Source organism: Hyla sarda, chromosome 3 (genome assembly GCF_029499605.1).
Source record: "Hyla sarda isolate aHylSar1 chromosome 3, aHylSar1.hap1, whole genome shotgun sequence".
In the NCBI taxonomy this organism is placed as follows: Eukaryota; Metazoa; Chordata; class Amphibia; order Anura; family Hylidae; genus Hyla; species Hyla sarda.
The window spans coordinates 29,929,335-30,039,148 of NC_079191.1; the positions used below are offsets into that span (position 1 = coordinate 29,929,335).

Sequence of the window (109,814 nt, forward strand, 5' to 3'; positions counted from 1 at the left end):
TGAGGGGTGGACTCACTTATGGAATATACTGTATATATAATGTGAGGGGTGGAGTCACTTATGGGAGATACTGTATATATAATGTGAGGGGTGGACTCACTTATGAGATATAATGTATATATAATGTGAGGGGTGGACTCACTTATGGAATATACTGTATATATAATGTGAGGGGTGGACTCACTTATGGGAGATACTGAATATAATGTGAGGGGTGGACTCTCTTATGTGATATACTGTATATATAATGTGAGGGGTGGACTCTCTTATGGGAGATACTGTATATAATGTGAGGGGTGGAGTCACTTATGGGATATACTGTATATATAATGTGAAGGATGGACTCACTTATGGGATATACTGTATATATAATGTGAGGGGTGGACTCACTTATGGGAGATACTGTATATAATGTGAGGGGTGGACTCACTTATGGGAGAAACTGTATATATAATGTGAGGGGTGGAGTCACTTATGGGAGATACTGTATATAATTTGAGGGGTGGACTCACTTATGGGTGATACTGTATATATAATGTGAGGGGTGGACTCACTTATGGGATATACTTTATATAATGTGAGTGGTGGACTCACTTATGGGATATACTGTATATATAATGTGAGGGGTGGACTCACTTATGGGAGATACTGTATATATAATGTGAGGGGTGGACTCACTTATGGGATATACTGTATATATAATGTGAGGGGTGGACTCACTTATGGGATATACTGTATATAATGTGAGGGGTGGAGTCACTTATGGGATATACTGTATATATAATGTGAGGGGTGGACTCACTTATGGGAGACACTGTATATATAATGTGAGGGGTGGACTCACTTATGGGAGATACTGTATATATAATGTGGGGGGGTGGGAGACACTGTATATATAATGTGAGGGGTGGACTCACTTATGGGAGATACTGTATATATAATGTGAGGGGTGGACTCACTTATGGGAGATACTGTATATAATGTGAGGGGTGGACTCACTTATGGGAGATACTGTATATATAATGTGGGGGGGTGGACTCACTTATGGGAGACACTGTATATATAATGTGAGGGGTGGACTCACTTATGGGAGATACTGTATATATAATGTGAGGGGTGGAGTCACTTATGGGATATACTGTATATATAATGTGAGGGGTGGAGTCACTTATGGGATATACTGTATATATAATGTGAGGGGTGGGCTCACTTATGGGATATACTGTATATATAATATGAGGGGTGGACTCACTTATGGGATATACTGTATATATAATGTAAGGGGTGGAGTCACTTATGGGATATACTGTATATATAATGTGAGGGGTGGACTCACTTATGGGAGATACTGTATATATAATGTGAGGGGTGGACTCACTTATGGGCGGAGATACTGTATATATAATGTGAGGGGTGGACTCACTTAATGGAGATACTGTATATAATGTGAGGGGTGGAGTCACTATGGGATATACTGTATATAATTTGAGGGGTGGACTCACTTATGGGAGATACTGTATATATAATGTGAGGGGTGGAGTCACTTATGGGAGATACTGTATATAATGTGAGGGGTGGGCTCACTTATGGGAGATACTGTATATAATGTGAGGGGTGGACTCACTTATGGTATATACTGTATATATAATGTGAGGGGTGGAGTCACTTATGGGATATACTGTATATATAATGTGAGGGGTGGAGTCACTTATGGGATATACTGTATATATAATGTGAGGGGTGGACTCACTTATGGGAGATACTGTATATATAATGTGAGGGGTGGACTCACTTATGGGAGATACTGTATATATAATGTGAGGGGTGGACTCACTTATGGGAGATACTGTATATATAATGTGAGGGGTGGAGTCACTTATGGGATATACTGTATATATAATGTGAGGGGTGGACTCACTTAATGGAGATACTGTATATAATGTGAGGGGTGGAGTCACTATGGGATATACTGTATATAATTTGAGGGGTGGACTCACTGGGAGATACTGTATATATAATGTGAGGGGTGGACTCACTTATGGGATATACTGTATATATAATGTGAGGGGTGGAGTCACTTATGGGATATACTGTATATATAATGTGAGGGGTGGAGTCACTTATGGGATATACTGTATATATAATGTGAGGGGTGGACTCACTTATGGGAGATACTGTATATAATGTGAGGGGTGGAGTCACTTATGGGAGATACTGTATATAATGAGAGGGGTGGACTCTCTTATGTGATATACTGTATATATAATGTGAGGGGTGGACTCTCTTATGGGAGATACTGTATAAAATGTGAGGGGTGGAGTCACTTATGGGATATACTGTATATATAATGTGAAGGGTGGACTCACTTATGGGATATACTGTATATATAATGTGAGGGGTGGAGTCACTTATGGGATATACTGTATATATAATGTGAGGGGTGGAGTCACTTATGGGATATACTGTATATATAATGTGAGGGGTGGACTCACTTATGGGATATACTGTATATATAATGTGAGGGGTGGACTCACTTATGGGATATACTGTATATATAATGTGAGGGGTGGAGTCACTTATGGGATATACTGTATATATAATGTGAGGGGTGGACTCACTTATGGGAGATACTGTATATAATGTGAGGGGTGGGCTCTCTTATGTGATATACTGTATATATAATGTGAGGGGTGGACTCTCTTATGGGAGATACTGTATATAATGTGAGGGGTGGAGTCACTTATGGGATATACTGTATATATAATGTGAAGGGTGGACTCACTTATGGGATATACTGTATATATAATGTGAGGGGTGGAGTCACTTATGGGATATACTGTATATATAATGTGAGGGGTGGAGTCACTTATGGGATATACTGTATATATAATGTGAGGGGTGGACTCACTTATGGGAGATACTGTATATATAATGTGAGGGGTGGACTCACTTATGGGAGATACTGTATATATAATGTGAGGGGTGGACTCACTTAATGGAGATACTGTATATAATGTGAGGGGTGGAGTCACTATGGGATATACTGTATATAATTTGAGGGGTGGACTCACTTATGGGAGATACTGTATATATAATGTGAGGGGTGGACTCACTTATGGGATATACTGTATATATAATGTGAGGGGTGGACTCACTTATGGGATATACTGTATATATAATGTGAGGGGTGGAGTCACTTATGGGATATACTGTATATATAATGTGAGGGGTGGACTCACTTATGGGAGATACTGTATATAATGTGAGGGGTGGACTCTCTTATGTGATATACTGTATATATAATGTGAGGGGTGGAGTCACTTATGGGAGATACTGTATATAATTTGAGGGGTGGACTCACTTATGGGTGATACTGTATATATAATGTGAGGGGTGGACTCACTTATGGGATATACTTTATATAATGTGAGTGGTGGACTCACTTATGGGATATACTGTATATATAATGTGAGGGGTGGAGTCACTTATGGGATATACTGTATATATAATGTGAGGGGTGGACTCACTTATGGGAGACACTGTATATATAATGTGAGGGGTGGACTCACTTATGGGAGATACTGTATATATAATGTGGGGGGGTGGGAGACACTGTATATATAATGTGAGGGGTGGACTCACTTATGGGAGATACTGTATATATAATGTGAGGGGTGGACTCACTTATGGGATATACTGTATATATAATGTGAGGGGTGGACTCACTTATGGGATATACTGTATATATAATGTGAGGGGTGGAGTCACTTATGGGATATACTGTATATATAATGTGAGGGGTGGACTCACTTATGGGAGATACTGTATATATAATGTGAGGGGTGGACTCACTTATGGGATATACTGTATATATAATGTGAGGGGTGGACTCACTTATGGGATATACTGTATATATAATGTGAGGGGTGGAGTCACTTATGGGATATACTGTATATATAATGTGAGGGGTGGACTCACTTATGGGAGATACTGTATATAATGTGAGGGGTGGACTCTCTTATGTGATATACTGTATATATAATGTGAGGGGTGGAGTCACTTATGGGAGATACTGTATATAATTTGAGGGGTGGACTCACTTATGGGTGATACTGTATATATAATGTGAGGGGTGGACTCACTTATGGGATATACTTTATATAATGTGAGTGGTGGACTCACTTATGGGATATACTGTATATATAATGTGAGGGGTGGAGTCACTTATGGGATATACTGTATATATAATGTGAGGGGTGGACTCACTTATGGGAGACACTGTATATATAATGTGAGGGGTGGACTCACTTATGGGAGATACTGTATATATAATGTGGGGGGGTGGGAGACACTGTATATATAATGTGAGGGGTGGACTCACTTATGGGAGATACTGTATATATAATGTGAGGGGTGGAGTCACTTATGTTATATACTGTATATATAATGTGAGGGGTGGACTCACTTATGGGATATACTGTATATATAATGTGAGGGGTGGACTCACTTATGGGATATACTGTATATATAATGTGAGGGGTGGAGTCACTTATGGGATATACTGTATATATAATGTGAGGGGTGGACTCACTTATGGGAGATACTGTATATATAATGTGAGGGGTGGACTCACTTATGGGATATACTGTATATATAATGTGAGGGGTGGACTCACTTATGGGATATACTGTATATAATGTGAGGGGTGGAGTCACTTATGGGATATACTGTATATATAATGTGAGGGGTGGACTCACTTAATGAAGATACTGTATATAATGTGAGGGGTGGAGTCACTATGGGATATACTGTATATAATTTGAGGGGTGGACTCACTTATGGGAGATACTGTATATATAATGTGAGGGGTGGAGTCACTTATGGGAGATACTGTATATAATGTGAGGGGTGGACTCACTTATGGGAGATACTGTATATAATGTGAGGGGTGGACTCACTTATGGGATATACTGTATATATAATGTGAGGGGTGGAGTCACTTATGGGATATACTGTATATATAATGTGAGGGGTGGAGTCACTTATGGGATATACTGTATATATAATGTGAGGGGTGGACTCACTTATGGGAGATACTGTATATATAATGTGAGGGGTGGACTCACTTATGGGAGATACTGTATATATAATGTGAGGGGTGGACTCACTTATGGGAGATACTGTATATATAATGTGAGGGGTGGACTCACTTAATGGAGATACTGTATATAATGTGAGGGGTGGAGTCACTATGGGATATACTGTATATAATTTGAGGGGTGGACTCACTTATGGGAGATACTGTATATATAATGTGAGGGGTGGACTCACTTATGGGATATACTGTATATATAATGTGAGGGGTGGACTCACTTATGGGATATACTGTATATATAATGTGAGGGGTGGAGTCACTTATGGGATATACTGTATATATAATGTGAGGGGTGGACTCACTTATGGGAGATACTGTATATATAATGTGAGGGATGGACTCACTTATGGGAGATACTGTATATATAATGTGAGGGGTGGACTCACTTAATGGAGATTCTGTATATAATGTGAGGGGTGGAGTCACTATGGGAGATACTGTATATAATGTGAGGGGTGGACTCACTTATGGGAGATACTGTATATATAATGTGAGGGGTGGAGTCAATTATGGGAGATACTGTATATAATGTGAGGGGTGGACTCACTTATGGGAGATACTATATATTTAATGTGAGGGGTGGACTCACTTATGAGATATAATGTATATATAATGTGAGGGGTGGACTCACTTATGGAATATACTGTATATATAATGTGAGGGGTGGACTCACTTATGGGAGATACTGTATATATAATGTGAGGGGTGGAATCACTTATGGGATATACTGTATATAATGTGAGGAGTGGACTCACTTATGGGATATACTGTATATATAATGTGAGGGGTGGACTCACTTATGGGAGATACTGTATATAATGTGAGGGGTGGACTCACTTATGGGAGATACTGTATATATAATGTGAGGGGTGGAGTCACTTATGGGAGATACTGTATATAATTTGAGGGGTGGACTCACTTATGGGTGATACTGTATATATAATGTGAGGGGTGGACTCACTTATGGGATATACTTTATATAATGTGAGTGGTGGACTCACTTATGGGATATACTGTATATATAATGTGAGGGGTGGAGTCACTTATGGGATATACTGTATATATAATGTGAGGGGTGGACTCACTTATGGGAGACACTGTATATATAATGTGAGGGGTGGACTCACTTATGGGAGATACTGTATATATAATGTGGGGGGGTGGGAGACACTGTATATATAATGTGAGGGGTGGACTCACTTATGGGATATACTGTATATATAATGTGAGGGGTGGACTCACTTATGGGAGATACTGTATATAATGTGAGGGGTGGACTCACTTATGGGAGATACTGTATATATAATGTGGGGGGGTGGACTCACTTATGGGAGATACTGTATATATAATGTGAGGGGTGGACTCACTTATGGGAGATACTGTATTTATAATGTGAGGGGTGGAGTCACTTATGGGATATACTGTATATATAATGTGAGGGGTGGACTCACTTATGGGAGATACTGTATATATAATGTGAGGGGTGGAGTCACTTATGGGATATACTGTATATATAATGTGAGGGGTGGACTCACTTATGGGATATACTGTATATATAATGTGAGGGGTGGACTCACTTATGGGATATACTGTATATATAATGTGAGGGGTGGAGTCACTTATGGGATATACTGTATATATAATGTGAGGGGTGGACTCACTTATGGGATATACTGTATATATAATGTGAGGGGTGGACTCACTTATGGGATATACTGTATATATAATGTGAGGGGTGGAGTCACTTATGGGATATACTGTATATATAATGTGAGGGGTGGACTCACTTATGGGAGATACTGTATATATAATGTGAGGGGTGGACTCACTTATGGGAGATACTGTATATATAATGTGAGGGGTGGACTCACTTAATGGAGATACTGTATATAATGTGAGGGGTGGAGTCACTATGGGATATACTGTATATAATTTGAGGGGTGGACTCACTTATGGAAGATACTGTATATATAATGTGAGGGGTGGAGTCACTTATGGGAGATACTGTATATAATGTGAGGGGTGGACTCACTTATGGGAGATACTATATATATAATGTGAGGGGTGGACTCACTTATGGGAGATACTGTATATAATGTGAGGGGTGGACTCACTTATGGGATATACTGTATATATAATGTGAGGGGTGGAGTCACTTATGGGATATACTGTATATATAATGTGAGGGGTGGAGTCACTTATGGGATATACTGTATATATAATGTGAGGGGTGGACTCACTTATGGGAGATACTGTATATATAATGTGAGGGGTGGACTCACTTATGGGAGATACTGTATATATAATGTGAGGGGTGGACTCACTTATGGGAGATACTGTATATATAATGTAAGGGGTGGACTCACTTAATGGAGATACTGTATATAATGTGAGGGGTGGAGTCACTATGGGATATACTGTATATAATTTGAGGGGTGGACTCACTTATGGGAGATACTGTATATATAATGTGAGGGGTGGACTCACTTATGGGAGATACTGTATATATAATGTGAGGGGTGGACTCACTTATGGGATATACTGTATATATAATGTGAGGGGTTGACTCACTTATGGGATATACTGTATATATAATGTGAGGGGTGGAGTCACTTATGGGAGATACTGTATATATAATGTGAGGGGTGGACTCACTTATGGGAGATACTGTATATAATGTGAGGGGTGGACTCTCTTATGTGATATACTGTATATATAATGTGAGGGGTGGACTCTCTTATGGGAGATACTGTATATAATGTGAGGGGTGGAGTCACTTATGGGATATACTGTATATATAATGTGAGGGGTGGACTCACTTATGGGATATACTGTATATATAATGTGAGGGGTGGACTCACTTATGGGAGATACTGTATATATAATGTGAGGGGTGGACTCACTTATGGGAGATACTGTATATATAATGTGAGGGGTGGACTCATTTATGGGAGATACTGTATATATAATGTGAGGGGTGGACTCACTTATGGGAGATACTGTATATATAATGTGAGGGGTGGACTCACTTATAGGAGATACTGTATATATAATGTGAGGGGTGGACTCACTTATGGGAGATACTGTATATATAATGTGAGGGGTGGACTCACTTATGGGAGATACTGTATATATAATGTGAGGGGTGGACTCACTTATGGGAGATACTGTATATATAATGTGAGGGGTGGACTCACTTAATGGAGATACTGTATATAATGTGAGGGGTGGAGTCACTATGGGATATACTGTATATAATTTGAGGGGTGGACTCACTTATGGGAGATACTGTATATATAATGTGAGGGGTGGACTCACTTATGGGATATACTGTATATATAATGTGAGGGGTGGACTCACTTATGGGATATACTGTATATATAATGTGAGGGGTGGAGTCACTTATGGGATATACTGTATATATAATGTGAGGGGTGGACTCACTTATGGGATATACTGTATATATAATATGAGGGGTGGACTCACTTATGGGATATACTGTATATATAATGTAAGGGGTGGAGTCACTTATGGGATATACTGTATATATAATGTGAGGGGTGGACTCACTTATGGGAGATACTGTATATATAATGTGAGGGGTGGACTCACTTATGGGATATACTGTATATATAATGTGAGGGGTGGACTCACTTATGGGAGATACTGTATATATAATGTGAGGGGTGGACTCACTTAATGGAGATACTGTATATAATGTGAGGGGTGGAGTCACTATGGGATATACTGTATATAATTTGAGGGGTGGACTCACTTATGGGAGATACTGTATATATAATGTGAGGGGTGGAGTCACTTATGGGAGATACTGTATATAATGTGAGGGGTGGGCTCACTTATGGGAGATACTGTATATAATGTGAGGGGTGGACTCACTTATGGTATATACTGTATATATAATGTGAGGGGTGGAGTCACTTATGGGATATACTGTATATATAATGTGAGGGGTGGAGTCACTTATGGGATATACTGTATATATAATGTGAGGTGTGGACTCACTTATGGGAGATACTGTATATATAATGTGAGGGGTGGACTCACTTATGGGAGATACTGTATATATAATGTGAGGGGTGGACTCACTTATGGGAGATACTGTATATATAATGTGAGGGGTGGAGTCACTTATGGGATATACTGTATATATAATGTGAGGGGTGGACTCACTTAATGGAGATACTGTATATAATGTGAGGGGTGGAGTCACTATGGGATATACTGTATATAATTTGAGGGGTGGACTCACTTATGGGAGATACTGTATATATAATGTGAGGGGTGGACTCACTTATGGGATATACTGTATATATAATGTGAGGGGTGGACTCACTTATGGGATATACTGTATATATAATGTGAGGGGTGGAGTCACTTATGGGATATACTGTATATATAATGTGAGGGGTGGACTCACTTATGGGAGATACTGTATATAATGTGAGGGGTGGAGTCACTTATGGGAGATACTGTATATAATGAGAGGGGTGGACTCTCTTATGTGATATACTGTATATATAATGTGAGGGGTGGACTCTCTTATGGGAGATACTGTATATAATGTGAGGGGTGGAGTCACTTATGGGATATACTGTATATATAATGTGAAGGGTGGACTCACTTATGGGATATACTGTATATATAATGTGAGGGGTGGAGTCACTTATGGGATATACTGTATATATAATGTGAGGGGTGGAGTCACTTATGGGATATACTGTATATATAATGTGAGGGGTGGACTCACTTATGGGATATACTGTATATATAATGTGAGGGGTGGACTCACTTATGGGATATACTGTATATATAATGTGAGGGGTGGAGTCACTTATGGGATATACTGTATATATAATGTGAGGGGTGGACTCACTTATGGGAGATACTGTATATAATGTGAGGGGTGGACTCTCTTATGTGATATACTGTATATATAATGTGAGGGGTGGACTCTCTTATGGGAGATACTGTATATAATGTGAGGGGTGGAGTCACTTATGGGATATACTGTATATATAATGTGAAGGGTGGACTCACTTATGGGATATACTGTATATATAATGTGAGGGGTGGAGTCACTTATGGGATATACTGTATATATAATGTGAGGGGTGGAGTCACTTATGGGATATACTGTATATATAATGTGAGGGGTGGACTCACTTATGGGAGATACTGTATATATAATGTGAGGGGTGGACTCACTTATGGGAGATACTGTATATATAATGTGAGGGGTGGACTCACTTAATGGAGATACTGTATATAATGTGAGGGGTGGAGTCACTATGGGATATACTGTATATAATTTGAGGGGTGGACTCACTTATGGGAGATACTGTATATATAATGTGAGGGGTGGACTCACTTATGGGATATACTGTATATATAATGTGAGGGGTGGACTCACTTATGGGATATACTGTATATATAATGTGAGGGGTGGAGTCACTTATGGGATATACTGTATATATAATGTGAGGGGTGGACTCACTTATGGGAGATACTGTATATAATGTGAGGGGTGGACTCTCTTATGTGATATACTGTATATATAATGTGAGGGGTGGACTCTCTTATGGGAGATACTGTATATAATGTGAGGGGTGGAGTCACTTATGGGATATACTGTATATATAATGTGAAGGGTGGACTCACTTATGGGATATACTGTATATATAATGTGAGGGGTGGACTCACTTATGGGAGATACTGTATATAATGTGAGGGGTGGACTCACTTATGGGAGATACTGTATATATAATGTGAGGGGTGGACTCACTTATGGGAGATACTGTATATAATGTGAGGGGTGGACTCACTTATGGGTGATACTGTATATATAATGTGAGGGGTGGACTCACTTATGGGATATACTTTATATAATGTGAGTGGTGGACTCACTTATGGGATATACTGTATATATAATGTGAGGGGTGGAGTCACATATGGGATATACTGTATATATAATGTGAGGGGTGGACTCACTTATGGGAGACACTGTATATATAATGTGAGGGGTGGACTCACTTATGGGAGATACTGTATATATATTGTGGGGGGGTGGGAGACACTGTATATATAATGTGAGGGGTGGACTCACTTATGGGAGATACTGTATATATAATGTGAGGGGTGGAGTCACTTATGTTATATACTGTATATATAATGTGAGGGGTGGACTCACTTATGGGATATACTGTATATATAATGTGAGGGGTGGACTCACTTATGGGATATACTGTATATATAATGTGAGGGGTGGAGTCACTTATGGGATATACTGTATATATAATGTGAGGGGTGGACTCACTTATGGGATATACTGTATATAATGTGAGGGGTGGAGTCACTTATGGGATATACTGTATATATAATGTGAGGGGTGGACTCACTTAATGAAGATACTGTATATAATGTGACTGGTGGAGTCACTATGGGATATACTGTATATAATTTGAGGGGTGGACTCACTTATGGGAGATACTGTATATATAATGTGAGGGGTGGAGTCACTTATGGGAGATACTGTATATAATGTGAGGGGTGGACTCACTTATGGGAGATACTATATATATAATGTGAGGGGTGGACTCACTTATGGGAGATACTGTATATAATGTGAGGGGTGGACTCACTTATGGGATATACTGTATATATAATGTGAGGGGTGGAGTCACTTATGGGATATACTGTATATATAATGTGAGGGGTGGAGTCACTTATGGGATATACTGTATATATAATGTGAGGGGTGGACTCACTTATGGGAGATACTGTATATATAATGTGAGGGGTGGACTCACTTATGGGAGATACTGTATATATAATGTGAGGGGTGGACTCACTTATGGGAGATACTGTATATATAATGTGAGGGGTGGACTCACTTAATGGAGATACTGTATATAATGTGAGGGGTGGAGTCACTATGGGATATACTGTATATAATTTGAGGGGTGGACTCACTTATGGGAGATACTGTATATATAATGTGAGGGGTGGACTCACTTATGGGATATACTGTATATATAATGTGAGGGGTGGACTCACTTATGGGATATACTGTATATATAATGTGAGGGGTGGAGTCACTTATGGGATATACTGTATATATAATGTGAGGGGTGGACTCACTTATGGGAGATACTGTATATATAATGTGAGGGGTGGACTCACTTATGGGAGATACTGTATATATAATGTGAGGGGTGGACTCACTTAATGGAGATTCTGTATATAATGTGAGGGGTGGAGTCACTATGGGAGATACTGTATATAATGTGAGGGGTGGACTCACTTATGGGAGATACTGTATATATAATGTGAGGGGTGGAGTCAATTATGGGAGATACTGTATATAATGTGAGGGGTGGACTCACTTATGGGAGATACTATATATTTAATGTGAGGGGTGGACTCACTTATGAGATATAATGTATATATAATGTGAGGGGTGGACTCACTTATGGAATATACTGTATATATAATGTGAGGGGTGGACTCACTTATGGGAGATACTGTATATATAATGTGAGGGGTGTACTCACTTATAGGATATACTGTATATATAATGTGAGGAGTGGACTCACTTATGGGAGATACTGTATATAATGTGAGGGGTGGACTCTCTTATGTGATATACAGTATATATAATGTGAGGGGTGGACTCTCTTATGGGAGATACTGTATACAATGTGAGGGGTGGAGTCACTTATGGGATATACTGTATATATAATGTGAAGGGTGGACTCACTTATGGGATATACTGTATATATAATGCGAGGGGTGGACTCACTTATGGGAGATACTGTATATAATGTGAGGGGTGGACTCACTTATGGGAGATACTGTATATATAATGTGAGGGGTGGAGTCACTTATGGGAGATACTGTATATAATTTGAGGGGTGGACTCACTTATGGGTGATACTGTATATATAATGTGAGGGGTGGACTCACTTATGGGATATACTTTATATAATGTGAGTGGTGGACTCACTTATGGGATATACTGTATATATAATGTGAGGGGTGGAGTCACTTATGGGATATACTGTATATATAATGTGAGGGGTGGACTCACTTATGGGATATACTGTATATAATGTGAGGGGTGGAGTCACTTATGGGAGATACTGTATATATAATGTGAGGGGTGGACTCACTTATGGGAGATACTGTATATATAATGTGGGGGGGTGGGAGACACTGTATATATAATGTGAGGGGTGGACTCACTTATGGGAGATACTGTATATATAATGTGAGGGGTGGAGTCACTTATGTTATATACTGTATATATAATGTGAGGGGTGGACTCACTTATGGGATATACTGTATATATAATGTGAGGGGTGGACTCACTTATGGGATATACTGTATATATAATGTGAGGGGTGGAGTCACTTATGGGATATACTGTATATATAATGTGAGGGGTGGACTCACTTATGGGATATACTGTATATAATGTGAGGGGTGGAGTCACTTATGGGATATACTGTATATATAATGTGAGGGGTGGACTCACTTAATGAAGATACTGTATATAATGTGACTGGTGGAGTCACTATGGGATATACTGTATATAATTTGAGGGGTGGACTCACTTATGGGAGATACTGTATATATAATGTGAGGGGTGGAGTCACTTATGGGAGATACTGTATATAATGTGAGGGGTGGACTCACTTATGGGAGATACTATATATATAATGTGAGGGGTGGACTCACTTATGGGAGATACTGTATATAATGTGAGGGGTGGACTCACTTATGGGATATACTGTATATATAATGTGAGGGGTGGAGTCACTTATGGGATATACTGTATATATAATGTGAGGGGTGGAGTCACTTATGGGATATACTGTATATATAATGTGAGGGGTGGACTCACTTATGGGAGATACTGTATATATAATGTGAGGGGTGGACTCACTTATGGGAGATACTGTATATATAATGTGAGGGGTGGACTCACTTATGGGAGATACTGTATATATAATGTGAGGGGTGGACTCACTTAATGGAGATACTGTATATAATGTGAGGGGTGGAGTCACTATGGGATATACTGTATATAATTTGAGGGGTGGACTCACTTATGGGAGATACTGTATATATAATGTGAGGGGTGGACTCACTTATGGGATATACTGTATATATAATGTGAGGGGTGGACTCACTTATGGGATATACTGTATATATAATGTGAGGGGTGGAGTCACTTATGGGATATACTGTATATATAATGTGAGGGGTGGACTCACTTATGGGAGATACTGTATATATAATGTGAGGGGTGGACTCACTTATGGGAGATACTGTATATATAATGTGAGGGGTGGACTCACTTAATGGAGATTCTGTATATAATGTGAGGGGTGGAGTCACTATGGGAGATACTGTATATAATGTGAGGGGTGGACTCACTTATGGGAGATACTGTATATATAATGTGAGGGGTGGAGTCAATTATGGGAGATACTGTATATAATGTGAGGGGTGGACTCACTTATGGGAGATACTATATATTTAATGTGAGGGGTGGACTCACTTATGAGATATAATGTATATATAATGTGAGGGGTGGACTCACTTATGGAATATACTGTATATATAATGTGAGGGGTGGACTCACTTATGGGAGATACTGTATATATAATGTGAGGGGTGTACTCACTTATAGGATATACTGTATATATAATGTGAGGAGTGGACTCACTTATGGGAGATACTGTATATAATGTGAGGGGTGGACTCTCTTATGTGATATACAGTATATATAATGTGAGGGGTGGACTCTCTTATGGGAGATACTGTATACAATGTGAGGGGTGGAGTCACTTATGGGATATACTGTATATATAATGTGAAGGGTGGACTCACTTATGGGATATACTGTATATATAATGCGAGGGGTGGACTCACTTATGGGAGATACTGTATATAATGTGAGGGGTGGACTCACTTATGGGAGATACTGTATATATAATGTGAGGGGTGGAGTCACTTATGGGAGATACTGTATATAATTTGAGGGGTGGACTCACTTATGGGTGATACTGTATATATAATGTGAGGGGTGGACTCACTTATGGGATATACTTTATATAATGTGAGTGGTGGACTCACTTATGGGATATACTGTATATATAATGTGAGGGGTGGAGTCACTTATGGGATATACTGTATATATAATGTGAGGGGTGGACTCACTTATGGGAGACACTGTATATATAATGTGAGGGGTGGACTCACTTATGGGAGATACTGTATATATAATGTGGGGGGGTGGGAGACACTGGATATATAATGTGAGGGGTGGACTCACTTATGGGATATACTGTATATATAATGTGAGGGGTGGACTCACTTATGGGAGATACTGTATATAATGTGAGGGGTGGACTCACTTATGGGAGATACTGTATATATAATGTGGGGGGGTGGACTCACTTATGGGAGACACTGTATATATAATGTGAGGGGTGGACTCACTTATGGGAGATACTGTATATATAATGTGAGGGGTGGAGTCACTTATGGGATATACTGTATATATAATGTGAGGGGTGGACTCACTTATGGGATATACTGTATATATAATGTGAGGGGTGGACTCACTTATGGGATATACTGTATATATAATGTGAGGGGTGGAGTCACTTATGGGATATACTGTATATATAATGTGAGGGGTGGACTCACTTATGGGATATACTGTATATATAATGTGAGGGGTGGACTCACTTATGGGATATACTGTATATATAATGTGAGGGGTGGAGTCACTTATGGGATATACTGTATATATAATGTGAGGGGTGGACTCACTTATGGGAGATACTGTATATATAATGTGAGGGGTGGACTCACTTATGGGAGATACTGTATATATAATGTGAGGGGTGGACTCACTTAATGGAGATACTGTATATAATGTGAGGGGTGGAGTCACTATGGGATATACTGTATATAATTTGAGGGGTGGACTCACTTATGGAAGATACTGTATATATAATGTGAGGGGTGGAGTCACTTATGGGAGATACTGTATATAATGTGAGGGGTGGACTCACTTATGGGAGATACTATATATATAATGTGAGGGGTGGACTCACTTATGGGAGATACTGTATATAATGTGAGGGGTGGACTCACTTATGGGATATACTGTATATATAATGTGAGGGGTGGAGTCACTTATGGGATATACTGTATATATAATGTGAGGGGTGGAGTCACTTATGGGATATACTGTATATATAATGTGAGGGGTGGACTCACTTATGGGAGATACTGTATATATAATGTGAGGGGTGGACTCACTTATGGGAGATACTGTATATATAATGTAAGGGGTGGACTCACTTAATGGAGATACTGTATATAATGTGAGGGGTGGAGTCACTATGGGATATACTGTATATAATTTGAGGGGTGGACTCACTTATGGGAGATACTGTATATATAATGTGAGGGGTGGACTCACTTATGGGAGATACTGTATATATAATGTGAGGGGTGGACTCACTTATGGGATATACTGTATATATAATGTGAGGGGTTGACTCACTTATGGGATATACTGTATATATAATGTGAGGGGTGGAGTCACTTATGGGAGATACTGTATATATAATGTGAGGGGTGGACTCACTTATGGGAGATACTGTATATAATGTGAGGGGTGGACTCTCTTATGTGATATACTGTATATATAATGTGAGGGGTGGACTCTCTTATGGGAGATACTGTATATAATGTGAGGGGTGGAGTCACTTATGGGATATACTGTATATATAATGTGAGGGGTGGACTCACTTATGGGATATACTGTATATATAATGTGAGGGGTGGACTCACTTATGGGAGATACTGTATATATAATGTGAGGGGTGGACTCACTTATGGGAGATACTGTATATATAATGTGAGGGGTGGACTCACTTATGGGATATACTGTATATATAATGTGAGGGGTGGAGTCACTTATGGGAGATACTGTATATAATTTGAGGGGTGGACTCACTTATGGGTGATACTGTATATATAATGTGAGGGGTGGACTCACTTATGGGAGATACTGTATATATAATGTGAGGGGTGGACTCACTTATGGGAGATACTGTATATAATGTGAGGGGTGGACTCACTTATGGGAGATACTGTATATATAATGTGGAGGGGTGGACTCACTTATGGGAGACACTGTATATATAATGTGAGGGGTGGAGTCACTTATGGGAGATACTGTATATATAATGTGAGGGGTGGACTCACTTATGGGAGATACTGTATATATAATGTGAGGGGTGGACTCACTTAATGGAGATACTGTATATAATGTGAGGGGTGGAGTCACTATGGGATATACTGTATATAATTTGAGGGGTGGACTCACTTATGGGAGATACTGTATATATAATGTGAGGGGTGGAGTCACTTATGGGAGATACTGTATATAATGTGAGGGGTGGACTCACTTATGGGAGATACTATATATATAATGTGAGGGGTGGACTCACTTATGGGAGATACTGTATATAATGTGAGGGGTGGACTCACTTATGGGATATACTGTATATATAATGTGAGGGGTGGAGTCACTTGTGGGATATACTGTATATATAATGTGAGGGGTGGAGTCACTTATGGGATATACTGTATATATAATGTGAGGGGTGGACTCACTTATGGGAGATACTGTATATATAATGTGAGGGGTGGACTCACTTAATGGAGATACTGTATATAATGTGAGGGGTGGAGTCACTATGGGATATACTGTATATAATTTGAGGGGTGGACTCACTTATGGGAGATACTGTATATATAATGTGAGGGGTGGACTCACTTATGGGATATACTGTATATATAATGTGAGGGGTGGACTCACTTATGGGATATACTGTATATATAATGTGAGGGGTGGAGTCAATTATGGGATATACTGTATATATAATGTGAGGGGTGGACTCACTTATGGGAGATACTGTATATATAATGTGAGGGGTGGACTCACTTATGGGAGATACTGTATATATAATGTGAGGGGTGGACTCACTTATGGGATATACTGTATATAATGTGAGGGGTGGAGTCACTATGGGATATACTGTATATAATTTGAGGGGTGGACTCACTTATGGGAGATACTGTATATATAATGTGAGGGGTGGAGTCACTTATGGGAGATACTCTATATAATGTGAGGGGTGGACTCACTTATGGGAGATACTATATATATAATGTGAGGGGTGGAGTCACTTATGAGATATAATGTATATATAATGTGAGGGGTGGACTCACTTATGGAATATACTGTATATATAATGTGAGGGGTGGACTCACTTATGGGAGATACTGTATATATAATGTGAGGGGTGGACTCACTTATAGGATATACTGTATATATAATGTGAGGAGTGGACTCACTTATGGGAGATACTGTATATAATGTGAGGGGTGGAGTCACTTATGGGATATACTGTATATATAATGTGAAGGGTGGACTCACTTATGGGATATACTGTATATATAATGTGAGGGGTGGACTCACTTATGGGATATACTGTATATAATGTGAGGGGTGGACTCACTTATGGGAGATACTGTATATATAATGTGAGGGGTGGAGTCACTTATGGGAGATACTGTATATAATTTGAGGGGTGGACTCACTTATGGGTGATACTGTATATATAATGTGAGGGGTGGACTCACTTATGGGATATACTGTATATAATGTGAGGGGTGGAATCACTTATGGGATATACTGTATATAATGTGAGGGGTGGAGTCACTTATGGGAGATACTGTATATATAATGTGAGGGGTGGACTCATTTATGGGATATACTGTATATATAATGTGAGGGGTGGACTCACTTATGGGAGATACTGTATATATAATGTGAGGGGTGGACTCACTTATGGGAGATACTGTATATATAATGTGAGAGGTGGACTCACTTATGGGAGATACTGTATATAGTGTGAGGGGTGGAGTCACTTATGGGAGATACTGTATATAATGTGAGGGGTGGACTCACTTATGGGATATACTGTATATATAATGTGAGGGGTGGACTCTCTTATGGGATATACTGTATATACAATGTGAGGGGTGGAGTCACTTATGGGAGATACTGTATATATAATGTGAGGGGTGGACTCACTTATGGGAGATACTGTATATATAATGTGAGGGGTGGACTCACTTATGGGAGATACTGTATATATAATGTGAGGGGTGGACTCACTTATGGGAGATACTGTATATATAATGTGAGGGGTGGGCTCAATTATGGGAGATACTGTATATATAATGTGAGGGGTGGAGTCACTTATGGGAGATACTGTATATATAATGTGAGGGGTGGACTCACTTATGGGATATACTGTATATATAATGTGAGGGGTGGACTCACTTATGGGATATACTGTATATATAATGTGAGGGGTGGAGTCACTTATGGGATATACTGTATATATAATGTGAGGGGTGGACTCACTTATGGGAGATACTGTATATAATGTGAGGGGTGGACTCACTTATGGGATATACTGTATATAATGTGAGGGGTGGAGTCACTTATGGGAGATACTGTATATATAATGTGAGGGGTGGAGTCACTTATGGGAGATACTGTATATATAATGTGAGGGGTGGAGTCACTTATGGTATATACTGTATATAATGTGAGGGGTGGAGTCACTTATGTGATATACTGTAGGGAAATATTGACTTATTTGTATATAATGTATCGGTTGTGTTGTTTTTCCCCTATATCAATCCATACACTATACCAGGTTCTCACCTATCATCATGCAGTACAGTGGTTTGTGGACATATAACCACCCCGGGAGGTGTTAGTAACAAGCACAGACACAGTAACAATTCCATCCATTGCTTTCTTTTTATTCACTTAAAAAAAAGAAAAAAAATGTTTAACAGATTTTTTTCTTAATCTTCCTCAGGATTTGAATGTGAAAGTAAAGACTCGGCAGATTTGATGTAATTTCAGTTTTGCAGGTCATGAGGCTGCGCATCCCTCCTTTATATCCTTGTTACAACACTCTGTGACCTCATTGTATTCGCTGTGTTTGGTCTTGTGTGTGAACAAGGCTTATCTGAAAAGAGGAGTGAAAGAAAAAAACAATGTATTTTTGTACACATCTCTTTTACAGATCGTACAGAGCTGAAAGTGAAAGTGAAAGTGAAAAATTCAACAAAAAGTTTGGTTTTGACATGTGCTTCACCAATGGCCCACAAAGGGGATATAACAGTCCCAGAGCCCCAGAATCCCTATATTATTCTAAAAAATAAAAACAAAACAAAAGAAATGTGCGCTCTCGTGTAGTACGCTTCGGTAATAAAGCTAAACGCCCGACAAAAAGCTCCTTACCGGATCGTGTTGCCCTGAGGGTGCAGCACCTGAGGAGGCATGCCATTTAAAGGGGTACTCCACTGGAAAACATTTTTATCATCAACTGGTGGCAGAAATTTAAACAGATTTCTAAATTACTTCTATTTAAAAATCTTAACCCTTCCAGTACTCATCAGCTGCTGTATACAACAGAGGAAGTTCTTTTCTTTTTGAACTTCCTTGTCTGACCACAGTGCTCTCTGTTGACACCTCTGTCCATTTTTGGAACTGTCCAGAGTAGGAGCAAATCCCCATAGCAAACCTATCCTGCTCGGGACAGTTCCTGACATGGACAGAGGTGTCAGCAGAGAGCACTGTGGTTAGACAGAAAGGAAATTCAAAAAGAAAACAACTTCCCGTGGACCATACAGCAGCTGATAAGTACTGGAAGGATTAAGATTTTTAAATAGAAGTCATTTACAAATCTGTTTAACTTTCTGGCGCCAGTTGATTTAAAAAAAAAAAAAATGTTTTCCAGTGGATCACCCCATTAATGCAGGTCACACCTGGATCCACCTCGGAATCCCGTCAAGAACAGTGTAGAAAGGCTCTAGGCATTGCAAAAGAAAAGACTGATATTGGGCGTTTTTTTCGTGATGAAAATTAATATCCTAGATGGGTGTGAAGACTGTTTTGTTAGCAATGATTTTTGAATTCGTACAGAATTCTTCGTCAGGCCATGCAGGCGAGCCTGCTTGGCCTGACGAAGAATTCTGTACAAATTCGAAACGCATTGCTAATAAAACAGTCTTCATACATATTTTGTATATTAATTTAATGCCAGTGGATCGCACCCGCCAATGGAATGCACCCGCTGATCAGTGTTCGTTCCCACTGCTTATGAATAAACTGCACAGAATATGATCTGAGTGAGTTCCGCTTTCTTCTCTGTAAGCTACCAGCGACCAACATTGCTCGCTGACCGACGGTGGTCCACTGAGCCCTGTTGGATCAGCACCTGGATGGAAGCAAAAGACCATTTACACAGCGGTCTCCTGCTCTTGTAGTACATTACATAAATAGTGTAGGTAATGTAAGTACAGGAGCGTAGCCTTACACTGCAGGTCGCGTGATGATGTCCATGCTAGAGAAGTCCTGGACAGCCCCAGAGGAGGCAGATATCCCAGCCTCAGCACAGGAGCGGTGGAAAGGTGAGTGGATTTTTTTGAGGAGCTATTGAGGGCATTACCTACTTAGGGGAATTTTCTCCTACCTACTGGGGGCCCGACTTTTGGGAGCACTACCTACTGGTGGCATGATCTACCTTGGGGCACTACTTTCTAAGGGAATTACCTAACTTAGAGCATTGCCTATGACGTACTGGGGGCATTACCTATTAAGAGGCATTGCCTACTACCTACTGAGGGGCATTATCTACCTGGGGGCACTACCTATCGAGGGGCATTAACTACCTTGCGACAATACCTCCTACTGGGGGCAGTATGGGGAAAATATTCCTCTTTGTATACTGGTACTATTGGCAATATTTGTCTCAGCATACAGGATTTGGACAGTAACAGTATGATGGTGATATGTATGGTGATAATATTCCTCCTTGTATTCTGGTATTATTGGTAATATTGGTCTCAGTATTCAGGATTTGGTCAATAAAGGTATGATGGTAATATGTATGGTAATAATATTCCTCCTTGTATACTGGTATTATTGGTAATATTGGTCTCAGTATACAGGATTTGGCTAGTAACAGTATGATGGTATGTGTATGGTGATAATATTCCTCCTTGTATAGAGGTATTATTAGTAATATTGGTCTCAGTATATAGGATTTGGTGAGTAACAGTATGATGGTAATATGTATGGTAATAATATTCCTCCTTGTATACTGGTATTATTAGTATCATTGGTCTCAGTATACAGGATTTGGTCAGTAACAGTATGATGGTAATATGTATGGTTATAATATTCCTCCTTGTATACTGTATTATTGGTAATATTGGTCTCAGTATACAGGATTTGGTCAGTAACAGTATGATGGTAATATGTATGGTGATAATATTCCTCTTTGTGTATTGGCATTATTGTAACTATTGGTCTCAGTACACAGGATTTGGTTAGTAACAGTATGATGGCAATACGTATGGTGATAATATTCCTCTTTGTATACTGGTACTATTGGTAATATTTGTCTCGGTGTACAGGATTTGGACAGTAACAGTATGATGGTGATATGTATGGTGATAATATTCCTCTTTGTGTATTGGTAATATTGGCCTCAGTACACATGATTAGGTTAGTAACAGTATGATGGCAATATGAATGGTGATAATATTCATCTTTGTATACTGGAACTATTGGTAATATTTGTCTCAGTATACAGGATTTGGACAGTAACAGTATGATGGTGATATGCATGGTGATAATATTCCTCCTTGTATACTGGTATTATTGGTAATATTGGTCTCAGTATACAGGATTTGTCAGTAACAGTATGATGGTAATATGTATGGTGATAATATCCCTCCTTGTATACTGATATTATTGGTAATATTTATCTCAGTATACAGGATTTGGTCAGTAACAGTATGATGGTTATATGCATGGTGATAATATTCCTCTTTGTATACTGGTATTATTGGTAATATTCTACCACAAGACAAAATGATATACCAAAAAGTGTACCCCCACTATTCATGTATAGTTAGAAAACACACTTTATTACAATTTTCACATAGATATTAAAGCAGACAAAAAAACTTAAAAACCATCTAAAAAGGCCCAAAGGCAACTACACAACATGGTGGACCCCCCTGAAAAAGGGGAGACCATTCCCGGGGCACCTGCTTAATCAAAACATAGCTATTGCAATAGTCCCAATAGCCCCAAAATATCCAATCACAAAGTAAGTAAAGTGCAAGTCACATATAAAGCTTTCCTCAGTTTAAAGATAAGGTTAAAGGGTTACTAGGGCGATAAGACATCTCATCCCCTATCCAAAGGATAGGGGATAAGATGCCTGATCGTGGGGGTATCGCCGTTGGGGACCCCCCTGATCTTTCACACAGCCCCCTGTTATCATCAGCCCCCGGAGCATGTTCGCTCACGGGGCCGGAGTATTGTGACATCACGGCTCTGCCCCCGTGTGACATCACACTCTGCCCCCTCAATGCAAGCCTATATTAGGGGGAGTGACAGCTTTATATACTGTATACAACTTAATTAGATTAATGAGTCACAGGAGGAGATATACCTGGTGGTCCGTGGAGACATTCACACTTGCAGTCCAGGACGCCAACAAGCGAACGCTTCCACATCCGGGTGCTCCCCTATTCACATTCATTCTAATTCAATAATCACACACATGCGCACATCACTACACACGCCGGTCTGTCATCATTCATCAGCACATGCACTATACCCACTTGTGCGCTGCGTTTAGACTACTCACACCATTGACTGCGCATTAGCTCTTTAGTGTGCCTACATATCACAAGTTGCGTTCTCATATGCGCTGCGCTTTCGGCTCTCATACCATTATCTAATGCACATGCGTCCTTGCAGCCATGTCTCTATATCCACAATTCTTACAACCCAAATAATAACTTACATATAGTATAAATGTAGTATATTAGATTTACCATACAACCTTATCATATCAAAATGGCAATTCCCTCACTTATATGAAAAATAGACCGTGTATGATTAGAGAAACCTATGAGGATATTGTCCGAACAAAAGAAGGACACCTCACATGTATATACCTCATCATATTTACCTATATATATATAGAAAAAGCAGGAAAGCAGCATTCCAGGAGAAAAAAGAGGTGCACAGGGGCCTTCTGTGTCAGGTCCAGGTTGGGGACCCCTCCAAACACAAAGCAAAAATGAACAGTGGCACACCAAGTGTCAAAAAAGAAAGGTGGTTTATTCAAAAAAACGTGTTGGGCAACGTTTCAGCTGGCTCACCAAGCCATGTTCAAGGCTTGAAAATGACTGGGTGAGCCAGCTGAACCGTTGCCCAACACGTTTTTTTGAATAAATCACCTTTTTTTTTGACACTGTTCATTTTTGCATATATATTATAGAGAGAGAGAGAGAGAGAGAGAGAGAGAGGAGAGAGAGATTAAGGTGATAAGCAGCACTTCCGAGAGGGTAGGTATGGTGCAAGCAGTCTCTGAGACCCTGGTCTTGGGTCCAATTCATGCAGCAAAGGAAAGGATGACCGCAGCACTCGGTAGTAGTGAAAATTCTAAAAAGTGGCTTTATTCCAAAAGCAAACAGAAGCGACGTTTCGGTGTTCTCACAACACCATTCTCAAGCTAAATAACAGTGATCATGTCCATATATATATAGAGGGTGAAGCAAATCAATCTTAATTACAAACATTTACAAATATTATGTAAACATTCATAAAGTGCTAGTGCATACAGTGCATCACAATAGTATTAAGGGATGTACAATAGTCATCCAAGTACAAGTGAGTGATATTAAAAACATTTCTATGCAGATCTTATACATAGGTAAAACAGAGAATGGTATAGAATATAAAATCCATAAAGTATGTAAACACACACATTAAATACCATAAGGATTCAGGGCAGGTGTGTGGCGTCACTCACCGAGGAAGCGTGTCCCGAGTATAGCAGGTGTCATGGCGGCGAACGCCGGTGTAGAGGTGCAGCAAGTGTCATGGCGACAGACGCCAGTATGTGTATAAATAAAGTTGTAAAGGAACGGACCAATCACCACTAGTTGTAATGAATCACATGACCATCGGTGTAGTATCAATGTATCGGCCGGGTGCGCATGCGCACCACTGCAAACCATAAAATGGTGGCCATCTTGAAATATTGCAATACTTAGTAAGTTGTTGGCAAAGCGCTGATCAGCGCAGTATCCATATTAGGAAGATAACATAGCTAGGTCCGTGGTTTTATCCCCACTCATCCGTAATGTAGCAGTCATACTGGGCACATATATCTCACCCACCAGGGGATCCCAAAGTCCGCCACCCGATCCTTTCGGACCCGGAGGGGACAGCCCGGTCGCATGTCACAGGGCCACTAAGGGTCCCAGACACTAACACCGGGGGGAGCCCTGGTCCCTGGGATACCAATACCTGGACGAGAGTGCCACACAGTCGCAAAATGCACAGACGCAGGGGAACTATTATCGTGTCCACAGAGTTTATTATAAACCAACACCGATAAAAAAAAGGATGCCCCAGCACAAGATATAGGGGCACAAGGATGCCCCTATTTCAAGATGGCCACCATTTTATGGTTTGCAGTGGTGCGCATGCGCACCCGGCCGATACATTGACACTACACCGATGGTCATGTGATTCATTAGAACTAGTGGTGATTGGTCCGTTCCTTTACAACTTTATTTATTCACATACTGGCGTCTGTCGCCATGACACTTGCTGCACCTCTACACCGGCGTTCACCGCCATGACACCTGCTACACTCGGGACACGCTTCCTCGGTGAGTGACGCCACACACCTGCCCTGAATCCTTATGGTATTTAATGTGTTTGTTTACATACTTTATGGATTTTATATTCTATACCATTCTCTGTTTTACCTATGTATAAGATCTGCATAGAGATGTTTTTAATATCACTCACTTGTACTTGGATGACTATTGTACATCCATTAATACTATTGTGATGCACTGTATGCACTAGCACTTTATGAATGTTTACATAATATTTGTAATTGTTTGTAATTAAGATCGATTTGCTTCACCCTCTATATATATCTGGACATGATCACTGTTATTTAGCTTGAGAATGAGTAACTGGAGAAATAGTGCATGCATTATTTCTTTCGTTCATTCTCCCGTCACAAAATAACGGCCGTTATTAATAACTGGCGATAACGGGTTAAAACGACTATTAGAAAAATCCCATAGACTATAATGGGATTTTCTAACGGCCGTTTAGCAGCCGATTTCCAGGGTTTTTATAACGGTCGTTTATAACAGAGATATTTTTATAGTGTGAAAGCAGCCTAACTTAATAGGGGCAAGTTGTGCCCACATAGTTGTTGTCGGCCCTGTTTGCAAATTGCTTCCCCCATTATAGTTGTAGGCCCGTCTGAGAGGGACCCGAGCCTACAACAACTATAAGGGGGCAACTATTAACAGAGGGGCCCACTCATATGGAGCTCGCATATAGTTTGGGTAGGCCCCTCTGTTAATAGTTGCTTTTATTGCATAATCCCTAATGGACACAGTGCATAAGTATACGCCCTGCAACCATTTTTGCAATTTAAAGCATGCTCAATAACTGCGAGTGTTTCATACCCAGTGGGTCCAGTGCTATCAGCAGCAGGGTCCCATGGCTAATGGCTGACATTGCCGATTGGATCACCAGGTATCTACTCCTGTGACTCATTCATCTAATTAAGCTGTATACAGCATATAATGCGGAACCTGTGTAACACAACACCCCTGAGGAAGTTGCCGATGGGCAATGGAACGCGTGTGGTCCAGGAGATCACCTGCGAGGTTATCCTTCATCTGTTGTCAATAGCCCTACTTTCCCAGTAACATACATATTATCCCTAATTTACTAAGAATGGAGTGTTTATCTTGGAGTGATTTCAGGTTTACTCAGAGTATTTTTCTCCCTGATTTACTAATCTGTCGCCCGTCTCTATTTTTTTCTGTTGCAGTCAAGTTATCTGTCGCCTTATGTTTTTTTTTGTATCGCATGGTGTTATTAAGCAGGGGAGCAGGCGGCATGTTCCTCCCCAGCCATATACAGTGTGCTTTTACTTTTATTTTTAATTTCCCCTCCGGGAGCCTTGAATGGCCGGTGCTGAGGAGCCATTCAGGGCTCCCGGCGGGGTTTTCAAATAGAAGCGCTGCGGTGGGGAAAGATATATAGAATTGCAGGGGGGGATGTATATATCTGCCCCCCCCCCCACAGTTTCTATATATCTTGCCCCCTGCTGGGCTATAAGTCTTGTCCCCTGGCAGCGTATGTGTATATATACATTCCCCCCGGCAGCGCATGTGTATATATACATTCCCCCCACAGCGCATGTATATACATATATTCCCCTGCAGCACTATCATATGCCCCCCGCAGCGTATATATATTATATATTCCTCCTGCAGAGCTATCATATGGCCCCCGCAGCGCATGTGTGTGTGTGTATATGTATATATATATATATATATATATATATATATATATATATATGCCCCCCGGCAGCGCTATGATTAACAAGCATTCTAGTAGCAGCGCATCTGGCCGGGAAGCCGGCTGCCTGATGCGCTGCTTAAAGAATACTTGTCATTCATAGCACTGTGGTGGCATATGTGTATAGATGTGCTGTGGATAACGCAATATGTCTGGCCCCCACATCGCTTCTATAACCATATGCTTCTGCAGCGCTAGGAATGACAAGTATTCTTTAAGCAGTGCATCGGGCAGCCGGCTTCCCGGCCAAATGCGCTGCTAATAGAATGCTTGTCAATCATAGCGCTGCCGGGAGCTTATGATTGCGCTGCGGGGAGATATATATATATATATATATTATATTATATTAGGAATGTCCCGATACCATTTTTTTTTAAGACCGAGTACGAGTACCGATACTTTCATTCTATTACTCACCGATACCAAGTACGAGTACTTATATTTTAAAGGGAATCTGACACCAGGGTGACCCGGTTTCTGGCGCTGCTTACCGTGCTGATATGAAGGTCCTTGTTGTGTACAATGGAGGCGGCTGCTGTAGTATGAACCAAGTTTCTCTCTTCTCCATTGGACAGAACAGGGAATTTGCATTGGCGGTGAGACCGATGACCACGTGGTAAGCAGCGGTAGAAACTGCATGCACTATCTACATATAAATTCAAGTTAGTGCAGGTGACTGCTGTAAGATTGTCTTTAATAGTAGGGAGTATCCCCTTGCAGACATTAGCAGAAGCCCCCCGGCAGTCATTAGTAACAGCCCCCCTGTAGACATAAGCAGCAGCCCCCCTGTAGACCACAGCCCCCTTTAGACAGTGGGCCCCCATTTAAACAGAAGCAGGGCCCCCTTTAGACAGCAGCCCCCCCTTTAGACAGCAGGGCCCCCCCTTTAGACAGCAGCAGGGCCCCCCCTTTAGACAGCAGCAGCCCCCCCCCCTTTAGACAGCAGCAGGCCCCCCCCCCTTTAGACAGCAGCAGGGCCCCCCCGTTAGGCAGCAGCAGGGCCCCCCCATTAGGCAGCAGCAGGGCCCCCCCCTTTAGACAGCAGCAGGGCTCCCCTTTAGACAGCAGCAGAGCTCCCCCTTTAGAGAGCAGCAGCCCCCCCTATTGAGAGCAGCAGCCCCCCCTATTAGAGAGCAGCAAGCCCCCCCCCCCTATTAGAGAGCAGCAGACCCCCCCTATTAGACAGCATCAGGGCCCCCCCTTTAGACAGCAACAAGGCCCCACAGCAGCAGGGCCCCCCTTTAGACAGCAGCAGGGCCCCCCTTTAGACAGCAGCAGGCTCCCCCCCTTTAGACAGCAGCAGGGCCCCCCCTTTAGACAGCAGCAGGGCCCCCCTTTAGACAGCAGCAGGGCCCCCCTTTAGACAGCAGTAGGGCCCCCCCCCTTTAGACAGCATCAGGGCCCCCCCTTTAGACAGCATCAGGGCCCCCCCCTTTAGACAGCATCAGAGCCCCCCTTTAGACAGCATCAGGGCCACCCCCTTTAGACAGCAGCAGGACCCCCCTTTAGACAGCAGCAGCCCCCCCCCTTTAGAGAGCAGCAGGTCCCCCCCTTTAGACATTAGTATCAGCCCCCTCCTTGCAGGCAGCTCACCTCCTCTGTCGGGTGCTGGTGCTGTTGCTCTGCTGCCCCGTTCTCCCGTCCTCCGGTCCGCATCGTGTCGTCTTATGGAGGAGCATGTTACATACACGTCACTATGCTTCCTGCGTAGCGTTACGCTGGGCGCAGGGGAGGAGGCGGAGTGACGTGTGTGTTACATGCTCCTCCATGGAACACTATGATGCGGACTGGAGGATGGAAGAACGGGGTAGCAGAGCGGCACCAGGTATCGAGCCTGGTATCGGGGACATTAAATGAGTCCCCGATACCATGCAAATGGCTAGTATCGGCCCTGATACCGATACCAGTATCGGTATCAGGACATCCCTAATATATATATATACATGCGCTGTGGGGGGCATTTGATAGCGCGGGGGAAAAAAAATGATATTCACATGCACTGTGGGGGGCATATGATAGCGCGGGGGGAATTTATATATACATGTGCTGTGGGGGGCATATGATAGCGCAGCAGGGGACAAGACATATAGCACAGCAGGGGGCAAGATATATAGAAGCTGTGGGGGGCCAGACATATACCCCCCCAGCAATTCTATATATCATTCCCCACCGCAGCTCTTCTATTTGAAAACCCCGCCGGGAGCCCTGAATAGCTGCTCAGTACCAACCATTCAGGGCTCCTGGTGGGGAATCTAAAAATAAAAGTAAAATACATCATACATCGCAGGGGAGCGGACCATGCTGTCCGCTCCCCTATTTAATAACTTCTGATCGGATCTCAGAAGAGAGACCTGATGTGATCAATCCCTCAGCCCCTGTACTACTACCCCCAAAATGGAACAGACCCTGTTCCATGATGGGGGTAGGATTCACTCGGTTTTGAGTAATTTCCCGACAGCTCAGAGCTGTCGTGTTTTGGTGAAGCCAAATTCACAGGTTTTCCTGTGAGTTTTTCATCATACTCTGAGTGTTTTTTGTTTTTTGCCGGGAACACGCCCCTTTTTGGGCTAACCATGCCCGAAAAGAGTGATGATATCTTTTGTTGGGAAATTGTGTCGCACAGAGTGTCGCATGGGCTATGCAACACAAATTTGGTCGCACAACCCGAGAAAAAGAGTCGGGTTGACATTAGTAAATCAGGGCTATTGACTGCGTAAAGGTTGTATTTACTATATCATTGTTTACAGGTTGATCATTGCCTTAACCGTATCTTTAAACTGAGGAAAGCTTTATATGTGACTTGCACTTTGCTTACTTTGTGATTGAATGTTTTTGGGCTATTGGGACTATTGCAATATCTATGTTTTGATTAAGCAGGTGCCCCGGGAGTGGTCTCCCCTTTTTCAGGGGGTTCTCTGCTGTTGTAGTGGCCTTTGGGCCTTTGTAGATGGTTTTTAAGTGTTTCTGTCTGCTTTAATATCTATGTGAAAATTGTAAAAAAGTATATTTTCTAACTATACATGAATAGTGGGTGTTCACCTTTTGGTATATCGTTTTGTCTTGTTGTGTAATGTCAGTTTACTGATATACACAGTGGCACCCCGAGTATGATTATTGTTGCTGAGCCCGCTTGAGTTGGTATATGGCATTACTGGTAATATTCATCTCAGTATACAGGATTTGGTCAGTAACACTATGATGTAATATGGTAATATGTATGGTGATAACATATCCTCCTTTCTTCCTCATTAATCTAAAGGGCTCTTGTTTTTATAAAAAACATTATATAAATATATATATATATATATATATATATATATATATATATATATATATGATAGAGAAGATAGCCAGTGGGCCCTGGGTGCGTTCTCAGGGTCCTTGAGCTGTCTAAGGGACCCCAGAATTTCTGATGGCAGCCCTAACTACATTAGGTCCAATAAAGTCAATAGGACCCGTTCCTGTCCAGATATCATATTTTGACCTTTTTCTGATGCAATTGGACATAGACACATAGAATGCGCTGACCAATTAGAACCATTTGGCCCATCTAGTCTGCCCAGTCTTAATATGAACCATATCCTACAACAACTATACACTTTTTTAAAAGAGATATACATACAGATTGTGAAGGAATATGACATAAAGATGATGACAGATGGACAAATAGATTACTTACACTGGGCAGAAGTGGCACACAAGCATGTAATTTTGTCTCTTCTCATTAGGACAACTAGACATAGCACATCCAACCATGGTTATGGAGGCCCATAATTTCTATGAAAGAATTCACAGGTATAACCAGTATTTAAAAATAGTTACAGTCCAGCAGTGAGACTTAAAGGGATTATCACAATATAAAATGATCCTGTTTACACAGCCAAGTCACCAAATAAAACTAAAATAACCACTAGAATAAATGAACCCCCATCATCTAAAAAACATGTATTGACCACAGCTTTCTTTTAAAAGGGTTATCCACCATAAGGTAACTACTGTGCTGCTAGACATCTTGTTCCCTATCCAAAGGATAGAGGATAAGATGTCTGATTGCGGAGGTCCCAGGCCTCCAGCTCCGAGCGTTCTGAACAAAATGTTCAGAACGCCGGAACACTGGAGTACCCCTTTAAAGGGGTACTCCGGTGCTTAGACATCTTATTCTCTATCCAAAGGATAGGGGATAAGATGCCTGATTGCGGGAGTTCCGCTGCTGGGGATCCCCGTGATCTTGCACGCAGCACCCCATTTAAAATCAGTCACTCCCCCTCCCATATGCTTGCATTGAGGGGCGGAGCGTGACGTCACACGGGGCGAAGGCGTGACGTCAAACGCCACCTGCCCCGTGGTCACTGGTAATCAGACCCGGAGCGAACATGCTCCGGGGACTGATTACAAATGGGGTGCCGGGTGCATGTCTAAGCACCGGAGAACCCCTTTAACACTTACCTGCCAGACAGTAATGGACATGCTTTAGCAGGATCAGTGCTTGTCTTGGGGCTAAATGGATGTGTTGTGAGTCCACAATAACTCTTCTATTTTCTTTTTGGGAAATGGGTATTTCCTGTTGGAGCTCACTCCCTCAAACTACAAATCCAAGGATTCCTTGTTTGTATGTGCGAGGTCACCCCCCCCCTGCACATCAGCCATTGAAGCACACCTGAGCTTCCTTTTTATGTTGTGCTGTGGTTGAATCTACAATTCCCTGCAGCCCTGTGGAGAATGATCTCCCTCCCACCTAGCGAGACAACAGTAATTTTGTATGCTGCAAAAAACGAACATCGGGGCAAAGATCACATAAGAATTGCAAGACCACCATCAAACACACTATACTATGAACTACACTAACTTTACAGCCCCTGTAGCATAGTCAAATACAAAGAATCCTGGGATACCCCTAGTCTCTAGCTTTCCCAGACTCTTTAATGTCAGATCAGAACCCTTTTATAAGAGGGATCGGGCAGTTGACCGATAATAGAACCAAAAAGCCAATGCAATCAATATTCTGCCTGCCATATACTAGAGACATTTTATTGTCATTATCTTCATTTTTATCTTCATCATTAACATTTTCCTTGTTGTCATTATTATCGTCACCTTGATCTTTATTAACATTTTCCTCACAATGTTCCTCATTATTAGAAATGAGCGAGCCAAGCCATGCGAACCTGGTCTCACTCAGAACTTTAGGGTAACATTGTCTCCCAGAACTTTCAAACTTTAAAGGAGTACTTCACCCCTAGACATCTTATCCCCTATACAAAGGATAGGGGAAAAGATGTCTGATCAGCTGCAGCACCTTGCTGTCATCACTGCAAAGAGCAAACTCGTTCTGTGCGTAATGACGGGCGATGGAGGGGCCGGAGCATCATGACATCACGGCTCCGCCCTCATGACATCACAGCCCGCCCAATAATGCAAGTCTATGGGAGGGGGCGTGACGGCCACCATGCCCCCTTCCATAGACTTGTATTGAGGGGGTGGAATGTGACGTCACGTGGGGTGGAGCCGTGATATCATGATGCTCCGGACCGTGTATCGCCCGTCATCAGGCACAGAGTGAGTTCGCTCCATGCAGTGATGATGATAGGATGCCGCAGCCGAGATCGCGGGGATCAGACATCTTATCCCCTATCCTTTGGGTAGGGGATAAGATGTCTCGGGGCAGAGTACCCCTTTAAGCACTATTATTAGCAGAAGGGATGAGGAACACATGGCTTTTTTTGTGCCTGAATGAATGGAGGAAGTACTGGGAACACTGTGATGACCTCAGGGTAGCCCAGCATACCTTGCAGCAAGCAGCAAAATCACATGACCATGGGTTATCCAATCATTGCTTGCATTTTGTGACATACAGCTCCTAGGCTAATCAGGAGCCAACATAGGGGTGGGTTCAAGATGTTGATAAAACCCTATACACTGCATTGTCACAGGGATATTGGAGAGAATGTTGAGAGAGAGCAGGCAGTGCAAAGGAACTAAATATCCCAGAAAGCCTTTATTTAATACAAAGCAAGCTGAGCAAGGCATTGAGCAGCGGGCTGCCTTCAGACAGTCACCTCCTGTCTCCTGCATTTCTGTGTCCAGTTGGTTGGTGCACTACAGTTCCCAGCAGTGTCACTGCAGAAAAAGCCTATTAAAGCTATCACACTACAATACAAAGCAAGCTGAGTAAAGCTATTTGATATCAAAATGGGCTGTGTCCTTAACTTTAAATGGGCACTCTCATTAAAGCAAATTTTTGCTATTGAACTCCTTACGGTAAATAAAAAAGATTTCTAATATACTTTGACTTCCTGTGTTTGGGCTTCGGTCCAAAGTCTATGTATAAGATGGAAAAAAAAAACAATCCAATCCCCTTATGGAGGGTGACCCCTCTGGGGAAAAATACCATTAAACTGAAGACCCACCTAAAATATAACTTTTATTGACCTTTTTAAAATTTAATGTAACACACAAAAAAGGATTAAAATTATCAGGTAGTCTGGTGAGACACTTTGGGTTTCAGCCCACTAGGTGGTGCTGTTGTGTAAATTTTTGCTGATTATCGTCAGTGACACAGTAGATGTATATGACTTTCTCTGAAATGATATCTCAGTGTCACAATCCACACTCCTGTCTAAAACTGCACACCCTGCCTTGACATTTCGCTAGACAAACTACGGTAGCTTTATTAAAAGGACAGTGGGTATGGCGTGTCTGCGTCCGGTGGCGTTTTTATAATTTCATATTTGCACATCATTTCCGATGCTCTACTTAGATCAGCCTGTCCAATAGGCGGTTTCCACGTCATTGGTTGGCAGGAGTTTCAGACGCTTTCGGTTTTCGTACTTCCTGCCTCCATATGACGCGAATGATGTGTACGCCCACGTGACCTCGGGTTAATCTATTCACGTATATAGGATACGGGTTGTTTCCCGATGCACACGCGCATGGGCATTATCGATTTCATTGCTATTCTTCATAGTATTTTACTTACACCGTGCCTGCGCAAATCACTTCTCGTTAGGATCTTACTTACCATGCGCCTGCGCAATTATCAGGTTATCTAAAGATCTTCTCTTGAGATCTTCTCTTCAGATCTTCTCTTGAGAAGAACTGTAGATAACATGATAATTGCGCAGGCGCATGGTAAGTAAGATCCTAACCAGAAGTGATATGCGCAGGTGCTGTGTAAGTAAAATACTATGAAGAACCGCAATGAGATCGATAATGCGCATGCACGTGCACATCGGGAAACGACCCGTATCATATACACGCGAATAGATTAACCCAAGGTCACCTGGGTGTACACATCATTTGTGTCATATAAAGGCAGGAAGTACGCAAACCGAAAGTGTCTGAAACTCCTGCCAACCAATGACGTGGAAACCGCCTATTGGACAGGCGGATCTAAGTAGCGCATCAAAAATGATGCGCAAATATGAAGTTCTAAAAATGCCGCCGAACACAGACACGCCATACCCACTGTCCTTTTGATAAAGCTAGTTTGTCTAGCGAAACGTCAAGTCAGGTGTGAAGTTTTTAGACAGGAGTGTGGATTGTAACACTGAGATATCGTTTCAGAGAAATTCATATGCATCTACTGTATCACTGACTATAATCAGCAAAAATTTACACAAAAGCACCACCTAGTGGGCTGTAACCCAAAGTGTCTCACCAGACTACCTGATCATTTTAATCCTTTGTGTGTTACATAAAATTTTAAAAAGGTCAATAAAAGTTATATTTTTGGTGGGTCTTTAGTTTATGGGTATTTTTCCCCGGAGGGGTCACCCTCCATAAGGGGATTGGATTTTTTGGGTTATTAACCCTGAGACCCACCGGGACACTTTGCTTTGTTTGTGTATAAGATGGGGGAAAATGTGCTCATTAGCTTTTTTTAAGCACAAATAAAACATAGAAAACGTCATTTTTTTTAACCAAAGTATATAAGAAATCTTTTTTATTTACCATTAATTTTAATGAGAGTTACCCTTTAACTTTATTTAATTTTATTTAGCAATCAATGAATAAGACAGTTTAAAATAGGTTTAATGGCCATAAAACCCTTGTGGAGACTGTGTTCTGTTAGATACTGGTCTTAACATTCCGCAGTGGGACCTTCAAAGGTGTTACTAGTATAAAGTCCCAAAATGTCAATGTTTAATACAATATTATAGTAGTTTTGTACATAAAGGTTTACTTTAATCTGTAAATCATAATCTATGGTACCTGAGAGAAATGTTCAGTAGTTTCTAGTTCTTCCCAATCGTCCCAGTTTTCTACATCTGGAGATGAGATAATGTTTTCCTCGCAATTGTAGCCTAGATTGTTATATCATATTCCATGTCAGTATTTTAGACAATATTTTACAAATGGTTTGTTATAATAGGAACCTCAGGCAGGCTGTTCTAGCAGAGCACCAATCTAACTAAACAATTATATCAAAAACATAGCATTGATCTGTATAAGCAATCTAATTGTTGTTTTTAAAAGTCCTGTAGAGGGAATATCAGCAACCAAGACCCACAGCTAACGCCATTAACCCCTTAGACGCCAAAATCAAAATTGAAAGGAAAAAAAAAATCTCTTGCAGGTATCTCAGTGAAACTGACCACGACACACATGGCAAAATCACAGGGTCCTGATCAGTTGAGAGGACAGCAGGAGGTCTCTTACCTTCTTCCATTCCATCCTGTCAGCACTATAATGCACCAGGAAGCCATAGCAGCCTGGAGTAATGGAGTGCCAATAACACTGATCAATGCTGTTCTATGGAGCAGCATTGTTTAGTGTTTAAAATTTAAAGACTGCGAGTAATAGTCCCCAATGGGGACTTAAAAATAGTTAAAAAATATAAAAAATAAAAAAGTTTATAAATGTGAATTAAATGGGGAACTCTAGTATATACAGTAAGTACTTATCCTCTATCTGCCGCATAGGGAATGATCTCCTACTAAACACCCCAGATCTCCCTATGCATGGAGTGGCCTCTTCTTCGTGCACGGATTACTGTCGACCACCGCACAAAGCGGTGGCTGTTATGTCCCTCCATGTATCTCTATGGGAAAGCCAAAGATATAGCGCTCATGTATCTTCAACTTTCCCACAGAGATACATGGAGGTGCGTGTCAGCCACCGCTTCATGCTAGGGGATAAGTACTTATGTATTGGAGTTATTCTTTAACCCCTTCTCTAATAATAGTTTGAATCACCCCCCTTTTCCCAATTTTGAAATAAAATAATGAAAAATAAGAAATAAACTTCTAAAAATACAGTACAGACCAAAAGTTTAAACACACCTTCTCATTCAAAGAGTTTTCTTTATTTTCATGACTGTAAAAATTGTAGATTCACACTGAAGGCATCAAAACTATGAAGTAACACATGTGGAATTATAGACATAAAAAAGTGTGAAACATCTGAAAATATGTCATATTCTAGGTTCTTCAAAGTAGCCACCTTTTGCTTTGATTACTGCTTTGCACACTCTTGAATTCTCTTTTCACCTGAAATGGTCTTCCAACAGTCTTAAAGGAGTTCCCAGATATGCTTAGCACTTGTTGGCACTTTTGCCTTCATTGGGTTCAGGTCCGGTGACTGTGGAGGCCAGGTCATCTGGCGCAGCACCTCATCAATCTCCTTCTCTGTCAAATTGACCCCAAACACACCTCCAGGCTGTGTAAGGGCTTTGTCCTGTTGAAAAATAAATGATGGTCCAACTAAACGCAAACCGGATGGAATAGCCGCTGCACGATGGTGTGGTAGCCATGCTGGTTCAGTATGCCTTCAATTTTGAATAAATCCCCAAAAGTGTCACCGGCAATGCCCCCCACACTATCACACCTCCTCCTTGTTAGGATTCGGCAGGCAGGAGGTGGATCCTCTGTGTCAGAGAGGGATTGGCGTGGACCGTGTCGGTGGACCGGTTCTAAGTTGCTACTGGCTTTCACCAGAGCCCGCCGCAAAGCGGGATGGTCTTGCAGCGGCGGTAGCAACCAGGTCTTATCCACCGGCAATGGCTCAACCTCTTTGACTGCTGAGATAGGCGCGATACAAGGGATAAGGCAAGAGCAAGGTCGGACATAGCAGAAGGTCAGGGCAGGCAACAAGGTTCATAGTCAGGGGCAACGGCAGGAGGTCTGGAACACAAGCTAGGAACACACAAGGAAAGGCTTTCACTGGCACAAAGGCAACAAGATCCGGCAAGGAAGTGCAGGGGAATTGAGGTTATATGGACAGGGGGCAGGTGGAAGCTAATTAGGCTGATTGGGCCAGGCACCAATCATTGGTGCACTGGCCCTTTAAATCTTAGAGAGCTGGCGCGCGCGCGCCCTAAGGAGCGTAGCTGCGCGCGCCAGGACGTGACAGCCGGGGATCGGGACAGGTGAGTGATTTGGGATGCGATTCGCGAGCGGGCGCGTCCCGCTATGCGAATCGCATCCCCGCCGGCAGAGTCAGTGCAGCGCTCCCGGTCAGCGGGTCTGACCGGGGCGCTGCAGAGAGAGGAACGCCGCGAGCGCTCCGGGGAGGAGCAGGGACCCGGAGCGCTCGGCGCAACACTCTTCCATGCTTCACGGTGGGAACCAGGCATGTAGAGTCCATCCGTTCACCTTTTCTGCGTCGCACAAAGACACGGTGGTTGGAACCAAAGATCTAAATTTGGACTCATCAGACCAAAGCACAGATTTCCACCAGTCTAATGTCCATTCCTTGTGTTCTTTAGCCCAAACAAGCCTCTTCTGCTTGTTGCCTGTCTTTAGCAGTGGTTTCCTAACAGATATTCTACCATGAAGGCCTCACACAGTCTCCTCTTAACAGTTGTTCTAGAGATGCTAGAAATCTGTGTGGCATTGACCTGGTCTCTATCTGAGCTGCTGTTAACCTGCGATTTCTGAGGCTGGTGACTCAGATGAACTTATCCTCCGCAGCAGAGGTGACTCTTGGTCTTCCTTTCCTGGGGCGGTCCGCATGTGAGCCAGTTTCTTTGTAGCTCTTGATGGTTTTTGTGACTGCACTTGGGGACACTTTCCACCTAGAATACGACATATTTTTAGTTGTTTCACACTTTTGTTATGTATATAATTCCACATGTGTTAATTCATAGTTTTGATGCCTTCAGTGTGCATCTACAATTTTCATAGTCATGAAAATAAAACTCTTTGAATGAGAAGGTGTCCAAACTTTTGGTCTGTACTGTATGTGGCATCGCCGCATGTGTAAATGTCTGAACATTATATATTTATATAACATAGTAACATAGTTCATAAGGTTGAAAAAAGACCAGAGTCCATCAAGTTCAACCTATAACCCTAATGAGTCCCTACTGAGTTGATCCAGAGGAAGGCAAAAACCCTCATACTAGAGGTAAAAATTCCTTCCCGACTCCAAATATGGCATCAGAAGAAATCCCTGGATCAACGTTCTGTCCCTATAAATCTAGAATCCATAACCTGTAATGATATTATTCTCCAAAAATGCATCCAGACCCCTTTTCAATTCTTTTACAGAATTCACCATGACCACCTCCTCAGGCAGAGAATTCCACAATCTCACTGCTCTTACAGTAAAGAACCCCCGTCTGTGCTGGTGTAGAAACCTTCTTTCTTCGTAGAGGATGCCCCCTTGTTATAGATACAGTCCTGGGTATAAATAGATCATGGGAGAGATCTCTGTACTGTCCCCTGATATATTTATACATAGTTATTAGGTCGCCCCTAAGCCTTCTTTTTTCTAAACTAAATAACCCTAATTCTGATAATCTTTCTGGGTCCTGTAGTCCTCCCATTCCCCGTATTACCCTGGTTGCCCGTCTTTGAACCCTCTCCAGCTCCACTATATTTTTCTTGTACACTGTTACCCAGTACTGTACACAGTATTCTATGTGTGGTCTGACCAGTACTGTACACAGTATTCTATGTGTGGTCTGACCAGTACTGTACACAGTATTCTATGTGTGGTCTGACTAGTGATTTGTATAGTGGTAGAATTATTTCCTTGTCATGGGCATCTATGCACCCCATGATTTTATTAGCGTTGGCAGCAGCTGCCTGACACTGGTCACTACAGCTAAATTTACTCTTAACCCCTTAAGGACTCAGCGTTTTTCCATTTTTTGTATTTTCGTTTTTTCCTCCTTACCTTCTAAAAATCATAATGCTTTCAATTTTGCACATAAAATTCCATATGATAGCTTATTTTTTGCACCATAAATTCTACTTTGCAGTGACATTAGTCATTTTACCAAAAAATCCACAGCGAAACGGAAAAAAAAATTTCATTGTGCGACAAAATTGAAGAAAAGATTTAATTTTGTAACTTTTGCACGCAGTGCATGTTTCGGTAAAAATGACACCTTATTTTTATTCTGTAAGTCCATACGGTTAATATGACACCCTACTTATATAGGTTTGATTTTGTCGTAAAAAATCATAACTACATGCAGGAAAATTTATACGTTAAAAATTCTCATCTTCTGATCCCTATAACTTTTTTATTTTTCCGCGTATGGGCCAGTATGAGGGCAAATGTTTTGCGCTGTGTTCTGAAGTTTTTATCCGTACCATTTTTGTATTGATCAGACTTTTTCGTCGCTTTTTATTAATTTTTTCATGATATAAAAAGTGACCAAAAATACGCTATTTTGTATTTTGTATTTTTTTGCGTGTACGCCATTGACCGTGCCATTTTATTAATTATATATTTTTATAGTTCGGACATTTCCACACGTGGCGATACCACATATATTTATTTTTATTTACACAGTTTTTTTTTTCTGGGAAAAGGGGGGTGATTCAAACTTTTATTAGGGAAGGGGTTAAATGACCTTTCTCAACTTTTTTTTTCTCTTTTTTTTTTTTTTTTTTGCAGTGTTATAGCTCCCATAGGGACCTATAACACTGCACACACTGATCTTTTACCCTGATCCATGCAAAGCCATAACTTTGCATGGATTAGCGTAATAGGGGGTTGATTGCTCAAGCCTGCAGCTCAGGCTAGGAGCAATCAAACGCAGATCGGATGCGACAGAGCAAGGTAAGGGGAACTCCGCTCGTGTTGCGATAGTCCCGATAATCCCGACTGAGCTGCCGGGAAGCTTCTACTTTCGTTTTAGACGCGGCAATCAACTTTGATTGCCATGTCTGAAGGGATAATAGCGTGCGGCACAACAATCTGTGCCGTACGCTATTAGCCCAGGGTCCCGGCTATCATAAGCCGGCGAGACCAAATCGGTATTATTCGGGGTCATGGCGTGACCCCGTTTTAAATACCGGGACCGGGCGCAGGGCTTACAGGTACGCCCTGCGTCCTTAAGAGGTTAACTAAGACTCCGAAGTCCTTTTCAATGTCAGTCGTCCAAAGTGTTCTCCCATTTAATACATAATCCCAGCCCGGATTTTTCCTCCCCATATGCATTACCTTACATTTATCAGTGTTGAACCTCATCTGCCACTTCTCAGCCCAAACCTCCAACCTATCCAGATCCATTTGTAATAGTGCACTGTCCTCTATTGTGTTTACCGCTTTACATAGTTTGGTATCATCTGCAAAGATTGCTACTTTACTATTCAACCCCTTTACAAGGTCATTAAAGGGGTATTCCAGGCAAAAAAAAAAATTTCATATATATATCAACTGGCTCCGGAAAGTTAAACAGATTTGTAAATTACTTCTATTAAAAAATCTTAATCCTTCCAATAGTTTTTAGGTTCTGAAGTTTTCTGTCTAACTGCTCATTGATGATGTCACGTCCCGGTAGCTGTGCATGATGGGAAAATATCCCCATAGGAACTGCACAGCTCCCGGGACATGAGTCATCAGAGAGCAGTTAGACAGAAAACAACAACTCAACTTCAGAAGCTAATAACTATTGGAAGGATTGAGATTTTTTAATCGAAGTAATTTACAAATCTGTTTAACTTTCCGGAGCCAGTTGATATATAAAAAAAAGTTTTGGCCTGGAATACCCCTTTAATGAATATATTAAATCGAACAGGACCAAAGACTGACCCCTGTGGTCCCCATTAGTAACAGTCACTCAATCAGAATAATTACCATTAATAACCCCCCTCTGTTTCCTATCACTGAGCCGGTTGCTTACCCACTTACACACATTCTCCCCCAGCCCAATCCTTCTCATTTTGTGCACCAATATTTTATGTAGCACCATATCAAATGCTTTGGAAAAATTCAGATATACGACATCCAGTGGATAACCCCTTTAATTCCTTTAGAACACAGGGGTGAATGCCATCTGGACCTGGTGATTTGTATATTTTGATTTTTTGTAGCTGGCACTGTACTTCTTCCTGGGTTAGACAGGTGACTTGTACTGGGGAGTTTACCTTATCTCGCTGTATTTCACCTGGCATTTCATTTTCCTTGGTGAATACAGTGGAGAAGAATTTATTTGCTTTTTCCTGATCCCCCTCTATAATTTCTTCTATATAGTTTTTTAATGGGCCTACACTTTCATTTTTAACCTTTTTGCTATTTATATAGTTAAAGGGGTATTCCAGGAATTTTTTTATTTGACTGTGCTACAGGGGCTGTAAAGTTAGTGTAGTTCATAATATAGTGTCTGTACCTGTGTGTGACGGTTTTCTCACAATTATTCTGTGATTTTCACTCCAATATTTATTTTTAACAGCATACAAAATGACTGTTGTCTCAGATTTTTCCCAGCTTGCAATGCGGCCAAGACCGGACTCACTAGTCAGCTGATGACAGGGAGCCTGTCTGCTTCAATGGCTGGAGGGATCAATCTGCAACTAATGCAACAGCTGGAGGCACCCCAATTGAAAACCACAGGTCTGCAGCTCATTTATGTTTCAATGGGTGGGGTGGCTGATGAGTGGGAAGGAGGAAAATGGAATTATGGGATTTGTAGTCACAAAAAGCTAGCCACAGTGTTATGGTAATCTCACAACATAGCCATTTAGCCCCAAGACAAGCTCAGATCCTTCCTAAGCATGTCCATTACTGTCAGGCAGGTGCATACTAAAATCACCTTATGGTGGAGAATCTCTTTAAAGTACATTTTGGGGTTTGTTTTAATCTTTTTGGCAATGAGTCTTTCTGTCTCTATTTTTGCAGCTTTTATCTGTTTTTGACATATTTTACATTTTTCTCTATAGCTTTTTACTGCGTCCTCACTGTCATCCTGTTTTAGTAGTTTAAATTCTTTATTTGATCTCCCTGAGTTGATCAAACTTTGCCTTCCTAAAGTTCATTGTTTTTGTGGCCCCTCGAGAGATCCCCTTATTGAAGAACAAGTTATAATGTATTATATTATGATCATTATTTCCTAGGTGTCCTTCTACTTGCACATCAGTTACTCTGTCAGGTCTGTTGGTTAATATTAAGTCTAGTAGGGCGCCCCTTCTGGTCGGGTCCTGCATCATTTGGGACAGATAATTGTCTTTAGCTATAGTCAGAAACTTGTTTCCTTTATGAGATTCACAGGTCTCAGTCTCCCAGTTTATATCAGGATATTTAAAGTCCCCCATTATTACCACATCACTCTGATTTGCTGCCTTGTTTATTTGCCTCAGTAATTGATCATCTGACTCTTCCATTATGTTTGGTGGCTTATAACAAACCCCAGAATTTTTTTTATTTTTATCTCCATATATTTCTACCCATAATGACTCCACATTATCTTTTCCCTCCCGTATATCCTCCCGCAGTGCGGCCTTCAGACTGGACTTTACATAAAGACAAACTCCTCCCCTTTCTATTTTGTCCGATCCTTCCTGAATAGACTATAACCCTGCATGTTGACCGCCCAGTCATAGCTTTCGTCCAACCAAGTCTCTGTTATACCCACTATGTCATGATTTTCCTCCACTTTTACTCAAGTTCCTCTGTTTTATTGGACAGACTTCTGGCATTAGTCATCATGCAATACAATGGTGTATGTTTTTACTTCCTATGAAGCCTATCCCTATTAACTATTCTAAGCCCACCCTCCGCTCCACCCCAGGTATATTAATAAGTCCCCCCTCTCTATCTACACTATCTTCCCCCTCTACCTTGTAGGTTCCCTCCCCCCAGTCCCTAGTTTAAACACTCCTCCACCCTTCTAGCCATCTTCTCCTCAAGCACAGCTGCACCCTCCCCATTGAGGTGCAGCCCGTCCCTACGGTAGAGCCAGTATCCGACAGCAAAGTCGGCCCAGTTCTCCATGAATCAAAACCCCTCCTTCCTAGATCAGCTTCTGAGCCACTATTTTACCTCCCTGATCTCCGGCTGCCTCTCTGGTGTGGCTCGTGGTACAGGTAATATTTCAGAAAATATTACCTTGGAAGTCCTTGCCTTAAGCTTGCGGCCTAAGTCCCTGAAATAATTTTTAAGGACACTCCACCTTCCTCTTACTTTGTCATTGGTGCCAATATGTACCATGACTGCTGGGTCTTCTCCAGCCCCACCCAGCAACCTGTCAACCCGATCCGCGATGTGCCGATCTCGAGCGTCAGGAAGACAACACACTGTTCGGCGATCCCAGTCTTTGTGACTGATCGTCCTGTCTGTCCCCCTAATAATTGAGTCCCCCACTAGCAGTTCCTGTCTGGCCTGCCCTGCACTCCTCCCTCCCTCCTTACTGGATCAGAGATCGCCCTGGGGGTCAGAGGCAGAGTCCTGCTGCAGTATTGCTAGCTCTGAAATGGCATTCCCCTCATCTGCCAACCGGGCAAACTTGTTAGGATGTGCCAGATCAGGACTAGCCTCCCTGACACTTTTCCCTTTACTGTTCTGCACCTCCGGTCCACTATCCTAACCCACCTCTACCCCAGAGAGTACTTTCTCAGTGAGCAGGAGACTCCTCTCCAAGTTGTCAATGTGTCTCAGTGTTGCCAGTTGCTCCTCTAGATCCTGGATCTGGGCTTCCAAATGAAAAACTCATACACATCTCGCACAACAATATGCACCCTCAAACTGCTGTTCAAGGATTGCATACATTGTGCAAGATGCACAATGGACAGCCTTTTCCAACATGGAGGCCATACTAGATTTGGGATTGCAAAAATTAACAGTAAAAAAAAAAAAATCAAATATTTCAATTAAACTCCCTGAATTTTATGTCCCTTAATTTTAAATCCCTCTCACTTTTATAGTTACACTCACTTGTATACTTCACACTCTTGTATAAAGACACACAATCACTAGCTCAGACAATTGCTTAGTATACTTTCTTTTATAGTTTCCAGACACACCTCTCTCTTTCACTGTCTTTCTCACTTCTCTAACATTAATGCTAACTCCACGGTCAATAATGTAAACATAAAAAAAATACGAAGTAGTAACTTCATAAACTAGAAAAAAAAATATCAAAAGTGATAAAAGTCCCATCAAAACAAAAATACACATGAAAATGAGCTCTCATACATCCTGGTATATGGAAAAATGAAAGAGTTAGAGGGGTCAGAAGATGACAATTTTATGCATACAAATTGTCCTGCCAAAGTTATATATATATATATATATATATATATATATATATATATATATATATATGTATCTGCATATACATTTATATATATATATATATATATATATATATATATATATATGTGTGTGTGTGTGTGTATATATATATATATATATATATATATATCATTAACCTATTAAAATTGGGTATCTTTTTAAAGGGGTTATCCAGGAATCAAAACAGGCCTAATTTCTTTCAAAACCCTCCATCCGTGTCAGTCTTTTGGTTAGGTGAGGTATTACAACTTGCCTCAATTCACTTCAATGGAACTGAGCTGCAGAACCACGCCTAACCTGGAGACGGACAGGGAGCAGCCTTTGAACAAAATTATCTCTGTTTTTCAATTCCTGGATAACTCCTTTAACCCCTTGGGGACGGAGCCCATTATGACCCTAAGGACGGGAGCATTTTTTGCAAATCTGACCACTGTCACTTTAAGCATTAATAACTCTTGGATGCTTTTACTTATAAATTTGATTCCGAGTTTGTTTTTTTGTGACATATTCTACTTTATGTTAGTGGTAAACTTTCATCGATACTTGCATAATTTCTTGGTGAAAAATTCAAAAATGTGATGAAAAATTAGAAAATGTAGCATTTTTCTAAATTTGAAGCTCTCTGCTTATAAGGAAAATAGACATACCAAATAAATTATATATTGATTCACATATACAATATGTCTACTTTATGTTTCCATCATAAAGTTGACATGTTTTTACTTTTGGAAGACACCAGAGGGCTTCAAAGTTCAGCAGCAATTTTCCAATTTTTCGCTAAATTTTCAAAATCGGAATTTTTCAAGGACCAGTTCAGGTTTAAAGTGGATTTGAAGGGTCTTCTGGTTAGAAATAGCCCATAAATAACCCCATTATAAAAACTGCACACCTCAAAGTATTCAAAATGACATGCAGTAAGTGTGTTAACCCTTTAGGTGTTTCACAGGAATAGCAGCAAATTGAAGGAGAAAATTCAAAATCTTCATTTTTTACACTTGCATGTTCTTGTAGACCCAATTTTTGAATTTTTACAAGGGGTAAAAGGAAAAAAATCCTCTCATAATTTGTAACCCAATTTCTCTCGAGTGAGAAAATACCTCATATGTATGTCAAGTGTTTGGCGGGTGCAGTAGAGGGCTCAGAAGGAGTTTTTCTGAAATGGTTTTAAGGGGGCATGTCCCATTTAGGAAGCCCCTATGGTGCCTGTTACGCCGAGCGCTCCGGGTTCCCGCTCCTCCCCGGAGCGCTCGCTTCACCTCCTCCGCTGCAGCGCCCCGGTCACGTCCTCTGACCCGGGGCGCTGCGATCCTGCTGCTAGCCGGGATGCGATTCGCGATGCGGGTAGCGCCCGCTCGCGATGCGCACCCCGGCTCTCCTACCTGACTCGCTCCCCGTCTGTTCTGTCCCGGCGCGCGCGGCCCCGCTCCCTAGGGCGCGCGCGCGCCGGGTCTCTGCGATTTAAAGGGCCACTGCGCCGCTGATTGGCGCAGTGGTTCCAATTAGAGTTATCACCTGTGCACTCCCTATATTACCTCACTTCCCTTGCACTCCCTTGCCGGATCTTGTTGCCTTAGTGCCAGTGAAAGCGTTCCTTGTGTGTCCCTTGCCAGTGTTTCCAGACCTTCTGCCGTTGCCCCTGACTACGATCCTTGCTGCCTGCCCCGACCTTCTGCTACGTCCGACCTTGCTTCTGCCTACTCCCTTGTACCGCGCCTATCTTCAGCAGCCAGAGAGGTGAGCCGTTGCTAGTGGATACGACCTGGTCACTACCGCCGCAGCAAGACCATCCCGCTTTGCGGCGGGCTCTGGTGAAAACCAGTAGTGGCTTAGAACCGGTCCACTAGCACGGTCCACGCCAATCCCTCTCCGGCACAGAGGGTCCACTACCTGCCAGCCGGCATCGTGACAGTAGATCCGGCCATGGATCCCGCTGAAGTTCCTCTGCCAGTTGTCGCTGACCTCACCACGGTGGTCGCCCAGCAGTCACAACAGATTGCGCAACAAGGCCAACAGCTGTCTCAACTGACCGTTATGCTACAACAGTTGCTACCACAGCTTCAGCAGTCATCTCCTCCGCCAGCTCCTGCACCTCCTCCGCAGCGAGTGGCCGCTCCTGGGATACGCTTATCCTTGCCGGATAAGTTTGATGGGGACTCTAAGTTTTGCCGTGGCTTCCTTTCCCAATGTTCCCTGCATCTGGAGATGATGTCGGACCTGTTTCCCACTGAAAGGTCTAAGGTGGCTTTCGTAGTCAGTCTTCTGTCCGGAAAAGCCCTGTCATGGGCCACACCGCTCTGGGACCGCAATGACCCCGTCACTGCCTCAGTACACTCCTTCTTCTCGGAAATCCGAAGTGTCTTTGAGGAACCTGCCCGAGCCTCTTCTGCTGAGACTGCCCTGTTGAACCTGGTCCAGGGTAATTCTTCCGTTGGCGAGTATGCCGTACAATTCCGTACACTTGCTTCAGAATTGTCCTGGAATAATGAGGCCCTCTGCGCGACCTTCAAAAAAGGCCTATCCAGCAACATTAAAGATGTTCTGGCCGCACGAGAAATTCCTGCTAATCTACATGAACTTATTCACCTAGCCACTCGCATTGACATGCGTTTTTCTGAAAGGCGTCAGGAACTCCGCCAAGATATGGACTCTGTTCGCACGAGGCGTTTCGTCTCCTCGGCTCCTCTCTCCTCTGGTCCCCTGCAATCTGTTCCTGTGCCTCCCGCCGTGGAGGCTATGCAGGTCGACCGGTCTCGCCTGACACCTCAAGAGAGGACACGACGCCGTATGGAGAACCTCTGCCTGTACTGTGCTAGTACCGAACACTTCCTGAGGGATTGTCCTATCCGTCCTCCCCGCCTGGAAAGACGTACGCTGACTCCGCACAAAGGTGAGACAGTCCTTGATGTCTACTCCGCTTCTCCACGTCTTACTGTGCCTGTGCGGATGTCTGCTTCTGCCTTCTCCTTCTCTACAGTGGCCTTCTTGGACTCTGGTTCTGCAGGAAATTTTATTTTGGCCTCTCTCGTCAACAGGTTCAACATCCCAGTGACCAGTCTCGCCAGACCCCTCTACATCAATTGTGTAAATAATGAAAGATTGGACTGTACCATACGTTTCCGCACGGAGCCCCTTCTTATGAGCATCGGATCTCATCATGAGAGGATTGAACTTTTGGTCCTCCCCAATTGCACCTCGGAGATTCTCCTTGGACTTCCCTGGCTTCAACTTCATTCCCCAACCCTGGATTGGTCCACTGGGGAGATCAAGAGTTGGGGGTCCTCTTGTTCCAAGAACTGTCTAAAACCGGTTCCCAGTAACCCTTGCCGTAACTCTGTGGTTCCTCCAGTAACCGGTCTCCCCAAGGCCTATATGGACTTCGCGGATGTTTTCTGCAAAAAACAAGCTGAGACTCTACCTCCTCACAGGCCTTATGATTGCCCTATCGACCTCCTCCCGGGTACTACTCCACCCCGGGGCAGAATTTATCCTCTCTCTGCCCCAGAGACTCTTGCCATGTCCGAATACGTCCAGGAGAATCTAAAAAGGGGCTTTATCCGTAAATCCTCCTCTCCTGCCGGAGCCGGATTTTTCTTTGTCTCCAAAAAAGATGGCTCCCTACGTCCTTGCATTGACTACCGCGGTCTTAATAAAATCACGGTTAAGAACCGCTACCCCTTACCCCTCATCTCTGAACTCTTTGATCGCCTCCAAGGTGCCCACATCTTCACTAAATTGGACTTAAGAGGCGCCTATAACCTCATCCGCATCAGAGAGGGGGACGAGTGGAAAACGGCATTTAACACCAGAGATGGACACTTTGAGTATCTGGTCATGCCCTTTGGACTGTGCAATGCCCCTGCCGTCTTCCAAGACTTTGTCAATGAAATTTTTCGTGATCTATTATACTCCTGTGTTGTGGTATATCTGGACGATATCCTAATTTTTTCTGCCAATCTAGAGGAACACCGCCGGCATGTCCGTATGGTTCTTCAGAGACTTCGTGACAACCAACTCTATGCCAAAATTGAGAAATGTCTGTTTGAATGCCAATCTCTTCCTTTTCTAGGATATTTGGTCTCTGGCCAGGGACTACAGATGGATCCAGACAAACTCTCTGCCGTCTTAAATTGGCCACGCCCCTCCGGACTCCGTGCTATCCAACGCTTTTTGGGGTTCGCCAATTATTACAGGCAATTTATTCCACATTTTTCTACCATTGTGGCTCCTATCGTGGCTTTAACCAAGAAAAATGCTGATCCCAAGTCCTGGCCTCCTCAAGCAGAAGACTCCTTTAAACAACTCAAGTCTGCCTTTTCTTCGGCTCCCGTGCTCTCCAGACCTGACCCTTCCAAACCCTTCCTATTGGAGGTTGATGCCTCCTCAGTAGGAGCTGGAGCTGTTCTTCTACAAAAAAATCCTTCCGGGCATGCTGTCACTTGTGGTTTTTTCTCTAGGACCTTCTCTCCAGCGGAGAGGAACTACTCCATCGGGGATCGAGAACTTCTAGCCATTAAATTAGCACTTGAGGAATGGAGGCATCTGCTGGAGGGATCAAGATTTCCTGTTATTATCTACACCGACCACAAGAACCTCTCCTACCTCCAGTCGGCCCAACGGCTGAATCCTCGCCAGGCCCGGTGGTCTCTGTTCTTTGCCCGATTTAATTTTGAGATTCACTTTCGTCCTGCCGATAAGAACATTAGAGCCGATGCTCTCTCTCGTTCCTCGGATGCCTCAGAAGTTGATCTCCCTCCGCAACACATCATTCCACCTGACTGCCTGATCTCCACTTCTCCTGCCTCCATCAGACAGACTCCTCCAGGAAAGACCTTTGTTTCTCCACGCCAACGCCTCGGAATCCTCAAATGGGGTCACTCCTCCCATCTCGCAGGTCATGCGGGCATCAAGAAATCTGTGCAACTCATCTCCCGCTTCTATTGGTGGCCAACTCTGGAGACGGATGTTGGGGACTTTGTGCGAGCCTGCACTATCTGTGCCCGGGATAAGACTCCTCGCCAGAAGCCCGCTGGTTTTCTTCATCCTCTGCCTGTCCCCGAACAGCCTTGGTCTCTGATTGGTATGGATTTTATTACTGATTTACCCCCTTCCCGTGGCAACACCGTTATTTGGGTGGTCGTTGATCGATTCTCCAAAATGGCACATTTCATTCCTCTTCCTGGTCTTCCTTCTGCGCCTCAGTTGGCTAAACAATTTTTTGTACACATTTTTCGTCTTCACGGGTTGCCTACGCAGATTGTCTCGGATAGAGGGGTCCAATTCGTGTCTAAATTCTGGAGAGCTCTCTGTAAACAACTCAAGATTAAATTAAATTTTTCCTCTGCATATCATCCCCAGTCCAATGGACAAGTAGAAAGAATTAACCAGATCCTGGGTGATTATTTGCGACATTTTGTTTCCTCCCGCCAGGATGACTGGGCAGATCTCCTTCCATGGGCCGAATTCTCGTATAACTTCAGGGTCTCTGAATCTTCCTCCAAATCCCCATTTTTCGTGGTGTACGGCCGTCACCCTCTTCCCCCCCTCCCTACCCCCTTGCCCTCTGGTCTGCCCGCTGTGGATGAAATTTCTCGTGACCTTTCCATTATATGGAGAGAGACCCAAAATTCTCTCTTACAGGCTTCTTCACGCATGAAGAGGTTCGCGGATAAGAAAAGAAGAGCTCCCCCCGTTTTTTCCCCTGGAGACAAGGTATGGCTCTCCGCTAAATATGTCCGCTTCCGTGTCCCTAGCTACAAGTTGGGACCACGCTATCTTGGTCCTTTCAAAATTCTGTGTCAAATTAATCCTGTCTCTTATAAACTTCTTCTTCCTCCTTCTCTTCGTATCCCTAATGCCTTTCACGTCTCTCTTCTCAAACCACTCATCCTCAACCGTTTTTCTCCCAAATCTGTTCCTCCCACTCCTGTTTCCGGCTCCTCGGACGTCTTCTCGGTCAAGGAGATTTTGGCTGCCAAAAAGGTCAGAGGAAAAAATTTTTTTTTAGTAGACTGGGAGGGTTGTGGTCCTGAAGAGAGATCCTGGGAACCTGAGGACAACATCCTTGACAAAAGTCTGCTCCTCAGGTTCTCAGGCTCCAAGAAGAGGGGGAGACCCAAGGGGGGGGGTACTGTTACGCCGAGCGCTCCGGGTTCCCGCTCCTCCCCGGAGCGCTCGCTTCACCTCCTCCGCTGCAGCGCCCCGGTCACGTCCTCTGACCCGGGGCGCTGCGATCCTGCTGCTAGCCGGGATGCGATTCGCGATGCGGGTAGCGCCCGCTCGCGATGCGCACCCCGGCTCTCCTACCTGACTCGCTCCCCGTCTGTTCTGTCCCGGCGCGCGCGGCCCCGCTCCCTAGGGCGCGCGCGCGCCGGGTCTCTGCGATTTAAAGGGCCACTGCGCCGCTGATTGGCGCAGTGGTTCCAATTAGAGTTATCACCTGTGCACTCCCTATATTACCTCACTTCCCTTGCACTCCCTTGCCGGATCTTGTTGCCTTAGTGCCAGTGAAAGCGTTCCTTGTGTGTCCCTTGCCAGTGTTTCCAGACCTTCTGCCGTTGCCCCTGACTACGATCCTTGCTGCCTGCCCCGACCTTCTGCTACGTCCGACCTTGCTTCTGCCTACTCCCTTGTACCGCGCCTATCTTCAGCAGCCAGAGAGGTGAGCCGTTGCTAGTGGATACGACCTGGTCACTACCGCCGCAGCAAGACCATCCCGCTTTGCGGCGGGCTCTGGTGAAAACCAGTAGTGGCTTAGAACCGGTCCACTAGCACGGTCCACGCCAATCCCTCTCCGGCACAGAGGGTCCACTACCTGCCAGCCGGCATCGTGACAGTGCCAGGACAGCAAACCCCCCCACATTGCACACTATTATGGAAACTACACCCCTTAAGGAACGTAACAAGGGGTACGGTGAGCCTTAACACCCCACAGGTGTTTGACAACTTTTTGTTAAAGTCGGATGTGTAAATGAAAAAAAAATTTTCACTAAAATGCAGTTTTTTCCCCAAATTTTACTATTTTTTTATTTTTACAAGGGAAAATAGGAGAAAATGCCCCCAAAAATGTGAAACCCCATTTCTTCTGAGTATGGAAATGCCCCAAGTTTGGACGTCAAGTGCACTGCGAGCGAACTACAATCCTCTGAAGAGAAGGAGCGCCATTGAGCTTTTAGAGAGATAATTTGTTTGGAATGGAAGTCGGGGGCCATGTGCGTTTACAAAGCCCCCCCCCCAGTGGTACCAGAACAGTGGACCCCCCCACATGTGACCCCATTTATGAAATTACACCCCTCACGGAATGTAATAAGGGGTACAGTGAGCATTTACACCCCACTGGCGTTTGACAGATCTTTTGAACAGTGGGCTGTGCAAACAAAAAAATCCCATTTTTCATTTTCACTGACCACTGTTCCAAAAATCTGTCAGACACCTGTGGGGCGTAAATGCTCACTGTACCCCTTGTTACATTCCGTGAGGGTTGTAGTTTCCAAAATGGGGTCACATGTGGGTATTTATTTTTTTGGGTTTATGTCAGAACCGCTGTAAAATCGGCCACCCCTGCGCAAATCACCAATTTAGGCCTCAAATGTACATGGAGTGCTCTCACTCCTGAGCCTTGTTATGCGCCCGCAGAGCATTTTACGCCCACATATGGGGTATTTCCATACTCAGGAGAAATTGCGTTACAAATTTTGGGGGTCTTTTTTTCCTTTTACCTCTTGTGAAAATAAAAAGTAAAGGACAACACCAGCATGTTAGTGTAACATTTTTTTTTCTTTTTTACACTAACAGGCTGGTGTAGCCCCCAATTTTTCCTTTTCATAAGGGGTGAAAGGAGAAAAAGCCCCCAAAATTTGTAGTGCAATTTCTCCCGAGTTCGGAGATACCCCATATGTGGCCCTAAACTGTTTCCTTGAAATACGACAGGGCTCCGAAGTGAGAGAGCGCCATGCGCATTTGAGGACTAAATTAGGGATTGCATAGGGGTGGACATAGGGATATTCTACGCCAGTGATTCCCAAACAGGGTGCCTCCAGCTGTTGCTAAACTCCCAGCATGCCTGGACAGTCAGTGGCTGTCCAGAAATGCGTGGAGTTGTTGTTTTGCAACAGCTGGAGGCTCCGTTTTGGAAACACTGCCGTACAATAAGTTTTTCCTTTTTACTGGGGGGGACAGTGTAAGGGGGTGTATATGTAGCGTTTTACTCTTTATTATGTGTTAGTGTAGTGTAGTGTTTTTAGGGTACATTCACACTGGCGGTTTATGGTGAGTTTCCCGCTAGGAATTTGTGCTGCAGCGAAAAATTTGCCGCAGCTCATACTTGAAGCAGGAAACTTACTGTAAACCCGCCTATGTGAATGTACTCTGTACGTTCACATGGGGGGGGGGGGGGGAGGCAAACCTCCATCTGTTTCAAAACTACAACTCCCAGCATGTACTGACAGACCATGCATGCTGGGAATTGTAGTTTTGCAACAGCTGGAGGCACACTGGTTGGAAAACCTTCAGTTAGGTTCTGTTACCCAACTCAGTATTTTCCAACCAGTGTGCCTCCAGCTGTTGCAAAACTACAACTCCCAGCATGTACTGACAGATCGTGCATGCTGGGAGTTGTAGTTTTGCAACAGCTGGAGTCACACTGGTTGGAAAACCTTCAGTTTGGTTGGAAAATACTGAGTTAGGTAACAGAACCTGTGTGCCTCCAGCTGTTGCAAAACTACAACTCCCAGCATTCACGGTCTGTCAGTGCATGCTGGGAGTTGTAGTTTTGCAACAGCTGGAGGCACACTGGTTGGAAAACCTTCAGTTAGAACCTAACTGTACTGATCACAGAAGGGCATGCTGGGAGATGTAGTTATGCAACAGCTGGAGGTACGCAACTACAACTCCCAGCATGCCGAGACAGCTGTTTGCTGTTTGGGCATGCTGCGATTTGCAGTTTTGCAACATCTGGAGTGCTACAATTTAGAGATCACTGCGCAGTGATCTCCAAACTGTGGACCTCCAGATGTTACAAAACTACAACTCCCAGCATGCCCAGACAGCAAACAGCTGTGTGGGCATGCTAGGAGTTGTAGTTTTGCAAGATCTAGAGGGCAGTATAGAGATCACTGTGCAGTGGTCTCTAAACTGTAGACCTCCAGCTGTTGCAAAACTACAAATCCCAGCATGCCCACACAGCAAACAGCTGTCTGGGCATGCTGGGAGTTGTAGTTTTGCAACATCTGGAGGGCTACAGTCTAGAGAACACTATAGTGGTCTCAGACTGTAGCCCTCTAGATGTTGCCAGGCAACTCACCGGCTTCCGTCGCATCCAGGGAGCCGTCCTCTTCTGTCACACGCCGCCCGCAGATCTCTGTCGCCGCCCGCTGATCACCGTCACTCCGCAGCCTCCGGACGGGTAAGTGGACGTTGGCGCCCGATCCTCTTCCTTTTCCCCATTCTGCCCCGCCTATTGTGGGTGGGCAGGACGGGGAAAACGAAAGTAAAGCCCCCCCACCCCCGATCTGCTATTGGTGGTCGCGTCTAGACCACCAATAGCAGGGATAGGAGGGGTGGCACCCGCGCCACCTCACTCCTATCGCTTCAGGGGGATCGTGGGTGTCTTAGACAACCGCGATCCTCCTTATATTCCGGGTCACCATAGACCCGTAATGACCCGAAATTGGCGCAAATCGCAAGTGTGAATTCACTTATGGACCTACAAAACAAAGATGACATGTAATTTCTTCTAAAAAGTGCACTGCGTAGAAATTGAAGCTCTTAAAATTTGCTAAATGGCAGGATTTGTTTGTTTTTTAAATTTTGCCACAAAAAATATATATTTTTGGTTTTACTGTAGATTTTGTGGTGAAATTATTGATGTCATTACAAAGTATATTTTGTGTCGCAAAAACAAGCCCTCATATGTGTCTGTAGGTGGAAATTTAAAGTGTACATTTTTGTTAAGTGCAAAAATTAAAATTCCCTGGATCCTTAAGGGGTTTAATTATGAAATAGCCCCTCCCCTAATAAAAGTTCATCAACATACTCCATAGTCATAACATTATACAATTGCATATAAAAGTGTAAAATGAAAAATAAAAAAAGTTTCTAAAGTATTGTCTTTATTTTCCCATTTTACAAAAAAAATAAAAATAAATAAACATATTTGGCATTGCGGCGTGTGTTAATGTCAAACTATTAAAATAGGTTTATGATCCTGCACGGTACACTGTGTAAACGTTAAAAAAAAAATAGAACACCTAAAATACTGATTTTTAATCCCTCATATATCAGAAAAAAAATTCATAAAAGTGATCAAAAAGTCCCATCAAAGCAAAAATGGAACCGAATGAGAACCACCCATCACGGCGCAAAAAATTAGCCCTCATACATCCCCATATACAGAAAAATTATAGTTATAAGGGTCAGAAAAGGACAACATTATGCATACCAAGTTTGTTCAAAAAAGTTAGCATTTTTCTAAATAGTACAATAATAAAAACTATATAAACTGGGTATTGTTTTAATTGCATTGAACTAGAGAATAAAGATAATGTATGATTTTTACCATATTGTGCACTTCATAAAAACAGAACCCCCCAAAAGTTACAAAATACCAGTTTTCTTTTATGTTTCCACCTGCAAATAATATTTTGTTTTGTTTTGTGGTACATATTATGGTAAAATGAAAGATGCCATTACAAAGTACAATTGGTCATGCAAAAAAACAAGCCTCATATGGGTCTGTAGGTGAAAAAATAAAAGATATGTATTTTAAAAGAAGGAAAAAATGAAAACGTAAAAATAAAAATTGGCCCAGTCCTTAAAGGGGTGGAAAATTTTTAATTTTTTTAAATCAACTGGTGCCAGAAAGTTAAACAGATTTGTAAATTACTTCTATTAAAAAATCTTAATCCTTGCAGTACTTTTTAGCTGCTGAATACTAGAGAGGAAATGTTTTCCTTTTTGAAACATAGATCTCTCTGCTGAATCACGAGCACAGTGCTCTCTGTTGACATTTTAAGAACTGTCCAGAGAAGGAGAAAATCCCCATAGCAAACATATTCTGCTCTGGACAGTTCCTACAATGGACAGAGATGTCAGCAGAGAGCACTGTGGTCAGGATGTCAGCAGAGGGTACTGTGTTCCAAAAAGAAAAGAATTTCCTCTGTAGTATTCAGCAGCTAATAAGTACTGGAAGGATTAAGATTTTTTAATAGAAGTAATTTACAAATCTGTAACTTTCTGGCACCAGTTGATTTAAAAATAAATAAATAAAAAAAAATAAAAAGTTTTACACCGGAGTACCCCTTTAAGGCCAAATGGTAAAGAAGAAAATCCTGGCACTCGTTTGTTTCAATGAAGATGCTTTTTACTTCTCAAAGTGCATGAATTACAGCATGTAAAGGACGCAGCACGTGTTCCGGCTGCTGTTGAGAAAGGCTTCAGAGCCGGAACTATCTTTACTATTATATTTACTTGTCCACAGGCATCGGACCTACCTGCAGTGCCGACTGACTCTTTCATATTTGGGTCCTTAACCCCTTAAGGACCAAGGGCGTACCTGTACGCCCGTGGGACTTTCGGTCCCTGCCGCGCGCCGGGCGGGGACCCGACTGGGGTGACTGCTGATATCGATCAGCAGGCACCCCGTGCCAATGCCCAGGAGGGTCATCAGACCCCCCCCCCATGTAGGCGATCGCCGAAAATCGAAAGTGAATTCACACTTGCGATTTTCGGCTATTCCGGTGATGCGGGTCACGTGTGACCCGCTGACCCGGAGATACAGGGTGATCGGGGGTGTAGGATACACCCCCTATCACCCTCTGTATCTATGGGGAGGTGCCAATTTCGTCACCCCCCCCCCCAGGATCGCTGCTATCGTCCGGCCAATAGCAGCCGGCAGGGGAGGGGTTAACGGCCCCTTTTCGCGGCTCTGCTTGCTCCCTGAGTTCATTCAGCGACCAGAGCTGCGAGAAGGAGCCAGGGACCCCCCCCCTCTGTGAAGATCGGAGCCCCTCACAGAGGAAGACCCCCCTTAGAGCAGGGAGAGAGTACAGCCCCAGGGACAGGTAGGGTTAACCAGTAAAATAAAGTAAAAAAAAGTGTAAAAAAAAGTGTAAAAAAATTTCCCCCCCCCCTGACCCCCTAATAGGACCTAAAGGGTCCGCCAAAATTTTTTTAGTCTGACCCGGGCCCTATTAGGGATTCAGGGCGCTGCATTTGTTCATTTTTTGGGGGGGGGGCCGCAGCGCTTTTTTTCCTCCCATACAGTTAGTTACACCAATCACACACACACTACATACTCACTCCCCCCCCACACACAGACCTGCCACCCCCGCCACCAACCCCCCCACCACCGTAGAAAAAAGGCAATGGCTCGCCGGGCATTTTTGGCAGCGGAGGCATACGCTTTTCTTGCCTCCGACTCTGAATCTGTCAGTGAGGACGATGAAGATCCTACATTCCTGTGTTCTTCATCGTCCTCCTCATCATCTAGTACTGATGATGAGCCCCCTCCACGGCGGCGGGGACGCCGCCAGGCGAGGCCACGCACCCCCCCATGATAGTGGCCCAGTGGCCGGCACTAGTGCGAGTGGTGATGCTGCTCGTACTAGGAGTCCGACCCCCCAGACAAGTTTACCGGAGCCCCCTTCCGGTGAACCTGTCTGGAGACCCCCAGAGGCTTATCAGCCACGGGTTCCGGAGTTTGTTGGCGACTCCGGAATCCGGATTGACAATTCTGGATTCACTGAAATTGACTATTTCAGTTATTTTTTCAGTGACAGTTTTGTCAATCACATGGTGGAGCAGACGAATCTGTACGCCAGGCAGTTCATCGCCCACCACCCTGATTCTGTTTTGGCCAGGCCCAATGAATGGTACGCCATTGATGCAGCAGAGGACATTTTGGGGCCTCTTGCTGCATATGGGCCTGGTCAAAAAACCAAGTGTCAGACAGTACTGGAGCGGGGACATCCTCTACCATACCCCGCTTTACAGTATGGTCATGGGATGGAGGCGGTTCGAGGTCATTCGGAAATGCCTGCATTATGCAGATAATGCGGCATGTCTGCCCCGAGGTGATCCCGCCCATGACCGGCTTTACAAAGTGAGGCCGGTCATCGATCACTTTGGGGCCAAATTTTTAGAGGCCTGCGTACCCCTCAGGGAGCTCTCGGTTGAAGAGTCTCATCAGTTTTAAGGGGAGACTCATCTTCCGCCAGTATATTCCCTCGAAGCGGGCGCGGTATGGCGTGAAGCTCTATACACTTTGTGAGAGTACCTCCGGGTACACTCTCAAGTTTAGAGTGTATGAGGGACGAGATTCCCGTATTGAACCCCCAGATTGTTCCCCCACACTGGGTGTTAGCGGGAAAATCGTTTGAGAGCTTGTGCACCCTTTGCTGGATAAGGGTTACCACGTGTACGTGGACAACTTTTATACCAGCATCCCACATCCCTTGCCACCAGATCCACATCCGCTTGTGGGACCGTGTGGAAAAACCAGAGAGGCCTCCCTCAAAATTTTCTGCAGACACCTATGCCCATGGGTGAGTCCCGTGCCCTTACCCATGAAAACCTGTTGCTGGTCAGGTATAAGGATAAGAGGGATGTCCTTATGCTGACCACTATTCATGGTAACGGCAGCTCACCTGTCCCTGTGCGAGGTACCACAACACCGGTCCTCAAGCCCGATTGTATTCTGGACTACAATCGGTATATGGGGGGAGTTGATCTTTCTGAAGCTGATCTGTCCTCAAGCCATACATGGCCATGCGGAAAACACGGGTATGGTACAAAAAAGTTGCGGTCTACTTGGTACAGGTTGCCATGTACAACGCTTTTGTACTGTCCCAGTACGCTGGCAACACAGGGACATTCCTCCAGTTCCAAGAAGAAGTCCTAAAGGTCCTGATCTTTGGCGACCGGGAAAGAGCAGGCCGGACTTCCCAAGGAACTGGAGTTATAGGTGCCAGGATCGTCCCAGGCCAACACTTTCCAGGTGAGGTCCCCCACACTGCATTTTTTCTGGGATCGTCCCTTCTTTCCAGAGTGTGTAACAGGAGGGGGATTCGGAAGGACACCACCACTCAATGTGACACTTGCCCCGATCATCCGGGCCTCTGCATTAAAAACTGCTTCAGGGAGTATCACACTTTCATGCAGTGCTAAATTTTCCCTTTTCATTTTAATTTTCCATAATTTGACCCCAATGTACCATGTCCAGAGTACATTCCAAATTTTAACACCATAAAAACACTAAATTGCCAAAAAAAACTCATCTAAAAAAAAACAAAACTGATAGGACCTCTGGGGGTATTTTTTTCTCTGGGTCATGGGTCACTGAGTCACTATCATCAGGGACTTTTTTTGTTGCCTCAAATGCGCAGCGCTCTCTCACCACCTGAGCAGGGTGCGCATTTGAGGCAACAGATTAGGGACGGCCACACAAGTCACATTCCCAGAATGATGATTCAGAGCATAGGGTTTGTGGCGGGCATATTTTTTAGTTTTGGCTATGCTCTGGGTCATCATTCTGGGAACATAACCTGTTTTATAATTTTATGTCCCACTGTACCCCATTTTAGTTATTTAGTGTACCCCAGTTATTTACCCCATGTAATGCCCCTTGAGGGGGAGTCCCACTGTTCTGGCTCCATAGGCCGCAACGCAGAAGCTCAAGGCCCCTGAATGCGACCTGCTCCTCTCAGACCAGTGTGCAAGCTGTTTACGCCAAGACTTGAGGTATATCCTTACTCCAAAGAAATGTATTTACAAACTTACGGTGACATTTTCTCCTTTTACCACTTGTGAAAAGGAAAAATTAGGTGTAACCCCAGCATTTTAGTGTAAAAAAATCCAATTTTTCATTTTCACATCCCACTTCATGAATATTTATCAAACACCTGTGGGGTGTGAAGACTCACTGTACCCCTTGTTATGTTCCTTGAGGGATGTAGTTTCCGAAATAGTATGCCATGTGTTTTTTTTTTTTTTTTTTTGCTCTCTTGGCACCATTGGGGCTTCCTAAATGTGACATGCCCCCTGAGCAAAATTTGCTCTCAAAAAGCCAAATATGACTCCTTCTCTTCTCAGCATTGTAGTTCGCCCGTAGTGTACTTCAGGTCAACTTATGGGGTACCTCCATACTCAGAAGAGATGGGGTTACAAATTTTGGGGGGTATTTTCTGCTATTAACCCTTGCAAAAATTTGAAATTTGGGGGGAAACACACATTTTAGTGAAAAAAATATATTTTTTTTACATATGCAAAAGTCGTGAACCCCTGTGGGGTATTAAGGCTCACTTTATTCCTTGTTACGTTCCTCAAGGGGTCTAGTTTCCAAAATGGTATTTCTTGTGGTTTTTTTTTGCTCTCTTGGCACCATTGGGGCTTCCTAAATGTGACATACCCCCCGAGCAAAATTTGCTCTGTAAAAGCCAAATATGACTCCTTCTCTTCTGAGCATTGTAGCTCGCCCATAGTGCACTTCAGGTCAACTTATGGGGTACCTGCATACTCAGAAGAGATGGGGTTACAAATTTTGGGGGGTATTTCTGCTATTAACCCTTGCAAAAATTTGAAATTTGGGGGGAAACACAAATTTTAGTGAAAAAAATAATTTTTTTTTACATATGCAAAAGTCGTGAAACCCCTGTGGGGTATTAAGGCTCACTTAATTCCTTGTTACGTTCCTCAAGGGGTCTAGTTTCCAAAATGGTATGCCATGTGTTTTTTTTTTTTTTTTTTGCTGTTCTGGCACCATAGCGGCTTCCTAAATGCAACATGCCCCCCAAAAACCATTTCAGAAAAACGTATTCTCCAAAATCCCCTTGTCGCTCCTTCCCTTCTGAGCCCTCTACTGCGCCCGCCGAACAATTTACATAGACATATGAGGTATGTGCTTACTCTAGAGAAATTGGGCTACAAATTCAAGTATACATTTTCTCCTTTTACCCCTTGTAAAAATTCAAAAATTGGGTCTACAAGAACATGCAAGTGTAAAAAATGAAGATTGTGAATTTTCTCCTTCACTTTGCTGCTATTCCTGTGAAACACCTAAAGGGTTAAAACGCTGACTTAATGTTATTTTGAATACTTTGGGGAGGTGCAGTTTTTATAATGGGGTCTTTTATGAGGTATTTCTAATATGAAGACCCTTCAAATCCACTTCAAACCTGAACTGGTCCCTGAAAAATAGTGAGTTTTAAAATTTTCTGAAAAATTGGAAAATTGCTGCTGATCTTTGAAGCCCTCTGATGTCTTCGAAAAGTAAAAACTTGTCAATTTTATGATGCAAACATCAAGTAGACATATTGGAAATGTGAATTGAAAAAAATGTTTTGGGAATATCCATTTTCCTTACAAGCAGAGAGCTTCAAAGTTAGAAAAAATCGAAATTTCAATTTTTTCATCAAATTTGGGGATTTTTCACCAAGAAAGGATGCAAGTTACCACAAAAATTTACCACCATGTTAAAGTAGAATATGTCACGAAAAAACATTCTCAGAATCAGAATGATAAGTAAAAGCATTCCAGAGTTATTAATGTTTAAAGTGACAGTGGTCAGATGTTCAAAAAACACTCTGGTCCTAAGGTGTAAAATGGCCTGGTCCTTAAGGGGTTAAAGGGGTTGTGCACTGCCCTGCTTTTCGGAGCTCCACACGCAGTGTCCAGAAGTTCATTATTCCGAACGCTGTGTGCGGGCTTCCGTGATTGCGGCCGCCGGACGTGACGTCACGCCCGGCCCCCTCGTGATGTCACGCCCGCCCCCTCTACCAAAGTCTATGGGAAGGGGCGTGACAGAGGTCGCGCCCCCTTTCCATAGACTTTCGTTGAGGTGGCGGGCGTGACGTCACGAGGGAGCCAGGCTTGACGTCACGTCCGGCGGCCGCGATCACGGAAGCCCGCACGCAGCGTTCGGAGTAATGAACTTCCGGACGCTGCATGCGGAGCTCCGAAAAGCAGGGCAGTGCACAACCCCTTTAAGGCCAAAATGGGCCATGGGGTTAATAGGGCACAGAAGATTAAGGGGTTAATAGGGCATGGAATAATACCTACATGTGTTAGAGGGTTTTAGTTACCCCTGGACATAACAGACCACAGTAACATTTACTAGATTATCTGTAGATTCACCTACCTCCGATGACTCTATCCTCTTTTTCACTGTGGCTGAATTTACATTGTTTGGCCCACTTTTCAGCATTATTTGCCGCTTCGTTGTTCCATGACTTTAAATAATTAATTAATAAATAAATAAATAGTCACACTGAATTTCCACAAAAAAAAAAAATGTCTTTTGCAAAAATGTCATAAAAAAACTAGAAATACCTCTAAAAACAAATATAATTACCAAAATTTTGACTACTGAGTGCAAGTGTTCATACCTGTAAACACAGTACTATTTGGTAACGGCGGTGTAAGGTATTGCATATTCAAGTGAAAAGGACAATGCTACAGTACCTTGCACTGCTGCTACTAGTCAGTGGTGTACATAGAAGAAAGACGGCTCTAGAGCAAATATTGAAACGGGCCTCCTATTATGGTGTCTGATTTTGCCCCCAGCACAGTAAGGTCTGGTGTTTATTTCCCCTTTGTTTTTAATGACCCATTATACAATTATACAACTCCATTAATTTGCTGACAATTCCCTGGAGAGAGGAGTTCAGTACAGATAGACTTGATCCCTATAAAAGTACGTACCAGCTTTCCAGGCCAACCTTTTTATACCTACTTCTAGGTCGGCCTTTGGGCTGAACAGGCAAGGGGACTAGGAGGGGCTAGAAAGCTTCCAGTGTGCCACTCCCTTCCTATTCATACATTTCGGACCAAGAAATGAAGAACGGACTCCATATGCCACCATAGAACAGGCACTGACATAATTTTTCTTTATTTTAGTTTTCCATTGACTGCCCTTTCTGGAGATACCGGACATGACCTACCTATTGCAGAGGGTTTACGAAGTGGTACAGTACGGGCAGGGCGCAGCATACTAGGGTTTTCAGTCCTGCTACAAAATCACATATGGGGCAAAAATGAGATTCGGCGCTGGTCTTCCTGGAATATAGCAGAGGCCAGTTTTGAAATTCTCAGCCAGATCCGACAGCCGGTGTGAGGTGGTTTTTTGCGCCCCCGTAGATCCATGCGTCCCCTCCTCCCCCAGCTCTCCGAACATTTCCGAAGCTAGAACTGGGGGAGGGCAGAGCAAGGCGAAGGAGAAAGTTCACGCCCCCTCCCTCCTCTCCCCTCCCTGAGCTCGGTTGCTGGACGCAGATCTCTATGGCACGCCCCCTCCCTGAGGACATAGATCTCCACGGCAGGTCCCCTCCCTCATCTCCCCGAGCTGAGGACGTAAATCTCTACGGCAGGTCCCCTCCCTCATCTCCCCAAGCAGATCTCCATGGCAGGTCCCCTCAAAGGGAGACATACTGCACGGGCTACAGGCTAAAGGGGGACAAAGGAGGACATACTGTACGGGCTAAAGATTGCACAAGCTAAAGGGGGACATACTGAGCTCTATGTGTAAAGGGGGACCTACTGTACACGCTAAAGGGGGACATACTGTATGGGCTAAAGGGTGACATTTAGCCCGTACAGTATGTCCCCCTTTACACATAGAGCTCATTGGGAGCACTGCTCTACGTCCTCAGCTCGGGGAGATGAGGGAGGGCACCTGCCGTGGAGATCTATGTCCTCAGGGAGGGGGCGGGCCGTAGAGATCTGCGTCCAGCCGAGCTCAGGGAGAAGAGGGAGGGGGCGTGAACCTTCTTCTTCCCCTTGCTCTGCCCTCCCCCAGTCCTAGCTTCGGAAATGTTCGGAGAGCTGGGGGAGGAGCGGACGCATGGATCTACGGGGCGCAAAAAACCACCTCACACCTGATCTCTGAAATGTGATGTGAATGAGCCCTTACTCTGGTGCTGTGTTAAGGACCTCCTGCCAAAATTGTCCTAACCTATATAGTTGTGTTCATTATTCTCCACTGTCCAATATTTATGCCTCATAGCTCTTTGAAACAAATGGATCACCCTTTGAACTGTTAACTCGTACACATAAGGGTAACTTAATTAAAACGTTTAACCCCTTCCTGCAAATGGACGTATATGTACGTCCATTGTGGGCTCCTGCTGCATGACGCACGCTCAGCAGGTGAGCGCGCCTCATATCCAGTGTGTCCCGGTTGCCATCAGCAACTGGGACCAAAGGCCAATGTCGAACATCGACAATCAGGCTGATGTCCTGCTTTAAAACTTAGATGCTGCAATCAAAGTAGCGGTTAACCCTGTTCCCGGCTAGCTTGGTAGGCTGATCGGGACTGCCGTGGAAAGGCCGCACATCCCGATCAGCTGAGAGGACGGGGGAGGTGTCCTACCTTCCTCTCTGCCTTCCAATCGGTGCTCTAGCCATGCGTTCAGCCATGCTAGACTGAAGCTATGGAGCAATGATAACACTGATCAATGCTCTCCTATGGAATCTAAAGATTGCATGTTATAGTTCCCTATGGGGACTAAAAAAAAGTGTACAAAAAATGAAAAATAAATAGAAAAAGTACATAAACATGCATTAAAGGGGTACTCCGGTGGAATTATTATTATTTTTTTTAAATCAACTGGTGCCAGAAAGTTAAACAGATTTGTAAATTATAATATTAACTACACCTCAAGGATTTTACCATACCAAATGGTACACAATGATAGATGGAAACAAATTGTCTGAAACAGATGTAAAAATTGATTACACAATCATAAAATAGTTAATCATAAAATGAACACATGACAAAAAATATATAAATGTTGAAAATATTAAAATATTGCACTACTTGACTATATAATAACCATTGGGTCCTAATGGTAAAAAAATGATACACTGCTATTTTTGATTTGCTTTCAGTTGATAATCCGGCAATACCGATTCTCCAGCTCTTTGAGGCGTATAGATACATTTTGGGGAAGTTCAGCAATGGTATTAGATGCTAGATAGATATCAGAATGCCTGACAGTCTGTTTTAAAGTTATAATGAACCACCCACAGTAAACTCAGTTATTGTATCTCACCGGGTAGCTATATGATCAAAATGTCCAAAGCCGAAAGTAAAAAAATCTATGAATTTGACACAATGGAGCCCAAGGGGCTAAATTCCAGCTTTTCATTGTTTGGCTTTCTTTGAATGGTCTGGTCTGGGACTGTCACCCGCCGCCAGGTAGTATAAATGTCGGTGGAGGCCGGTCTCACATCAGACAGCGAATGTATATTGTTATGATTGATTTTATATGTTTGTAAGAATATTTTATCTCATTTGTAAAATTGGTTATTTTCATTTTCACACATTTTATATTCCATTTTTTTATATTTAGATTTTTTCTTTATTCATATTATTAATTTTTTATTCTTATTTTATTTCCTTATTTTTATTTCTATTTTTATTACATATACAGTAGACATACATTTTATTCATTTATTTTTATTTATATTTCTATTATTCACATCATTCTATTTATTTAATTTTTTTGTATTATGTGCAAGTATATACACACATACATAACTGTGTGTGTGTGTGTGTGTGTGTATATATACATATATATATATATATATATATATATATATATATATATATATATGTGTATATGTATATATATTTTCACAACATATTCATTGATTCACCTTACAAAGAATGCCTTATTGCATTTATTATTATTGTAATTATTGTAATTAGGTAATTATATAGTCAAGTAGTGCAATATTTTAATATTTTCAACATTTATTTATTTTTTGTCATGTGTTCAATTTATGATTAACTATTTTATAATTGTGTAATACATTTTTACATCTGTTTCAGACAATTTGTTTCCATCTATCATTGTGTATCATTTGGTATGGTACAATCCTTGAGGTATGGTTAATATTTTCTAATATTTCTTTTTCATAAATCGGTCGGTGAGGATCGACTTTTTTAACCACTTATACCTCAGATTTTTTTTGGTTGTGAGCTGCACACACAGTTTTCCTTTTTCAGATTTGTAAATTACTTCTATTAAAAAATCTTAATCCTTCCAGTACTTATCAGCGGCTGTATACTACTGAGGAAATGCTTTTCTTTTGGGATTTCTCTTCTGTCTGACCACAGTGCTCTCTGCTGACCTCTGCTGTCCATTTTAGGAACTGTCCAGATCAGCATATGTTTGCTATGGGGATTTTCTCCTGCTCTGGACAGTTCCTAAAATGGACCGAGATGAGATCCTCAGACCCCTTGTGAGATCATATGCTGGTGCGGTTGGCCCTGGGTTCCCCCATATGCAAGACAATGCTAGACCTCATGTGGCTGGAGTGTGTCAGCAGTTCCTTCAAGAGGAAGGCATTGATGCTATGGACTGGCCCGCCTGTTCCCCAGACCTGAATCCGATTGAGCACATCTGGGGCATCATGTCTCGCTCCATCCACCACAGACTGTCCAGGAGTTGGCCTCATTAGGAGCATGCCCTAAGGACATTGTTTTAAGGACATTACATAAAGTTGGATCAGCCTGTAGTGTGGTTTTCCACTTTGATTTTGAGTGTGACTCAGTATCCAGACCTCCATGGGTTGATAAATGTGATTTCCATTGATAATTTTTGTGTGATTTTGTTGTCAGCACATTCAGCTATGTAAAGGCGAAAGTATTTCATACGATTAGTTAATTCAATCATATCTAGGATGTGTTATCTTAGTGTTCCCTTTATTTTGTTGAGCAGTGTATATGCATATATATATTGCTGGTACTGATGGTATTGGGCCATTGTTGCATCTTATTACATAATCCATTGTATGCGACAGGTAACGTCACAAGTGCTTGCGCAAGGTTTACTGGTATAGGCCCGACTAAAAGTAGTGTAAATTTTACTGGAGGGCCTGGGGGCATTTGTTTGTAAAAGAGGCCAAACTGTGCTGGGCTTTTTTAGCCCAGGGGAATGCCCCATGGCTCTTATCCAGCTGGAGCAGTGGATTGCAATAAGATCGCCATTAAATGGTTAAAAAGAATAGGGAATGAAGAAAATAGTAATCTATCCCATACACATAGGCGTGCGCAGCCTATTGCATTAGGGTGTGCACCCTAAAGCACAAACTCACGCCGCACGTGTATATGTCCGCCATTACCGGCGGGTCCCTGGCTGCGATCAACAGCCGGGACCTGCCGCACATGATCCGGGCATCGCTCCGATGCCCGTGGTTATGCTTAGGACGTAAATGTACGTCCTGGTGCGTCAATTACCACGTCATCAGGACGTACATTTACATCCTTCATCGTTAAAGGGTTAAATGGAACTTAATGAAAGGTATATTTTATCATATGGAAGGTCCCTATTCAAATCAGTGCCTATAAGGTATGTAGGTTGGTTTTTAGCTAGCTAGGTCAGTTGGTAGCTAGGTGGATTGGTAGTTGATAGCTAGGTAGATAGCATGTAGGCAAAGTCAGATCACAATACACAGTGTCACTTCACACTTTGTATGTTTAGTTCACAAATAGAGCAATTGATAGAGTCACTTCATACAATCATAGATGCATAGCCTTTAGTGTTATTCAAAGTGCATATATAATTAGGTGTTACTGTTTCACATTTTGTGTAAACTGCGCATTCATAAACATAAGATGCAGAACTTTGCCTTGATGTCAGGACCCTTGTATAGTTGCACTAAGTCCTGTGTATTACATCAGGTCCCTATATTAGCACCAGGTAATGTATTCACTGTTCACGTCCCAACACTGCGCTATTGCATTAGTACCCGTCACTGGTGGCCCGGGAAGCGATATTAGAAGAATACACGCTACAACGTGATCCCTGATTAATTAAAGCGTGTAGGATCACCTATGGCAATGTGAGCGGAGCCCAAATACTTGAAACCAGCTACCACTACCTAGGAAACAGCGAAGTGCAATGGCATAGTGTTATACAATCTGCAGCCAATGCATAACAAAGGAAGCTGTGTACACGTCTGGATTAGGAAATGGAGTGACGGGCACTAGTGCAATAGCGCAGTGTTGGGACATCTGCAATAAAGTGAACAGTGAATACATTACCTGGTGCTAATATAGGGACCCCATGTAATACACAGGACTTTGTGCAATTATACAAGAAGGGTCCTGACATCAAGGCAAAGTTATGCACCTTATGTTTATGAATGCGCAGTTTACACAAAAAAAAAAAAACAGTAACACCTAATTATATATGCACTTTGAATAACACTAGAGCAGTGGTCTTCAACCTATGGACCTCCAGATGTTGCAAAACTACAACTCCCAGCATGCCCTGACAGCCGTTGGCTGTCCGGGCATGCTAGGAGTTGTAGTTTTGCAACATCTGAAGGTCCGCAGATTGGAGACCACTGCACTAGAGGCTCTGCATCTATGATTGTATGAAGTGCACTCCATCAGTTGTTCTATTTGTGAACTAAACATACAAAGGACATTAACTCACATATAATTGGACTGCAAAAGAAAGAGCAGTAATAAAAATTCATAGAAGTAACTGCATAATAGCGTGTCTATGTGAAAAGGGTCCAGTAGAGCAGTGTTTCCCAACCAGGGTGCCTCCAGGTGTTGCAAAACTACAACTCCCAGCATGCCTGGACAGCCAAAGGCTGTCCAGGCATGCTGGGAGTTGTAGTTTTGCAACATCTGGAGGCACCCTGGTTGGGAAAAACTGCAGTAGAGTAAGTGTGAAGTAACACTGTGTATTGTGACTAAAAGCCCCCCCCCCCCCCCCCACCGGGTCACCACCCCACACGATTCCCCATCCAAAAGTACCAAAGAAAATAACAAAAAAAACTCACCTAGTCCCATGCAGCGATCTCCTGAAGAGCCGGGCCGCGTTCTCTCTTCTCCACAGTGCAGGCGCCGATGATTGACGTCATCGGCGCCTGCGTCTGGGAAGAGGTCACGGCCTTCTCTGTACTGTGTGCGCACACAGTTCAGAAGCTCCGGCCGTGAGTGACCAGCTATAAATGCCTCCCTGGGTTAAATAGACCAAGAGAGCCTATAATACAGCAAAGTCTGCGGGCAGAACTGGGGAGGATTACCCCATGATCTGTCCCCCTGCATGATTTTCTGGGGGGATGTGTCCCCCGGATTCCTACGCTCCCTGGATATCCCGAATTTGACGGGAGCCTGGGCTTGATTGGGGTGTGCCCAGGCACACCCGGCACACCCCGTACGCACGCCTATGCCCATACATGCTTAAAGAGGTATTCCGGCTTTATACATCTTATCCCCTATCTAAAGGATAGTTGAAAAGATGTATAACGGCAGGGCTCCCGCTGCTGGGGACCCCCACTGTGCTGCCTTCGCAATGTATTTTACATGCTTGGCACTCAGCAGGGTCTGTTCCTTTAAGACCCTCCATTTTCTTGAAGCCTAGAGGCGGGCCTTCTCTCTAAAGCCTAGGGCTAGCCCCGGCACGTCTCATTCATTCCAGCTCCAGCTACCACAGTGATAAGATCCACAGGACTTCTTGAAGCTAATACAGACTGCAAATCTGATAAATACCAAAGCCTGTGAGTAAGGAATTGTTAGTTATCTTGTGTAGAGAGATGCTAGGCATTTGTAGATAGAGAGTGTGTTTTCAGTGTGTAGTAAGTGAGCACATGTTAGTCTATCTATGTATTAGCTATGCATAATGTAAGGCACTTGAATAGCCATGCTTGTATTTGTCTTTCATATGTTTTACAGTTTTACCATGTTCATTATATCTCAGTAAAGATTACATCAGTTAAGCAAACCAGCGTGTCTTTCCTTGAGATTCGGTATAAACTTGATGTGAAGCTGTGTCAACGAGACAGCGGAGACATTATAGTAAAAAGGCTTTTAAAACGTTATCAGAAGCAGTTAATCAGCTTTGAATCATCCGCAGCAGTAAAAAAGACTCATAAATCCTGCGGCTGCAGTCTGTGTCGGAGTCAAGGCGCGAAGCACTAGAAAGTGAAACTAATTCTCTCACGTGCTATAACACCGCTGTGCTGTGTCCAGTCATCATCATTATCTACGCTGCCAGCTAAATCAAGATGCAGAACCCAGAGAACGGCACTCTGACAGTTAACCCTCAATGCTCCTATAAAGAGGAAGACACCTTGCCAAGAAGTAGATCTAGGTGCACAACATTGTCTAGAGCGTCCAGTCAAACAAATCTAACTTCGGTTAGCGCCGATGCATCAAGATTTAAACGCCATAGTTCTAGACACTCAAGCACCACCGGCCTGTCATCCGCTAGCGCCATAGCAACTAAGGCAAGAGCGAAAGCAGAGGCAGCTTGTGCAATGGCGTCCTATGCAAAGCAGGAAGCTGAATTGATGAAATAACAAGCAAAAAGTGAATCTGAAGCACTTAGAAGAAAAGCTGAAGTGCAAGCATCTTTACACTTACTGCAACAGCAGAAAAACGCTGCAGCAGCCTTAGCCGAGGCAGAAGTTCTCACAAGGGCTGCCGAAGCTCAGTTCGCTGACATAGAAACCCAGATGTCACCCCTCAGCGCAAGCCAACGTACCCGTGAGTACATACAGTCACAAGCAACCATGTACACTGACCAGCAGTTCAATGACGCACCAAGACCATCATTGACTCCACCAGCAATAAGCAACTTTGATACTATGCAACACTGCAAGACTGAATCAGAACCTCAGGGTAGGAAGTCAAGTGGTCGCATGCTCAGAGACCAATCTGCCAACCTGACAAGAGTACAAACGGATGCTGATTTACTCCCTCCTCAAGCAAATACAAGTCTGGATTATAGCAGAAAGACTTACAATAGAGGAGAACAAAGCAGACTTAGTCAAGTACCTCATCAGCCTTACCAGCCGCAGCCATACCCTGAGTTTACACCCAGGAAGTATTCACCAGATGCAGCAAGAGCTACAGAGGTAGCAAGATTCCTGATGCGCCGTGAGATAGTAAGCGCTGGTCTAATGAAATTCGACGACCGCCCAGAAAACTACTGGGCCTGGAAGTCATCTTTCCTAAGTGGTACCCAAGACTTAGATCTGACAGACAGAGAAAAGCTTGATCTGCTCGTCAAATGGCTAGGACCAGAGTCCACTGAGCAAACCCAAAGAATCAAATCAGTACATGTTCATGATGCAACAGCAGGACTTGCAATGGTGTGGAGGAGACTAGAACACTGCTATGGGTCACCTGAAGGGATTGAAGATGCTCTTCTGAAGAGGATAGAAAACTATCCAAGAATGACAAACAAAGACAATCAAAAGCTGAGAGGGTTTGGGGACCTACTCTTAGAAATAGAAGCCGCTAAGTCTAGTGGATACCTGCCAGGTCTCTCATACTTAGATACAGCACGTGGAGTTGATCCCATAATCGAGAAACTTCCTTTCAAATTGCAAGAAAGGTGGGTCACTCAAGCATCAAGATACAAGAAAGATCATCGAGTCGCATTTCCACCGTTCACCTTCCTTGCTGAATTCATCGTGGACCAAGCTGAAACACGCAATGATCCAAGCTTTGCTTTCCTGAACAAGAGAACTGCAAGCTCCCCAAAGGTAGAGCAAAAACCTCCAACGCCTTACAAAGAACGCAGAGCAACAGTTTCTGTACGGAAGACAGAAGTCTCGCCTGAGTCTGCAGTCAATCAGGAAGACAGCGCAAGTAAGAAAGTTGAGGAGCCAGACAAAATATGTCTCATCCACAACAAGCCTCATCCACTAAGAAAATGTTGCAGTTTCAGAAGTAAGACATTAGAAGAGCGCAAAGCTTACCTTAAAGACAATCACATTTGTTTCAGATGTTGCGCTTCAATTCAGCATCTTGCAAAAGACTGTACAAAAACAATAAAATGCACAGAGTGCAACAGTGACAAACACCTGTCAGCACTACACCCAGGACCAACACCATGGAAACAAGAAGTTCCAGCAACTCAAGAAGATCATGGTGGGGAGCAAGGCGAGAGTACAACGCCAGCAGTAACCTCAAAGTGTACTGAGATCTGTACAGAGCAGGGCCGGCCCAGATCATGTTCCAAGATATGCTTAGTCAAGGTGTATCCTGCAGGCTTCAGAGAAAAAGCAATCAAGATGTACACAGTCTGTGAAGAACAGAGTAAGAGATCTCTGGCAAAAACAGAGTTCTTTGACCTCTTCAGTGACAAAGGAAGTCCAACTCCATACACCCTGAAAACTTGTTCTGGAGTTGTAGAGACAACAGGGAGAAAAGCAAACAACTACATCATTGAGTCATTAGATGGAAAGGCAAAGGTGACTCTTCCTACCCTCATAGAATGTGATGAGATACCAGACGACAGGTCAGAGATCCCCACACCTGAAAGTGCTCGTCATCACCCCCATCTGGTGCGAATAGCAGACCCGATACCAGCACTAGATCCAGATGCTGCAATCATCCTTCTACTTGGGAGAGATATCCTCAGAGTGCACAAAGTCAGAGAACAGTACAATGGGCCACACAATGCACCATTTGCACAACGCCTTGATCTCGGATGGGTCATCGTTGGAGAAGTATGTCTAGACGGACTCCACAAACCAGAAAAGGTGAATGTCTACAGAACACATCTGTTACAGAATGGTCGTACATCTTGTCTTTGCCCATATACCAACAGTCTACACATTAAAGAGAGACTTGTTAACCCAACATATCATCAGAGTATCCAGAGGTGCATGGAAGACTTAGCCTCAACTGGAGATACAGATGAACTGGGATGTAAGGTGTTTGAAAGAACACGAGACAACGACAAGCCAGCACCCTCTGTGGAAGATACTCTCTTCCTTGAGATCATGGACAGAGAAGTCTTCAGAGACAAATCAGGCAGCTGGGTAGCCCCTCTACCCTTCCGGTCACCACGCCATCGCCTTCCTGACAACAAGGTACAAGCAGAGAAACGCTTCACCTCGTTGCAGCACATGCTACAAAGAAAGCCAAATATGAAGAAACACTTCCAAGCCTTCATGCAGAAGATCTTTGATAACGATCAAGCTGAAAGGGCACCACCACTACAAGAGAACCAAGAACACTGGTACTTACCAATATTTGGGGTGTACCATCCTCAGAAACCAGGCCAGATACGCGTAGTATTTGACTCTAGTGCGAAGCACCAAGGCATCTCACTAAATGATGTCCTTCTCAGCGGACCTGACCTGAACAACACACTCCTTGGAGTACTCATCAGGTTCAGAAAAGAACTCGTAGCAGTGACAGCAGACGTACAACAGATGTTCTACTGTTTCCTTGTTCGTGAAGATCACAGAGACTACTTAAGGTTCCTGTGGTATGCAGACAATGACTTTAACAAAGAAATCACAGAGTACAGGATGAAGGTACATGTGTTTGGAAACAGCCCTTCTCCAGCTGTAGCTATCTACAACCTGAGACGAACAGCACAGCAAGGTGAAAGACATGGACAAGAAGCCACACAGTTCGTCATGAAGAACTTCTACGTAGATGATGGACTTGCTTCTTTCTCCAGCAACGAAGAAGCTATCAACGTCCTGAAAAGTACAAGAGAAATGTTGGCAGAATCCAACATAAGACTGAACAAGGTAGCTTCCAACAGCAACAGAGTCATGGAAGCATTTCCAATGGAAGACCGTGCTAAAGACCTCAAAGACTTGGATCTAGGAACAGAATCACCACCCTTGCAAAGAAGTCTTGGGATTAGTTGGGACCTGAAGACTGACAGTTTCACCTTCAGGGTCTCCAGAGAAGAGAAGCCATTCACAAAAAGAGGTGTCATATCTACAGTCAACAGTCTTTACGACCCCCTGGGGTTCGTAGCACCCATCATCATGCAAGGTAAAGCTCTTTTGAGACAGATCACTACTGAGCAAGAACAAAGTGACTGGGACATACCTCTACCTGAAGAGAAGGAAATGCAGTGGAAGTTGTGGAAAGACTCATTGTTAGAGCTTGAACAACTCAACATCCCTAGACCATACATATCTGTTTCCTTGTCTGTTACAAAGAGAAGAGAAATATGCATATTCTCTGAAGCCTCCACTATGGCTATCGCATCTGTCGCCTACCTTAGGGTAATAGACACTGAGGGACAAAGCCATGTCGGGTTCATCATGGGAAAATCTAAGCTAGCTCCTAGACCCGCTCACACTGTCCCATGTCTAGAACTTTGTGCTGCTGTCTTAGCTGTAGAAATGGCAGACATGATTACAACAGAACTGGACATCGAGATCCATGCAATTAACTTTTATACAGACAGCAAGATTGTGTTAGGATATATTCACAACGCTTCAAGAAGATTTTATACATATGTGGCCAACAGAGTGACACGTATCAGAAAGTCTACAAGTCCAGAACAGTGGCATCACATCAGCACAGACAAGAACCCAGCTGATCATGGAACGAGACTAGTGCCAGCCGCTGCGCTCAAGCAAACTAACTGGTTTGTAGGTCCATCTTTTGTTCGTAAACCAGAAACCAAAGAAACTACTCAGGTAGAGACCTTTCAGCTCATAGAACCAGATCAAGACAAAGAGGTAAGACCTCAAGTGACAGTTTGTAGGACTTTAGTTACAAGAGACAGTCTGGGCGCTCATAGATTTGAAAGGTTTTCCAGCTGGAAGTTGCTGACCCGTGCAATCGGAAAACTTATCTGTCTAGCCAGATCCTCCTGCAGAGCTACCAATACTGATCAGCATAGCAACGGCCACCTTGAACAAGCCAAGGTCACGATCATCAGATGCATCCAGCAGGAAGTCTTTAAAGAAGAAATCTAATGCCTTCTGAAAAAGGAAGAGATTTCTCAACACAATTCGCTCAAGGACTTGTACACCAGGCAATGGAAACAAGTTCAAAGTCTTGCGGACATTTTCTGGAAGAGGTGGAGACAGGAACACCTGGTGATCTTCCAGCCATGCAAGAAATGGCAAGATGACAAACCCAATTTACAAGTTGGAGACGTTGTCTTACTGAAAGACTCTCAGGCCCACAGGAACGAGTGGCCTATTGGACTCATTTTGGGGACTGATCCTAGTAGTGATGCTAGAGTTAGAAAGGTTGAAGTTAGGATTGTTAGACAGGGCATTCCCAAAGTGTATGCAAGGCCAATTTCTGAAGTAGTTTTACTCCTGTCCAAGGGTTAGTGGCATAACAAAAAAGTATGCCAGGTGGGGAGTGTTCTGCCTTCGCAATGTATTTTACATGCTTGGCACTCAGCAAGGTCTGTTCCTTTAAGACCCTCCATTTTCTTGAAGCCTAGAGGCGGGCCTTCTCTCTAAAGCCTAGGGGTAGCCCCGGCACGTCTCATTCATTCCAGCTCCAGCTACCACAGTGATAAGATCCACAGGACTTCTTGAAGCTAATACAGACTGCAAATCTGATAAATACCAAAGCCTGTGAGTAAGGAATTGCTAGTTATCTTGTGTAGAGAGATGCTAGGCATTTGTAGATAGATAATGTGTTTTCAGTGTGTAGTAAGTGAGAACATGTTAGACTATCTATGTATTAGCTATGCATAATGTAAGGCACTTGAATAGCCATGCTTATATTTGTCTTTCATATGTTTGTTTTACAGTTTTACCGCATGTTCATTATATCTCAGTAAAGATTACATCAGTTAAGCAAACCAGCGTGTCTTTCCTTGAGATTCGGTATAAACTTGATGTGAAGCTGTGTCAACGAGACAGCGGAGACATTATACCCACAATCTCATAGACATGAATGGAAGGGCGTGGCCATAATGTCACAGCCCCATCTCGGAGACAGAGCTCGGAACAGAATGTCGGGGGCTGCACTGAGATCGTAGATGTCCCCAGCCGTGGGGGTCCCCAGCCGTGGGGGTCTCCAGCGTAACTCCTCCATAGATATCAGGATATTTAAAGCTTGGAAATATGTCTCAGCTTTTTTAGGTATCCCACAATTTGTTAAATAGTCTCTTTCACTCTGGTTTTAGGGTAATGGAGAGGGTGAATTGTATGAATCGAAGTATAAGTCATGATAGGGTTAGTTTGAAGGGTTTAGGAGTTTAGCTGGTTTGCAAGTAGAGAATGAGCCTTGGTAGCTCTGAGATAGTATTTATCTCCACTTTCCCTATCCTCATGTCTTTTGAAAAATTTCTAAAAGCTAAATGCTATCATCATTTTCTCTAGGGACTTATGTTTGGAATCTAACTCTTTTTATTTATTTATCATGGCTTCCTTCATTAATCGGGAGGCTAAGGAAATACAATGACCTTTATGACGGCCGTAATGTCATGAGGGGCGTTGCCGACCCCCGCACGCGAAAACAGCATTCGGAACATTTACTTCCGAACGCTGGCCAGTGGAGTACCCCTTTAAAGGTCATCCATCAAGTAATGATTCATTGAATCGCCAGTGACATACTCTGTGTGGCGCGGAAGCCAGCTTTATGTCAAGTGTAACTGGGGTATGGTCAGACCACATAATAGCTTGGATCTTTGCTTTTCCAGTTAAACGGAGACCCAGACGGTTCCCCAGGAACATGTCTTTTCGAGAGTAAGCAGAGTAAGAGAAAAAAGTATGTTTTGTGGAATTTGGACTAGATATCCTCCAGAGGTCATAGAGGTGGTGGTGCCAGACCAATTTTCAAATTGACAGTGATAGTTGTATGGTGGCTGGGGGTGGAGCTTGAATGAACTATAGATTTATCTGATGGTGCAGAAAAGGGAACATTTAAATACCAACCAATTTAATAAAGTTTGAGGAGGCATTTATGCAACTTTATGCATCCTCATTTCTTTCAAAAGGAAGTGCTGTTTAACATTTTTATTTACGTTTTTGACATTAAAAGTAATTGAACACGCCATGGTGGGTCAAGGGTCAAGGAGATGGTGAGTGAGATGTAAGTTAGAGCCCACCATACTCAGGGTCCCAAAGTGTGGATTACCTAGCGTGAAATGTCTCCACTGTCCATATATTGGGAAGATGACAGGGAGGAGCATGGCCGCACAAGTAGAAGAATAAAAAGAAAATGTTAAGCATAAGACTTGAAGAGGGTACAGTTACACACATATTAAGAACAAAATATTAAGGTGAACCTTTTATGGTAATGTAGAAAGGGTTCTAATCCCTTTAGAATCAGGGGAACTTAAAGGGGTACTACCGTGCTGACAACTTATCCCCTATCTAAAGGATAGGGGATAAGTTGCCTGATTGTGCGGGGTCCCGCCGCTGGGGACCCCCGCGATCTCGCACGCAGCACCCCGCTCTTATCAGGCCCCGAAGTGAACATCCGCTCCGGGTCTGATGACGGGGCCGGCGATCGTGACGTCACGGCTTCGCCCCCGTGGGACGTCACACTCCACCCCTCAATGTAAGTCTATGGCAGGGGGCGTAGACTTGCCAAAGAAGAGTTCATATATTTCCCAACCTAATTTGTTGTAAAGCCCATTTCATTAAATTGGGTGAATTTGTAACAATGATTTTTTGCTGTATTTTATCTCTTCTTTCTCTATATTTTTTCTTGCTATCTTCCTACACCATCACGCTATGCGAATAACAAAACTTACCATTTCTGTCATATTTCCTGAAGTTGACAGAACACTTTTTCCGTATTGACTGAATTGGTTAAAGAATTTTTTCTGCAACACAGGATTGTGTATTGATAGATCGTCCAACGAATCAGTAACCTTAAAGAGAAACAATTGGCAGGTGAGATTCTTCCTGGGCCCAGATATAAGAAGAAGTCAGGAACATAACAGGCTGAAAAAAGACTATATGGAGCCAAGCTGTTATACCACACACAACCTGAGGACAGCTGTGGTGCTGTTTTTATTCTAATAATAGATAACCCCTTTAACCCCTTTACGATGTAGGACTTATATTTATGTCCTGCGCTGGCTCCCGCAATATAACGCGGGGTCAGGCGGTGAATCCGCATCATATCGGGTCGGTCCCGGCGGCCATCAGCGGCCAGGACCTGCTGCTAATACTGGACATCATCGTATTAACCCTTCAGACACGGCGATCAAAGTTGATCGCCGCGTCTGAAGTGAAAGCCCCCAAAATTTACAAAATGGCATTTTTTTTTTCAATTTTAACGCACAATGCTTTTTTTTTTTTTTAGGGTAAAATGACTGATGTCATTACAAAGTAGACTTGGTGGCGCAAAATATAAGCCATAATATGGATTTTTAGGTATAAAATTGAAGGGGTTATGATTTTTAAAAGGTACGGAGGGAAAGTCGAAAATGCAAAAATTGAAAAACGCTGAGTCATTAAGGGGTTAATCGCCTCTGCTATCAGTCATCATACATAATAGAAACAGAGCTATAGTCCCTACAAAAGATATATGGTATCATTTATTATTTTCTGATAAAAATAAACAACATTTTTTCTAACCTATGTCCACAATTAAGTCTGTAAATACGAAGTTTAAAAAAATTTTATATTCTGCTTGTTTGTTTTAACAAATGGGGACTGGGGCAATTCCTCACTATGTAAAGTTAATCTGTCAAACCTATATCATTCTCAGAGCTACAGACATGGGCAGATAGGTGATAGTGAGAAACACCAAATGATACCTGATGGTCGTTTGCAAAGTTATAAAAAAATGTTTTTTTTCCAAGCTCAAGTGCTAAAGAGATGGTGCTGAGCTACAGCATGGATTTTTCCCTGTTCTATTCCAACTAAGTAACTGGAAATAAAGACCTTGAATGTTGGGGGGCCTTAAGGACTGGGTTGGGGGACAATTGATCTACTGCAGAGACTACACAGAGCTTGTGGTCTGTAACTATGGAGACAATGGCTTTGAATAGAAGCTGTAAACACAATACAATAGAAATTTTTTAAATAAAGAATGTTTCCATTTGCCTTTTATTGGAACAATCCAAATAGTAGTAAAGGTGGACATTGTCTGTAAGTAAAAAAAAAAAAAAAAAAGACATCAAAAAGATCCAAGTACACTGCTCAAAAAAATAAAGAGAATACTTAAACACCACAATGTAAATCCAAGTCAATGACACTTCTGTGAAATCACACTGTCCACTCAGGAAGCAACATTGATTGACAATCAATTTCACATGCTGTTGTGCAAATGGAACAGACAACAGGTGGAAATTATAGGCAATTAGCAAGACACCCCCCTTAATAAAGGAGTGGTACTGCAGGTGGTGACCACAGACCACTTCTCAGTTTCTATGCTTCCTGGCTGAAGTTTTGGTCACTTTTGAATGCTGGCGGTGCTTTCACTCTAGTGGTAGCATGAGATGGCGTCTACAACCCACACAAGTGGCTCAGGTAGTGCAGCTCATCCAGGATGGCACGTCAATGTGAGTGGTGGCAAGAAGGTTTTCTGTGTCTGTCAGTGTAGTGTCCAGAGCATGGAGGCGCTACCAGGAGACAGGCCAGTACATCAGGAGACATGGAGGACGTAGGAGGACAACAACCCAGCAGCAGGACCGCTACCTCCGCCTTTGTGCAAGGAGGAGCAGGAGGAGCACTGCCAGAGCCCTACAAAATGACCTCCAGCAGGCCACAAATGTGCATGTGTCCACTCAAACGGTCAGAAACAGACTCTATGAGGGCCCGACGTCCACAGGTGTGGGTTATGCTTACAGCCCAACACTTTGTTGGACTAACTGGTGCCCTGTGCTCTTTACAGATGAAAGCAGGTTCACACTGAGCACATTTGACAGACGTGACAGATTATGAAGACGCCGTGGAGAACTTTCTGCTGCCTGCAACGTCCTCCAGCATGACCGGTTTGGTGGTGGGCCAGTAATGGTGTGGGGTGGCATTCCATTGAGGGGCCGCACAGCCCTCCATGTACTTGAAGAGGTAGCCTGACTGCCATTAGGTACTGAGATGATATTCTCAGACCCCCCTGTGAGACCATATGCTGGTGCGGTTGGCCCTGGGTTCCTCCTAATGCAAGACAATGCTAGACCTCATGTGGCTGGAGTGTGTCAGCAGTTCCTGCAAGAGGAAGGCATTGGTGCTATGGACTGGCCCGCCCGTTCCCCAGACCTGAATCCAAAGTTGGATCAGCCTGTAGTGTGGTTTTCCACTGTGATTTTGAGTGTGACTCCATATCCAGACCTCCATGGGTTGATAAATGTGATTTCCATTGATAATTTGTGTGTGATTTTGTTGTCAGCACATTCAACTATGTAAAGACAGAGTATTTCATATGATTAGTTAATTCATCCAATAAAGTGTTCCCTTTATTTTTTTGAGCAGTGTAAATTGTGCGGTTGACATACCTGACTCAGGACCACATTGAATACAAGAAGGGTTGATAAGCGCAGAGCAGAAAGCCACATTTTTGCTCCTATAATAAATATTTTTTCTGTTAGAGATGAAGTAACATTTAGATCATTGATACATCAATTTCAAGCTTTTTTCAACATTTTCTGCTGTTTTTCTGTTCACATCCAATTTTTTTACATTTTTGTCTCAAAATTAGGCTTGGTGGCATATTAATTATTCTTAATTTTTTACCTGATTTTAAGTCATAAACAGTAAAAAAAAAAAAAAAAAAGTATAAAGGGGTACTCCACTGGAAAACATTTTATTTTTAAATCAACTGGTGCCAGAAAGTTAAACAGATTTGTAAATTACTTATTAATTTTAAAATTGTAATCCTTCCAGTACTTATTAGCTGCTGTATACTACAAAGGAAGTTGTGTAGTTATTTTCTGACTGACCACAGTGCTCTCTGCTGACACCTCTGTCCATGTCAGGAACTGTCCAGAGTAGGAGCAAATCCCCATAGCAAACCTCTCCTGCTCTGGACAGTTCCTCACATGGACAGAGGTGGCAGCAGAGAGCACCTTGGTCAGACAGAAAGGAAATTCAAAAAGAAAATAACTTCCTCTGGAGCATTCAGCAACTGATAAGTACTGGAAGAATTAATATCTTTAAACAGGAGTAATTTACAAATCTGTTTAACTTTCTGGCATCAGTTGATTTAAAAAAAAAAAAATTCCAGCGGAGTACCCCTTTAATGTTACACATGTTTCTATACAAAATGCTAATGTACATGAAAACAAATGAGTAAACTGAATAAATCTTTACTGACAAAAATCTAAAATCACACTGTAGATACATCAAAACATACCAGACCCCAGGCAAGGGGGGGGAAATAAAAAGTAGCAATAACAGCACAAAAAATGTTGCTCAAACATCTAAGAGTATCAAAGAAGCTATCGCCTAGGGAAAATAACAAGAGAATATTTGTATACCATGTGTGAAGCCAGATCCACGCATACCTTACCCCAATACAGGTTTGCTGCTGAGTGCTTTGTCAGGGGGCATCGCTCCCTGATGAAGCACCCAGCAGCAAAACGTGCATTGGCGTAAGGTATGCACAGATAGAAATGTTTCCCGGTCATGTGATGGACATACAGGAGTACAACTTCTTACAAGACAGATGTCCGATAAGTGTACTGTAACCGTAAAGAACCCTACACATGTGTGCACTGTACATTGCATGATTATCCAAATTTTCCAAAGTTTTTATAAGCTTTCACATCTACATTATATTACAAGCCCATAAAATCACCTTAAAGGGGTGGTCCAGCAAAAGCTAACCTATTCCCTATCCGCAGAATAATTAGCTGATCGCGGGAAGTCTGACCAATGGGAGCCTGGCTCTCAATGAGGAGAGCATGCGGTAGGCAGCACACACTCCATTTATTTCTATGGGAGCATGAAAGAGACCCGAGTACAGGCATCTCTGGCATTCCCTTAGAAATGAATGGTATGTGTGCCGTTTACCACATGCTCTCCTTACTGAGAGCTGGGGTCTTGTTCCGTAGATCGCGAGAGGTCCCAGCGGTCGAACCTAAACACCCTGCCCCCGCGTGATCAGCTACTTACCCCCTATCTTGTGAATAGGGGATAAGTTAGTTCTCTTGGACAACCCCTTTAAGGCCAGGTTTACACACTATACAAAAATACATGCATTTCTAATGCCTATTTTATAACAGTTTTCTTCTTGAGATTTTACAATTCGAGAACTTACCCTAAATCTGTTACAGATATTAAATATTGATTAATGTTTGTGATGCAAGTGCCAATGTACGGTGCTAATTCAATGCTACAGTATTGCATAGACTAATATTTATATACACGTCTAGGTAATACAGTGGCATTGAATAAGCAGCAGATGGTGCTCCTTACCTCTTCCTTTAGTCTAGATGAAGGCTCCTCACACTTGGTGTCCTTCCTTGATATCTGTGAAGAAGTAAATGTGAGGTGTTTGCATCAACACTTTCTTATATGAAATACTTGTGTATTGTGTATATTGTGAATACTTTGTGTTCTTATAATAGGATGAAGGAGTCTGCATCATAGAATGTCACTGAGGACAAAACGTACACAATTGTTCTGCCAATAGGCCTAGGGGATGTTGTTAGAATGGAACATTAAACATCCCTATTGTTTGCTGGTTATATAAGAAGTTTTTGCTATATTCAGGGGAATGTACACATTATTTGTATTATTGCTTTCATAAAAAAAAATTAAATTAAACAAGGAAGACGAGTATGTTAGTGTTCAAACAACTTGGCCACATCTGTGTGGGCTGAAATATAATAGACCACCATAGCTGCTGTGACTGATCTATTGTCACAAAGTGATCAAAGTAACTAAGCATAAGTAATATTCTTATTGTTTGCAAGTTACCCAAGTGTCAAGATCTTTCCTTACTGCATTTAACACAAGGTATATAATCCTAGGAACTAAACTAACGGGAAGATCCACCAGGTTCCCAAACCATCCCCCACACAATGGAACTATCCAACAATTGTCCAGTGGGATTACTGCCCTCATCTAGCCTGGACTACTGGACTCCTCTACCTATCCTCCTTGTGGGTACCACAGGTTGTTTGTATAATATGGAACACATTCTCTAAAGCCAGAGAATAGGAAGATAATAAAATGTATGTGTGGTGACTAACTGGGGTGATGGTGTGTATGTAGTATTGGAGGGGTTTTGTGACTGGATTAAAGTTTGTGATGCCAGGGTAGTGTTGACCTCCACACTCCAAAGGTAGTAACTTCCTTGGCCAAGCGCTGGGGTAATAACGACCACAAATGCAGGGTTACGGAAACTGCTAAATTTTACTCAGGAACTTGCAAAATAGACAGAATTAGTTAAAAAATAGTGCAAACTTTGCTGGAGTTTGCTTTAGGGCACTATGTGACTTGTAGTCCTCGGTGACTGACTAGCTTCTTGCTTGCTGAGTTATGTTTTAGACTGACCTGGATTTGACTATGTAGCTTGTTTGAGATTTAGGATCTGAAAAATACTCACTCTGCTCTCCACTTAGGAATCCTATATCAGGGATTACCACTAGGTTTAGACTTTAGATTTATGGACCGGAGTTGCCCAAGGTTTTCCATCTCTATCTAACTTTTTGTAAGTAAATTAACATGCATAAGATTGTCCTATTATGAACCATATAACACTTTAATTTTTCTGTATATAGGGCTCTATGAGGGATCTTTTTTTTTTTTTTTGCAGTGATCTGTAGTTTTTATCGGGACCATTTTTGTATAGATGGGACTTTTTGAATGCTTTTTATTATTTTTTTTATGGTATATGAAGTGATCAAAAATCCTGGAATTTTTTTTTACATTTACAACATTCAGTAATCTCCTAATATGATATCACCACAGAACCCTGATTCGCATCATCCCCTGACATCTCCCCCTGAGATTTAGGGAGATTTAGGATAAAAAAATAAAATTAAAAAAAGTACTGGCAGCTGCAGGCCCCCACTCAGGATCGGGCCAACCTGTCAGTCCACCCATGGCTCGGGAACAGATTAGTCCTGCAACTGCATTTTCTTAGGCCTGTCCTCATGTGGTGAGATACAGGTCCACAGCAGAGGTCTAGAGATGACCTCTACTCTCTCCTCTCTCCCTGAACTGACTCTAGACTGACAAGCTCCTCCCAGTCTAAGAGACTTAGGGGAGCCGGGCAGAGCAGCCCTGATTGACTGAAGCAGACATGTGATCCCCTCAGCATCCTCCTGCAAAAGCAAGTTAAAATCTTTGGGAACAAGAGCATAAAAGTGCAAAAGTGCATTGACAGTATATTACAGTGCAACAAATTGTACATTTAAACCTAATGGGCCCGGAGCAGACACAGTAGGTGATATCCACCTCACCGGTCAGGAAGACAGGTGTGTTCCGCACCGGGATACCACATATGGAAATGGTCTGTTTAAACTGAATAATCTGTTTCTTTTTGTTTTTTCATTAATATCTGAAGATGCATTTAACCCCTACATATCTTTTATTTTTATTTTTTTAATAATGTCAGATAAATTTGATGTCTGTTAGTTAAATGGTTAACTCTGTAATCCCCTTGATAATATATATTTTCATATAATTCAAGAGTTTTCTGTTGGCATTCCTAAAAATTTTATTAAATTTAGAAAACGTAACATAGACTAATAGCCAATCTGTAGTCAATTGGCAGTAGTCCTTCCTGGAAATACAAGTCAGACAGTACCTTAAAAAAGTGTGCATGAAACAGCACTCACTGCGCCGTTTCAGCACCATTCTCCTGCATCCTTTTAGTGGTTGCGCTGTGTTTCTAGACAACCAGCAAATGCAGATGTCTCACTGCTTAACACATTAGGGCGCCATGGCATATCAAGGCTTGTTATTTAAGTCAAGTCAGGCCTCTCACTCATTGCCTGAGTGTCAGCTTGCTATTCGCTGTATAGTTCCTGATCTGGTTGAGTCCAGCCTCTTACTTATGCCTTGTATACTATGCTTGGTACTTGTGGTTCTATTCCAGACCCAGACTCCTGTCTACTCTTGACTATGTTGTCACTGTATTTGGTTTCCCCCAATTTCGACCCTAGGCTGCTCCTGGGCACTGTTCCTATCCCCTCCTGATTTTAACACCAGCTTTATACTGTATGCGGTTCTGTTGCTGAATGCTATGTGCTGCCAATATAGATGAACTAAGTTGAATTGGTCAATATAAGAAAACACTGACCGAAACCCTTCATGTAGTTTACATGGACTTTACTAAAGTTTGAGTCTTTGTGCACGAGAGACTGTTGAGATTGGGTTCCAGATAGCTGTGTGAAGTTAACACTTTCCTAGGAGTCTGTGTGAAGGAACCATGACTTGAGGTCTCTGTGCAGCTAACAGTGACCAACCAAATAAAAGCAGTGGCTGATTGTCTGTTTGAGGGATTGGATATGGAACAATTTTCATCACGTTTTTGGACAGGTGACATTTTAAAAGGACAGGCAGCTGTTGTAACCATATTTTAGTAAAGGCCGCCTCCTATTTAACAGTTCACAAAGGAGATGGTGCGGCACTGCTTAGCAGATGGATACTGGTGTAGCTGTATGCCGTAGGCGGTGCTCAGATATATAAGCAGTGTTCAAATATAGTTCATAAGAAGAAAGAAAATATCGGCACTCACCACATCGGCTTGTAAGTCTTCTTTATTCAGACATACTCACATATGGGGTACAGGAGAGAGGGGTGGTGGGGGGACAGTGGATGGCGAACGAGCTCCTGTTTCGCACGCTTGGCGTGCTTCGTCCGGCCAATGGCCGGACGAAGCACGCCAAGCGTGTGAAACAGGAACTCGGTCGCCATCCACTGTCCCCCCCACCACCCCTCTCTCCTGTACCCCATATGTATGTCTGAATAAAGAAGACTTACAAGCCGATGTGGTGAGTGCCGATATTTTCTTCTTATGGATGACACCTCCTATTTAAACCTTCGTACTTTGCTTGAGCAACAAGTTTATTCAGTTCCTGTCCATTGGTTTGCTGTTTCGAATTGGACAGTTATTCTATCTATGCTTTTGACCGCTGCTTTGACCTGTGCAATTCATTCGGAAAGTCTTCAGACCCTTTCACTTTTTTTCACATCCTGTTATGTTGTAGCCACGTGTTAAACAAATCAAGCTTTCTCCCATCATTCTGCGCTCAATAACTCATAATGACAAAGTGAAAGCAATGTTAGAAATCTTTGCTAATTTATTGAAAATGATATGCATTGGCATAAGTATTCAGACCCATCGGCCCATTGTCAGAGCAAAATGTCAGTGCAGACGTGTTTTAAAGCAAGAATATAACTGGAGAATAAAGTTTTACATAATCCTGTAATTATTTCCTTGTTAGAATAAACAAATAAATCTGGTGCCATATAAGGCACTGTCATCACTGGTATACGTGCTGGTATAAGTACGTGGGAAGAGATACAAAGATTAAAAAGAATGCACTTGGCAAAACTCATATAAAGCAAAGAAGACCAAATTATTTCTTTATTCTAATGCCAGATACCTTCCCATTAAAACTGGGGAGTATAACTAGCAGCCGGACAGGAAAGACTACATACTTTGAGCTCCCCAATAAACTTTATTTTGCCTAAATCTCCCATATAAAATCTTTCAAGAGACCTTTAAAGGGGTACTCCGGTGAAAACCTTTTTTCTTTTAATTCAACTGGTGCCAGAAAGTTAAACATATTTGTAAATTACTTCTATTAAAAAATCTTAATCCTTCCAGTACTTATTAGCTGCTGAATGCTACAGAGGAAATTCCTTTCTTTTTGGAACACTGATGACATCACGAGCACAGTGCTCTCTGCTGACATCTCTGTCCATTTTAGCAACCGTGCATAGCAGATGTATGCTAAGGGCAGCATGGTGGCTTAGTGGTTAGCACTGCTGCCTTCCAGTGCTGGGGCCTTGGGTTCAAATCCCACTAAGGACAACAATAAATAAATAAAGACTTATTATAATAAGAATAATAATTAATAACATCAGCAAAGAGCACTGTGCTCGTGATGTCATCAGAGAGCGTTCCAAAAAGAAAAGAATTTCCTCTGTAGTATTCAGCAGCTAATAAGTACAGGAAGGATTAAGATTTTTTAATGGAAGTAATGTAAAAATCTGTTTAACTTTCCGGAGCCAGTTGATTTAAAAGAAAAAAGGTTTTCACCGGAGTACCCCTTTAACACAGGTTTTTTTACACTGCTAAGCAAAAGTGAATCATCCACTGTGGCCTATTTTTTGACTCATTGGGGGACATGTATCAAAGATTTTACCCCTGTTTTGTGTGTATTTTTTTGCACAAAATTTTGCGCAAGCCCTTTTTTTGCGCAATGTTTTGCGCACATTTTGGTAGAGCATGTCCTCCAGATGTGGCTGAATCAGGGTACCTTGGAGCGACATCTATAGTACACATGGATTTATTAACTGCGTACTTTTTTTTTACACCAAAAATTTTGCCGCAAGAGCTGTTTTTTTTGCGCAAATATAAGCCATCTTGGACTTAACGTAGCAAGATGCTCTAAATTATTGATTCTATTTTCCAAAGAATGGATTTAGGAGATGACTATATTTACCCACAATTTATGAAGCTCATTGCACTTGATTGATAAATTTAGCGCTTCTGCACATAATTTAGAATTCGGGAAAAGGGGTAAAATGCTTCTACCATACACAAATAATGATACATGTCCGCAATTGACTTTCAGCCGTAGCTTTTCCTTGACTAATGGTGATGATAAATAAACATATCATGGAACTGAAGTCTGAGTAGCAGGGACAATGTCACCGTGGGGTTTCCTAGTTAACAGCAGAAAACTTCCAACTCCTTTTATCAGCTTCAGCTGATGCAGATGGGGCAACCTAAGACCAGCAACACCCAGACCTTTATAAAAGGAGGATGAAGATGGATTTTCACATACACCTAACGCTTCCTATGTTAAGCTTTTCAGCAATAATAAAAAATTGTTCCAACAGGAGTTACAACAAGTGATCATTGGGTTTAGGAAACAGCCATACTTTTTTTTAAATACATTTTCCTTGCCCTAGGTATTTCTGGAGACATGAATTCTAATAAACAACTTTGATCCAGCAAACCGTGAAATTATCTTGGTATTAGCCTGTTTTTGTGGTACTAATTTGTCACACGGTTTGTCACTGTTGGTGTTTAACCCTTTAAAAACACAACCCATTTTGGCTTTGAGGACTCAACCAATTTCCTTTTCTGCATTTTTTAAAATATTTTAGGGGTTGGATGGAAGAAACCCCCAATTTTGCACTGTTTTTTTTTTTTTTTTTTATGGAGTACACTTTACGATAAGAACAACATGTTATCTTAACCACTTAAGGACACAGGGCATATGGGTATGCCCCCGACCGACCAATGGCAGTTGGGGACGGGAGGGTTAAAATTGAAATCCCCACTCTGCTCGCCCCTGGATGTCAGGGCAATGCGGGGGGAAGGTGGCGGCGGGAGCCGGAGCGGCGAGGGACCGGCGAGGGACCAGCGATCGCGGCGGGACTGGTGGCAGTAAGGAGGCAGCAGCGGAGACAGCGGGGGAGGCAGCAATGAAGATCAGTGGTAAGTGATCTTCACTGCTGCCTTCTAGGAGTTGCCAAACTACAACTACAAGCATGCCCAGACAGCCAAAGGCTATACAGTGGTGCCCAAGCTGTAGCCCACCGGATGTTGCAAAACTACAACTCCAAGCATGTCCAGACTGCCCAGGCATGCTGGGAGTTGTAGTTCTGTAACATCTGGCCCCTCCGATGTTGCCGAACTACAACTCGCAGCATGACTGTGCAGTCTGAGCACCCTTGAAGTTGTAGTTTTGCAACATCTGGAGGGCTACAGTTTGGACACCACTTAACAGTGGTCTCCAAACTGTTCTCCTCCAGTTTTTGCATAACTAAAACTCCCAACATGCCCTTCGGCTGTCTGGGCATGCTGGGGGCTGTAGTTTTGCAACAACTGGAGGCACACTGGTTGGGAAACATTGTCTGTTTCCTAACTCAGTGTTTCCCAACCCATGTGCCTCCAGCTGTTGCAAAACTACAACTCCCAGCATGCACTGACAGACCATGCATGTTGGGAGTTGTAGTTTTGCAACAGCTGGAGGCACACAGGTTGGGAAACATTGAGTTAAGTAACAAACTCTCAGTGTTTTGCAACCAGTGTGCCTCCAGCTGTTGCATAACTACAACCCCCAGCATGCACGGACAGCCAAAGGGCCTGCTGGAAGTCGTAGTAGTATGCCTCCAGCTGTTGCATAACTACAAGTCCCAGCATGCCCTTCAGCTGTCTCTGCAAGCTGAGAGTTGTAGTTTTTGCAACAGCTGAAGGCACACTGGTTGTGAAACACAGAGTTTGTTACCTAACTCAGTGTTTCGCAACCAGTGTGACTCCAGCTGTTGCAAACTACAACTCCTGACATGCCCTTTGGCTGTCCGTACATGCTGGGAGTTGTACTTTTGCAACAGCTGGAGGCACACTGGTTGCAAAACTTTGAGTTAAGTAACAAACTCTGTATTTTGCAACCAGTGTGCCTCCAGCTGTTGCATTACTACAACCCCCAGCATGCACGGACAGCCAAAGGGCATGCTGGGAGTTGTAGTTTTGCAATAGCTCGAGGTCCCCCCCCCCCCTCATGTGAATGTACAGGGTATATTCACACGGGCGGGGGGTTACAGTGAGTTTCTTGCTGCAAGTTTGAGATGCAGCAAATCTTCCGCTGCAGCTCAAACTCGCTGTAAACCTGCCCATGTGAATGTACCCTAAAAACACTACACTACACAAAATATTTTTAATATGAAAGCCCTTCAAATCCACTTCAAAACTAAACTGGTCCCTGAAAAATTCAGATTTAGAATTTTTTTTGAAAAAGTAGAAAATTGCTGCTGAACTTTGAAACCCTCTGACGTCTTCCAAAAGTAAAAACATGTCAACTTTCTGATGCAAACATAAAGATGACATATTGTATATGTGAAGCAATATATCATTTATTTGGTATGTTTATTCTCCTTATAAGTAGAGAGTTTCAAAGTTAAAAAAATGATACATTTTAAAATTCTTCATCAAATTTTTACAATTTTTTTAACCAAGAAATGATGCAAGTATTGATGAAAATTTTACCACTAACATAAAGTAGAATATGTCACAAAAAAACATTCTTGGAATCAGAATGAAAAGTAAAAGCATTCCAGAGTTATTAATGCTTAAAGTGACAGTGGTCATATGTGCAAAAAATGCTCTGGTCCTTAAGGAGAAAATGAGCTGCGTTAACAAGATAAGTATCTTTAGATTTCCGTTTCATACATGTGACTCTTTGATTAATGTTAATTCCATTTTCTTTTTAGTCATGTGACCAAAAATGACCGTAAGGGATCATTAACATTATATCTCAAAGGGAAACTGATAGGCTGTTCACAGAAACTAAACCCAATATACTGTGCGGATAAACAGCTTTAAAGGGTACCTCTCATCAAAAACACTTTTGATATATTATAGATTAATTTATGCAGAATAACTTCACAATTGCATGTTATTAAAAAAATATGCTTCTTTCTATTTAATTTTCCATTTTGAAGAAATGACCACTAGGGGTCTCCCTACCAGTCCTGGCAGCAAGCATTTCAGACTCATGCTGGAGTCCTAAACACTACGAGCTGCCAGTCTGCTTTGTTCACAAAGGAGAACACTCAGAGCTGCCAGCCTGCTTTGTTCACAGCCTGTTTGGCTGTGAACAAAGCAGGCTGGCAGCTCTGAGTGTTTAGGACTCCAGCATGAGTCAGAAATGCTTGCTGACAGGACTGATCGGGAAAAATACAATAGAAAGAAGCATATTTTTCATTAACATGCGATTGGAAAGTTATTCAACATTCATTAATCTAAAATATATCAAAAGTTTATTTGATGAGAGGTACCCTTTAAAACAATTGGTCTCCTACTTTAATCCTTGGTGTAGTTATTGAGTTATGCCTGTTGATCCATGCATGGTCATTGCACTCCTGCGGCTCCTAAACAATGTGCACTTCCTGCCTCTGTACAGCTGGTAGTCACATGTCAGGACTGATAATCAGCCTGCACCTGGCCACCACTACGACCTCCCTGCACAAACGGGCACCCTGATTTTGGTATGGTGCCCTTTATCATCCATACTCCCTGCTGCAAATTCTGAAGGCTCCTAACCAACATTATGAACTCAGCTGCTTGATCAGACCTACAGCGCAGCATAGCTCCCCGGACTACCTCCAGCAGCTCTACCAACCCACTGAGGAGAAGTCTACCATCACTGCTAAGGAGAGATAACTATTACCACCATCATCCACTCACCTGCACACCAGACTCTCCCATTGCGGATCTTTCTGGCTATAAACTGCCACCGGCCTAGAGGCCAGTAAATCCTCCCTGTTGTGGTCACTCTGCCGCTAGAGGCTTCCTTGCAAAAACTCAAGCTGGGAGATTTATCAAAACCTGTGCAAAGGAAAAGTTGCCCAATTGCCCATAGCAACCAATCAGCTCGCTTCTTTCATTTTTATTTATTTTTAAGGCCTCTGCAAAATGAAAGAATCAATCTGATTGGTTGCTATGGGCAACTGGGCAACTTTTCCTTTGCACAGATTTGGATAAATGTCCCCCCAAGGTCTATAAAAATTAGCATGGTTTGTAGAGATGAGCGAACTTACAGTCAATTCGATTCGTCACGAACTTCTCGGCTCGGCAGTCGATGACTTTATCCTGCATAAATTAGTTCAGCTTTCAGGTGCTCCGGAGGGCTGGAAAAGGTGGATACAGTCCTAGGAGACTCTTTCCTAGGACTGTATCCACCTTTTCCAGCCCACCGGAGCACCGGAAAGCTGAACTCATTTATGCAGGATAAGTCATCAACTGCCGAGCCGAGAAGTTCGTGACAAATCGAATTTACTGTAAGTTCGCTCATCTCTAATGGTTTGCAAGTAGCTCTATTTTTTTTATTCTATACTGCCACCTTGTGGCCATTTATTACCACTGCATTTTAGTTATACCGTTTACTTCATTGGGAACCCATAACATTCTCCACATCTACAGCAGTGGGGCAGTGGGGCCAGTGTAGGCCACACCAAGATGCCTTAACCTGCTATTACCTTATTTAAGGGGTTAACCAACTGCTATATGGAGGTAGGATCTCTGGGCATGTGATGCAGATGGATAGAACAACCTAATTACATAGCACAGCTATTAAAAAAGGAGCATAGCACGCTCCGCGTGCTATGCTCCTTTTTTAATAGCTGTGCTATGTAATTAGGTTGTTCTAATTACTAGTAGGCTAGACGCGTTTCGAGTCTAGCCTACTAGTAATACAGCCCTGCCACTTCAAGATCTTTTAAGTTTATCCTTATCTGACATAAAGACAGGACTTTAGCACCCGGCGCGCTAAACCCACGTGGAAGACGCCGCCCGCAGCATCTACAGGACTTCTCCGACTCCGGACATAACACAGCGATCTCTCCCTCCCCAGGCTCACCGGTGACAGTGGATCGCCAACCAGGACGGGCGGTACCACTATCCGGCTGGAACCATAGGTAGGATTCTACTATACCGCCAATATATGCACAGCATCTAATTGTAACATAACCCTGCTTTCCCAGGATCAGAAAACAAGATTTTCTGCTAATCATTCTGGAACTAGAACTATCATACCTTTGCAATATCCCCTTAGATAAGCTTTGAAGAGGACTCATTTTTATACTTAAAGGGGTACTCCACTGGAAAACATTTTTTTTTTTTTTTTTTTTTATAAATCAATTGGTTCGAGAAAGATAAACAGATTTGCAAATGATTTCTATTTAAAAATCTTAATCCTTCCAGTACTTATCAGCTGCTGTTAGGATCCACAGGAAGTTCGTTTCTTTTCGAATTTCCTTTCTGCCTGACCACAGTGCTCTCTGCTGACACCTCTGTCCATGTCAGGAACTGTCCAGAGTACAAGCTAATCCCGTAGAAAACCTCTCCTGCTCTGGACAGTCCCTAAAATGGACAGAGGTGTCAGCAGAGAGCACTGTGGTCAGGCAGAAAGGAAATTCAAAAAAGAAAAGAACTTCCTGTGGATTATAACAGCAGCTGATAAGTATTGGAAGGATTAAGATTTTTTACAAATACACTAATTTCTGATTAACTTTCTGCCACCAGCTGATTTAAAAAAAAAAAAAAAAAATGTTTTCCAGTGGAGTACCCCTTTAAGTGGCAGTACTATATTCTGTTTTATACATTTATCATTTTCATGTTTTTTTTTTTATGAAATATTTTTATTTACTTTTAAATACAGTGAGCTTCTGCAAGGGCCCTGCAGACAGCTTGAGCTTGTAATCATATACTAAATAAATGCACATATTTTAATTACGTAATTTGATTTCAATTTTTCTACTGATTGGATACAACATCAATATTGTACATATGTGTGTGTGTATATATATATATATATATATATATATATATATGTGTGTGTGTGTGTGTGTGTGAATATATATATATATGTGTGTGTGTGTGTGCATATATATATATATATATATATATATATATATATATATGTGTATATATATGTGTGTGTGTGTGTGCGTATACATATATGTGTGTGTATATATATATATGTGTGTGTATATATATATATATATATATATATATATATATATATATATATGTGTGTGTATATATATATATATATATATATATATATATATATGTGTGTGTGTGTGTTTGTGTATGTATATATGTATATATATATATATATATATATATATATATATATACATATATATATATACAAGGATCTTACTAGAGAACGGTTACCTTTTCTCTTCACATCTATTTACTCTGAGGTTGTACAGGGTACACAACCTAATTACCAGTTCTCGTTCGATGCCTTCCTCCTATTGTACCTACCTTTCTTCTTTTTTCTAATTACATACTTGAGACTGCAACATGATTGCCCTGGAAAACTACAAGCTTCATCAGCACCTCATAAACCCAAAAATCTAGACCACCTCCTTAGGAGACCCTCCTCTGCAGACCCCTCTGACCAAACCTCGGACTTGCTATCCCTGTCAGCAATGACTCCACCTAAAATTCCTCGAGATTCACCACTTTATCAAGATTGACCTCCCCTTGTCAGATTACTCATCAGCAAATTGTTCTCAAGAAACTTTGATCGCTTGGATCGTTAAAGGGGTACTCCGCTGCTCAGCGTTTGGAACAAACTGCTCCGAACACTGGAGCCGAGAGCTCGTGACATCATAGTCCCCCCCCCCCTCGTGACATCACGCCCTGCCCCCTCAATGCAAGTCTATGGGAGGGGGCGTGACGTCTGTCACGCCCCCTCCCATAGACTTGCATTGAGGGGGCGTGACATCATGAGGGGCGGGGCTATGACATCACGAGCTCCCGGCACCGGCTCCCATGTTCAGAACAGTTTGCTCCAAACGCAAAGCAGCGGAGTACCCCTTTAATTTCAGGACTTGAAATATGAGGTCATACAAGTAGGGGCACGAGTGGAGCAACTGGAGGCCACTCAAACTGAAATTGCCAATTTTCCCTCAGCTTTAGCGCAATCTTTCTTGGTGTGCCAAAATCATCTTAATGCCATGGCTGACTGGTTGGAAGACCATGATAACTGAGATGAACAAAATAACTTGAGGATTAAAGAGGTACTCCACTGGCCAGCGTTCGGAATGTCATGCCCCCTCCCATAGACTTTCATAGAGAGGGCGTGGTCGTGACATCACGGGGGCGTGGTCAACCCCTGTAGCGCAAAAACAGTGTTCGGAACATTTAGTTCCGGACGCTGGCCAGTGGAGTACCCCTTTAAAGGCCTCCAGAGAATGTACCTTGTGGAGTCACTGGTGTCCAGTGAAAATTAAATATTCATCTAAATCCTTGGTAGTTTCTATGCAGAGGACATCTCAATTGGACGCTCCCACAGAGCACTCAGAGCCAGTCCGAAATTTTCTGATCCCCCAAGGGACAATGGGGGAGATTTATCAAAACCTGTCCAGAGGAAAAGTTGCCCAGTTGCCCATAGCAACCAATCAGATTACTTCTTTCAATTTTAACAAGGCCTCTGCAAAATGAAAGAAACAATCTGATTGGTTGCTATGGGCAACTGGGCAACTTTTCCTCTGGGCAGGTTTTGGTAAATCTCCCCCAATATCTATTCGCTTTCCAGCTCCAGAGTACAGGATGACCTGCACAGAAAGGCCAGGGTCAGGGCCGGTTTTAGACTAAGCGTGGCCCTGGGCAAAGTTCAAAGTGGGGCTCCCAAATTCTGAAATTTTTCAAAGGGGCTATCTGGCAGGGTTTATTTTTATTTTTTAACTATGCCCATTCTGTACAGTATGAAAAAAAAAAAAACTGTACTCACCTCCATCGCTCCTACTCTGGGCCCCTGCTCGGTCATATAGTGGCAATATTACATATTGGGCCCAAGCACTAGAAGAAAGGGGCACAGGCCACAAGACATATGTTCCTCTACACACTATATATATATATATATATATATATATATATATATATATATATGCATTAGTTGAGATTTCTCAAAACCTGTGCAGAGGAAAAGTTGACCTCTGAAATGCAAAAGAAGTGATCTAATTGGTTGCTATGGGCAACTGTTCAACTTTTCCTCTGTACAGGATTTAAGAAATCTCCCCCAAATTTCTCTAATCATACCTCTGCCTACTACTCTCCTAGAAATATATTTTTTATATCAACAAGTGCCAGAAAGTTAAACAGATTTGTAAAATGCTTCTATTTAAAAATCTTAATCCTTCCAGTACTTATCAGCAGCTATATGTTCCACAGGAAGTTCTTTTTTTCCCCCCCTTTCTGTCTGACCACAGTGCTCTCTACTGACACCTCTGTCCATTTTAGGAACTGTCCAGAGCAGAAGCAATTCCCCATAGTAAACCTCTGCACTGGACAGTTCCTAAAATGGACAAAAGTGTCAGCAGAGAGCACTGTGGTCAGACAGAAAGGAATTTTAAAAAGAAAAGAACTTCCTCTGGAGCGTACAACAGCTGATAAGTACAGGAAGGACTCCATACATCCACCCCATGAGGAGGAGGTTTGCTACAGTGTGTCACCCCAGCAGTAATGTGGGCGGAGCCAATGGGTAGGGTCAAGAGACGGCAAAGTTAGCTTTTGCCTAGAGTGCCAAAAATCCTTGCACTAGCCCTGTTCGTACACTGCTCAAAAAAATTAAGGGAACACTTAACACTATGTAACTTCAAGTCAGTCACACTTCTGTGAAATTGCACTGTCCACTCAGGAAGCAACACTGATTGACAATCAATTTCACATGCTGTTGTGCAAATGGAACAGACAACAGGTGGAAATGATAGGCAAGACCCCCCCCCCCCCAATAAAGGAGTGGTTCTGCAGGTGGTGACCACAGACCACGTCACAGTTCCTATGCTTCCTGGCTGATGTTTTGGTCACCTTTGAATGCTGGCGGTGCTTTCACTCTAGTGGTAGCATGAGACGGAGTCTACAACCCACACAAGTGGCTCAGGTAGTGCAGCTCCTCCAGGATGGCACATCAATGCGATCTGAGGCAAGAAGGTTTGTTGTGTCTGTCATCGTAATGGCCAGAGCATGGAGATACTACCAGGAGACAGGCCAGTACATCAGGAGACGTGGAGGAGGCTGTAAGAGGGCAACAACCCAGTAGCAGGACTGCTACCTCCGCCTTTGTTCAAGGAGGAACACTTCCAGAGCCCTGCAAAATGACTTCCAGCAGGCCACAAATGTGCATGTGTCCACTCAAACGGTCAGAAACAGACTCCATGAAGGTGGCATGAGGTCCCAACGTTCACAGGCGCCCTGTGCTCTACACAGATTAAATCAGGTTCACACTAAACTTTCTGCTACCTGCAACATCCTCCAGCATGACCGTTTTGGTGGTGGGTCAGTAATGGTGTGGAGTGGCATTTCTTTGGGGGGCCACACAACCCTCCATGTGATTGCCACAGACTTAAATCCGATTGAGCACATCTTGGACATCATGTCTCAACGCCACGTTTCACCACAGACTGTCCAGGAGTTGGCAGAGGCTTTAGTCCAGGTCTGGGAGGACATTCCTCAGGAGACCATCCGCCACCTCATCAGGAGCATGCCCAGGTGTTGTAGGGAGGTCATACGGGCACGTGGAGGCCACACACACTACTGAGCCTCATTTTAACTTGTTTTAAGGACATTACGTGAAAGTTGGATAAGCCTGTAGTCTGGTTTTCCACTTTGATTTTGAGTGTAACTCCATATCCAGACCTCCATGGGTTGATAAATTTGATTTCCATTGATAATTTTTGTGTGATTTTGTTGTCAGCACATTCAACTATGTAAAGACGAAAGTATTTCATACGATTAGTTCATTCATTCAGATCTAGGATGTGTTATCTTAGTGTTCCCTTTATTTTTTTTGAGCGGTGTAGGTTTTAGCATGTACCAGGATGTTGCTTCTTGTCAAGGCCAGTGGAGTGGAGGGAAGATGGTCTATGTTAAAAAGTAACCCTTCTCGAGCTCTTTCCCATTATAGTGGCTGTGGAGTTGTAGGACAAGTGGTTTTGTAACAGGAAGGTTTTTTTTTTTGGTGTGGACAATGGGGAGATTTATCAAAACCTGTCTAGAGGAAAAGCTGATGAATTGCCCAATCAGATCGCAACCAATCAGATTGCTTCTTTTATTTTTGAAAAGGCCTTTGAAAAATTAAAGAAGGGATCTGATTGGTTACTATGGGCAACTCACCAACTTTTCCTCTGGACAGGTTTGATAAATCTCCCCCAATATGAGTGTAGTGCACTGTGTTAATAGTCTTTCCCCCACCTGTGCTTCCTCTTCTTTGTCATCTCCTACTACGGTGCTTGGATTTCACTATTATGTTTAGGGCTCTCCACGCTCCCGGAGTGGACAACAGTATTGCTGGTGCTTTATCTTGTTTTTGCTCCCAGGAATTCTGGTTGCTGATTACGGAAGCAGCTCAGTAGGGTCTGCGTTGTCTGAGTTTATGATGAGAGCAGGTAAAGCAGGGTCAAAGAAGAAGTATCATGTAAGAAAACTTATCCCCTATCCAAAGGATAGAGGATAAGTTTAAGATCACAGGGGGTCCAAGCACTTGGGCCCCCTGCGATCTCCTGCTTGGAGCCCCTGTTCTCCTCCACAGCGGTGCATCATGACCCCTGCCCGAATGCGGGGGACGCCACCCCCCCCCTCTAGCCGAAGATTGCCGAACGGCTCTCCTATAGAGCTATAAGGAGGGGGAGTGGCGGCCTCTGCTTCGGGCGGGTGTTGTGAAGTTGAGCTGGGGCTCCAAACAAGAAATTGCGCGGGCCCGAGTGCTCGGACCCCTGCAATCTAAAACTTATCCCCTATCCTTTGGATAGGGGAACGTTTTTTTAAATGATACTTCTCCTTTAATACCTTTGATTTCCTCCTCGGTGAAGATTACTATGTGGTCAGGTCATGATAAGACGTGGAGAGAGTGGCTGGCAGTAGTTGGTAGTCATTTTCAGTGAACTTTGCCTGAAAGTGACTTTGGATTATTTGCTGCAATTGAAGGGTGTGGGGTTGTCCGTCGTGGTGGCGGGTCGTCATCTCGCTGGCCTTAGTTTTCCTTTTAATTGCAGGATTGGTTGGATGTTTTCTAAGCACTTTGCTGTACAGCAAGCAAAGGAGGGATGGGCAAAGGGCATGTCATCGGTCTATTTCATTAAGTTTTGCTCGCTTTGTTGGTGAATGCTGGTATTTACTCTTCAGAAAATTAGGGCTTTTTTGTTTTGCTTGGCTTTTCATTTGACCTTATTTGGTGCATTGCGGGTGGGCAAACTGATCCAATGTCAGAGTACAGGCCCCGCAGTCTTTTGCGCAATGATGTTCAATGTTCCCTAGGGGGTTCAGTTGCGGATTTGTAGATACAAGACTGATCAGGCTGGGTGCGGTTCCTGGCTGCAGTTGAGGGCACTGGATGGTGGTGTTTGTCCGGAGGGGGCAGTCAAGCAATACTCGAGAATTTGCTCAGCTGATGAAAAATTTTTAGTCTATGCGGGGGGCATCCCTTTAGCGTATTTTCAATTTCTAGTAGTTTTTGTGATGTGAATATAAACAAAAAAAAAAAAGATGAGTGTAGCTCACAGAAAAAATATGCAAGGTTAACTGGGATATTCTCTCACCCAATGGCGAATAAATAAGGTAAAATGTAAAAAAAGAAGAGGTTTTGCCAATAGAAACCTCAGAGAGTATTCATAATTACACCATGATCGATCAAAAAAATCAATGGGGGAGATTTATCAAAACCTGTCCAGAGGAAAAATTGCTGAGTTGCCCATAGCAACCAATCAGATCGCTTCTTTCATTTTTCACAGGCCTTTTAAAAAATGAAAGAGGCAATCTGGTTGCTATGGGCAACTCAGCAACTTTTCGTCTAGGCAGGTTTTGATAAATCTCCCCCAATATGTATAAGTTGCATGCAACATAGAATAAATGTAGCAAAATATGGCAATAAATTTAGGTGGATTGCAACAACTATAACATTCTAAACCTGTACAGAAAAATATAGAATAATTGTTCTAAAGGGGTATCTGTGTCCGTCCTAAAAGAATAGATGGACAGTAGGTATAATGTCCCAGGAATATAGCTGAAAGTTCTGTGCGGGGAATGGTGAGCACCTGTTTCGATGTAGTAATACTGGAAGCTTGGCTGGAGATCTGCTGTGCCGATGGAGATCCTATTAAGGAAAAAAGACACATGCACTTGCGTGCCACTCACCCACTCCGCGATGGACCCAGTAATGGTGCTCTAGCTAAAAACGGCTGGAGCACCGGCAAGTGCAACCGCCGCCGCAAGCTCTCGACGTCTGATGTAGTGGGTGGGTGGTCACGTGTCTGGCAATCAGCTGATCAGATGGATTCGGCCTGCTTCACAGTGGTGCAATGGTTGCGACAATGCTCAGGTGATGGTGTAGATAGCCACCAATGAAGAAATCCCGTACGGATGGATTCCGTGGTGTGGGCGCTGAAGGGTAAGTCCAATAATCCGGTATAGCCGTTAAGATAATGCCAAAATAAAATGTCCCTTGTACAGGCAAATCCCTACAGATAGGGTATCCTTTGGCACAATGGATAATTCCAGTGATCTGTCAACGGGAATAGATCCAATAGTCCGGTATTGGCAAATGGACAATGGGGATTAAGGATATTCCCTGTGGTGATTTTAAAAATTGATCAAAGTCTCTCTAGGGTTTTTGTAGTAAGAACGCTTGGTCTATATAGATAGAATAAAACAAATAAATAAAATAACATAAAATGAGAAAAAATAAAGCACCAAACACGTTTCAGGGTATATGAATGGGCATAAACCGCTCCAACCCCTTCCTCAGTGGTAAATGGTATGATAGAATAGTAAGTTCTTTGTATTCTTATATGGCCTGGAAGTACAACACCTGTGATTCATTTCAGGTTTCTCTTAAGATATGGAATGGATTCGATAAATGGTAAAACATGGAAGATATAGCTATGGCAATTACATAGAATGTATAAAGCTAGTACGAAGGTACCAGCACAGGAACGAAATAAATATAGATCTCAGTACATATAAATAATGGGAATAATGGGAAAAATGCAATTGTCACGATGCCGGCTGGCAGGTAGTGGATCCTCTGTGCCAGAGAGGGATTGGCGTGGACCGTGCTAGTGGACCGGTTCTAAGCCACTACTGGTTTTCACCAGAGCCCGCCGCAAAGCGGGATGGTCTTGCTGCGGCGGTAGTGACCAGGTCGTATCCACTAGCAACGGCTCACCTCTCTGGCTGCTGAAGATAGGCGCGGTACAAGGGAGTAGGCAAAAGCAAGGTCGGACGTAGCAGAAGGTCGGGGCAGGCAGCAAGGATCGTAGTCAGGGGCAACGGCAGAAGGTCTGGAAACACAGGCAAGGAACACACAAGGAACGCTTTCACTGGCACTAAGGCAACAAGATCCGGCGAGGGAGTGAAGGGGAAGTGAGGTGATATAGGGAAGTGCACAGGTGTAAACACTAATTGGAACCACTGCGCCAATCAGCGGCGCAGTGGCCCTTTAAATCGCAGAGACCCGGCGCGCGCGCGCCCTAGGGAGCGGGGCCGCGCGCGCCGGGACAGAACAGACGGAGAGCGAGTCAGGTAGGGGAGCCGGGGTGCGCATCGCGAGCGGGCGCTACCCGCATCGCGAATCGCATCCCGGCTGGCAGCGGAATCGCAGCGCCCCGGGTCAGAGGACGTGACCGGAGCGCTGCCGCGGGGAGAGTGAAGCGAGCGCTCCGGGGAGGAGCGGGGACCCGGAGCGCTCGGCGTAACAGTACCCCCCCCCTTGGGTCTCCCCCTCTTCTTAGAGCCTGAGAACCTGAGGAGCAGACTTTTGTCTAGGATGTTGTCCTCAGGTTCCCAGGATCTCTCTTCAGGACCACAACCCTCCCAGTCCACTAAAAAAAAATTTCTCCCTCTGACCTTTTTGGCAGCTAAAATTTCTTTGACCGAGAAGATGTCCGAGGAGCCGGAAACAGGAGTGGGAGGAACAGACTTGGGAGAAAAACGGTTGAGGATGAGTGGTTTGAGAAGAGAGACGTGAAAGGCATTAGGGATACGAAGAGAGGGAGGAAGAAGAAGTTTATAAGAGACAGGATTAATTTGACACAAAATTTTGAAAGGACCAAGATAGCGTGGTCCCAACTTGTAGCTAGGGACACGGAAGCGGACATATTTAGCGGAGAGCCATACCTTGTCTCCAGGGGAAAAAACGGGGGGAGCTCTTCTTTTCTTATCCGCGAACTTCTTCATGCGTGATGAAGCCTGTAAGAGAGAATTTTGGGTCTCTCTCCATATGATGGAAAGGTCACGAGAAATTTCATCCACAGCGGGCAGACCAGAGGGCAAGGGAGTAGGGAGGGGGGGAAGAGGGTGACGGCCGTACACCACGAAAAATGGGGATTTGGAGGAAGACTCAGAGACCCTGAAGTTATACGAGAATTCGGCCCATGGGAGGAGATCTGCCCAGTCATCCTGGCGGGAGGAAACAAAATGTCGCAAATAATCACCCAAGATCTGGTTAATCCTTTCTACTTGTCCATTGGACTGGGGATGATATGCAGAAGAAAAATTTAATTTAATCTTGAGTTGTTTACAGAGAGCCCTCCAGAATTTAGACACGAATTGGACGCCTCTATCCGAGACAATCTGCGTAGGCAATCCGTGAAGACGAAAAATGTGTACAAAAAATTGTTTAGCCAACTGAGGCGCAGAAGGAAGACCAGGAAGAGGGATGAAATGTGCCATTTTGGAGAATCGATCAACGACCACCCAAATAACAGTGTTGCCACGGGAAGGGGGTAAATCAGTAATAAAATCCATACCAATCAGAGACCAAGGCTGTTCGGGGACAGGCAGAGGATGAAGAAAACCAGCGGGCTTCTGGCGAGGAGTCTTATCCCGGGCACAGATAGTGCAGGCTCGCACAAAGTCCACAACATCCGTCTCCAGAGTCGGCCACCAATAGAAGCGGGAGATGAGTTGCACAGATTTCTTGATACCCGCATGACCTGCGAGATGGGAGGAGTGACCCCATTTGAGGATTCCGAGGCGTTGGCGAGGAGAAACAAAGGTCTTTCCTGGAGGAGTCTGCCTGATGGAGGCAGGAGAAGTGGAGATCAGGCAGTCAGGTGGAATGATGTGTTGCGGAGAGAGTTCAACTTCTGAGGCATCCGAGGAACGAGAGAGAGCATCGGCCCTAATGTTCTTATCGGCAGGACGAAAGTGAATCTCAAAATTAAATCGGGCAAAGAACAGAGACCACCGGGCCTGGCGAGGATTCAGCCGTTGGGCAGACTGGAGGTAGGAGAGGTTCTTGTGGTCGGTGTAGATAATAACAGGAGAACTTGATCCCTCCAGCAGATGCCTCCATTCCTCAAGTGCTAATTTAATGGCTAGAAGCTCTCGATCCCCGATGGAGTAGTTCCTCTCCGCTGGAGAGAAGGTCCTAGAGAAAAAACCACAAGTGACAGCATGCCCGGAAGAATTTTTTTGTAGAAGAACAGCTCCAGCTCCCACTGAGGAGGCATCAACCTCCAATAGGAAGGGTTTGGAAGGGTCAGGTCTGGAGAGGACGGGAGCCGAAGAAAAGGCAGACTTGAGTCGTTTAAAGGCGTCTTCTGCTTGAGGAGGCCAGGACTTGGGATCAGCATTTTTTTTGGTTAAAGCCACGATAGGAGCCACAATGGTAGAAAAATGTGGAATAAATTGCCTGTAATAATTGGCGAACCCCAAAAAGCGTTGGATAGCACGGAGTCCGGAGGGGCGTGGCCAATCTAAGACGGCAGAGAGTTTGTCTGGATCCATCTGTAGTCCCTGGCCAGAGACCAAATATCCTAGAAAAGGAAGAGATTGGCATTCAAACAGACATTTCTCAATTTTGGCATAGAGTTGGTTGTCACGAAGTCTCTGAAGAACCATACGGACATGCTGGCGGTGTTCTTCTAGATTGGCAGAAAAAATTAGGATATCGTCCAGATATACAACAACACAGGAGTATAACAGATCACGAAAAATTTCATTGACAAAGTCTTGGAAGACGGCAGGGGCGTTGCACAGTCCAAAGGGCATGACCAGATACTCAAAGTGTCCATCTCTGGTGTTAAATGCCGTTTTCCACTCGTCCCCCTCTCTGATGCGGATGAGGTTATAGGCGCCTCTTAAGTCCAATTTAGTGAAGATGTGGGCACCTTGGAGGCGATCAAAGAGTTCAGAGATGAGGGGTAAGGGGTAGCGGTTCTTAACCGTGATTTTATTAAGACCGCGGTAGTCAATGCAAGGACGTAGGGAGCCATCCTTTTTGGACACAAAGAAAAATCCGGCTCCGGCAGGAGAGGAGGATTTACGGATAAAGCCCTTTTTTAGATTCTCCTGGACGTATTCGGACATGGCAAGAGTCTCTGGGGCAGAGAGAGGATAAATTCTGCCCCGGGGTGGAGTAGTGCCCGGGAGGAGGTCGATAGGGCAATCATAAGGCCTGTGAGGAGGTAGAGTCTCAGCTTGTTTTTTGCAGAAAACATCCGCAAAGTCCATATAGGCCTTAGGGAGACCGGTTACTGGAGGAACCACAGAGTTACGGCAAGGGTTACTGGGAACCGGTTTTAGACAGTTCTTGGAACAAGAGGACCCCCAACTCTTGATCTCCCCAGTGGACCAATCCAGGGTAGGGGAATGAAGTTGAAGCCAGGGAAGTCCAAGGAGAATTTCCGAGGTGCAATTGGGGAGGACCAAAAGTTCAATCCTCTCATGATGAGATCCGATGCTCATAAGAAGGGGCTCCGTGCGGAAACGTATGGTACAGTCCAATCTTTCATTATTTACACAATTTATGTAGAGGGGTCTGGCAAGACTGGTCACCGGGATGTTGAACCTGTTGACGAGAGAGGCCAAAATAAAATTTCCTGCAGATCCAGAGTCCAAGAAGGCCACTGTAGAGAAGGAGAAGGCAGAGGCAGACATCCGCACAGGCACAGTAAGACGTGGAGAAGCTGAGTAGACATCAAGGACTGTCTCACCTTTGTGCGGAGTCAGCGTACGTCTTTCCAGGCGGGGAGGACGGATAGGACAATCTCTCAGGAAGTGTTCGGTACTAGCACAGTACAGGCAGAGGTTCTCCATACGGCGTCGTGTCCTCTCTTGAGGTGTCAGGCGAGACCGGTCGACCTGCATAGCCTCCACGGCGGGAGGCACAGGAACAGATTGCAGGGGACCAGAGGAGAGAGGAGCCGAGGAGAAGAAACGCCTCGTGCGAACAGAGTCCATATCTTGGCGGAGTTCCTGACGCCTTTCGGAAAAACGCATGTCAATGCGAGTGGCTAGGTGAATAAGTTCATGTAGATTAGCAGGAATTTCTCGTGCGGCCAGAACATCTTTAATGTTGCTGGATAGGCCTTTTTTGAAGGTCGCGCAGAGGGCCTCATTATTCCAGGACAATTCTGAAGCAAGAGTACGGAATTGTACGGCATACTCGCCAACGGAAGAATTACCCTGGACCAGGTTCAACAGGGCAGTCTCAGCAGAAGAGGCTCGGGCAGGTTCCTCAAAGACACTTCGGATTTCCGAGAAGAAGGAGTGTACAGAGGCAGTGACGGGGTCATTGCGGTCCCAGAGCGGTGTGGCCCATGACAGGGCTTTTCCGGACAGAAGGCTGACTACGAAAGCCACCTTAGACCTTTCAGTGGGAAACAGGTCCGACATCATCTCCAGATGCAGGGAACATTGGGAAAGAAAGCCACGGCAAAGCTTAGAGTCCCCATCAAATTTATCCGGCAAGGATAAGCGTATCCCAGGAGCGGCCACTCGCTGCGGAGGAGGTGCAGGAGCTGGCGGAGGAGATGACTGCTGAAGCTGTGGTAGTAACTGTTGTAGCATAACGGTCAGTTGAGACAGCTGTTGGCCTTGTTGCGCTATCTGTTGTGACTGCTGGGCGACCACCGTGGTGAGGTCAGCGACAACTGGCAGAGGAACTTCAGCGGGATCCATGGCCGGATCTACTGTCACGATGCCGGCTGGCAGGTAGTGGATCCTCTGTGCCAGAGAGGGATTGGCGTGGACCGTGCTAGTGGACCGGTTCTAAGCCACTACTGGTTTTCACCAGAGCCCGCCGCAAAGCGGGATGGTCTTGCTGCGGCGGTAGTGACCAGGTCGTATCCACTAGCAACGGCTCACCTCTCTGGCTGCTGAAGATAGGCGCGGTACAAGGGAGTAGGCAAAAGCAAGGTCGGACGTAGCAGAAGGTCGGGGCAGGCAGCAAGGATCGTAGTCAGGGGCAACGGCAGAAGGTCTGGAAACACAGGCAAGGAACACACAAGGAACGCTTTCACTGGCACTAAGGCAACAAGATCCGGCGAGGGAGTGAAGGGGAAGTGAGGTGATATAGGGAAGTGCACAGGTGTAAACACTAATTGGAACCACTGCGCCAATCAGCGGCGCAGTGGCCCTTTAAATCGCAGAGACCCGGCGCGCGCGCGCCCTAGGGAGCGGGGCCGCGCGCGCCGGGACAGAACAGACGGAGAGCGAGTCAGGTAGGGGAGCCGGGGTGCGCATCGCGAGCGGGCGCTACCCGCATCGCGAATCGCATCCCGGCTGGCAGCGGAATCGCAGCGCCCCGGGTCAGAGGACGTGACCGGAGCGCTGCCGCGGGGAGAGTGAAGCGAGCGCTCCGGGGAGGAGCGGGGACCCGGAGCGCTCGGCGTAACAGCAATACAGGAATATACATAGAATTAAATAAATAGGAGTGCAAATGCAAATAAATAAAAATAAATGTAAATAAAATTAAAAATAAAAATAAATAAATATAAATAAAAATAGATATAAAAATAAATGAATATAAAAATAAAAATGAAAAAAAAAAAATATGAAAAAAAAAAAATATATATATATATATATATATATATATATATATATATATATATATAATAAAAATAAAGACAAAAATAGAATAATAGTAAAACATGAAGGATTGGGATAAAGAAAGAGGCACCTAAAGAAACCCAAAGATTTCTAAATTGGAGTTGAGTCCTCTGGGTTCCATACTACCGAATTCGAAAAATGTTTGGCTTTCAGCCTTGGACATTTTATTCAAAAAGCCCCCCCCCCCCCGCCAGTCTTTCTTAATAATTTCATAATGTCTGCAAAAAACAACCCTGAGGGATCCTTATTATGATATTGGAAAAAATGGTTAGATAAAGGGTGTTTCAAACAACCTTTTTTTATATTGTATATATGTTCCGAAATTCTGACTTTAAGGGGTCGTTTGGTCCTGCCTATGTATTGCTTGGAGCAACTACACTGCAGAACATAAAAGACCCCCCTAGAGTTGCTAGTGATATGTTCTGGGATTTTCCATTTAAATGGATTGGCTGTGGACTGATTTTCTTTGACTTTTTTGGGGGCCCCCTGTTACCTGGCAGCCAGAACAGGATCTACACCCAAAAAAGCCTTTGGTGGATAACAAGGTCTGAGAAGTATCTTTTTTCTGGGGATGTTTAATAGTGGGGGCTACAGTGATCCCCAAATTTGGAGCCCGTCTGTATACAATTTGGGGTGTGGATGGTATTAAGTTTCCTATTAGCCTATCTTCTTGAATTAAATGCCAATGTTTAAAAATTATTCCTTCCACTTTTTGATATTCCCTATTAAATGGGAGAATAATTTTTATTTGTTGATCCATATTTTCAGGATTTTTAGCCTTCTCCTCGAAGAAAGATCCTCGTTGACCTGATCTAGAGATCTTTCCAGGATACTAGGAGGATATTGTTTATCCAAAAATTGCTGGGTTAGATGTTTGGCTTCCTCCTGAAAATATGGGTCTAGTGTACAATTACGTTTAAGTCTTCTGAGCTGACCTTTTGGGACTTTAATTAACCACCTAGGTAGGTGGCAACTATCTAATTTTATAAAACTATTTTTAGCAATAGGTTTTGTGTAAGTTTTACAATGAATTTTAGTTTCAACAGGGAATATCTCCAAATCCAAAAATTCTATTTTTTCTTTGCTTATTGGGGAAGTGAATTTAAGATTATGATTATAACAGTTCAATTGGGAAATACATTTTTCAAGTTCACACTGGGCACCCCGCAAAATCAAAATAATGTCGTCAATATAGCGTTTCCAGAGCACCAGGTTTGCGCCGAGTATGGGGGAGATGTTGTCCTCCTCCCATGATGCCATGAAAAGGTTGGCATAACTCGGCGCGAACATGGTGCCCATCGCCGTACCTGTTAACTGTAAATAATAATTGCCCTCAAAATAAAAATAATTGTGAGTGAGAATGTATTCTATTGCTGTTGTGATATAGTTAATCTGTTCCGGTTGAATATTACCCTTCCTCAAAAATCTACCCACTGCTGAGATACCAAGTTTGTGTTCTATAACAGTGTAAAGTGAACTAACATCTAGAGTGGCTAAAATAAAATCTGGTGACCACATGATTTCTTCCAATAAATTTATAATGTGAGTAGTGTCCTTTAAATAATAGTCTGTGCATTTAACAAAAGGTTGGAGGAATTGATCAATATATTGTGATAAATTAGAAGTGATAGAACCAATACCAGAAACAATGGGTCTCTCAGGTGGATAGTGAAGGTCTTTGTGAGTTTTGGGTAAACAATAAAAGACGGGCAAACGTTCAGGGGTGCCCAGTATGAACTTCGACTCATTCTCAGTGATAATACCATCTTGTAAAGCCTGTTGAGAAAGTATGTGAAGTTCTGAACTAAACTGTGTGGTGGGATCCGATTCCAGCTTGCCATATGTCAGGGGGTCCTGAAGCGGACGTAGGCATTCATCATTATAATCTTTGGTATTTAGTAATACCACCACCCTGCCTTTATCAGCGGGACGTATTATCACACCAGCCAAAGATTGCAACTCTAGGATCGCTTTCTTCTCTTTTAAACTTACATTGTAAATTTTTCTTTTTGTGTGGCCAAGAGTTCTCAAGTCACTTTCTACCGATTTTTTAAATGACATGAGGTCTGGGCCCATTTCTGTTTTTTGGTAGAACCAGGACTTCGGTTTACACTCTGTATGTATGTATTTAGATGTTCGTTTATCATGTTCTACAGGATGTTTTAGGTAGTATATTTTCAGACATAAATTTTGAACACATTTTTCAACACCTATATTGACATCACATTTTTTTAAAGGATAATCAGGTGCAAATTTCAAACCCTTATTAAGGGCAATTTTTCTTGTACTCTGGTAAGGGTATGGTCACTTAAATTAATGATGGTATTCACTAATATGTTTTCCCTATTTTTGACGGTGGTTGCACTCTGTTGTCTCTGTCGTCTTGTTCCCCTACGTAGCCTCTTTTTTGTGGAGTTGTGAGGTCTGTAGGGTCCAGCTGCCTGGGATCCTGATAATTCTTCGACTGTGCCTGAAAATGGTATGACTGGGACTGGGTCATTTGTGAATTCTGATTGTAATGATTGGAGGCATTCTCCTGTGTTGAGGTACTTGTGATGTGTTGTAACATGTAGTATGAGGATATGGTGTTTGATGATAGCGATGTGAACGGGAGGGAGACTGGTAAGTCTTGTGTTGATATGGATGACGACGGTATTTGGTATATCGTTGATAATGGTGATACGGTTTTCTGTATGTGTAATGAGGTGATTCCTGTTTTCTCTCGTATTGTTTGTGATGGTGATTTAAGTAAGGTAGGGCCCTGTGGGTCTGGCCTTCTTCCAAAAAAAATTTCTCAGCTAAAGGAGCATATCTGTTCTCAAGTGTAATTGGATGTGGATTATCCGAATACACAGGCTGTTTAATTGGGTTTTTCGCTGTCTGCCACATAAGTTTTTTTGTTTTCCTATTAACAATCTCTGACTCCAATTTATCTAATTTGGCACAAATGATTTCTTGATGTATTTGGAATTCTTGATTTTTTTCAAATTTATCTAGATCTATTTTAATGGTGCCTATCTCTTTATCCAATTCTTGTATAAGTTCCTGTCTCCTTTTGATAATCAGTTTCACTAATTATTTGGATTGTTCCCTAAGTTTAGTTTCCCAAATCTGGTTAAACTCTACACCATCCAAATCTCCTGCTGGTATTTTAGTAATTAACAGTCCCTTAGGGATAACATCTATGTCCAAGAGATGTGAGAGGCTTTTCACCTCCCATTGATTACGACGTCTCTTGGACAAGATGGTTTCTAACTTTTTATGAGTTTGAGTTAAGTTAGTGGTTGCTATATGTGTAGCTTCAATATCTTGATCAAATGTATACATAGTTACATAGTTACATAGTTAGTATGGTTGAAAAAAGACATACGTCC

General features: G+C 43.1%; 1 protein-coding gene across 9 annotated transcripts; it reads right to left on the reverse strand.

The window, feature by feature from the left end:
* Window positions 1–20,094: 20,094 nt before the first annotated feature.
* LOC130360520 (cysteine-rich venom protein ENH2-like) lies at window positions 20,095–95,389 on the reverse strand. Of its 9 annotated transcripts, none has more exons than XM_056563025.1 (8): window positions 95,345–95,389; window positions 82,320–82,373; window positions 80,399–80,466; window positions 77,705–77,824; window positions 62,383–62,473; window positions 36,000–36,091; window positions 31,468–31,565; window positions 20,095–20,319 (listed from the first exon to the last, which is right to left on the reverse strand). In XM_056563025.1, the coding sequence occupies exons 3-8, from the start codon at window positions 80,456–80,458 to the stop codon at window positions 20,316–20,318; spliced, it is 465 nt and encodes a 154-aa protein (XP_056419000.1). In that variant the 5' UTR covers window positions 80,459–80,466; window positions 82,320–82,373; window positions 95,345–95,389; the 3' UTR covers window positions 20,095–20,315. The 9 variants fall into 9 exon arrangements, with proteins under 9 accessions (XP_056419000.1, XP_056419002.1, XP_056418998.1 ...); XM_056563027.1 differs by lacking the exon at window positions 95,345–95,389 and adding an exon at window positions 94,812–94,987 and having other exon boundaries at window positions 36,000–36,055; XM_056563023.1 differs by lacking the exon at window positions 95,345–95,389 and adding an exon at window positions 94,812–94,987.
* Window positions 95,390–109,814: the final 14,425 nt, after the last annotated feature.

Excerpts from the sequence above, each read along its gene's own strand:
- LOC130360520 (XM_056563025.1), bottom strand. The coding sequence starts at position 80,458 with ATGTGGCTTTCTGCTCTGCGCTTATCAACCCTTCTTGTATTCAATGTG. Across the intron at positions 62,474-77,704 it reads CAGGAAATATGACAGAAATG|TCATGGAACAACGAAGCGGC; the intron begins GTAAGTTTTGTT and ends AATTATTTAAAG. Across the intron at positions 36,092-62,382 it reads AGAGGATAGAGTCATCGGAG|GCTACAATTGCGAGGAAAAC; the intron begins GTAGGTGAATCT and ends ATAACAATCTAG.